General features: G+C 41.4%; 1 long non-coding RNA gene across 2 annotated transcripts; it reads left to right on the forward strand.

The window, feature by feature from the left end:
* Positions 1-13,340: 13,340 nt before the first annotated feature.
* LOC149471102 (uncharacterized) lies at positions 13,341-84,739 on the forward strand. Of its 2 annotated transcripts, none has more exons than XR_016307428.1 (6): positions 13,341-13,543; positions 16,363-16,377; positions 51,458-51,549; positions 73,499-73,576; positions 82,365-82,789; positions 84,612-84,739. It is a non-coding gene; the product is annotated as an uncharacterized LOC149471102 (long non-coding RNA). The 2 variants fall into 2 exon arrangements; XR_016307429.1 differs by having other exon boundaries at positions 82,671-82,789.
* The last annotated feature ends 59,440 nt before the right edge of the window (positions 84,740-144,179 follow it).

The following is a 144,179-nucleotide window of genomic DNA, read 5'->3' on the forward strand; positions in this document are numbered from 1 at the left end:
CTGTTTCCTGGGTCTAACAAAATGATACAGAAGGGTTTGTTACGCTTCTTAATTCTAGTGGGGCAGGTGTTTATCCCCTCACTTTGGAAATCCACCACTTTCACTACAATTAGGGAATAGGTTGCTGAACTAAATAACACTATGAGGATGGAGGAGGCATTGGCAGATGCCAATGAGAGTTTCACCAAGTTTTGGGACTTGTGGTTCGCATGGCATGAAACTTTCAGCCTCGCCACAACTCCTTCCATTTCTCAAGTGATTTAACTTGACTCCTATCTCCGGTAACACAGGGTTAGCTACTCCTCTGGAGTCTGCCTTTCCATCTCCACACCTCCACATTTTTTCCCTCCGCCATCAGCCATTATTTCAGTTTTTTCCCTTATTTCTTTCATGTCTTCTTCTGTCTCCCCCCCTTCTTATAACAATAAAAGGTGGCATTCTACCAACCACCTTTACCATCTTCCCCTTAGCACTCAAATGTAGACTTTTTTGTGGTGTACTGGACCTTTACCTGCTCTCATCCCCTGTCTTCATTTCTATTAGAGAGCTGGTTTGTGCCAGTCCTCCAAACTGTTAGCAACGTTATTATTATTATATAGGATTTATATAGCGCCAACAGTTTGTGCAGCGGTTTACAAAATTAAGGTCAACATTACAGTTACAATACAATTTGGTACAAGAGGAAACAGAGGGCCGTGCTCCTTAGAGCTTACAATCTAGGAAGAGGGGTTGAGTGATACAAAAGGTAATAGCTGATGGGGGGGGGGTGAACTGATGGAAGAAATAAATGGTGGTTTACTAGGTAGAAGCAGGACAGGCTTCTTTAAAGATAGGTTTTCAGGGATTGCCTAAAGGTGAATAGATTAGGAGACAGCCAGACAGATTAGGGTAGGGAGTTCCATAGGATGGGAGAAGCTCGGGAGAAGTCCTGGAGGCGAGCATGGGAGGAGGTGACACGGGAACTAGAGCAGAAAGTCTTAGGAGAATTGCAGAGAGCAGTTTGGTTGATATTTTTAGACCAGGTTGGTGATGTAGCTGGGGGCAGAGTTGTGGATGGCTTTGTGAGTTGTTAGTATTTTGAATTTTATTTGTTGGGCAAGTGGAAGCCAGTGGAGGGATTGGAAGAGAGGAGTGGCAGACACTGAATGGTTGGTAAGGTGGATGAGCCTGGCAGCTGTATTCATATTGGACTGGAGGGGGATAGCCTATGTAAAGGTAAGCCAATGAGGAGGGAGTTGCAGTAGTCGAGGCAAGAGATGACCAGGGAGTGAATTAGGAGCTTTGTGGTAACATTGGTTAAAAAGGGGAGTATTCTGCAGATGTTGCGGAGGTTGAGGTGGCATGATTTGGACAGGGAATGGATGTGGGCCTGAAAGGATAGTTCAAAATCCAGGGTTAAACCTAGCACCCTGGCATGCAGGGATGGGTTGATAGTGGTGCTATTGATCCTGACTGAGAAATCAGGGGAAGAGGTACATGGGGGAGGAAATATTATGAGCTCAGTTTTCAGTTTTAGGAAGTGGTGTGACATCCAGTCTGATATGTCTGTTAGTAAATCGGTGATACGTGAGTAAACTGATGAGGTGAGCTGAGGAGTAGAGAGATAGATCTGTGCATCATCAGCATAGAAATAGTATTGGAAACCATGAGAAGCTGACTCAAGAAAGAAGTGTAGATCAAGAATAGGAAAGATCCAAGAACAGAACCTTGGGGGACCCCGACAGTAAGAGGAGTAGGAGAAGAGGAAGTAAGAGTTGTAAATGACACTGAAAGTGTGGTGAGATAGGTAAGATTCGAACCAATGAAGAGTACAAAAGGGAGAGATTGAAGACATCAGTTAAAGAGTGAAGAATGGAGCCTAAGCTGTAGTGGTCGGAGCCTAATTCTGTGCGTAGTGAGGGGGGCCAATGTTTCCAGGGTGGATGACAGTGAACTACTGTAGACAGAAGTAGCCAGGTTGGGGCAGGACAGGGCTGGGATTTTGTCATAGACAATATGTTGCCGAAAAAAAAGAAGAGAAGGGTTAAGATAATGAAGGTTTCTACGGGTAACTGTTTGATAGTTGGAAGACAAAGAGAAGGAAGCCAAGCAGAAATTGAAGCTAATAAGGAAGTGATCAGAGAGAGGAAGAGGAAAGTTGGTGAGGTTGCAAGGAGTGTATAGGTAGGAGAATACAAGGTCAAGGCAGTTACCATTCAAGTGAGTAGAAGCATGTGTCCATTGTTTTAGGTCAAAATAAATGGTGAGTCTCAGAAGTATAGAGGTAGCAGGGATGTTGAGGTCACTAAGAATGATAGTGGGAATTTCAGAAGAGAGAAAGTAAGGCAGTCAGGCAGAGAAGTCTTCAAGGAAGCTTGATGCCGGTCCAGGAGGACGATAGATCACAGCAATTCTTAAAGAGACTGGAGAGAACAGACGAATAGAGTGAACTTCAAATGTGGAGAGGGACAGAGAAGGAGGTGAATGGAGGACCTGAAAAGTGCTTTGAGGAGATAGGATTATTCCTACTCCACCTCCTTTCCGTACACAAGGCCTGGGAGAGTAAGTCCAGAGGAGACCACCATGGGAGAGGGCAGCAGGAGAGGGAAAGTCAGATTCATGAAGCCAGGTTTCTGTAATTGCAAGCAAGTTAAAGGAGTTTGTGATAAAAAGGTCATGGACAGAGGTGAGTTTGTTACAGACAGAGCAGCATTCCAAAGGGCACAGGAAAAGGGGAGGCTGGTTCTAGGAAGAAGAGGAATGTTAACTAGATTGTGTGGATTGCGGTTACTGTTGGAGGATAGGGGTGCCAGGTGTGTTGATCAAAGGAAAAAGATGGCAGCCCAGGATTTGGGGAAATGTCTCTAGATGTTAGGAGAAGCAGAAGGGTGAGGGAGGTAATATGGGAGTATGACTTATATGGATGGACAGGTTCCAGTGTCCTGAAGGTTTAATAGTGTGTGGGTTCAGAATTAGCAGGAGTTAATGAGTACAGTAATAAGGTGAAGAAAGGAATGAGTGTCATATATATACAGTATACTGTGGGGTGGAGAAGAGGGGTGATGGAGAGAGAGTTTGAAGAGAAAGGACACAACTTTGAGAAGGAGGAGTAGGGAGTGCATGTTACAGAGTGGAGATGAAGCAGACTGGATAAGAGCTGAAAGAGCTGGATGGAGAAAAGGTCACCTATAGTCTGATTCGTATTTGAAGTTGTCTGCTGTGGTTTCTCACTTTGTGCATTCGCCGAAGTGCAATACCTAATCCAAGATCAATAGTTTATCCATGATGATAGTTGCCAATGCTACCCCTAGCTGTGCCTCCCCTAAGGAAGGCCTAAATTTATACTGAGTTGGCTAAGAGAATTGCCAATTAATCAGTTAGGAATGCTTAGCAGAGACACATGGTTAGCAGGGCAAACGTCTCACACCAAAGGAGGACTACAAGAGAGCAGCAGGGCAGAGTTGTAAAGTTTAGGATCAGCTCATAAATTTGAGTTAGACAATATGAGCAAAATTAACACCACAGTAATATGGACCAGAGTTAAAGATTTTTGAAGCAGTAAGAATGACCAATAAGAACATTGATAGTTATGAATCAACTTTAGTTAGAAGTGGATTTTAAAAGCAGTATAGATTACCATATAGCAGTGCAGGGTGAATTAGCATTCATATATGGCATAGGCGATATTACAGATGGATATTGCTTGCAGACATTTACCTGTGATGGGATAGAGAAGATTTATTCAGATGATTCAGAGCCAAAGTGCAATACTTAATCCAAGATCAATACTTTATCCATGATGATAGTTGCCAATGATACACCTGGCTGTGCTGCCCCTGGCTAAAACGTTAACTTGGTTTTTAGTTCACTGGATGTTATCTCTGCAATTTTAAAACTGCATCTGATAGTTCTGGTTTGTAATGTCTGATGGATGTGGCTGATTTATCCTTTCTAATGCTGCTGTGCCACGTAATTAATAAATAAATATTTTGAAAAAAAAATTAGCTGATAATTGCTACTTGGTTATTGTACGTATTTCTCCTGCAGGATGCGCTCATTGGCGTCAAAGTAGATGCTTAAATTTTGAACTGACGTGCAATAATTAGAAAATAAAATTGTTCATTGAGTTGAACAGCTGCACTTCCTATTTTCAAATGACCTCTGAGAAAGCCTAATGCTGGGAAGTTTCACCCTCCATATGGAGACCATGACGCCCATATATCAGTGTTTTCTGATTATCCATCTCAGACGAGGAGCTTCTAATGAAGTGAGCAGGAAGAATCGGTAAACAACTGAGACACATGGGAACAGCTGAACGTGTTATCTCTCTATATCGGCCTATTGACAGTTCTGCTTCTTACTAAACAACCTAAACTCATTACAGCACCTTCACAGGAAATGATCGCAGCTATTAAATGCACAGTCACCTTCTATGATCCTGACAACTTCATATCCATCAAATATACATTGATCTAGGTAACTGAGCTTATTCCAAGCCACTGTATCACGGGTCAGGAATGGGGCCATCTAGCAGCTTTAGCTATGAAAATGGTTAAAGAAAAAACTGTTTTTTCTGCCCATTGCTGCCAGCTTCTTTCTTTAACAATGCCAGTGCAGTAATGAGGAATGGAAGGAATAATGCCCATTCACACCATTTGTGATGCAGGAAACACACATTTTTGTGAGCCTTTCCTGCACTGCACAAGAATGCGCTGCCCTCATTAGACACACCTGGGTGCATTTAAATGTTTAGCACACCTACACATCTGGCAAACATGGGTTCATTGGTGGCCACGCAGCCACATGCTACTGCAGTGCCATGTGGTTTGGTGCAGCGCAGTTTTGAAAAATTGTGTCTGCCTTACTTTTTGCATGTTCCCATGCATTTGGCAGCCCATTGAAATGAATAGACTGTGAAAAATGTACTGTGTGCAAAAACATGTAAAACCGCACTCGCAAGCACAAGTGTTCTGGTGTGAACCTCCCACCACAGGTCTCTTTCAGAAAGTTTGGTAAATCATAAATGGTCTTAGTTAGTAAAACAGTGCAAAGAGCAACTAATAGCACCAATCACATTTCATAGTTATAGTAAACAGCAAATGCTGATGAGTTGCATTGGGTTATTTTATTTAAAGAAGAATTCCATGTATGGATATTTTATACATAGTTACACTGGTCCAGCTTGGACCAATGTAACTATATACAGTATATACAATACTTGCCTGATTCCCCTGGAAGATGGAAATCACTTTAGTTAGTAGACTCTGCTACTCCAGTGAAGTCCACTTGCTTCTGTGTCCAGTGCCAAACAGCTTCCCTGCTGCATTCTGAACACAGGAGCTCACACACTCCACACAGGTGCCATTCAGACAATACTTTGCATTTTCTCAAGGAATACAATGCATCCTCTGATTGGACGAAGTGACAAACATGACATAACTGCCCCGCCTCTCCATCGTTTCCAATCAGAGAATGCTTTGCATTCATTCAGAAAATGCAAAGCACTGGTGCTGAGTGGACAACCTTCAAAATGTTCAACAATGTATAACATATCCATATCTGGAATTCTTCTTCTATTCTTCATTTATCAATGTTTTGACCCAAGGTTCACATACCTTTCACCCAAGAATCATTCATTATCTGATGGAAATCTTATATAAAAAAAATTGTGAATAGATGGTGAAAACATTGAGTAATAGACCCTTTAATCCCCTGGTGCCCAACCTGCAGCTTTTGGGCTGCATTTGTTCTTCAGGGGCTTTTGTGCATCCCTCAGGCTCATGCATATAGTAGTCTGGCTTTTCTTTTGACTAGGTGCTTATTCAAGCCAATGAAGGAATTGATTCTTTAGACTGGCTTCTAGTAGGTAATTGTATTAAGAGAAATATGTGGCACCAGAGGCATAACTAGAACATTCAAGGCCCCGAAGCAAGAAACCATGAAGGACACCCCTGTCCCAGGGCCCTTCTCTCTGATCCCAGGGCCCTTCCCACTGACCTCAGGGTTCTTTTTTCCCGTCCCGGACCCTTTATTATGGTCCCACTGCAGGACCTCTTTCTGCCATCTTTGGCAGGGCTACAACCTTTTCATCAAGCCAAACCCGAAAATTTTAGAAGATTTTCTTTTTGTAGTATGTGATTAAATAACAATTCTAATTACATGGATTCATTAACAAAAGTCCCTCCTTACATCTAAATCCACAGAGTTCTGCTTTACATCTGAACTCGCAGAGTTCCCCTTTACATCTGAACTCGCAGAGTTCTCCTTTACATCTGAACTCGCAGAGTTCCCCTTTACATCTGAATCCACAGAGTTTCCCATTACATCTGAACTCAGAGAATTTCCCTTTACATCTGAACTCACAGAGTTCCCCTTTACATCTGAACTCACAGAGTTCCCCTCTACATCTGATCTGAACTTGCAGAGTTCCCCTTTACCTCTGAACTCGCAGAGTTCCCCTCTACATATGAACTCGCAGAGTTACCCTTTACATCTGAACTCGCAGAGTTCCCCTTTACATCTGAACTCGCAGAGTTCCCCTTTACATCTGAACTCGCAGAACCCCTTCCTTACATCTCTGCTTGCAGAGTTCCCCTTTAAATCTGAATCCACAGAGTTTATCTTTACATTAGTTCAGATATAAGAAGGGGAATCTGATGTAAGGGGGAACACTGTAGACTCTGGCGTAAAAGGAAACTCTGATATAAGGGGGTCTCTGGTAACAAGAGACCCTTATATCATAGTTTCCACAGAGCTCCCCCTTACTTCAGTGTACTTAGGGGCAGGAGAGAGGAGGTGGAGGAGGCACTTCAGTCACAATGGATGGTGAGCTCACTCATCCCAGGAAGAAGGTATGAGCAGTCTGCACTTTTTCTTCACGATATAGTTTCCGGCTGCTGGACTCATCCCCTTTGTGAGGCACAGCACTGCTAGAATTGGAATGTGAGTGGGGCCATGGGCAAACACAGGAGCGGAGGACAGGAGGAGGAGGAGCAGTTGCTGCTCTATCTCCTCCCCTGTTCATGCAAGGGGAGGGGGGGCTGTCAATGCTGGGTCTGTGGAGTGTGAGAGAGCATGTAATACACACTCTCTGCTTACAACTGCAGCCAGCAACCCTGCCGTGGAGCCACAGTCCGGAACTTGGGGGCCCCCCACAGTGCTGGAACTCCAGGGCCTGGTGCAACCTTTGCAACCATGGTAGTTTCTCCACTGTGTGGCATATACAGCCACCAACCACTTTACTAAGTACACCTGTTCATTTGCTCGATAACATAAATTGCTAATCAGCCAATCACATGGCGGCAACTAATGCATTTAGTCATTCCAGAGGAGGTCTTACTAATGATTTGTACAGGGGTAGAATGATATCCCTCTCTCTGGAGTCTATACCTCTTTTAATACAAGATTTGATTTTGCTCGCTTTAGAAACCGCAACTTGGCATTGCATGTCATTATTAAGCTCATGATCTACCAGAACTCCCAGATCCTTCTCCACCATTGATTCCCCCAGTTGTACCCCCCTAGTATGTATGATGCATGCATATTCTTAGCCCCCAAGTGCATAACCTTACATTTATCAACATTAAACCTCATTTTCCACATATCCACATAGTTGCCCAATTAAACAGTGCATTGAGGTCAGCTTGTAAATTGGAGACATCCTGTGAGGGTGTTTTTACAATACACAGCTTGGTGTCATCTGCAAAGATTGTAATGGCATTTTTAGTCCCAGACCCTATATCGTTTATAAATATATTCAAAAGTAGTGGTCCCAACACTGAACCTTGGGGTATACCACTAACAACCCTAGACCATGCAGAGTATGAATCATTAACTACTACTCTCTGAATACGATCTTTTCAACAGTTTTCTATCCATTTACATACTGATTTTTCCAAGCCTGTAGACTTTACCTTAGCCATGTGTGGGGAACTGTGTCAAACGCTTTTGCACAATCCAAGTATACCATGTCCACAGCCACCCCTCTGTCCAAGGTTTTGCTCACCTCTAGGTCTATAATTATTTGGTAAAAATTTTGATCCCTTTTTAAATAAAGGCACCACATTGGCCTTACGCCAATCCAGTGGTACTATGCCAGTCATCAGAGAGTCCCTAAAAATTAGGAACAATGGCTTTGAAATGAGTTCAATTCTTTAAGGACCCGTGGGGGTATGCCATCCAGTCCAGGTGCTTTATTCACCTTTATACTGTCTAAATATTTCTGGATCATATCAGTTGTGAACCAATGTGGATCATCTGGGGCTGTGTCAATACCATGCCCATTATGGACAAGAGCTCCCCCATGCTCCTTTGTATACACAGAACTCAAGAAGGTATTTAATAAATTTTCCTACATGCTCGGACTTGAGCTTTTTACTATTAATATATTTGAAGACTTTTTTGGGGCTTGTCCTGCTATCTTTTGCAATCTGTTGTTCATTTTCAAGTTTTGTGGCCTTGGTTTTCTTTTTACATATTCTGTTATATTTTGTTATATTCTTTGTAATGTTTAAACAATGATAGCGTCCCTTCATTTTTATATTTAATAAAAGCTCTTTTCTTGTTAATTAAAGCTTTTTTAACTTTGACCATAGGCACATAGGTTTGATTTTTAGCCTTTTAAACTTGTTACCCATGGGAATATATTTTGCAGTTGTGTGAATGAAAATGCCATGATGATGTCAGAGGTCAGAGGAGAATGGTTAGACTGGTTTGAGATGGCAACAGTAACTCAAATAACCACTCGTTACAACCAAGGTATGCAAAATACCATATCTGAACACCCAACACATCGAACCTTGAAGCAGATGGGCTACAGCAGCAGAAGACCACATCGGGTGCCACTCCTGTCAGCTAAGAACAGGAAACGGAGCCTACAATTTGCACACGCTCACCAAAATTGGACAAAAGAAGATTGGAGAAAACATTGCCTGGTCTGATGGGTTTTGTTTTTCCTAGAATGGTTATCTGTGACTAGCGTATAAGATGGGAAAACTATGTACATTTGTTAAGCTGAAAAGTCCACAAACATTTTATATTTTATCTAATACTTTGAAATATATTTAAAAGGAATACATGTATACACATTAATATTGATAAATTGTTAAATAAGAAAATAAAACAGTTAAATTTGCATATATATATAGATATTTTTTTATTATTATTATTATTATTTTTTTTAATTATAGTGCATATTTATGTAACCAGTATACAAAACCAATATTTATGTAACCAATATATTAATATATACATATACAGAATTGTGTGGTTAAACACTTATAAGATATTTAACACAGTGGGGTGAACTAGATTTCACTTTCCCAAAGTTGTAGATATGTTATTGTCCTTGGGATGGACAGGTCTTATCGTGACACGAAGAGTTTGATTTAATTTCAATAAAGAACACGTTGAGCGTCATATTGTCTCTAGAGATTTTAATTGGATGAAGTTAAACCTACATCACTGAAGGTCCAGCCTAGTCCAATACGTCATTATTCTACTTCAGTCGCCAGCCTCCAAGTCCTACAGCAAATTAGCAGTCTCTAACAACTTCATGCAGCATGTCTGTAGTCTCTATTTCCTGTTGTATGTCTGCAATTTCTAACAGTTTTTTGTAACATTACATTGTTATGTAACATTACATATTATGTGCAAGCCTCTAGTAACTTCAGGGGCTGCACTTGAGGTCCCCTATACCATGAGAGTTGACCACCACTGCTTTAGCCAAGATTCTCACTAATGCGATATGGGAAACGCTGAGATCTGTGTATGTTTCCTGCACTTCATTCCAGTCGCACTGCCCTTGCAATCTGCTATGGGTGTCAATACAAAGTTAACAACACGCCAAATGCAGGTCGCAAGTTCACTGCATTTGCCTGCACTGGATCGTATGGTACAAAAGGACCATGCAATCCGGTTGCAGAGTGACTCCAAAAAAGGTGCATGCATGTTTTTGGTGCGATTTGAGCCCATTCAAAATGAATGGGCTCAAATTACACCGCACTGAAATGCATGTGAATTGCACAGGAATGTGGTGCAGTTCCTGTGCCATTCACACGTGGTTCATAGTGTGAACCGATGCTTAGTCAATCTCCAAGGCTCTTTGCACTGTTTTATTCACTATTCTTCCTAATCCATCCATTAGCTTTCACTCGCTCATGGAATGCAATTCAAAATACAAACAAGAACACACAAAGCCATATAGAACTCTGACCCAATTTACATCACCGACCTCTCTCAAAATATCACTCAAACCATACTCTACGCTCGTCCCAAGACCTCCTGCTCTCAAGCTCTTTCATCACCTCTTCCCATACGTACCACCAGGATTTCTGCAGAGCAGCCTTTCTCAACCAGGGTTCCTCTAAGAGTTGCTAGATGTTCTTTGAACAATGAGCAATTTCTGCCTCTTAGATTACTAAGCACTGATGGCATTGATCTTTTTAGCTACTGGTAAGGAGGGAAATCTTCCCGATGACCACAAATGAAAAGAACATCCTTCACAGTGACCATACCACTAATGTACTTACAGTTGCAAGAAAAAGTATGTGAACCCCTTGGGATTACATGGAGTTTTGCATGAATTGGGCATAAAATGTGTTTTGAACGTCATCTAAGTCACAACAATAGAAGAACACAGTCTGCTGAACATAATACTACACAAACATTAGATGTTGCCATGGTTTAATTGCACATAACATGTAAACATTCACAGTGCAGGGAGGAAAAAGTATGTGAACCTTTGGACTTATTAACTGGTTGACCCTCCTTTGGCAGCAATAACCTCAACCAAACGTTTCCTGTAGTTGCAGATCAGACCTGCACAACGATCTGGAGTCATTTTGGACCACTCCTCTTCACAAAACTGTTTCAGTGTAGCAATATTCTTGGGATGTCTGGTGTGAATTGCTCTCTTAAGGTCATGCCACAGCATTTCAATCGGGTTGAGGTCAGGACTCTGACTGGGCCACTCCAGAAGGCGTATTCTGTGCTGTTGCAGCCATTGTTTTGTTGAATTACTTGTATGCTTTGGGTCATTGTCCTGTTGCATCACCCATCCTCTGCGGAGCTTCAGTTGGCAGACAGATGGTCGTACGTTTTCCTGCAAAATGTCTTGATAAACTCTGGAATTCATTTTCCCATCAATGACAACAATCCTTCCAGGCCCTGAGGCAGCAAAGCAGCCCCAAACCATGATGCTCCCTCCGCCATGTTTTTTGGACAGCAATGGCTTCCTCCGTGGTGTCCTCCCATGTACTCCATTCTTGTTTAATGTTTTCCTTATTGTAGATGTGTCAACAAAAATGTTAGCATGTGCCAGAGATTTCTGTCGGTCTTTAGCTGACACTCTGGGATTCTTCTTTACCTCATGCAGCATTCTGCGCTGTGCTCTTGCAGTCATTTTTACAGGACGACCACGCCTAGGGAGAGTAGCAACAGTGCTAAACTTTCTCCGTTTGTAGACAGTCTGTCTTACCGTGGACACATGAACATCAAGGCTTTTGGAGATACTTTTGTAACCCTTTCCAGCTTCATGCAAGTGAACAATTCTTGATCGTAGGTCTTCTGAGAGCTCTTTTCTGCGAGGCATGGTTCACAGCAGACAGTGCTTCTTGAAACCAGTAAATCCAAAACAGGTGTGTGTTTTTTAAGGGCAGGACAGCTGTCAGCAACACATCCAATATCATCACACTGATTGGAGTCAAGCTTGGCTCACTCCTGGCTCCAATTAGCTCTGGGAGAAGTCATTAATCTAGGGCCTCACATACTTTTTCCTCCCTGCACTGTTAATGTTTACATGTTATGTGCAATTAAACCATGGCAACATCTAATGTTTGTGTATTATTATGTTCAGCAGACTGTGTTCTTCTATTGTTGTGACTTAGATGACGTTCAGAGCACATTTTATGCCCAATTCATGCAAAACTCCATGTAATCTCAAGGGGTTCACATACTTTTTCTTGCAACTGTATACCATGAACTGTATTGAGTACTTATTCACAGAGGTGCCCTAAGACTTGAAGGTTCTTTCAAGGGTTACTCCATGTGAAAAAGGTTGAGCAAGGCTGCTCCAGAGGCTCTAAAATCCCATGGAACTCACTATTGCAATATGTATGGCAATAACCTATTCTGTCTGTGGTCCCTGACCTCTCTGTTTTTTTTAGGGAAGCTTAATCTGCCTCCAGCTAATACAACTTTGACTTTCTCCATCAGCTCATCCCTCATAGTTATTATCCTTTGTATCATTTGCCTTTTCCTTTTAGATTGTAAGCTCTCCTGAGCAGGACCCTCTGAACCCTCGTGTTGACTTGTGTTGGAACGGTACTGTCCTATTTTGCAAAGCACTGTGAAAACTGTTGGCGCTATATAAATCCTGTTTATTAATACTACCCCCCTCCTCCTCACATATTCATTCACGTAGAACCCTTACATTGTTTAATATTTAACCCTTAAACGCTGTCTGTATCCTTTTTTTATCCAGCTGGTATAGCTCTGGGAAAGGAAGTTAAATCACCAGCAGCTTCTGCTTTGGAAGACTCTCCACCCCCGTGAACTCTACAAAAAACATCCTCCCTCTTCAGCTTCCCTCCCAGAACACCAACACTTAGCTCAACTTGCTAACACCAGCATCCCAGGCTGCAATCTGCTGCAATGTGCAGGAGGTGGGTAACTGTTCTGTGCCTTCTCCCCATTGTTTGTCTGTCTCCCTTCACCAACTCTATGGGATGTTCTTCTACAGACTTCACCTTCACTTTTTCATTGTTTCTGGCATGGGCACCCCATCAGCCACATTATTTTTTGTGTTTGCCTTTCTCCTATCCATTCCAGCTAAGGCATTTAACCCTTCCTTCACTGCCTCATCCTAGTTCTTCTATGAAACATCATCATCCCCTGGACCAGCTTTCCTCTGTGGATAGACCAGACTAAGCATGGCTGTTTTATAGGTATGCTCCTTGGCTCTCCTATGTGTCCAACGTGTCAGTTGGGCTGAAGGAGACTTTTGATGGAGCTGGGACAGCCTCAGTGTGCTATTGGATAAGCCGCAGTATTTGCAGTACAATGGCATGCTAAGCCCTATTCATCCATATCTCCAGTACTGCCAATTAACCCCTGAGTGCCTGTCCCTGAGCTGGAGGAGGCTCCCCTTCCCTTACTTTTCTGCAGTCCTCTCCATGCCCTTCATCACCTTTTATTATTTGTTTTCTGTCCTCTCTTCCGCTCCCCACCTCTCTCCCTGTCCTCTACCCACCCTCTCCCCCTATCTCTTCCTCCCTGTTCCCCCTCTCTCCTGAGCTTGCTCCCTGCTGATATAAATAGTAACATCTTCCCATTTCCTACATGGTGTCCGGATGACGTCGGAGACACGTAAATGTGTAGGTGCTGCTTGTGAATGAATGAGGAGCCTCGTTTGCTAGTACTACAGGCTGTATATAAAAGCGGAGCAGGGCACTGGTTGCATGGAGCTCGGAGTAGGGGCAGGGAATGGATGGAGCGGCTGCTGGGAGCTGTCCAGTGCTGAAAGCTGCAGGCGGACGGAGCCCGGCCAGGACAGGACACCGAGCAGGTAAGTCCCGCATCCCCCATTCTTAAAAAAGCCTTCAATGGGGACTTCTGGCGTGCTAAGAATAGACCTTCCACCAGCCGGGGAGAGCCGGAGAGTGCGGCTGGCGGGTGTATTAGGAGAGTTACGGTATGTTCACAGTAACACGTGCGGAGTTGCTGGGCTTCTCTGGCTGGAGGCTTCCCGCAGCCCGCTGGATGGCCATCGGGGGTGCCGGCTCCTCGGGGGATGGCTATGGGGCTTCACCCGGGAGAGCTGGGAGCACATTCAACCGGGGGAAACACATTTCTGATCCCCCAAATATGCTGCCCTTCACATTTCTGAACTGCCACAGCTCGAAGGACAGTCACTGAAATATATATATAGATAATTATATAAAATAATTTAAGCTAATTATATATATATATATCTCAATAAAAAATATACTGTATATTACTGTATATGATCAATAATATATATAGATAGATAGATAGATAGATAGATATAGTTTTGATATAGTTATGCTAATACATATACACACAGAGACATATATCTATCTATCTATCTATCTATCTATCTATCTATCTATATAAATTAATTAAAAAATATATATATATATAAAATCAGTTATGCTATTTACTGATTATAGGTGTTCTCTTTCTCTCTCTATATATATACGTATATATTATAAAATCAGTTATTTTATGCAAATAAATGTGTGTATGTGTGCCAACTTGCAGCCTCATTTTTAGAATAGAGTATAGAGTGTATATACATATATATATATATATATATATATATATATAAATATTTTTTTTTTTAATAGATGCTGTATACATGTTATGTTGCCTATTACCCATGCCAACTGCATAAGCCTGGTACCCAGTAATCAGCCCACATGCTGGCTGAATGCACCGAATAACAATCAGAGCACCGAATCATACCCATCACCCCACAATCTGCACCAAAAGCTCTGTACCCATTGCCTCCCACTCACAGGATCATTCTGTTCTGTAGAATTCCACCCACCTGCGACCCAAGCACATTCCTCCTTGTATCCCTGAGTCTGCCAGCACCCACTCCTGCTCCACTCTGGATGAATATATATATATATATATATATATATATATATATATATATATCATACACACAAATAAAATCTCAATCTGCACTACAGCCCTGTCCCATTGATGAGCTGTCTGTGGTCCTCATGGTCCTGACATATCAGCCTCCTATGAAGTGTGTGTCAGTGTGCGTAAAGTGGATGGTGGGAGGGTCTGTGCTGTGACTCACAGATTAGAACAAATTCATTCCACGCTCTTTCCTTCCAATTCATCTTTCTGCTCCCCTCCCTCCAGCATCTCCTCTCCCTCTCATGTCAGACTTTTCTCTCCCCATTTGCTTGCACTTTCCCATTCGGATTGCAGCTCTTCTCCTCCCTGTAGATTTCTTCTCTGACGTGTTTGTGAGGATGAGAAATTCATCTCTGCGTCAATGCAGCCCTTCCATTCACCTGCTGCAACCTGTTCTTAAGGGGGCAGGCACAGCACAGCATACCTGACCAGCCTCTCTCTTTCGCTATGTCTTGCCCTCTGTCTCTTTCTCTCCCTCTATCTCTCCCTTTTTTTTCTATCTCTTTCTCTCTCTCTCTCTCTCTTTCACTCTCCTTCAACCCCCCCCCCCTTATCCATTTCTTCCCCCCCTCCCCTTCTCTCTCTCTTTCACTCTCTCTCCTTCTACCTCTCCCTCTCTTTCACTTTTTCTTTCCCTCTTTACCTTTTCTCTCTCTCACCATCTCTTTCTTGCCCTCTGTCTCTTTCTCTCTTTGCTCTCTCTCTCTCCCTTTCCATCTCTTTCACTTTTTCTTTCCTTTTATCTATTTTTTCTCTCTATCCTTCTCTTTCTTGCCCTCTATCTCTTTCTCTCTCTTTCACTCTTTTCCCCCTTTCTCCCACTCTCCATTTCTGTCACTCTTTTTTCCCTCTATCTCTTCATCTCTTTCTTGCCTCCCATCCCTTTCTCTCTTCCTCCATCCCCATCTTTTTTTGCCCTCTATCCCCTTCTCTCGCCACCCCCCCCCCTCCATTTCTTTCCCTCTTTCCATCTTATTCTCATTTACTCTCTCTTGCCCTCTATCTCTTTCTTTTTTTCTCTCTCTACCCTTCTATCTCTCTCTCACCATCTCTGTCTCTTTCACTTCTTCTTATACTCTATTTATCTCTTTTTCTTGCTCTCTCTCTCCTTCTCTCTCTTTCTTTCCCTCTCTATGCCCCCCATCCCATATTTCTCTCTTTCTTTCTATCTATCTCTATCTCTCCACCCCCTTTCTTTCTTTCTTTCTTTCTTTCTTTCTTTCTTTCTTTCTTTCTTTCTTTCTTTCTTTCTTTCTTTCTTTCTTTCTTTCTTTCTTTCTTTCTCTGGCTCTCCTCTATTTCTCTATCCTCTCTATCCCCCTCTCCCTCTCTCTCTCTCTTCCTCTCTCTCCTTGCTTGCCTTCACGCTCTGCTAGTAACAGTGACTGTAGTGAGGGTATATTTAGCTGCTGTAGCTATGGGGCTTTGGACAGTGCCCCAGGATATCTGCATGGGTGTAGGAAGCTGTAGCAACAACTATTTTTAACAGTAAAACATGTCCAGGGAACAAACATTTCTAATGCAAAGCTGTGGTCTATGTCACATCCCTTATTTATATGGAGTGTTATTTTTAATGACAATTGCTACCAATAATGATTTGAACTGCAGCATAAACCATTATCAGTGGATATATGATATACCTTATATAGGATGTTTTTCTTTTCTTCTCTATGCTGAATTCCACTGACTTGCTGTATTGGGGCAATGCAGAGAGGGCAAAGTGCGGTAAGACCCAAATATCTCCATTTCACCTTTCCTCAATGTTCAATACTCAGAATAATGAATGATGACCTGTCAATATTTGCTGTGATATCTTTCTTTACACCTTACCCTATATCATATCATATCATATTAATCCTGATTCATGACATCTACTAGTGTTTAATGAAAAGACTAATGGTGAAAAACTTCTGTGCAATGCTTGCTTCTGTAGTCATGTTGAAGATGATGATATGAGGGTAAATGTTAGTGTTCTGTGCATTGCAAAGCCTCATCCCAGCAAGGAGAGGGCTGTCATTAAATCGATTGTAGCATGCAATGCTTTTTTTTTTTTTGACAGGAAGTCATCCAGCCCCCAGCATGTCATTACATTTCACTGGAAGGCACCCACGCTCATATAAGTCATATGTACTGCAGACCTAGCTCTGCATCCACCCACATTCCCTCATCCAGACGCCTCCTAGCTGTTGTTCTGCGCCCATCCTCATCCCAGAGGCTGGAGATTCCCCTGCACCAGCGGTCGAGCTCTGCTATCGGTCATTGCATCGGCACCTTGGCTCTAGACTGCTTACTGTGAAACTGTGCTATAGGAACAGTAACAGTCTACAGTCATGGCTACTGACGTATGACTGTCACTTCTCTGCCATGGCCCCTAGGGGGCACAAGAAGCAGCATACTGATGCTGGAAGCTTTACCATATCAGTCTACAATACAATAAAAATAGTTCTCTGCCTGGTGTCTTCAATCTTTAGAGACAGACTGAACAGTAACACATTATTTTTAGGCTTGCAACGTCACATTTTTACTTTGCTTTTTCTAGGACTACATTTCAATGGTTTATACAGTTTTAAGAATGCGTACTGTCGTCAATGTAATACAAAGTCTTTTAAGTTGTATTAAACCCAAAAGTAAACATTTATAATTTTGCAGCTTACCAATTCTTACATGTGATGGCTGCATTCATTTTCTTTTTTTAGGCTCTTTATTTTTATCTGTTGATTGGACCAGAAAGTCCGCTGTTTTTCTGCAGAACAAGCTGTCCTGCAGATGTAGCAGTGAAAGACAGGGGTGCTTTCAATCATCAGCTTTTATTTATTCATGTAAAAATTTAAGAAATCTAGCAAAAGTAAAAATGTATTATACTGTAGCCTACCAATTCTTAGAGGTGATGGCTGCATTCATTTTCTTTTTTAGGCTCTTTATTTTCATCTGGTGATCCAGCCAGTAAGTCTGTTGTTTTTCAACAGAGCAATCTCTCCTGCAGATGTTAGAGGGATGAAACAAACCAACAAGGGTGCTTACAATGATCAGCTTTTATTCATGTAAAACTTTATCCCAAAAAGAAAACAACTACTTGCTGTAACTGCTTATAAAGTGTTAGCTGGGGTTTAGGCTTCAATTTGTTCAATTGTTTTGTGTATCTAAATTTGCTAGTACATCTAATGCTCCCCTCCCCCCATATTATGCTGTTGTCCAAAGGTGCCCCCTGTGCAATACAGGAGGTGTGTTACTGCCCAGATCATCAGGTGAAAACAGAGCGAAAAAAGCCTAAAAAACAAAAACTAATTTAGCCACCATATCTAATGATTGGTAAGCTGCAATATATTACATTTTTAGTTTTGGGATTACTACTGCTTTAAAGTGGACCTTTACCCATTACATACATGACACTGTTCTCTTGTGGTTCCAACCCCCTCCCTATATCAGAACTGGAAAGATTTCATTATTACTGATAAAATAAAATAGAGTTTATATGCTGCAAGGCGACACTTCCTACTTTCTCACCTAGGTGAGTATTACATCCCCACCCCTGCTGACTCCTGGGATTGTCACGTCACACATTCTCAGGGGGCAGTTTTACTAAGAGCGTATGTACACTGTGAGATTCTAAGCATGCACAGACACAGCACTGTGCACTGACAGGTATTCAAGACCTGGTAGAGACCCACAGTATGTATGTACACATGCTGGGGGGGGGGGGGTCTTGTGCATGCGAACAGACACTGGAGGTCGCTGCCATGTCTCAGATACCAGAAATTAGTGGCATCTGTGTGTATGCAGGAGAATCCCCCACATGTACACAGACATACCGCTGGTCCTGAATACCTGTCCGCAATCTGTGAACAAGCTGGATCTTAAATAATAGTGTCATAGAAGAGCGACAGGGGGAGGATATTAAAATGGGGGTAAAGTTCCACTTTAAAGCCCAACTCTAGACATAACAACTCCCCCACCTACACACACACACACTGCAAAGGTTAAATGCTCGTTAAGTCTAGGGGGTGGTGGTGCAGTGGCTTATTACTTGATTTCCTAACTGACCCCTGGCTCCTGCAGGCTCCCTCAGTCTGTGCTACTGGTCTGCCACAGCCTTCTCTGCAAGCTGCTCCTGTCCATGGTCGCACATTCATCCCCACCATATACAATACAGGGTTAATAGCTCTGCGTTGTGTGCCAAGGCTCTGCCTTGTAGACCAGTGGTGTATGTAGGCTTTGTGCTGCCCTAGGCAAAACAAAATTCTGACGCCCCCCAGCAGAGAGAGAGCCTGACACCAAACAACACCAGACCCCCCCCCCCCCCCCCCGCAGAGAGAGCCTGACAGTGACCAACAACACCACTGCCCCATCACCCCCACCTGAGAGAGCCTTATACTAACACTCCTTCCCCCCACCTGGTGACAGAGAAGAAGACACTCACCTTCACAGCTTTGGACATCCCCGGGAATGACAGTCGGGCTCTGCATACGCCATCAAGCAGCCCACGGCCTCTCTCAGATCATACCTGGTCCCCATGCTTTATATGTCCCTTCTTCCGGAGGGCAGTGCTGCCCCCCGAAAAACTGCCGCCCTAGGCATATGCCTTGTTTGCCTTGTGGTAAATATGCCCCTAACCCCAACACTATCCCTCCCTGTAATCCTAACACTAGCCCTCCCAGTAACCCCAGTTCTAATTATCCCTGTAACCGTAACACTAACCCTCCATGTAACCCCAATACTAATTCTCCCTGTAACCCCAATACTAGTCCTCCCTGTAACCCCAACACTAACCCTCCCAATAACCCCAACACTAACCCTCCCAGTAACCCCAACACCAATCCTTCCTGTAACCCCAACACTACCTTTCCCTGTAGCCCTAACATTAACGCTCCCTGTTACTCCAACACTAACTCTCCCTCTAACCCCAACACTAACCCTTCCTGTAGCACCAACACTAACCCTTCCTGTAACCCCAATATTAATTCTCTCTGTAACCCCAACACCAACCCTCCCTGTAGCCCCAACACTAATCCTTCCTGTAACCCCAACACTAACCCTCCATGTAACCCCAATACTAATTCTCCCTGTAACCCCAATACTAGTCCTCCCTGTAACCCCAACACTAACCCTCCCAATAACCCCAACACTAACCCTCCCAGTAATCCCAACACCAATCCTTCCTGTAACCCCAACACTACCTTTCCCTGTAGCCCTAACATTAACGCTCCCTGTTACTCCAACACTAACCCTCCCTGTAACCCCAACACTAACCCTTCCTGTAGCACAGAACACTAACCCTTCCTGTAACCCCAACACTAACCCACCCTGTAGCCCCAACACTAACCCTTCCTGCAACCCCAACACTAACCCACCCTGTAGCCCCAACACTAACCCTTCCTGCAACCCCAACACTAACCCACCCTGTAGCCCCAACACTAACCCTTCCTGCAACCCCAACACTAACCCACCCTGTAGCCCCAACACTAACCCACCCTGTAGCCCCAACACTAACCCTCCATGTAACCCCAACACTAAACCTCCCAGTAACCCCAACACCAATCCTTCCTGTAACCCCAACATTACCTCTCCCTGTAGCCCTAACATTAACCCTCCCTGTTACTCCAACACTAATCCTCCCTGTAAACCCAACACTAACCCTCCCTGTAACCCCAACACCAACCCTCCCTGTAGCCCCAACACTAACCCCCCTGTAACCCCAACACTAGCCCACCCTGTAGCCCCAACACTAACTCTTCCTGTAACCCCAACACTAATCCACCCTGTAGCCCCAACACTAACCCACCCTGTAGCCCCAACACTAACCCTTTCTGTAACCCTGTAACTCCAACACTAACCCTTCCTGTAACCCCAACATTAACCCTTCATGTATTCCCAACACTAACCCTCCCTGTAACCCCAGTTCTAATTATCCTGGTAACCCCAACACTGACTCTCCCTGTAACCCCAACACCAACCCTCCTTGTAACCCCGACCAGTGGTGTAGTATGGTTTTGTGCTGGCCTAGGCTACACAAAAATCAGACTCCCACCGGCAGAGAGAAAGCCTGACACTGACCAACACCAGACTCCCCCCGCGGAGAGAGCCTGACAGTGACCAACAACACCACTGCCCCATCACCCCCACCTGAGAGAGCCTTATACTAACACTCCTTCCCCCCACCTGGCAACAGAGAGAAAGACACTCGCCTTCACAGCTTTGGACATCCCCGGGAATGACAGTCGGGCTCTGCATACACCATCAAGCAGCCCACGGCCTCTCTCAGATTGTACCTGGTCCCCATGCTTTATATGTCCCTTCTTACGGAGGGCAGTGCTGCCCCCCTAAAAACTGCTGCCCTAGGCAAATGCCTTGTTTGTCTTGTGGTAAATATGCCCCTGCTGTAGATTGGAGCTTTGGTGGGAGGAGTAGAGCACTGGACTCAGCTGAAGCAGCTGTCAGGTAAGTAATGCAGCTTTTTCTGTATCCCCCTTGACCTAATAAGCATTTAACCTTTGCAATGCTGAGGAGTGGAGGGACCCACTGTAGGGTTTTTTGTGTTGTGTTCAGAGTTGGTTTTTAAATACCCATTCACACCTGAGTGTTACTGTACATGTTATTGTCCCTAAGTCTATGTGTGATAATGCTCAGCAATAGGAATCCTAGCTCAGTGTTCAAAAAGGTACAAGACATTTCTTTTGGAGCTGTGTTTTGTATTTTTGGCCTCATACACATAAATATAAGCATCTGTAAACATGCAACACAATTGGTTTTAGGTCTAACCAATTTGCTTGCAAAACACTTAAAAAACACATGTATAAAAAATGCAAAAACAGGCAAAAATGCCTGTATAAGGCCTCTTTCATATGGGAAGTGGATCTTAGTGACAGTCCTAGTAGATCAGATGACAGTTAGATGTAAATTGACAGGTGGATGGTTTACATCCGACCGCCCCAAAGAAAACAGCGGGCTGTGTCCATGTTTCCTCTGCACAAGCAGAACGGACACAGACCTGTCATCTGCCTACTCAGCGGGGATCAGCAGACAGATCCCCCGCTAAAGTCGCTTGGCGAAGTCCGTACATGTGAAAGGGGCCTAAGATTCTGTTCACACTTTGCGTATCTGAAATTGCTGCAATTCCAGATCTCACTAAAATCATGGCAAAAAAGACATAGCAAAAAGATTTGGGTGCCATTATTTCTTAAAATGATAAGTTCACCTTTTGGAACATGTTACATGTTCCACTCATATTAAGAGTAGAACATGTAACAAGTTCCAGCTCCTGCCTCGTCTCCTTCAATCCCTCCCCTCCTTGAGACAGTGAGCAGGAGATCCTGTCCCTGAACCCGCTGTCAGAATTTAAAAACAGCGCAAACAGAGTTCTGTGAATGAATGAACTACAAGTACTGCTGGCCACCACAGCCAATGGCTTGTAGTTGTCAATGCACTACGAGGAAGCTGGTGAGCATTCTCTTAGTTCATTGATTCTTCCTGCAATTCAGTGACTGGCTGTCCATACAAGATATGGGCAGACAGCTGCCTGAGAGTCTGCAGGAGCCTGGCATTGCACCCATGATCTGCTGATCATGGGTGCAAAGTTTTACAGGTTGCAAAGTTAAAAAACAAAAACAAATGCGCATTATTTTTCACCTGCAAAAAGATATCCAATTATTATTTTTTTTATAAAAAGTTAATGTAGCCTTTAATGGCACACGGTTATCAGACTTGCAGTTTGTTGTGGGACAAACATGCACAAAGTCGCGCTTTAAAATCGTGTGATGTTGCACACCCTAAAAGGTGCCAGAGCTTCCTTGGTGCATTTGTTGTGCATAGTGAAGCCCACTCAATTGAATGGACTTCCCTAGGTGCGATCCACAGAAACACACTACAAACACGCAAAAAATACAGCAGGAATTTGCGTTTCCACTATGCATGAATGGCGCCTAGGTGTTTACTAGGTGCAAATGGATGTTAATCAGTGAAAGCGTTACTTGGTGAAAAGTTGCAAGTAATAGGTTTGAAATGACAGAGTCCTGTCCATGGTGCTGAAGATGGGAGATAAGCAGAGCATTGCACAAGGAAAACTAAACATTTCTATATCTGTGGGAGGCAATGATTAACTGTTGTGTATACTGTATGTATGGACATATTTTTGTAAAATGCCTTCAAGTTTAGTATATTAAGAAATTCAATATATTTGTTTTTTTAGTGTCTGTATTGCATATGGTGTTATTGGTAATAATGACTGTTTTTATCATAATTTAAATTAATATGGGACTTATTTACCTCTGTAAACAAATCAAAATACTGTTTGTTTCCCTACTTCTAGCTATTATATGAGATCAGATTAGAATTTTAGTTTCTGTGTGTGCCACTGCTTCCTATCATATCATTACGTTTCATTACGTCATCCAGGAAATCCCAGAATTCAGGAAAATCCCTGCTGTAATCCTGGGAAGAGCTGTTAGCATAATGCAGCAGAGGGTGTTGGGCAGAGACACATTGTACTGCTGGATAACTGCTCATTTGCATTTTAGCTGCTTTTTTAGCTGCAGTTATCAGAGTTTCACATTTTCTTTTTTACTACAAAAACAGAAAAGTTCTCATCTGAAAAGGAAGGACAGTTAGAATATACTTAGGCAATGTGCCCTTTGTTTAATTTTTGTTTATCAACCCCATTTTATGACTTTTACCTAACATTTTAAACATGTTGGTACCAATGCAGATTGGTAAATGCAAGGTTAATGCCTTGTATCTAGAAAGTCTATGGCTTCTGCATGGCAATGCTTGCAGTCCCCTCCTGAGGCAATGTAGACTGTTATGCACATAGCGCACTGGTGTAACTAGAACCTTCAGGCCACCAATGCAATAAACTATGAAGGGCCCTTCCCTCTGAGCCTGGTGGTGGAATGCCAGGTCCTGGTCGCAAGTGCAACCTTTGTGACCTTGGTAGTTTCACCACTGGTGTCAGTAGTTTTTTTATTTTTGATATTTTATTTTTTTTACAATTTTTAATATATATTTTTTTTTAATTTAAATTTTTTTAGGAGCCCCGTTGGTTGGCTTTGGTAAGATATCAGGGGTCTAAACAGTTGCACTGAATGAATGGTTAAGAATAGCCCTGTATAGCGCTTCCCCTACATTCACAAACAGAAACTTAGTAAACACAGTTTGCTATATTACAGTTATGGACAGAGTCGATGATCGGTACGGATCACTGACTCTCCATTCAGAAAAGGAAGGGGCCAGTAAATGAGACATTTACTGGCCCCTTCCCCGATCTCCATCCTAACAGATCCCCCGCCGCAACCGGCAGAAGAGGTGAGGAGGGAGCCTGGCAGAGCTTCGAGGGATGAGGGGGGCCAGAAAAGAGCACAGGAAGGAGCTGTGGGGGCTAGACAGCAGACAGCACAGGTGGGGTAGCAGAAAAAGGCTGGATAGAAGGAGCGGCGGGGGTGGCTGCATATAGAGAAACCGATCTCTCCATGTTCCTCCTGCAGCCTGCATTCAGCGGCTGCATGAGGAACATGGAGAAATGGGTTCCTCTATAATAGAAGTCAGCAACACTTCAATCGCGATCTACCTGTCGAATGCTGGCAGGTGACAGATAGATCACGATGAAGTTCTTGTCGACCCTCAAGTGCTCCTCTTTTCCTCCTGAGTGGCATAGCAGAGCAGAGATGAGCTAAGGCTTCTTTCTTGCCTGAGCTCTAAAAGTTGAGATGGAGTCAAATGAAGTCCTAGGTAGCGGATTCATTCCCTGCTCCATAGCATATGCGGATGTGAGGCAGGGAATGCCTCTGCCGCCTAAGATCTACTTTCAGCTTTGAAAGCACTCATGCAAGCTCTGGCTCTTATCCCCTTACATGCAGTGTGCTTATCCCCACCGGTCCTCCTCTCCGCTTATAGGTGACATTGTGTGATGAGAGAGGAGGACCGGCAAGGATCAGCAGAGCAGAACAGGTTTATCAGCACCAGGAAACCATTTACATGCCCTTCTGAACACCAGCATTATACCCCCTCATCCCTCTATAGTGTGCCCTCCTGATCCCCAGTAACATGTGCTCCTGACACCTCTGTAGTCTGCCCTCATGACTATCCAAGACTTTGCCCTCCTGACCCCCCAATACCGTACCCCCCTGACTCTCCATTACTGTGCCTTCCAGACACCTAGCTCTCCCAAACCCCCAGTTCCATACCCTATAGACCCCCCTGTAGTTTGCCCTCCTGACCCCCCAGTATCATGCCCTCCTGATTCCTCAGGACTGTGCCTTCTTAGCTTCCTAGTACAGTGCCCTACTGACCAGCCAGTACTGTGCCCTCATGACCCTCCATTACCGTGCCTTCCTGACTCTCCAGTATCATGTCTTGCAGACCCCCAAGCCCCCTGACCTCCCCCAGTACCATGCCCTCCTGACCTCCCTGTGCTGTGCCCTCCTGATACCCCCCGCACAATGTCCTCCAGACCTGCCTGTACCGGGATCTTCTGAACACCCTGTACCAGTCCCTCCTGACCCCTCTGTACTGTGCCTTCCTGATCCATCCCGCTTCACATTGTTGTGCTGACCCCCTGTGCTTTGCCCTGCTGACCTCCTGTCTTTTACCCTGTTCACACTCTGTTCTCTGCCCTGCTAATCCCTGTGCTGCTCACCCCTGTCATCTGCCCTACTGATCCCTGTACACTGCTCTATTACTAACCTCTATACACTGCCCTATCCACTACTGACCTCTGGGGGCTTGCTGGTTAACGTTTAAAAAAAAAAAACAGGCGTGGCACCCTGGTCATCTTTCCTCTTTTCCGTGTTGTCATGGTAGACCTCCAACTCTCAAAGGTTGCCTACCCCTGCTCTAAATGCAGCCAGCCCCATAATATTCAGACGTACAGGAAGGGTCGCACAGGCCTTGTGCAGCATGGGGCTGGGTTGCAATTGCGACCCCTGTAGGTACACCCCTGACATAGGGTCGGTCAGCGCTACAATGCATTTCAATTTACACAAATTGCATTCAGCTGCATCCCTGAAATATACTGCAATGCTAACCCACACTGCGTTTGATGACAGTCTACAGTCATCACAGAGCCAGATGGGGACCAGCATGCATGAGTATCAGTGTTCAATCTGTCTCTGTAATGTGTTCAGCCATGTGCTTGGGACCTTAATCAACTAAGTCATAGGAAGAAAAAGATAAATTTTAACCTAGCCTCAGTTAAATTGTCTATAAATATTCTAGAAAGCGAATATTTCATAAAGCGATTACTGTGCAATTAGGCTCTGATGGAGGCTAGAATTTTCAATGCATGTGAAACATATTTTTTCTGGGGAATTATATCTACTGTACCTGTAAATCTATTCATTGAACAGAACATGCATTTGACATGGAGCTGAATTGCAGATTGTTTTGTAACAGATTCCCTTTACAGCCCAACCAAACTTTACATTTAAATCAGCTAAACATATTCCAGTTTCATCAAAGCAAAAGGTGCTCAAAGTCTGGTACCTGTCTGTTAATTCACTGGATTTCAGTTTGTTTCCTTTAGACAGTAGCCACAGCCTGGCTAGAAAAAGCCTCTCCCCTGCCATTATGCTGTAGCATGTAAATGCAGTGGTTTCCCCAACAAGCCCCCTGCTGAGTCAGAGCTGGAGCTCTCCACGTAGAAGAGAATGTGAGATTTTGCTGATGGCAGAGCTGTAGGTCTGACCCTGTTTCAAATTTCTACTTAGAGACCACTTCTTCTATACAGAGAGCAAGGGTCCCATTTTGCAGAATGCAGGCCAGAGACAGGGTTTTTCCTTTGCTGTGGCTGCTTTCTAAAGAAAACATATGATACTTTAAATACTTTTGGTTTTGATAATCTTGAAATATATTCAGCTTATTTAAACTTAAAGTAGAACTATAGGCATTTAGGGTAGAGTTTTTTTGCTATCTGTGTCCCATTGGGTAAGTTTACCTTTGCTTCCTTTCCCTTAGCCAAAACAAGAAGTGAGAGGAACTTCCTGAAAATTAAAGAAATCCCTTTGTGGCCTCCCAGGTAACCAGAACTAGTGTCCCCATTGGAAGATTTTCCCTCTATTACTTTTCTGGGGACAAGACAAATATTAGGATTTTGTTTTATTTTCACTTTGAACAATAATGTTAAACAGGGTAAATAGAGAAATAAAACTCCCTAATGAGGGCACATACAACAAGAGAAAGCTAATAGGCTAATTCTAATGACTCTTCACTCTATCTAAAACTAGAAAAAAAAGTTTTACCTTTACTTATACTTTAAAGGTCAATTGGGCTTTAAATAAATGTATCATTAGATGAAACTAAGGTAAAGCAGTGTAGCTTCAGGATTATTTTACTGGTCAACTAATGAAAAGTAAATTACTTTAATTACATAAATGATAGTTGTGTTATTTAAAGGAGAAGTATATCCAAAGCTCATTTGGCTGTACTTCTCCTGTGGATCACAGGGCTGTTTGTTGTTGGGTGACCAGCTCTGACCGTTTGCACACCCAGTAGTCTATTGGGTTAGACAAGCTTCAGTTATATGAGGCCATGGTTTAGCCAGTGATGGCAGATACAGTAGTACGATCATGTAATTAGAAGAAGATTCCATTTTCAGATGCAGGGCTCAGACATGTCTTTTTGATTATGGTTGTGGTAAGCTTGGTGTGGAGCCTAGGTTTCTTTTTCAGAAGTCTTAAAATATTCTTATTTTGCTTTTAATTCGAGTATCTAAAAATATGGCTTCCCAGTAGTCTGTCCTTTTTTGGATAATAGCATCATTGTCAAGTGGACACTTTCGACACATTTGCAAGACTGGGGGTAGCTCTCATCCCCATGGTCTACCATTGAGGTCTTCTCTACGAAACCCATGAAATGTGTACACCCCTCCAATTCCTCTTGTGCAACAACTCTTCCTCACAAAGATATGTTGCTGTACTATCTGCTGAAAAATCTGGTCACTTCTTTAAAGAATATTAGTAGGCAAAACATACTCCAGACCGCTGGGCTTAAACACAACTCTTGTTTTTTTGCTGTGGTGGATATTCTAATTGTTGACCACCCTGCATTGCTTGTAAAGATAGTTACTGCTATTAGGAAATATCACACATGAATCTGTTAAGGAATAGGTTGCCCTTCTCTTGCAAGGCAAGGCAGCATTTTACACAAAGTAAGATCTGTTATGATGGGTCAAACTCTTCTGGCCAGACCCAAGACCTTTTCCAACCATGGATATATGGAGCATAAAAGAAAACATGTTCACAGATTAAAGCTGATCTCCATCTTTTAGTGAAATTTAATTAGTTATTTTAGGCCAAGCTGGTCCAAAGGAACCATTACCTCTACGACTAGATGAGTCCACTGTGTGCACTGTGCAAACTGTAGGTAGCCTCAGCTACATACATTATATAGCACTGTGTTCTGGCAATTGAATGTGAACTTCCTGTCCAGCTTTTGAAACAAAATCGAGTTGGATATTTTGAAGTCATCAGCCTATCACTCTGCCTCAGCCAATCAGAGGAAGCTTTGTATTCATTCATAGAATACAAAGTTCCCTGTGAATGTCCCTCAGCCTGACTTGACTTTGCTTCGGGAGTGAGGTGGGAAGTTCCCATCCCATTGCCGAGCACAGAGCTGAATACCCAATGCCTCAGCTACATACAGTTCACACAGCACTCATAGCAGGCTGATCTAGTAGTGAATGTAGTAGTGAATAGTTCATTTGTACCAACTTGATCCAAACAAAATATATAACCATCACTAAAAGATGGAAAACAGCTTTAAGTTGCCATTGCCTTGCCATTGCAACTTATTACATTGCTCACTTGGATATGTTGGAGGATGTAAGCCTGTCACTTACCCACCATCTAACTTCTTTCTCCCAGACTGATGTGATACAGTACAGCATGGTAACTCTTAATCTTACACATTTGACATTGAGTATAAGAAACAGCGATCAGCAACATCACTGTTCGGGATGGGAAATATTCCTGCTAGGAAGAGAAAGACAGTTGTTTAATATAGGGCTCAGTCTGGTCATTTATTGCCAGTTCCACTTCCTGCTGTGAATGCAGTACATCATTATCACTGCAGGTTACCTGATCTACAAATAGCATTTTGATATTTTTGTATTGTCTCTAGCAGTAGCTGTTGCTCAAGTTATTGGTGGTAACATGCATCTGGCTCAACAGTGAGGAGTACGGGGAACATGCTACTCTTTCAGGAATCTAACCGCAAAATACAGGATCAGCTTTGTTGAAGTATTTGTGTATCCCATTACCTATTAAAGTTACATTTCTGAAAGAAAATTTAATCAATTAGCTGTTATGGCAGGGTCTCAACCACTAAAATCTTGATCAAATGAAGGTGATTAAATTTGTGATTAAGTTGCTTCCCGAGCACAGCAGATGAGTATGTGTTTAGTACTCATGAGCTCCCCATACAAAACAGACAACCCAATGTTATTTTTTTTAATTTATCACCCCAATTTTTTAACACCCCCTTACTCCTGGGCAGATGAGGAGGGTCCCCTGGTGACCCAATGGGTTGTCAGCTCTCAGGGAGGAATCTTAGCTTGTTGGTACATAAAAGGAAATTGGGTGCCAGTAACTATTAGAATGTTTTAAAGGATTGATCCATTAAAACTCCAGGAAAAAAAGAATTTAAAACAAGAAAATATACAGTTCCAAACTTCTCTTGTAGTAATGTGGCTAGTTGCCCTCTAGTTGCCCTCTAAGAGCAACCATACAGCAGAGGTACCTCTTTGGATGACCAGTGAGAACTACTGCAGTGTCCACCAGCTGCAGCGTATACTTCTGGACACCCTCAACACAGAAGCCTCCTCCTTAAAATGCTCCATACAGGCAGCCATCATCCTGATCTGCTCCGTTTGGATGTACCCTCCAGCAGGACAGCAAAAATCCTTCAGACACCAAAACACAGACCATCTTTTGCTTCCTTAGATCCAGGCACAGGTCCTTCAACCTGCAATATCTTGCTGAGGCAGCAGGTCTGGGAAGCAAAAGACCTCCAGCACAAATTACAACAAAGCCTGGAAGGCAGAACTCCCTAACCAATGTGACCCAAAATATTTATATCTTTCCTTAGCATGCATCACTGGCAATAAACCTCCTAGTGATTTACCAGAAAGAAGTAGGTATCCATCACTTGGTAATATTGTTTCCTCTTACTCTATGTAATAGAGGAAATTCCCCAACAACAGGCAGAAGTAAGTAATAGTCTGAACCTAGGGGAAATTCAACCAATTCAGAAGAAAATAATTTTCTGCATTCTCACCTCAGCAGAGCATATTCCTGGTGATTTTGAAACATTTTTTTTAGATGTTCAAGCTTTGTTTCCTGGGCTTGGCAACTGGAGGAGAGATGTTCTACAGGCATAAAAATGTGCGTGTATTGCATGTTTACAGGCATTTCCACTGAAAAAGTCTACAGGGCCAAAAACACCTGAATATGCTCAGAAAAGCCTCTGTACTTTTTTGAACATTGAGTGTGAACAGAGACATTAGAAAGAATTGGATGCTACATGTTGAACATAGTCAGGCATGTAGAGAAACAATCAACAAAACCGTGTGAATGGTGACTTAGAGCTCAGGCTGACTACAGCCTAGCTACATTTGGAACAGAGACATTCCAGCTTAATGTTGTACTAAATTCTCAAAGTTTTTTCTGAAAATAAAAAATATGTTAGACTTACCTGCTCCTTGTAAGGATATTGCACAGAGCGGTCTCTTACCTCCTTTTCTGGGGTCCCCAGTCAGCACTCTCCGCCTCTCCTCTTCTCCAAGTGCCTCCTCAGCAAGCCATGTATGGGTGCACTCCCAAGCCGGGCTGTGTGCATCCATAGACATGCACAACGCCACTTGGCCACATCCCTACACCCTCCTCATAGGATTGACTGATAGCAGCAGGAGGCAATAACTTCTGCTGCTGCCTGTGTTCCCTGTGAAAAGAAGAAGAGAAGAGAGCGGGGCTGCAGATGGGCGCAGTACTGGATCACTGACAGGCTCGGTAAGTGTTTAGGACTAGAGGAGAAGGAGCAGCTAGTGGAAGGTACAGAGAATACACTAAAGTTAAAACACCTTTAGACTTTAGAACTTTAAGGCAGGACCCCTACAAAGGATTTGGAAAGATGGGAAATGACAGCTGAGGAAGTTCTTAAGTCTTATCACTGAGAATACACCTGACATGATGTGTTTCAACGTTTCACATCCCTAGATTTACTGTGGGCAGGGCCGGTGCTAGACTATTTTGCACCCTAGGCAAGACCAGCTACAGCCCCCCCAAATAAATAAATAAACATTTTTAAAACCAGTAGAAAATATTAAATCAACAAAACATGAGACTGCAAAATTTCTGTTATATTTTAAAAATAAATGCCATAAGATGCCACCAGCACCAATATTAAAGACAAAATCAGTGTCACGGATGGACTGTATCTGTAGCTGGCAGTGGCGGGTTGACAGTTGCAATGAGTGGAGGATGATGGATCCACACTCTGACAGATCCCAGGCTGGAATTCCTCAGGCAATGGGGGGAGATAAAACGCTGTGACAGCAGGCTGCCCAGCCCACATACACACACAGAGAACACCTGAACTGAGCGATCACAGTGACAGATACGACACAACACACCAACACTGACACAGATCAGCAGACCCAGCAGGCTCTAGAAGAGCAGGCCGTGGGATTGTGATGATGTCATCACTCACTGACACATTGCACATGTGATGGATAGCCAGCCGGGTCACACTCACACAGACACAAGACATCAGAGTCAGGCATTACCTTCCTTCGCAGGCGCAGCTCCGCCTCTGATGATGAATGGGAAGAGAGGGGTTGGACCTCCACAGTGTTCAGTAGCTTCCAGCCGGATTGCAGTAAGGGTTTGAGCTGCAGAAGAACACCAGAAAGAGCGGCAGCTCAGCTGCTACATTGGCCCAGACACCTGGCATCTTCCTCTGTCCTTTCTTCCTCCCCTCTGCTGTCCCTCCCCTCAGCTGAATGATCATTCATGACGTGGCGGCGTCCCACACAGAGGGAGTGCTGGCCTGTGCTACCCCCAGGTGCCCCTAGGTAGCAGTGCGCCCTAGGCAGCTGCTTAATTTGCCTAGTAGATGCATCGGCCCTGACTGTAGGTATCACAATCAACCAACTCTCTGAATTTGCTATTTGCTATCTCATCCCTCTTATACGTCCTGACAATGTTACAGACCAGGGGCGGACTGACAACTCATGGGGCCCCCGGGCAATAGGGGATCATGGGGCCCCCGGGCAATAGGGGATCATGGGGCCCCTGTGTCCTTGCCCAAACTCAAAAAAACCTATGAAAAAGGTACCAGGGGCATCTCATGGGGCCCCCTACTGACCCCGGGCCTTCGGGCACTGCCCAAGTTTCCAAATGGTCAGTCCGCCCCTGTTACAGACTCTGAGTAGTTTTACTCAATTCCTATTCTTTTTGGACAACAAATTGCTTATAGATGAAGGAATGCCTCATGTTTTCACAAACAGTGCTACTTTAATTTACAGCAGTAGTAGCACAACAAGGATACAAATGAGGATATTTGTACTTCCAAGACTGCTTGGAAGGGATAAGGATGACTGAGTGGTACCCTGGCACAAGATTTATCATTTTGTTGCAGTTGCTAAGATCAGTCATCCAATTGACAGTGGGAGTCTCTTGGGTGGGATAAATCGGCCTGCTGCTTCTTTTTTTTTAGCAACAAGTTTGTGAATTACAGCACTTTCTTGTTGCTGCTGCTGATGGCTTTTCTTTTATTGCTCTCATTTTATTGGGATGAGGTGCTATGCTTTGTCACTTTCAGTTGCACTACCATGCGCCTTGAAATGATAATACGTTTTTTTTGAATGATCAACTGCTCCCCAAAACATGACAGCTATGATGTATATTAATATCCTTTTATGTTTTACATGACAGCCTGCGTGGGAGACTGTCTGTTTGACAGAGGCACTCTCTGAAACTCGTCACTGCAGGACTAAAAATTGCCAGTGAAATTTTAATTCCACTTTGGTCTAAGAAGCTAAATATGTACAGTACATGCAGATTAGAACACTCAAGTTTTCAATTAGAGAAAAATAATAGAGTTGGTGAAAAATATTACACAAAACAGGTGAAATTTTCTCCTAATAACAATTGTAAGGTAACTGTAAATTGATAATTAAAAAAAATAAATAGACAAAGTTTGCCTGCAAGATTCAGGCTAGATTCACATATGTGCTGCTCTTCAACTCTTCATTCATTTGAATGGGCTGCCGTGCATCCTGAAATACAGGTAAAAGGTTCCTGTACCATTTTTGGGATCACAGTCCGCACGGGAACTGCAAGTTCAGTGCGGTTCCCAGTGTGGGTGCAATTTCCAGTGCAGGCGGCGTGCCATTAGGATTAATGCCACCTGCCCGCATCTCCTGCATTTCATGTGTGGGTGGTTGTAGCTGCGGGGACAGGTGTGGGTCCCACAGCTGCAATCACCATCGCAGGTGTGATCCTAGCCTTAACACCACTCCCGCACATCTGCTAAGTAACATTATCCGCGCAAGCCATAGCTCGCAGAGCCGCACATATGTGAACCTAGGCTAATTCTTATTGGCCCCCCATGCATTGGAAAATGAGTCACTGACTTTTTCCCTGTGTTTCCTGTAGGTACAGCAACCAATTCAAAAGATTAGGTTGCTGTTCCAACACAAACATGCCTGCACAGAGCTGCTAAAACCTAGCCTAAAAAAGTTGCATAATTTTATAATAGGCAAAAAGTATGTTTGAACTGTCGAAACTGACTGACAGTGCAAGACTAGTATTTTGGTTACTGTGAAACATAATATTTTCACTACACAGTTAGCATTTGTCAGCCAGCAACATCAACAATACATTTTACAAAAAAATTGAGGCAAGTAAATTTTGTTTTTCAAAAAATCTGGACCATGGCCACTCCTTTAGCACAGTTAAACTACACAGAGAAGTTGACCCTTTCAATGCCAACTATGTTTTCTTCCTCACTCATAGTGGTGTATTTATTAAAAAAAACAAACAGAGCTATTCATCTTGTGATACTACATGAAAATATGTTTTCTGCGAATGAGGGTACATTCAAATGTTATTAGGCTTTTATCTCTCCAGGTCTAATGTTATAGTGAAACAGAAACATTTGAACTGGAGGGAAAAAGCCTAATAACATTTGATTGTTTCCTCGATTAGCAGAGAACTAATGTACCTGCAGTGTCACTGGATGAATAGCGCTTCAAATATTTTATAAATACACCCTTAAGTGTTTCATGGATCCTTAAACTAACTAAGCCTTAATCTTGCTACATACAGCCAGATTCTTATGTAGCAACCAGGGGCGGACTGACAACTCATGGGGCCCCCGGGCAATAGGGCATCATGGGGCCCCTGTGTCCTTGCCCAAACTCAAAAAAGCCTATGAAAAAGGTACCAGGGGCATCTCATGGGGCCCCCTACTGACTCCGGGCCCTTGGGCAGTGCCCGAGTTTCCAAATGGTCAGTCCGCCCCTGGTAGCAACTGTTTTGTACTGTGAAAGTCTATTTGAATGAATATAATTTCATTAAATTTTTAGCACTTCATACTCAAGAGTTGTTGCCATGTTTTTGGGTAACTACCAGGGGCAGACTGAAAACTCATGGGGCCCCCGGGCAATAGGGGATCATGGGGCCCCTGTGTCCTTTCCCAAACTCAAAAAAGCCTATGAAAAAAGTACAAGGGGCATCTCATGGGGCCCCCTACTGACCCCCGGCCCTCAGGCAGTGCCCGAGTTTCCAAATGGTCAGTCCGCCCCTGGTAACTACTGACTGGAGAAACTAAATGTGTAATTTGGTTAAGGTTAGGATTAGGCTAGAATAAGGCTCAAGTGCCAAGGGTTAAATATAAGGCTAGGTTAAAGTGAGTCTGTGATAAGAAAATGTTGGGAGCTGCAATTGCTTACTTCTCCTTTGAGAATTTGAGTTCCCTGGTTGACATGCTGGTGCTTTGGCTTCAGTCCCTTTTTTTGTTGACCCAGAACAAGTATAAAGTACATGCACGCAGGATTCATAATCATTTTCAAAATATTTTCTTTCTTTATTGTGATCTGGACTAAAAAAACAAAAAAAATATGATATTATTTAGTCATGTGCATATAATACTTTTCAATATTTTGTATTCTGCTCTTCAACCACTAGGTGGAAATGTAGGCTCCTTTTCACATTTTTTAAAGCAATCTTTTCTTGCCTTACCCATTGTTCACAGAGATCCATAGTTCTCTTTAGAAAACTATACCACTTTGTGAATCTAGTGTTAAAGGTTCAACCTGTAATATTTTTATTTTGTAAAAGATTTTTTATAAAGAAAAGATATATTAGGGCTTGTTCATAACTGACTAATTTCTAACGCAGCCAAACGCCCCTATAGCGTTTGACAGGCATTAGACAGGCTTTTGGGAAGCGTTTTTAATGCTCCTCAAATGCTCCCCAAACGCCCTATGCATGCTTTTGAGGCATTTAATAGGTGTTTGCCAAGCATTAAAACTGTACCACAAACGCCTATAATGACGTTTAATGGTATTAACGCTCCACAAATGCCTCTCAAACACCCCGCAAACGCCTGCAAGAAGCATCACCATAGACTTGAATGGGAGACTTCAGCTCCTCCTGACTCAACATGAGGCGTCAAATTTCCCACGATGCTAACGCTTCAGTGTGAATAGCACTGTGTGCTGCCATAGGTAGAATTTTCATAGGCCTTTTTGGAGCATTAAAAACGCTTCCCAAATGCCTGTCTAACGCCTGCTAACAAAGTGAACATAGCCTAACATTGGTTTAAAAAATTAAAAAATAAAAGTATTTAAGTTAATGCAATACCATTAATGATTCTATTTAAAAGGATATAAACCAAAACAATGAAAAATATAGGATCTATTGTGCACAGATAGAAAGGGGTGTTTATCAAACACAAATCTTTACTAATTGTTATATTTATGGCATAAATCAAAACCTATGATAGTTCCCATATTCTTTTGCTTCAGGGTTGTCAAAAAAATACACATAAAGCTTATCATAGATTTATTTACCAGAAAAAGTGGCAGTAAGGGATCTGCTCGTTGTACCCCTGGTCCTAATTCAATTACTTGTCCTCCCTTGGCAGTTATTTATATGGCCCACAGTGTAAAGCCTATACCAACTTCCTAAAAAAAGAAGAACAGTCTGTACCCAAGTGCACAGAGATCTGCAAACATGTTTCCAAATGTTTGTGTGCAGTAATGAATGCTTTCATTGGTTTTAGTTTTTCATTACTTATGTTTGATTATTATAACTGTTATTGTTAATTATGCAGACACTATGACCTGCTCATTTGGGGCAAATAACAGTGCTTCCTGGCAGACCTAACCCCAACCCCATCCTCAGCGAGGTATGCTCACTGATTCATGATTCAGTAGAATAGGCTACAGGGTCAGATGGTGTCAGAGCTTACCCAGGTAGATTAAAGTGGATTTTCACTGCATCTGAGCAAAACAAAAGCCCTGTTTCATTAATTTTTAATATTCAAAGCAAACTCCCCCATCCATCCATTTCTCTATACTTTATTTTGCATCACTTTGAAAAACACCCTCTAGCATTGGCTGTGGCCATCTTGAGTAAGGGAAGAAGAGTCATGTAGCATTTACTCCCCAGGATCCATCTGCCCTTAGCTCAGGCATGCAGGCAGGAGGGTGTGCTTAGCTAAGAAAACACCTCCTCCCCTCCTGAAGACTCCTGGAATATATGGCATCATTTGCCTAGGCATAGAAACCAGTAAGCAACTGAAAAAATGTAAAAGAAACATTTAGTCTCTCACTGCCTGTTGAGATACTGGACAGGAAGTGAAGTAAAATCTCCCTATTGTGACTTGGAGGCAAAAAAAAAACAAAAACAATTGATAGTTTTATCCTCTTCTCTAAAAAAATGAACATGAACACATTTTGGCTTTAGATATACTGGAGACACTATGGGGAACGTTTTAATACCTGCTAAAGTGGAATTAAACTCTCAATCAAATGAACTATTTTTAATCCTTATGCTACTAACCTTAGTGAATAGGTATAGGTAATAGGTATATTATATTTATTTGTTTTAAACTTTTTTTTTTTTTTAGTTGTTTCCTGGTTTCTTTCCTAGGCCAAAATGATGTCATACATCCCAGGAGTCTTTCATGGGGAGGAGGGGCTTTTCAAGCCAGTCACACCCTCCTGCCTGCATGCCTGAGCTAAGGGCAGATGGATTCCAGGAAGTAAATGCTACATTAATCATCTGCCCTTACTCAGGATAGCCACAGCTAGAAATAATAGGGGGGTGTAAAATGATTTCATTAACCTCCCTGGCGGTATTCCCGAGTGTAGCTCGGGGTAAAGTTTCAGTACCACAAGCAGTAACCCCGAGCTACACTCAGGCTTACCATGGGCACTGCTCCGCGATCCCTCGATCACTTACCTTGTCCTGCGCTCCCGCGATGTCCCTCCTGCAGTGTCCCCGGCAATGTAATCCGGTGGATGCCGGCATCTGTCATCTGGGTTCCGTCCCCTGCGAGCGTTGGGGCGTACAAGGGACGGAACGGCGGGAAATTTGAAAATGACAAAAAGTGACATTCACTAAATACACTAAAATCACATAGTAAAACATTACTGTATCAAACCATTTCACATACATTTTGTCCCGAGTGCTTTGTCCTGTGCCCTGCCTGAATTTTTACTGTTCTTTCTGCCTGGAAACTGAGAAACGTCCATGGCGTCCAAAAAGCGTCCCTTTAGGTCAAAAGTGGTTTTAGACCAACTAGAGAACAGCGATAGTAAATCAGAACCACTTGCAGAATTGAGTGATAATGATTCGTGGGGAAATTCATCATCAGACACTGAAAACGATTTTGCGACTTTGCTCAGTGATGTGCGAACTTGGCGCAATATTTCAAATTTCAGTGTTTTTGGTTTGATTATATTATTGAATTAAATTAGTAGTATATTATTATTTTTTATGATTATTTGTTAAATTATAATTTATGATTTCGTGTTTCAAGTTTTATCCTACCCGGGATGTTTACTAGACTCTTGTTCATACAGATTTCAGTGAGTTATTCCTAAAAATTACAGGCCTACAATAAAAAAATACATATTTCCATGCAAAAAAATGTACCACTTTGAGCACAAAAATATGGACATAATCAGACCGCTAGGGAGGTTAAAACGCATGGAGACATTAACGGATGGGTGAGTTTTCTTTGAAAAGTAAAAATGAATTAAATAGCGTTTTCAGTGTGCAGTGCACAGATACAATTTTGCTCCCCTTTAAGATCTTATTGCTGTCTGTGTTTCCATGAAGGAGAGACAGTACCTCCTATCCAGGTGACAGTTCTCAGAATAGCATGTAACTGGAAAGATCTTCAACAGAAACAAAATAGAATTTAACATTTGACATATTTTTCCCCTATTGGGAATACAGACAGCCATAAAATATGACAGAGGTTCTAATCCTAACCTGCTCTACCCCAAAAAAACCAAACAAAAAAACCCAAAAAAACTAGTGAGGTGGACAATAAATTTCAAACCCCCTCTTTAATCAAAAGAACCACCATCTACCATGTCTGTGAAAGGAAGAAAGCAAATCTAGGCATGTGTTGGTATTAATATTCAAATTCAAGTATTTATTCTTTCATACACATGGTCAAAAAGGCAGCAGTGGAAAAAATAGCAACATCACAATTATATCATATGCCAAAGAATTATACCAACCAATGGGTTTGTGTTCAGCAGTGAGGGTTAACCCTCAATTCTTTTCTTATACTAATGTTAAACCCTTTAAATAGCACATTTATTGAAGGCATTCATTCCAAGGTACATGTTCTCTGTGAGACAGACGTGGAAAGAAACAGATGGGGCATATGGATAGGAGTGGAATCTTCCCAAGCATGAATATAATGACAGAAGGCAACAAAAAAGTGAAAATCTAACAGATCTAATGTACAGTGTACCACTGATGTTACATAATAACTAGAGGAAAAGGAAAAGCACCCCAATTGTATCTAAACATAAACCTACAGATGCACAGACATTTTTAGCACAGAAAATGTTGACATTGACAGAGAGAAAGCATTCTAAAAGGATTTTTTTAAAATCTAAAATATTCTATCTTTGTCGGATCAGTCAATGTGTGATTCTTGTACATGAACCACAACTTTATTTTTGTAGGTACCGTGAGTCACATTTGTGCCAAATATATTAAAGGCAGAGGATGACTATTGTGTAATGAGGATTTGCATCTGCAAAGGAGATCATGGGTCTCTTTGAAACACTTAGGGGAAATATACTAAAGATATTAGTTTTTATATTAGCCCAAATAATTTTTATTATCAGAAATTTGCCAGGACATAGATACATAGGGGTTGATTTACTAAAGGCAAATAGACTGTGCGCTTTGCAAAGTGCAGTTGCTGCAGAGCTTAGTAAATGAGGTAAAGATTTACTTTGCAAAGTATACCCTCTCACGTGCAAGGAAAATACAAAATAAAAAAGCAGCATTTTTGCTTGCATATGATTGGATGATGGAAGTCAGCAAAGCTTTTGCACTTGCAGAGTGCAACTGCACTTTGCAAAGTGCACAGTCTATTTGCCTTTAGTAAATCAAGCCCATAGATGGCTATGTTAGCCTATGCGGCCATGCACATCAGGCATTTAGATCAGTATCCTAAGAGCAGCATTTAGAGGCATAAAATAAACATGCCAAGGCTATGTTCAGAGAGGATCGTATGAATGTAAATGTATTCCAACAAGCGGAATAAATATTCTAGCCAGTATAATGCATGTATGCTTATATGCGTATAAACACGCATACATATGTGACATTAGAGGCGTTTTGTTTTTGCCAGGTTTTGGCCAAAAAAAGTCCATAAATGTGTACACCCATGTGCATGATGCCTTACTTTCTCAGTAACACAAAGTATTACATTTATATATTAATTTATATTACAGTTACAATCAGTAATCAGAAGGTCAGTCTATGTAATTATCTAAGCCCTGAAAACCACTTGTGTAAGAAGAAAATGTCTATGCATTTTTCAAATTTACTTAGCTGGCCTCCAAAGCAAATATAAGTTCACTGATCCAAAAAAATCCAAATTCTACAGCTCCCTACAAGCAGTCCTTGGATCCACATAGTGTATGTATCTATCAAGGTGGGGTTTTTTTTTATCATCAAGGTATCACAAAGCTTGCGAGACCTGAATCGGTGTGTATTAAGACAGCTCTATTGCCGCAAAGAATAAAGGGCTCCCTTTAAAAAAAGAGTTTGTTTGTCCTGAGACTGCACTGAACTGACTGGATCAGTTGCTGGTCATGTTGGGTGGTTTTGTGGGCAAGGTAGGAAGGAATTCCTGCCACAGATTGTGCCCAGTATTAAATAATGGCAAATAAAGTTCTGCTGTTTTTTTGGTACCGCCTTATGGCCGTTTCCACATTTACACTTGGAAAAGTAGGAAGGAAGTGCCTAGTGTCCAAAAAAAGTGAATTAGAAGATAGGTTAAAAGGTGTTTATTGAAAGTAGTGACAAGTACATTGGACCAATGAGTTTTGGGGGAAATGACTCCCCCTTCTTCAAGGCTGTTCCTACATGCTATTAAATGGGAAAAAGTTCCCAAGCCGGGTATATATTTGCACCTAACTGGCTGCAACATTGTTACCGGGTGCCTGCATTGGGGTTGATTTACTAAAGCCAAATATACTGTGCACTTTGCAAAATGCAGTTGCACTCTGCAAGTGCAGTTGCTCCAGATTTTAGTAAATGAGGTAAACCTCCACTTTGAAAAGAATACACAATCAAGTGCAAGGAAATGAAAAAAAACAGCATTTTTGCTTGCACACAATTGGATGATGGAAGTCAGCAGAGCTTCTGCTCATTTACTAAGCTCTGGAGCAATTGCACTTGCAGAGTGCAACAGCACTTTACAATGTGCACAGACGATCTGCCTTAGTGAATCAACCCCATTGTGTCCTGCAGTAAAGTAGCAAGCATCCAACACTGACAAAATTTGTCAGACATTAAAGATTCTTCAGGATGTTCAAGAATAGTGCCTCATCATTTAGAGGCATCACATTTATTAAATGTTTTATATGGTGCAGGAGCGGACTGACCATTTGGAAAGTCAGGCACTGCCTGAGGGCCTGGGGTCAGTAGGGGGCCCCATGAGATGCCCCTGGTTCCTTTTTCATAGGCTTTTTTGAATTTGGGCAAGGACACAGGGGCCCCATGATCCCCTATTGCCTGGGGGCCCCATGAGTTGTCAGTCCGCCCCTGATGTGGTGACATAGTCACTTTAAGCAAAATTATAAGCAGAGCCATGACAAAGTAATGTAGGGGGTGACCTGACTGTAGAAATTCTAATGGGCATAATTATAAAGCAGAAATGATTGGCTCTCCTGCTGCTCTTTTTCTGCCTGACACCTATTAGAACTTTTGTCTCTTCTATAAAGCTAGTTCTGAAGTCAGATTCGCCCATGCACTCACCACATCAAACTCAACGAACATTCAGATTTCTCTTTCTTCAGTGGAAAATCCAGATCCCAGGAACATTTATCTTATGTCACATCTGTCAACTTCCCCCTCATACTTCAGTGTCAAATGGCAAATCATTAATATTATAAATAATTAGCCATTGGTTCCCACGGAAGAATGCCACACTTAATCCTGCTTGCCCATTTCTGAATCCATTAGCCACACAGTGTGAATCTTTTAGCTGCCAGCATTTTACCCATACATTAAAGAACCTAATTATTAACACTTAACCCTTCCTTACCTGGCCACATAATTATCCTCTAAAAAGCCTTAAAGCTCAATTGAAGCTTCAGAAATAGATATGGTGTCAGATATTAACAGTGCTCATTTTATGAGTCCTACCTCCGGTTTCCTGTTTCAGCAATCATGCATGAGTTTTTTTTGAATAGGCATTAGGCTAAGGCTACCACAGATGGCTAGAATATCAGATGATTTCTGCTGAATCATCTGAAATCCAAGCTGTGGGTGGCCCTGTTGACACAATCAACTTTGTTTAGTGGAAAATTGTCATCTGATCAGTTGCGCTAGTCTGACAGCTGTGGGTGTATGCTGCTAGAATACTTTAGCCATCCACTCTAAACAGTATCTATTCAAATTCTCTAATTCAGCCTTCTGACTGATCAAGAGAAATCTGTACACGGGTGGTAGCTTAAAGTGCTCCAGGCTCCACCCAAAAATTTAAAAGTCAGTAGCTACAAATACTACATGTATGTGTCACATAATGAGATCTCTTTGTGTATATCAAGGTTTGGTACAAACAGTTTGGCTGGACGGTGAGTGGCACTGGTACTGAGGACACAGTAATGGCCATATTTAAACACCAGCCTTGGCCTTGTCCACTCGAAGGGCTTTGTCACAGTCGGTGGTCAAGCTCAGAGAGCAGTAGCTATAGCAGTAGAGAGGCTTCCACCAACTGGCTGGATAAATGCATCAGCAGGTCACCCTGGAAGATGACACGGGTTCACCTGAGGTGCGGAGTCCAAGCACTAACCGGTGTTCACCAGAGCTCCTGATGATGAAGATGGGTTTTGCTACATGTTAATACCAGACTGCGGTCCTCAGGATCTCCCCTCTTGGAGGTGAGCAAGCCAGGGTCCAGTAGCAGATATAGCAGGTAGGGATCAAGCAGAAGTGTAGACAGTAAACAAGCCAAAGGTCAGTAAGAAGTTGGTGCAAGTTAGGATTGAGCAGAAGCATAGTTGAGGAACAAACCAAAAGTCGATAAAGAATGGTAGCAGAGATATGGATGGCAGCAGGAGTGACAAGAGTAAGATATTGGCTGAAGAGAGAACAATAAACTGGTACAAAGGCATGGCTAAAATAGAACGTTTATGGGAGGAGAAAAGGGTTCAAGGTTCATGGGAAACAAGGTTCAAGGAAAGATCATTCAAGGAATTGTCCAGGGAGCTGTTCAGCATCCCAGGTGGCACAGCAAGAAGAGCCATCACCAGACAGAGCAGAGGACTCAGGTTCAGACCTAAGTACTGATAGGCTTATTGACAGTCATTTCTGCTAAGTAAGTTGTGGGATGTTATAACTGATGGTGGTGATATCATCAGCATTATTGTAGCATCATCCATTGGGAAGCACTGCAGTTGTTTCAGGATCAACACCCAGCTATAATCATCTGCTACTCATGGAGCAATAAGTTAAAAAAATCTTAACTAATAGATATTTCCTGCTATCTATTTACTACTGTTCTCATTCATCATTCAGTTTTTCTGCAGCTTTTATGGTTTGCTTGGAGGCATGTTTATGAAACTGTACAGTTATTACAGCATGGCTCTTATTTTATGATTGACATATAATCTTCCTTTTTTTCCTTTGTAGAAAAATGTGTCAGTGATTTATCATAAATTTTAAAATGTTTAGAAAGTTATTGATAGCTACACAAAAGAGAATAAACACCAGTACTTCAAGTACTAGAAACAAATTCAATTCTGTATTTCATGGCTATAAATGAAGAGCCTAATATTGTAGCACCTTATTTGATATTATTATACAGGATTTATATACTTTCCCAATCTGCTGTTTCCAGGGCAACCGTGGCTTTAGATTGTTACTGTCACTCTGCATTTGGTAACAGTCTACAGCCATGGTCGCTCGGGCAAGACACTGGCAGCAAGTATGCCAAATAGGCAACAATGGGAAAGTGGAAGAGGAAGTGGCAGTTCAAGCCGAGCTGTATGTGGATGCAGATATAAGATTCTATAGGACGTACAGGTAAGATTAAAGGTAAGCAATGGAGTCCTTCAGATGAATGCATTGTGATATATGGATACCGTCAATGATTTTATGTCGATTGCTAACTCAGTCCACCACAGACAATTCATACATTACCTGATACGTGATTTAAAAATGTTGGTGATTTTTTTTTATTGTACGTTTAGGCTAAGTTCAAATAAGGGCAGTAAAGACAGGCAATTGATCCATGTTTTTACCACCTCCCAACCACCCACTTACAAGTGGACATAACAGTTGCCTGGGTCATGATGGTTTGCAGTGTGGCAGTTGTCAAACTTACCAATTGAAGTCAGTGAGTCTGTGCAGGAATCACATGCCAAACATGGCAAGTGTGGTATTCATGGTAAAATCCCCATTGGGACTGAAATACAAAACCGGCATTATCATTTTTTTAATGCCTGTAAACTAACTCTAAACCACCTCCAAAAAAGTGACCCACCACAGATCACATTTCAGAGAGCCGGTAGAGCCTGCTGCCTTTGTGAATGAGCCCTAAAAGATTCCTCAGTAAAGTAAAAGTAAAGTAAATCTTTAATAAGTTAATGTAATTTCAAAAGTCATTGTCAAAAATTTTCATTTGACATTTTCATTAAAATAAAACCTGGAGATCTTGCTATGAAAGCCCTTGTGCAGGAGCTTCCTGTTATGCATCCTGACAACGCTCTGTCTCCCAATTGTGTTCATGCATTATCAACATGTCACATTGGCTTCCAATGAAAACTACAAATGTCCTCTTCTATGCACCCATTATATAGGAATGGTCTACTGTTGTTACCATCAGGAAATCCACTCTGATGGCATGCAGCCATTGCTGGAGGACACGCGTGTAGACAGAATGTGGCTACAAAGAGGTTGCAGGAGATCGGCAGCATTGAGATGCACCTACTTTAAAGTGATTCTAAATCCAATTTTTTTTTCTCAAAATAAAAACGAAGCTATACTTACCTGCTCTGTACCTTCTTCTGAGCCAGGCTGTGTGTGTCCATAGACAAACATAGAGGTAGTAAACCATACCCCTTTGGATAGAGTAAAGGAGGGTTATAACCCCTGTCAGTATTTTTTCTTTTGCCTTCTGTGTTCCTTTGGGGAGATTTATCTTCACTTCCTGTCTCATAGCCAAAACAGGAAGTGAGAGGAAATCAGTAAAAAATAAGGTACTCCTTTTGGGCCCCCCAGGTCACCAGAACTAGTGTCCCCATGGGAAGATTTCCCCTCTATTACTTTTCTGGTGTTAACCCAAAATTTAAGTAAAGAGAACAAATAGAGAGGGTGACTCTCCCTAATAGAGGCAATAAAAACTGACAAATGTTCAAAATACATCTTCACTCTATCCAAAACTGAAAAAAACAGATTTTAAAGTGTATATTTATACAAAAAATAATAAATGCACATTTTTTTGCAGGTAAAAAATGTACATTTATTATTTTTTTGTTGCAGGAGCCATTTTAAACTATTGCACCAGAGGTCAGCAGATTTCTGGCACCATGCAGGTCTCCTGCAGATCAGTCAGTATATCTGTTTGCCCGCTAAGGCTGTCGGGACTTGTAATTTCTCATTCGCAGAATACTGTGAATGAGTGACACGGCCGGGTTAATGGAGCACCGCATGGCCACTTTTTAAAAAATTTGACAGCTGTCAAAACTGGGGAGCGGGGGCTGGTCTGATCATAACATGTTACATGTTGCACCCTGAATATGGGTGTAGCATGTTATGAAAGGTGAACATATCCTTTAAAGCGAGAGTAGCGAAAGCCATAGGCTCCTACTGCTGTCAGTCAAATCCTGTGAGGAGGGAGTGGCCATGTCAGGTTGTGGGAATGCTCCTGCACAGATGCCCCCTTGGCATTCTGCTTGTTGAGGGGGCACTTCGAAGAGTGGAGAGCAGGACAGCACCAGCAGGGGATTTCAGAAGAAGAGTTAGCATACCCCTCTGTGCAATATTGTTGCACAGAGCAGGTATGTTAAACTTCTTATTTAAAGTGAAAAAAAAAATTAGCTTTTAGAATCACTTTAAAGTAGGTGCATCTCAGTGCTGCCGATCTGCTGCAATCTCCTTGTGGCCACTTTCTGTCTACATGCATGTCTTCCAGTGATGGCATCTCTCAGAGTGGATTTCCTGATGGTAACAACAGTAGACCATTCCTGTATAATGTGTACTTAAAAGGGACTTTAAGCCTCCATTCACATTGCCTGCATTAGGCAACATTCATAAACACTTTTGTCATGCTTCAATCATGGAGCAGCCCATTCATTTCATTGGGCTGCCCTATATGCAACAAACGTATGAAAGAAGTATATGCTCCTTGTTGATCTTCCATTGTTTTTTAACCATGCATTTGCTACACTTGCCACAGTGTTTTGTATGTGCAAAAAACCACTCATCTTTCTTGCTGCGTTTAGGCAGCCACAATAGGGTTCCCACCTCATCCCTTTAAAACCGAACACATATTAATTCCGCAGGTTCTGTGGCTGATTAGGTGGTAATTAAATTCACTTGGTGCCTTATCTGCACTATATTAGCCTCAACACCTGTGTAATTAATATGTGGTCGGTTTTAAAGGGATGAGGTGGCAACCCTAACAAACAACCATGACACGCTTTTTTGCACATGCAGGCCATACATGGGTTGAATTCCGAACTAATTTTCGTTATAAAATCAGAAATTTCGTACATTTTGTAATCCGATGCTGCCACCATTGATTTTGAAATTGAACCAACCAAGCCTTCAATTTCTCCTCATGTTGCTACAGAAAATAATTTTTGTGGTCAAGAATTTTCTTTTCTTTCTAGGTCACAGCTTTATATTTCTTGCACGCTTCTCCCATCATTGATTCGAAATTCGTTCGCTTTTCAAAAAAATTTCCAACATGCCCGATCACTCAAATTCGATGGTCACACGAAAAACAGCCATTTCTGTGACCCACTAATGGTGCGAAATTTGAACAAAAATTTGACCCATGTATGGCCGGCTTAACCACTTCAAGTCCGGACACTTTTACCCCTTCCTCTCCAGGCCAATTTTCAACTTTCAGCGCTATCACACTTTGAATGACAATTGCACAGTCATGCAACACTGTATCCATATGAATTTCTTAGCATTTTTTTGGAGGTAGATAAAGCTTTATTTTGGTGGTATTTATTCACCACTGGGATTTTATTTTTTTTGCTATATAAAAGAAAAAGTCCAAAAATTTTGAAAAAAAGTGTTTTTCTTATAAAAGTTTGCAAATAAATACTGTTTCATCATAAATCTTGGCCAAAATTTATTCAGTTATCTTTTTAGTAAAAAAAAATAACCCAAATTAGTTTATAACCAAACATTATAATTTAAAACATTTTTTTAAATTTTAATTTAATTTTTTAATATTATTGTTTTTTTGGGTTTTTTTACATACTGTCAACCTAGCAGTACAGTGTCACCATGGTGACACTATACTACTTGTGGAAGGTGATGAAGATTTTTTTTTTTTCTTACACTAATTGCTTTTACACCCATAAAGGCTCTAAAAGCAATCACTTCTCCTTCTCTCTGGCTGCATTCTTGCAGCCATTGAGAAATACTGTGTGAGCTGTGATTAGTCACAGCTTGTCACATGGTACAAGGCTGTTGTGAATAGCCTTGTACCATGTGACCTCTGTGATCATTCACAGATTTCACACCTAGTAAGCAATGATGTCAGAAGTGACATCTTGCTTACTACTCTGCATGTGATCACTGATTGGCCAATCAGTGATCACATGATTGGGACCTCACACAGAGGTCCTGTATGACGAATGGTGTTCCACTGTGTCCGGAGGACACAGCGGGCACCGGATCGCACTGCTGCGTACTCCCAGGGAGCGTGCACAAGCAGGGGGCGGGGAGACCGTTTATAAACAGCCAACCACCCCTGCACTGCCACCATCCAGCCGTTTATATACAATGATGGGACAGGAGGTGGTTAAGGCCCCTTTCTTTCACACAGGGTTTCCAATTAGATCTGCCTGTCAGCTTTTCACGTGGATCTGATCAGAAGCTCCATGCAGCTCTACGGGCAGGTGAAAGTGAACAAATTTGTGTTTGTTTGGTCCTTTTACTTTTTTTTTTCCATACCTGGATGAACTCAGAGGTAGGGGGGTGGAAGGCCTGCTTCACACCTATGTGTGTTGCAATCTGCTGCGAGAAAAAAAGTACTTGACCCTTACCAAAAAAAGCATGGAAAACACATACAGTAAATGCAAACGTGTCCCATAGGAATGTAAATGGACTATGGTGAGTTTCTGCAAAATGCAAAAAGCACTAAAAAACGCATAGGTGTGAACCAGGTCTAAATGTGATAGATTGCAGATAGTCTGATGTAAACAGACACAAGTCAATTTAAATACAGTCCCCCATAGAGCGATCACAGGTCTAACACAATCTGCTGTCAAAATGCAGCCAATAATTGAACAGGCATGGATGTCATAAAACTGACATCCTCCCTATTCAGCTCCAATTCAGCAGGATCTGTGAACAGATCCCCTGCCAAACAGAGCGCCCTGTGTGATAGGACCCTTTAGCCTGGTACACATGGTAACAAAAAGCTGAGAAGCTTGTGAGGAGGTCTTTGTACTAACTATGCGATTTTAGTACAGCGATCTCCCCGCTGAGCAATTGTGTGCTGACAGGACAGCCCTCCTGGCAGAACACATCGTTCAGTGCTCGCAGCCATTGGCTGAAAACGCTGATTAGATGCCGATTGGCTGCTGGCTCTCCACCAAATTCGTTCAACAAAAGCCAGCCGCGAGATTTGCTTCTGTCAAAAAATACCCTGTACACATGGGTCTAATGTTAGCTAATTTCGGCTGATATTCGGCCCGTGTGTACAAGGCTTTAAGTGGATCTGCCTTGAAGAAAAATACCTGATTCAAAAGACACTGATGAAGCAGCTGTTCTCATTTTAAGAGCTACATGATAGTTCCAGAGGAATGCTAAAACAACTTGAACTAAGGCTGGTCATACGTTATACAATTTTCTTGAGATTTACCAAAAACCATATAATATGAGATCAAACCTAAACAGGCCCTTGTGCTACATAGTTGGACAGAAAAATGTATAGTGTATGGCCAGCCTTAGACTGTCCATACACTACCATTTTCTGTCCAATTTCTGCCCAATTTCCTTTAGATTTACCTTCAACTATGTAGTGCAAGGGCCTGCCTAATTGGATACAACTGAAATTATTGTTTAGGTTTGACCTCATATTAAATGGTTTTTGGTAAACCTAAAGCAAAATTCTCAAGAAAATTGTATAATGTATGGCCAGCCTAATGCAGGCCATAGATGAGGAGAAAACCGGCCGATTTTCCTTTAAAAAAATGAAAAATCGGTCGTTCAAGCGGCCGACGTTACCAGGAATGGTAAAAAAAATCAGCCGATTTTCATCCCGTCTACAGCCGGCAAAATGTGTCCCTGCAGAGAGCTTTGACAGTTTGACAGTGCTTTGACATTTATAGCGGCTGCAACATCTTCTTCTTCATCTTCTTCATCCTCTTCTTCTTCTTCATCCTCTTCTTCTTCTTCCTCTTCTTCTTCCTCTTCTTCATCCTCTTCTTCTTCTTCATCCTCTTCTTCCTCTTCTTCTTCCTCTTCTTCTTCATCCTCTTCTTCTTCATCATCCTCTTCTTCATCCTCTTCTTCTTCTTCTTCTTCATCCTCTTCTTCTTCCTCTTCTTATTCTTCTTCTTCATCTTCCTCTTCTTCTTCTTCATTCTCTTCTTCCTCTTCTTCATCCTCTTCTTCTTCTTCTTCTTCATCCTCTTCTTCTTCATCATCCTCTTCTTCTTCTTCTTCTTCATCTTCTTCCTCTTCTTCATGCTCTTCTTCTTCTTCTTCATCATCCTCTTCTTCTTCATCATCCTCTTCTTCTTCTTCTTCATCCTCTTCTTCTTCTTCTTCATCATCCTCTTCTTCTTCTTCTTCTTCATCCTCTTCTTCTTCTTCATCATCTTCTTCCTCTTCTTCTTCATCATCCTCTTCTTCTTCATTCTCTTCTTCTTCATCCTCTTCTTTCTCCTCTTCTTATTTTTCATCCTCTTCTTCATCCTCTTCTTCTTCTTCATCCTCTTCTTCTTCATCCTCTTCTTCCTCCTCTTCTTCTTCTTCATCCTCTTCTTCTTCATCATCCTCTTCTTCTTCTTCATCATCCTCTTCTTCATCCTCTTCTTCATCCTCTTCTTCTTCATCATCCTTTTCATCATCCTCTTCTTCTTCATTATCCTGTTCTTCTTCTTCATCCTCTTCTTCATCTTTTTCTTTTTCTTTTTGTCTTCCTCTTGCAGGTCACTGCTCATACGCAGATTTTTTATCGGTAAAAAGATCGGCCCATAATTGCCGCGAAAATCGGCTGATCGGCAAAATCGGCCGATTTTTTCCCAACTTTACCGATAAAAAAAAATCTGCCAAAATACCGAAAAAGGCCGAACAATTAACCCACTAATGATCCGAAAATCGGCCAATTTTATTTTCGGCCGAAAATCGGCCGATTTTTGACCCATCTATGGCCTGCATTAGTGTTTCAGGAGCTGAAGCAACCCATTAAACAGCTTTGGATAACTACAAGTATACTTGTACACTTTATGACTGCACCAATATTGGTGACAAAGGTTTGCCTTAACCTCAGCCTAACTTCTAAACAGATCCCCAATCCCTGTACTATTCCCTGGATAAATTATGGATAACACAGATTAATTCTATGAGTCAAATAATGGAAGCTTCCACGGAAGGCTCCTGTTATGGATGCTGCCATTTGTAAGGGGGCAACTGGAAGAGGATTGCTATATAAAGGAATTACCCACTGAGCAATGAAGAGCACTTCTGACCATCTTGCTGTAAAATATCGGTGAACGTAGGCTCCATTTATTCTATTGGAATAGAATTATCATTTACCAAATTGTGGCTTAATGTATCTTGTACACCTCTCAGAGGAATCAGGAAGGGTACCTGCTGAGATCTGCCTGAATCCTCAGTATGTAAATTAACTCTCTTGGTAAACACAACAAGCAGTAAAATTAATTGACTGTAGCAAAATTAAGGAATGGAAATATGTGTATCCAATAAATTGGATTTTTTTTCTTTTAATTGTGCTGTAGTCCCATTTGATTTTGTATGACTTACAAAAGTCAAGTTCTATTTCTTTTTGCATGAGGTGCACAGGAGGGGGAGAACAACATAGACATGCTGCAGATTTTAATTGTTTTACATCTCAAGGACATTTAAGCTCCTTTCCCACAAATAGCCAGGGAAGGAGGTAAAAACAGGTGATTGATTTTTATTTTCACCATGCTTCAACCATCCTTGTTAGGGCCGCTCTGCAACTGCCAGCCAATGAAAACTTAACATTGACATACAACAATAAAAAATCCCAAAAAGGCATCAGGATGTGGCAGCATCCTGAATGCCTGCAAGCCTCCTTTCACCATCCTCTAATAAGCAGTCTATAGTAGATCGCTTTTCGGGGAAGTGGTAAACACTGCTGCTGATGTGAAAGGAGCCTTTGAGTGGGGTTGCCACCTCATCCCTTTATAACTGAGCACATATTAGTTACACAGGTTCAGAAGCTAGTTTATTGGCGATAAGGCACTAGGTGAATTTAATTAGCGCCTTAATCAGCCACGGAACCTGTGTAATTAATATGTGTTCGGTTTTAAAGGGATGAGGTGGCAACCCTACCTTAGAGCCATGTGGCCCCAGAAATAGTGAATGTTTGGACACAGGGTGGACTTTTATTTCTTTAAAACTAAATTGAGATTTTGTATAGTTTATGTTTGAATCTTGCCTCTGGAGTTCTTCCTTAACATCTGTTTATGTGAACTACTATAGCCTTGCAACTTACTGGTAGCAAAGATATGAAAATCTTGTTTGTCACTGATAATAGAAATTTTTTTGTTTCAATAAATATGAAACATATTAACTTAAGAACTGTGACTGTATTTACATATGTATTGTATACCTTGAATGTAATGCCTCTTGTTCTCTCCCAGGCAGAAAATCATCCTCTCTGTTACGGGATGAAGCCATTATTAAGAAGCTGTCAGGCCTGAAATCACAGTGTACTTATTTATTATTGTTAGAGGTGAGATTGTGTTCTAGAAAGTTAAACGCAGGGAACAGTTTTTTGCAGCCTCTGAATGTAAAGAATTCTGGATCTACATCAAAAAAGGAAACAAGTTAAGAAAGCAGGTAAGTAGTGAGTATCTTACCATTGAAGTGCACCCATCTGAAAAATGTGATATAGCAGCAAACTGTGCCTCAATAAAACTACGTTGGGTTTTAAAGGACAAGATTAGGTATGCACCTCCCCAAGCCCACCAAAACTAAACTGGACTAGCATACTAAACCCCAACTCACCCCAAATTACCTCTGTTGCACAGCTGCTTACTTAAACTAATGCTAACCAACTTTCCCACCCCTCCAAAACTTAACTGTGCCACCCCACATCACTTTAGTCCCTAACTTGCCTCTCTTGATCAGCCACGGCCTGGTCACTTTCATCATGCCTGCAGTTCAAAGGTTGGCAGTCTGTAGAGAGCAACTTCTATGAGGTTGATGCCACTGTCAAACTAACTGATTCCCTGCAAACACTGGGTTTGATCAGCATAAAGGGTAGAAATGTGGACTGCCTATTCCATAGCTGTCTCAGAGGAGTCCCACAGTGCACGTCACCATTGTGTTCTACTTCAGGCTTGCTTTGAGTTGTACAACCAGCAACCTTTTAGGTGTAGCATTACCCTCTTGAGGGTCGCTGAGTATTTGGGTCCCCCTAAGTTCTGCACAGCCAGGTAACATGCATTTTCCACACTTTTTTCCAAAGTCAGTAAACAGTCCATGAGCTTGTTTTTTTATTGTTGTTTTATTAGGTGTTAACAACTTGGATGAGGTCTAGGGGATGGCCAATGGAACCGAACAACTTGAAGGACATCTTCTTAGACAAAAATGGCAAGAATCCAGCAAAAATCTAAAAAGTATTAATTGATCTTAGCTCTCTACTCCTTCTGGAGTGGCACTTCCCTTCTGACAAATTAGTACACAGTCTTTGCAAGGAGCCCTTGGTACACTTAAATGAACCTCCTCAGACACCAAATGACAATCTCGTCATCCACCTGGCTGTCTTGAAAGTATCCCAGGGCAAGGGATTCTGAGACACACAAAATATGTAGTCCCAGGGAGAACTAGTTGGGTATTGTATTGCCCTCTCCCATCTTTGGCCAAGGGGGTGTAGAAGTACTCACGCTGTTCTGTTCCTGTAGTTGTAGAGGTTGAAGTTGCTTTCAGGCCTTAGGCTGGGCTAGATCCTTCCCTGATGACAGGCTGTCTTTCCCTGGTAGACTGTGGGACAGTGGAGGTCTTTCTGTACAACTTCAGCCTGTAGGCAGACCCCCCCCCCTCCTCTGGAGCCCCCTCCTAGGCTCCACACCAGCAGCACTTCCTCACTCCATCTTCCACCAGACTTCCCTGATGTCCAGGCTCTCTCATATTTAAGGGCTGACCTAGCCGCCAAGCTTCCTGCCTGGGGATTGGCCAGATTCCTTTAAGTTTGCAGATCAGCCCCTCCTCACCCCCACTCACTGCTTCTAGAAACTTCTCCAAGTTTCTAGAGCAGGGGAAGGTATCAGATAACTGACCTGCAGAGCCCTTCAGACTTCTAGCAAGTCTCTAACTGTAAAAAAAATCTATAGGGCGTTACATAGGGTTATCAATATTCTCTTCCTATGTCATGTCACCCACTGTGAACCACAAAAGCTGGTTACACAGTCCTAGAAAAGCTTTGAGTAGACCACTGTGGTGATAAGCACTGTGGAACTCCTCTGAGACAGCTGTGCGGTAGACAGTCCATGTTTCCACTCCATATGATGACTAATGTCTAGTCGTTGCAGGGGATGCAGAGAAATGTAGGTTTGTCAGTGATTTTTACATTACAGTGACTACTGGTTTCATTGTCTCAAAAGTTCCCTTCTACAGCCCACCAACTTTTGAATTGCAGACTAGACTAAAGTGACTGCTGCTGAACAACAGAGATAAGTCACAAGCTGGGTTCAGTTGGACTTGTCCTTGAAAACCCAACCTAGTTTTACTGAGGCATACCTCAGGCATAACTAGTAAGAGCTGGCAATCTATTTACAAATTCATTGTTCTAAAAGCTGCACTATTCAAAGACAACGTTTTTAAAGAAGCTCCTTGGTTTTGTCCCAAAAGCTGGCTGTCTATATTCACAGTCAGTGTACTAGAGTATGCTTTTTTGTTTTTTTAGGAAAAAAGTGCTTTTTGGCTTAAATCACTTCATTGATTACTGAGCATGAAACAGAATATGTTTCTGGCTCAAAAAATATTGCTATGTGACTATTCCTATGACATTTCTGTTCCAGAGGGAAGCCAAATATGCTACATTTCCTACAACATTGTACACATTATCTACAGTGCCTTGAAAAAGCCTTGAAAAACTCCTTGAAGTTTTCCACATTTTGTCATGTTACAACCAAAAACATAAATGTATTTTATTGGGATTTTATGTGGTAGACCAACACAAAGTGGCACATAATTGTGAAGTAGAAGGAAAATGATAAATGGTTTTCAAAGTGTTTTACAAATAAATATCTGAAAACTGTGGTGTGCATTTGTATTCAGCCCCCCGAGTCAATACTTTGTAGAACCACCTTTCGCTGCAATTACAGCTCAGGTCTTTTTGGGTATGTCTCTACCAGCTTTGCACATCTAGAGAGTGAAATTTTTGCCCATTCTTCTTTGCAAAATAACTCAAGCTCTGTCATATTGGATGGAAAGTGTCTATGAATAGCAATTTTCAAGTCTTGCCACAGATTCTCAATTGGATTTATGTCTGGACTTTAACTGGGTCATTCTAAGACATGAATATGCTTTGATCTAAACCATTCCATTGTAGCTCTGGCTGTATGTTTAGGATCGTTGACCTGCTGAAAGGTGAACAGGTTTTCTTCTAAGATTGCCATGTATTTGGCTCCATCCATCTTCTCATGAACTCTGACCAGCTTCCCTGTCCCTGCTGAAGAATAGCATGCCCACAACATGATGCTGCCACCACCATGTTTTGTGGTGGAGTTGATGTGTTCAGGGTGATGTGCAGTGTTAGATTTCTGCCACACATAGCATTTTGCTTTTAGGCCAAAAAGTTCAATTTGGTCTCGTCTGACCAGAGCACCTTCTTCCACATGTTTGCTCTGTCCTCCACATGGCTTCTTGCATACTGCATATGGGACTTCTTATGACTTTCTTTCAACAATGGCTTTCTTCTTGCCACTATTCCATAAAGGCCAGATTTGTGGAGAGTACAACTAATAGTTGTCATGTGGACAGATTCTCCCACCTGAGCTGTGGATCTCTGCAGCTCTTCAAGAGTTACTATGGGCCTCTTGCTTCTCTAATTAATGCTCTGCTTGCCTGGCCTGTCGATTTAAGTGGATGGCTGTGTAATGGTTGGTTTGTAGTTGTGCCATACTCTTTCCATTTTCGGATGATGGATTGAACAGTGCTCTGTAAAATGTCCAAAGCTTTGGATATTGTTTTATAACTTAACCCTGCTTTAAACATCTCCACAACTTTATCCTTGACCTATCTGGTGTGTTCCTTGGCCTGCATGATGCTGTCTGTTCACCAGGGGTGTACTGACAACTCATGGGGCCCCGGGGCAATAGGAGATCATGGGGCCCCTGTGTCCTTGCCCAAACTCAAAAAAGCCTATGAAAAAGGTATCAGGGGCATCTCATGGGGCCCCCCTACTGACCCCGGGCTCTCGGGCAGTGCCCGAGTTTCCAAATGGTCAGTCCGCCCCTGCTGTTCACTAATGTTCTCTAACAAACCTCTGAGGGCTTCACAGAACAGCTGTATTTATACTGAAATTAAATTGCACACAGGTGGACTATATTTACTAATTAGGTGACTTCTGAAGGTAATTGGTTCTACTAGATTTTAGTTAGGGGTATCAGAGTAAAGGAGGCTATATACAGATGCATGCCACACTTTTCAGATATTTATTTGTAAAACATTTTGAAAAAAATGTATCATTTTGCATCCACTTCACAATTATGTGCCACTTTGTGTTGGTCTATCATCTAAAAATCCCAATAAAATACATTTAAGTTTTTGGTTGTAACATGACAAAATGTGGAAAACTTCAAGGAGTATGAAAACTTTTTCAAGGTAACTGAATGTCTAGGGTGCTCACTCTCCACCCTCCCATCAAATTTATCACCACTGGCAAACTAGTTCACCTAACCAAGCGCAGCTGGATTTAGGCTCAGATGATGGAGGAAGGGTTGGTCATTTGAAATGCCTTAGGATGTTGAAAGTGATAAAGAATCTAATGGAGTGGTCAGAAAGTAGTGGCTCACATCAGGGTGTAAGTGTGATGTTAGAACAGTGAAGGAAGCTGATAAATGGTTCTTAACCATCTTTTTCTGTTTAGACTCTATTAGTGTGTCAAGGGCCAACACAAATGTACATTTTAAGCCTGTTCAGTGTTTAAAACTATCGTCCATAGCCCACATTAATGTGGCCAGCAACACCACCTGAAGTTGCCGTGTTAGATCGCCACCACCACCATGCTAATAGGCTATATCTATATATTTGTGTATAGAAATAATTTATCTTTATCATACAGTACAGCACATGGGTTGAATATTCATAGACCCTGGTTATAGGCTGGTATCTTTAAGTGATTGGACACTGCGTCTTTGCTGGTGTCTAAATATGAGAGAACTAATTTCTCCCTTATGGAGAATTCACTCTTAGCTCCAAACAGAATGAAACTTCTGCATAATAAAATGTAAAAATGACTTTTCAGCTACCTGATAGGCCAGGCTACCATGACTTAATTCCAGTACATGCGCAGGGGGTTACATCATTATGGCACAGAGCGGTGCCATACAGAGCTGCACATAATGGCTCGGTGTCCATAACAGCTGACAAGCAGGGAAAAAGGATTATGACAGAAGAGATCAATCTTTTTTATCTTCTGTCATAAAAATCCTACCTGTCAGTGTTTTTTACTTTTTAAGTTTAATTTGACTGCTTTGACTAGTTTATTTTTTTCTTCGGATTCTTACCCTGATCAACTCCTCACTGTCTTCTGATACAACAATAGAAGCAGTGCATTTGGATTGGTGCAACCTCAGTAAAACCATCTAGAAGAGGCAGACATACTGTAGAGAGGAATGAAAAGGATCCAGCAGCCTTGTTAGAGGGGACCGCAGAAGATTTCTAACAACCAGGCTCCTATGTACTGGAAGTTATGGCTTCAAACAGTATGCTGGCCAGTGTTGATATGCTTACTTCTACTGTGCACAAAAGCCTCAGCATTGTTGCAATTGAAACTCCCTGTCTATAAAAGACACCCCACATGTATGCCTTTTGAAGGAGGACATCTCTTTGGTGAGTCACTTGACCAATTCATCAAAGATGTCACAGGAGGAAAGGTTCTTCTTTCCCAGGAAAAAGTTCTCAAACCCACCTCCTCAGGAGTCTCCCTTTTCAAATGCAGAGCACCTCAACACTCTAACCAGGCTCCAACTTCAGATTTCATGCCCAAGTTCAGCCCTTCCTTTCAGCGCAAGACTTGGCCCACAAAGCCCACCAAATTTTCCCCAAAGCCCTCTTTTCAATGAAGTGGCTCCCTCACTTTCCTAAGAGTGGGGGTACACCTGTTATAGTTTGTTTTTCTCAGATTCTTTCTGGTACTTTCTTTTATCAAATCAACCAAACTCTGTCCAATGACATCCAGATTTGCAGCATGCCCTAAACCATCTTTTGTCTCTAGGATCAAACCCGTTCATGGTACCAAAACCCAATGGGGGTAGTCATCCTGTCCTGGACCTAAACAAATATGAAATTCCAAAATTTTGCATGGAATCCACAAGGTTTGTTATTGCCTCTCTGGTACAAGGATAATCCTTGGCATCTGTAGACATCCAAGGTGCCTATCTGCATATTCCCATAATTCATCCACCTCTTCTATGCTCTACAGTAGGAGACAATCACTTTCAGTTCGTTGAACTGCCACTTGGACTATCCTCTGCTCCCTGAGTATTTACAGAGGTCTTTGCACCTCTTCTTGTCCTTTTACAAACTCAGGGCATCCAGGTCACAGGTTATCCAGATGTCCAGATTCTTCAGGCTTTTGGTTGGGTGATCAGCTTCCAAATATCTACACTCCAACCTTCTCTTTGCCTAGAATACTTGAGCCTTATTCTATACACAGAATAAACAAAAGTCTTCCTTTCAGAGAAAAAACTGCTCTCTCTTAGAACTCATGCTTGGGACAGGAGATCAACAAAGCACACTATGTGAGATTCTCCGTGAGAGTTATTGGTCACATAATGGTCTTTTTCAAGACTGTCCCATTTACCTAATTTAATTAATTACCTCTCCAACACAACAGCTTGTTGGCATGGAACAAGCATGCTCCTTTCTTCTAGCCACCTATACTGCTATCCAGCATAGCAAGGAATTCCCTAGCTTGGTGTATTTCCAACATGGTCTTGACAATGGGGAAGTAAAATCTGCCATAAAACTTCTGGTCACCAGAGGAAGCCAAGCTCCCCATCAACATCCTGGAGCTCAGAGTGATAAAGTTGGATCTACACCACTGGACCACCCCTTCAACAAGGGCAGCTAGTCAGGGTGCAATCAAGTAATACTATGGCTGTGACCTACATTATTCACCAAGGGGGTACCTAGACTCATGCAGCCTTGAAAGAAGCAAGCCTGATCATGTCATGGATAGACAAACACTGTCCAGCAATCTCTGCTGTCCAAATCCCAGGAGTGGACAATTGGAAGATGGTTTACCTCAGCCATCACTGTCTGGAGAAGGGAAATGGGCCCTTCACCCTGACACCTTGAACCTGATATGTCAGAGATGAGCGACCTCAGATGTGGATATCCTGACCTCCAGATTCAACAACAAGTTACCTTTTTTGGCTAAGATCCAGGAACTTCATTGGATGGCATTGGATGCTTTGATAATTCCCTGGTCTCAGTTCTGTCTTTGTGCCCTGCTCTTAAGCATCCAAAATAAATTGCTCATTACTGCTTGGACATAGTCTGAACCATCAGAGTCTACCTCAAAGCAGCAGCTTCTATCAGGACTTCCTAAGCATCCTACTCTCAGGACCTCAGAAGGGACATGCTGCTTCAAGGTCCACCATCATTAGCTGGTTATGACAACTCATAGTCAGAACTTACACTCTAAAGGACACAACGTCTGCACTTTTAAACACTTGCTCCACCAAGTTGGTGGGCATTTTCTGGGCATTCAGACATCAAGCCTGTGTTGCACAGTTTTGTAAGGCTGCCACCTGGTCTTCCGTAGATACCTTGTCAAAGTTCTACCAAGTTGACAGACAGTCTTCTGGGCATTCTGAACTTGGGTCTGTTTACCTTTATTGTTTTTGGATCTGTTTGCATAGTTCTGTTTGCCTAGTTATTGCCCACCTTCTTATTCATGGCTTTGGGATATCTCAGGGTCTATGAATACTTAGCCTTTTTGCTGTACTGTACTATTAAGATAATAGGAATTATGACTTACCTGTAAATGCCAGGACACGACACCCTCCCCTTTATTCCTGTTATTCTGCATTGCTTGCTACAAAACTGAGAACTCAATAAGTGGGGTAAGGTTCATAGTGGGGAGGCCAGGGAATGTGCCCCCTAAATTTGTCAGTGTTCTAATCACCTGAAGGTACGAGTCTATAACCCAGGATTAAATACTCACTCTGTGTCCTGTACAGTACTTAAAGTTATGGAATTTAGTAAAAAATGCCATATCCATTCACCATCATCACTCACTGCTACTGCTGCGCTCTTCCCACCAAAATAATAAATGAGACACATTCCCAGAGCATTAGGGTGTTCCTTCAATGCACTTTTTAACAGACTACTGTGACAGAAAAGTAAACTCACAAAAAAAACATGAAACCATTAACCCACTTTGCATATTTTGTATGTATTTTTAGTAAACAAAATGAAACTGCTCCACCTTCCTATCACACTCAGGCTACTTAAAACACAGGTACTGAGCGTAGGCTCATGTCTGCCCATAAGGTTAAATGAAGCAAGCTGGCACACAGCAAAAGTCCTTGCAAATATTTATTAGAAAATTAACAAACCACTCCGGACAATCAGGCTTACGTGCCTCTGCCTACAAACAAGCCTTAGTCATAGCTTAGCTATGACTAAGGCCTCTTTGTATGCAGAAATGCGTCAACATGATTGTGCAGAGCTATTTGCTTTGTAATAAATATTTGCAAGGACTTGTTACTGTGTGCCATCTTTCTTCATTTTACCTAAGGGTAAATGTTTAACCCACTGAAATAGGTTTTGATTGTTTTTATTATTTGCTCATGCCTTCTTCCTTGGTGTAGTCATAAAATATATACAGTAGTCATTACGATATTGCCATATACAAATCCTTCTATTAATAGGTCTGTAAATAACGTGCATTTCTGGCAGAGAACATATCATTAGAGGGTAGCTGATACATCATATTTTCCAGAACAGCTTGGACAGGCAAATAAAGGTTGTTCCACAAATCATCTGGCAAAGTAATGATATGCTCTATATATTTTGCTACTATTTAAAGAGATATACTATGAAAGTATAGTGGCACACTAAAAACATGTTTTTTTCTTTGATTGTGATGGCAAACTGCTCAGCTGTGCTTTGCTTATGCAGACATACTGTACATCATAGCTAACAAGTAGAAGAAAATTGGAAAATGAGTATATCCATGACATATACAGGTTAGCTGAATTAACGTATAACTAAAGGCAACATTTTTTTTCTGTTTTGAACAGAGTGGAGATGGATTAGAACACCCTTCTGTTTTATGGCTCTCTGTGTCCCCATTACGGAGATTCACTATCTCTATTTGTCCTGTTTACCATTATTATTGAAAGTGAAAGTTAAAAAAAAAAACAAATTTTGGGCTGTCCCAAAGTCATAGAGGGGAAATCTTCCAATGGGGACACTAGTCCAATGGGGGTTTCCAAAACATACAGGGATTTCCTCTCACTTCCTGTTTGGCTATTAGACAGAAAGTGAAGCAAAATCTCCGCAATGGGACATAGATGGCAATAAAAAATCTGACAGGGGTTATAACCCTCCCCTGCTCTATGCAAAATGAAAAAAAATGCCTATACTACTACTAATTTACTATTATTATGTACTGTGGTAAAGTATTGTACTTTGAAAACATATTTTTTGCCCTAATGCAGACAGGTCTTAAAAACATCTGGTATTTGGCCTTTTTGTTAGCCTGTAAAGCACCTCTTTGAAAGCCTACTGTATGCGTCCATGCACATGTAGGTATAGGCACAAAGAGAAGTGTTTACAGGCTGAAAAAAACATAAAGGGTGCGTCAAGAAGATTAGCTGAAGGAAAAACACTGAATGCTGATGGTTAGGAAAGAAGTTTTGACTGGACACATACATTACGACCCTATGCTCATTGTACCGCATTGTCTTTTATTTTTAATGGCATTCCAGTGAGTATAATAAATGCACCTCTTTCACTTATGTGTTGCATTATGTGTGGTAAATTGTGTGCTTTACTGAACCTTAACCACAGCACATGGTAACACATGGCCAACTGTGTCGTGCTTCGCAATGTTATTCATTTAGAATGGCACCAAGACACCCAAGTGCCAAAGAACAAGCACTGCAGCTTATCACAACACACCAACCATCACTGGGTTTACTTTCTTCTACGCTTATCGTTGGAAACTGTGGGGTTTATTTACTGGAGAGTGCCAAATCAGGCTCACTTCTGCATAGAAACCAATCAGCTTCCAGATTTTATTGCCAAAGCTTAATTGAACAAGCTGAGGTTAGAAACTGATTGGTTTCTACGCAGGAGTGAGCCTAGTTTTGCACCGTCCAGCTTTAGTAAATAAACCCTTGCAATGCTTACATGGATGCCCATTGCCTATTGCAATAGTTGGATTTCGGAGTCAGGTGACATTGAATTCCTATATTCATTCCCATCTGGGTGAACTCTACCCACTTGTTCCTTCCATGCCCCATAATAGACTTTATTTAAGACCCCCAATACTTCCTGTCTGTGTGTGTATAATAACTGGGGGCATTCCTAACCCCTCCTAAAACACCACCTGTTGCCAGAGTCCTGAACATGAATGTGAAATGCTCAGGTCTGAGCACTTCTGGGGTCAGCCAGGGGTTCACTCTGGATCCTGTACCTTTGCGGTGGTCAGGCACCAGTTAGTACTGTGAGAATGCTGAGATTTTCAGAAGGGGACAGTGAGACTGAGTGAAGGCTTTCAGTTTTGCTGCCTGTCATATTCACACTTAGATTTTTGGGTCTTAAGTACTTCTTATGCACAATTTTACGGTTGCTTCAGAAACAAAATGGAGCTGTCTATAGTCTAAGCAAGTGTATGAAGTTTACAGTGGATCTTGCTTACAGAATATGGGTAATGATCCTGCATAAATATGGTATGTACTTCATCTCAGCTGTACAAAGTCATTAATTCAGAATGACTGAATGCAGAGGTCATTCTGCGTCTGCCCCATCCCCACTGTCTACACATAATTGATGTTTACAGCTCCCCCTGCCTTGAATGAATTTATCACTAGGCAGCCTAGTCAGCTGCAGATTCACCTCGGCCATCAGGGATTCTGATTGAACAAAGGCCATGGTCATCCTGCACCTGCACCTCTGCCCATACAATGTTTATGCCCTCCACTGCCATTAATGACTAGGCAGCAGCGGTGGAGCATATAGCCATATCCATGTCATAGTTACATAGTTAGTCTGGCTGAAAAAAGACAAAAGTCCATCCAGTTCAACCATAGAAAAAAAAAAAAGTTATAATCCTATACCCACAGTTGATCCAAAGGAAAACAACAAAACCACCAGCAAAGCACGATCCAATTTGCTCCTGCTGGGAAAAAAATTCCTTTCTGATCCTCCGAGAGGCAATTGGATATTCCCTGGATCAACTTTACCTATAAATGTTAGTATCCAGTTATATTATTTGTATCTAAGAAACAATCCAGGCCTTTTTTGAAGCAATCCACTGAGCTGGCCAGAACCAACTCTTGAGGGAGTCTATCCCACATTTTCACAGCTCTCACTGTGAAGAAAAAACCTTTCCGTGTTTGGAGATTACATTTCTTTTCCTCCAGACGTAAAGAATGCCCCCTTGTCCTCTGTGATGACCTCAGGGTAAATAGCTCTACACTGAATTCACTATATGAACCACTGATGTATTTATACATGTTGATCATATCCCCCCTTACTCTCCTCTTCTCAAGAGAGAATAAATTCAGTTCCTCTAATCTTTCCTCATAGCTGAGCTCCTCCATGCCTCTTATCAGTTTGGTTGCCCTTCTCTGCACTTTCTCCAGTTCCCCAATGTCCATTTACTCATTACAGTTGTAAACATTTGATGAGTAAGAAGTGATGGTGGCACAGGTGCAGAAAAACGTTGACCTTTAGTCAGTCAGAATGACTGAAGGCCAAGGTCATTCTGTGCCCATGCTTCCCCCACTGCCTACAAGTTTACATCTCTGGCCAGCCCTGAATGACTAGGCAGCAGTGATGGCACAAATGGTCATGTCCACTTAGTTGTCATGCATGTAAATGTTCACACAAACATTTACATGCACACCTTGCAAAATATAGATCGGGCCACAGCTGCAAAATGTTCTAGTTTAGTTTTCTGCAGTGTTATGCTACAAGGGAATAGGGACCGAAACACAACTGTGTGAATGGGCCAATGGCGTACTATACTGCACCATTCAGATCCGTATAAAACGGTATACAGTATGGATCTGAGCGCAGCACGATGTGCATGACACGATGCCCGTGTGTATGAACCCAAAAGGTTCCAAACCTTGTGTTTAGTTAAAAATTCTATTGTGACATTTTAGTTATGAAATGGCAGAGAAAGGATAACAAACTGTTAAAACACTTTATTCTTTATCTTGGCTCTTTCCACGGGTTCAAGCTTTACACATAGGTATTCTCTTGTCTCCCTGTGCAGTAAAAGGTCATATGCTGGTTCTGATCCAACAGCACATAATCTCTTACTGTTCAGAGACACAGGAGTCACAGGGTAGTCTTGAAATGAAGTGCTCCTTAAAATGAAGTTCTCAGAAGGTGTCCATAATTCTGGAAAGAAAGTAATAAATGATTGCCTATGAGAAAGGGATGCCAGTCAAAACGTTGTATAATTCTGTACACTTTCTGCTGAAGAGCAAAAATCTGCATCAAATAAGCTGTGACCATGTATTTCATATGTACTGTTTGTTGTCAGCAGGTGGCGCACTCGAGGCCACTCTCCTCCAGTTCTGCTGGGTCACTTACTATTATGATGTGAATATGTTGAACATCCTGTATAATTTAATCGCCTGTCATTTGAGTCTGTTCACAGCACACACACAACTACATAAGTCATGGGAGGGGAGCCACACACATCTGCAAGGGGGTAGCCACACATTCAGTCATTCGATGCAACTAAAATTACAACATTGAAAAAGAAACTGCAATCCTTCATTTTTATCAATTTAATGAACTTTCAGTTGATTTCATTACTGGCATGCAAATTGGCCATGGTGCAATTCTATTGATTGTTTCTGATCGATCAAACAAGTATTTGCATCCATCCTGTCCTTGTACAATCAATATTTGCCTTGACATATTCTATGGTGACAGTATTAAGGTGTCAGTGCTATCTGTGTAGATATAAATGGTGGGATATCTTCCTGCAACTCATTAGAACTAAAGAAGTGGCTTAGATACTGTCAGCTATGAAAAATCTTCAATTTTACAGAAGTCCAGTTGAACTTTACAAACTACTAACTGCAATACTGTATGGGTTGCATTGTTCAGTATTTTAATTACTGATGAATTGCTTCTTTGTGACCATACCTTGGCCTTGGCCACTATAGTGTATGGCCACCCTTACAGATATGGCCTTGGATTGATTTTCAGTTAGTCAGAATCATTCAAGCAATGAGCAGTGAGTGCTGGGTTTTCTTACTTCACTAAGCTCCATATGAAGCTCCATACCTTGGCATGGACGTGGGGCTGGAGGAATAGTCTGGAGAAGCCCATGTATTACTTTTGTGAACCACTAATTGCAGTTGTGCTGCTTTGCAGACTTAATTGCAAAAAAAGTAAGAAATGCACATTTTGTCAGTATGGGGGATATGCCTATAATGGTTTTGAGGTTGGCACTGGGGTTAAATTTAGAAAATATTTAAATAATTTAACTATAGAAATCTTTAAAAAAAAACATAAATAGCTTTTTAATTGAATATGATTGAAATATCCACATAAATACCTATACAAACATCCTCATTTACTCTGTAAATAGAATGGCTGAATGTTATGTAACATCATTTATTTAACACTTATTGCCTGTGTCCACCATCTTCATGGTGGCAGTCTGGCAGATAAAAGAGGTATAGCCTCACATAAAACAGGGGACAAGGAAGAACAGGGAAGATGTGTGTGTGGCCTGCATGACTCAAAGAGCATAGCACCACAAGGGGAAATATACAGTACAGTCAGACACAGACTACTGCTTCTTATAAAAAAACATTTCATACTATAACAGCACTGATGTCACAAGAGCTTTATATTATAACCATGGCCTGATCTCGCAAGCTAGAATATGTGATATTTTAAGCTTAAAAGAAGCCTGCCATGACAGATACATGCTGCTATTGCTTCCTCTTCTTCTGAAATGCTAATTTCATGGCTGTCATGTCGATGCTTTGGATCAAATACTTTCTGAATCACAGACCTGGAGCCAGTGTATAAATAAGGAGTTCTGACTTTAAATTAGTTCTAATGCTGAGACATTTTTTTACTTTATTGCATTCACTACATTAAATGTAAAAAAAATATCCCAGTAATTTTATCACCCCCCCCCCCCACACCTCCTTATATATGAGTCCTATCTCAATCTAGCACTGTGCCTGTCTACAGCGGCACTGACTTGTGTTCCAAAGCCATTGCTGCTGTCAATAGAATCCTGTGGGGAGGAAGCTGGGGGTGGGGCTGAGCAACGTGGGCATGGCTATGGACGCACACAGCCCATATCAGGAGCGAGCCCTCACAAGTGCCCCCATAGCACACAGCTTGCTATGGGGGCACTGTTAGAAGAGGAGGAGCAGATACACTGGTTGGGGACCTCAGAAGAGGAGGTTAAAGACTGCCCTGTGCACTAGCATTGCACAGAACAGGTAAGTATAGCATGTTTATTATTCAGATACAAAAAAAATATCCTTTGCAACCGATTTAACTTTCTGGGTGCTCATTTCAGGTCTGCGACCTGAAAATTTATGTCACACACAGCCAGGCAACTAGCATTTATAAAAGGAAACCAGTGGTAGCTGCTTCTGTATTCCTCTCCTGACAGGTATACTTCTGAAGTGGCTTAAATAAATACATAAATAAATGTATGTACTATATAAATACATTAAAATTTATATATATATATATATATATATATATATATATATATATATATCTTGGTTCTTCAAAAGAGAAAAAAAAAGTTTAAATGGTATTGGAATGCATGAAATATGTAACTGCTGATCTGCTTCTGAAAATGCTAGCTGCTTGGTTGTCTATATCTTTAGTTGAGAGTCACTGTCTTGCCAATTTGGAAACTCAAAAGTCTCAATCTGCCACTTGTTCTAGGTCAGTGACTTAAAAAGTAGATAAGACACTGGATCATCATGACAGCCAGAGAAATAGCACTTTCAGATGTCAGCACTGGCAGCTTTCAAGCTTCCTGGGTTCAGGTTTGACATTTTTCCTTACATCTGATTGTTGAAACTTTTTCAACAAAAAAAAGAATGTCAAACTTTACGTTCACTTTAACACTTTACTTCCTGTCTTACTGCAGGAGCAATCCTTGATTTAAAAATAATAAAGAAGTAATGTTTAAGACAAATGTAAAAGTCATTTTTACTAATAATAATTATAATTAACCTTAATCTCATGTCGAACTTCCAGAACCCAGCCAGGCTATATGAGCAGAGCGCCAGCTCTATTTCCTCACTTATCAGAAATGAGGGGTATCCCAGCTGGGGAATGACTTCTAGAGCAAAGAGGTGTCCTCCTAGGTTCCCTGCTTACATCACCACTTATTAGGTATAATAGCAAATATATGATGATAATGATGTAAGCACTCATCATTCACCGTATTAAGTATAATATTAAATATCGTGTTTTGCTCTGTGTTATAAGCAATATTTTCCTCCCTTTTGTTCGCTGCACCCATAAACTGATCCCAGACTGGGAAAACCCTTACTTCCTAGGAAAACCAGTGAGTAAGGGAAGGAGAACCTGGGATTCCTGATTGTATACCCTGGCCAGGTTTCAGTTTAGAGGGAGATTAAAGTTTACATAAAAATACTTTTTATATGTTAAAGTATAACTCAAGGCAAAACTTTTTTTTTTGTTTTGGATTGGAACAGCTGTCAGTCTTTACTACTGTCTGTGTCCCTGTTAGGGAGATTCACCCTCTTTATTTGTCCTGTTTACCATTATCATTGAAAGTGAAAGTAAAAGAAAATCCCAAATTTTGGGCTGTCCCCAGAAAAGTAATAGAAGGGAAATCTTCCATTGGGGAAACTAGTTTTGGTGACACTTGGATTCCCTCACTTTAAATGGATCTCCTCTCACTTCCTGTTTCGGCTATGGGATGTGAAGTGAAGGTAAATCTCCCCATTGGGACAAAGACAGCAAAAATAAACGGTACAGGGGGTATAATCCTCCCTTACTCTGTTCAAAATGAAAAAAAAAAAGTTTTTCCTATAGTCTGCTTTAAATAGTAACCCGTCCTGTACCATCAGTTTTATAGATAATACATGTAATGCTGCTAGATATAAAAAAAATAATTTCTGAAACAACCTGGTCTGAATGTCCCTTGGAGTGAAGTTTTGATATATTCTCACATGATGTGCACTTTAGTGACTGGAGGCTTTCAAGGCTTGATCTACACCATATGGTCAAAAATATGTGGACATACTTCCTTCCAAATTATTAATTTCAGACCTACGTAGAGCCCTGAACTCAACCCTACTGAACACCTTAGACCTGAATTGCAGCCAAGTCTTCTTGTACAACATCATTACTTGACTTCACAAAGTCTGTTTTGGCTGAATATGCATGTTTCTAGAAGCACGCTCCAAATTGTAATAGACAGCCTTTCCAGAAAAGTAGAAGCTGTTAGCAGCAAAGAAAAGGATGATGCTATTAATGCACATGAATTTAGAATGGAATTTCAAACAAGATTGTTTAGGTGTGATAGTCAGGTAGCCACAAACGTTTGGCCATATAGTGTATACAAACAAAACTTTGGAAAAGGACATAGAAAGAATAGACCTTATACAAAAGGCATTAATAGACAGGGAGCAAACCATATCCAAAACCCTAGAGTACTTGTTTTAGGCTTTAGGCCATTGAACCAGGTAGATACAGCTCATAATTCCAAGCATGTCAAAGGTTTGAACTTCTTGTTCTACCTTGGCTGGAAAAAAAAGGATACTGCTTGTTCTCCTAACCATGCCAAGGATTTAATGCACCTGAGTCTTTGTGAGTTGTCATAGAGCCACTGCCCATTTTACCAGCTGCATGAAAGGCATAGAGTGTCTGCTGCACATAGGAAAGGGGGACACAGGGCTACTGCTTCATACCCCCATCATGCTAAAGCTTGCAGCACCTTCTCTATGGGTTTCAAAGTCACTTCTAATGCCAAGGCCATGTCTGTGCAATAGAGATAATAAAGCAGCCATTGGAACATATGAATCCAACCAGTGCGATGGTAAGTTAGAAATTAACTATGTTCTTATGCAAGATAAGTATATCAGGGTGGGTTTAAATACCGTCAAAGTTTTTTCAGTTTGGATAGAGAAAGGGAGGCTATAACTTCAGTCACAATTTTTTTTTGTCATCTGTGTCCTATTGGAGAGATTTCCCTTCACGTCCTGTCCTATAGCCAAAGTAATGAAAGGAAATCCCTCCAAAGTGAGGGAATCCTGATGTGTCACCAGGGTCACCAGAATTAATGTCTCCATTGGTAGATTTCCCCTCTATTCATGTTCAGATGTCAGCCCAAAATTTTGGATTTTCTTTTATTTCTTTTATTTTCTCTTTTGATGATAATGGTAAACAGGACAAATAGAGAGGGTGAATCTCCCTAATGGGGGCACAGAAAGCAGTAAAGACTGACAGGTGTTCTAATCTCTCTCCACTCTATCCAAAACTATAAAAAAAGCTTTGCCTTTAGTTACACTTTAGTTTTCTGACTTATGAAAGTGAAACCTGACACAAGAATGCTTCTCTGTTCCCCTCATTAAATCAGACACAATGGGGCCATTTCATTAATGGTTATCGCATGCAAAATTTGTGGTTTTAATTTTTTTGGAAATATGGCATATGATAATAAAAGTCAATTCATCAAAGTAAAATATTTGAATTTGCTGTAAATACAGAATAAAAACTGAGAAAAACGATTCAAGTTATTTCACTAAAAGAAAAACATATTTGTTATTTAAAAATGTAGAAAATAACGAGGAGAACTCTGCTCTGGCTGGTATGTTGCCCTCCGCCCTATAGTAGAAGTACTGCTACAGGGAGGCAGGGCTGTGCAAAATCACGTATATATACGCGATTTGCATTCCTGGGTAGACAGCGCATGTGCTGCACTACAGGTGCCTCTATTGGCAGCTAGGGATGTCAATCACTGAGTCGCGGCTGGCAGTTCAAGCTGCCAATTAGAGATCATTGTGTAAAGCTGACAGGGAAGAGATCTGTGTATAAACAACACAGGTTTTCTCCCCTGTCAGCATGGACATGCTGTTTTGTATCTCTTTGAACAGCAGAGAGATACAAAACAGTATGCCTCCCTAGTAAAACAGAACACAGTACACATAGTAAAACACACACAGCACACAGTTAACCCTTTGATTGCCCAAAAGTTAACCCCTTGCTGCCCAGTGTCATTAGTACAGTGTCAGTGCTTTTTATTAGCACTAATCACTGTATTAGTGTCACTGAAGATGTCAGTGTCAGTTAGTCAGTTCCCACCCAATGTCAGAATGCCCGTTGCAGTCCCGCAGTCCCATTATAAGTCGCTGATCGCCGCCATTACTAGTATAAAAAAAGTAATAAAATAAAAATTCCAGTGTCTATACCGCCACTTGTAAGTGCTATAGCTTTCATGTAAACCAATTAATTTACATGTATTGGGATTTTTTTTTAGCAAAGACATGTAGCAGAATACATTCTGACTTAAATTTATGATGAAATTAGATTTTTTAAATTTTTTCACTGGATATGGTTTATAGCAAAAAGTCAAAAATATTGTTTTTCTTTTCAAAATTGTTGGTCTTTTTTGGTTTATAGTGAAAAAATAAAACACACAGGTGCTCAAATACCACTGACTGAAAACTCTATTTCTATGAAAAAAAGGACATAAATTTAATTTTGGTGCAGCATTGCATGACCGCACAATTGTCAGTTAAAGTAATGCAGCGCCGTATCTCAAAAAATGGCCTGGTCAGGAAGGGGGGGGGGGGGAATCCTCTGGAGGGCAAGTGGTTAAAAGAAAACAATGTATCAGAGTAGTAATGTTATGCCCTTAGCTCAGTAGAGTGAATAAATGTATCATTGCACCAGAGGGAGATCGTTCTGTGAATGAAGGCACATATAGGCCCCGTTCACATTTGAGCAATGTGATTTTTTTTCTGCATTTTTGGAGCAACACCATTCACTTAAATGGGTTGCCCTCGGCTCCAAAAGCTTTTTGGGCATTTTTTAGAACAACAAAATGCCTGTTTCTTTAGCACATTTTGGGTGCCATTATCATTTAATGGCAGCCAAATGAACATTGTGGCTAGTTCACACTATTGCATTGGTGAAAGAAGTACAGCAGGCCATTTTTTTTTCAGCACAGTGCCTCACACCTCACAATGGCCGATTGAATTTATCGAAATGTCAGTAATGGCCTTTTAAATAAAAAAGTGAACAGTGCAATGTGACAAGATCGGTGTATCTGTACTGCAGCGATCCCACTGGACTGCACCACACACCAGCTGCTGCATTGCAATGCAGTGGCTGGTGTGAATTAGCCCTATGGATGTTTTTTTAGTTTCACAATATTTCAGTGTGCATTAATTTTCTTCCTCTGGTGAAGTGTTAGTCTGTGAAAAAACTCCAAAATAATGCTAAATTTAAGTGCTAAATATCGCAAAACATACATATTTATTAAAGTGGTTCTAAAGGCCCAAGGATTTTTAACTTCATGCATTCTATGCATCAAGGTAAAAAAAACCTTCTCTATGCAGCATCCCTTCCAGCCCGCCTAATACTCACTTATGCCCCTCTCGATTTGCACTAGAGTCTTGGCTATCCCAGGACTCCCCCTCCTCATTGGCTGAAACATTGGCTCCCGCTGCTGTTAATCACAGCCAGTGAGCCAATGAGAAAAGAGAGGGGGCGGGGCCGAGACACTAGTTGGCTGCTGCATAGTGTAGAAAGTCCTCTGCATGGCACTGATCTTTCGGCATCAGTCACTGTGAGTGTTGGGGTTCATGTACATGGGGCATTTGGAAAACTCTTCTGAACGATGGAAACTGACTGCTGGAAAACGTAGGTTAAAAAACGTCAGTTTAGCTGCGTTTGCATAACACGTTTAGCCGCGTTTATGCATGTTTTAGAAGCGTTTTTAAAGAATAACCTCAGGAGACCCTGCCAAATGCCCAGAATGCACTGACAAATAGTAAATTCACTAAAAAGGCTACTAAAATACCTCATTACCGAGTTATTTTATCAAGTCATGTGGTATTTTAGTAGTGAAAAGCATGCATTAATGTTTCAACTGTCAGCTGAATGTAAAAAAGAATTGCTGGCAATTTAAAAATCATAACAAAACGATGTGGAGGCCCCCCTCCCATCCATACCAAGCCCTTTGGGTCTGGTATGGATTTTGAGGGGAAGCCCCACACCAAAATTTAAAAAAAAATGGCGTGTGGTTCTCCCCAAAATCCATACCAGACCCTTATCCGAGCATGCAGCCTGGCAGGTCAGGAAAAGGGGGGGGGGGCCTCTTCCCCACAACCCTGGGCTGTGGTTGTGGGGATCTGCGGGCAAGGGGGCTTATCGGAATCTGGAAGCCCCCTTTAGCAAGGGGGCCCCCAGATCCCGGCCTCCATCCAAGGGAATGAGTATGAGGTACATGGTACCACTACCCATTCACAAAAAAAAGCTGTAGTGTGGAAAAAAGCAGGAGTCATTCTTTGACAAGTCCTTTAATAAAAGAATGTCCCCCAAAGAAGTAAATCCAAGAGATGTCCGGGGGCCAGCATTGGTAGCGGAGCCTTTTTTTCTTCTTCGGAGTGGCGGACATCGTGATTGACGTTGGATCTACTTCGGGGGACATTCTTTTATTAAAGGACTTGTCAAAGAATGACTCCTGTCTTTTCCACACTACAGCTTTTTTTTGTGTGAATGGGTAGCGGTACCGTTTACCCCATACTCATTCTCGTGGGGGGGTGGGATTTCAGATTCTGATAAGCCCCCCACCTGCAGACCCCCACAACCACCAGCCAGTGTTGTGGGAAGAGGCCTTTGTCCCCATCAACATGGGGACAAGGTGCTTTGGGGGGGAGCTCCGCCTACCCCAAAGCACCCCCCCATGTTGAGGGTATGTGGCCTGGTATAGTTTAGGGGGGGCACTCGCGTACGCCCCCCCCTTCCTGACTTGCTGGTGTGCATGCTCGGATAAGAGTCTGGTATGGATTTTGGGGGGGGAACCCCACGCCATTCTTTTTTCTGGCGTGGGGCTTCCCCTCAAGATTCATACCAGCATCGAAGGGCTTGGTATGGATGGGAGGGGGGGGACCCCACACCGTTTTTCAAAATTATTTTTTAATTGCCGGCAATTCTTTCTTTCAGCTGAAACATGATGCATGCTTTTCACTACTAAAATTCTGCATGACTTGATAAAAAAACTCATGGGGTATTTTAGTAGCCTTTTTTAGTGGATTCAAATGGGTTTTTAAAACAAAATGCTATGTGGTATCCTACTGCTTAGTGAATTGTGCCCTGGATATGGACCAGTCAAAAAAAACGCTTATAAACGCAAACGCTTATAAACGCTTAGCAGCATTTACAAGCATTTGGTGTTTGAAACGCTGATAAAATCTACTCCTGAACACTCAACTGCCTGTAAACGACATAGTGTACATGGACACATAGAAAACATTAGGGAGAGTTCAAGGGCTGCTGAAAAAAACGCTGAAAAGCTCCTGAACGTCAGTTTATCAGCTGTAGTGTACATGAACCCAAAGAGTTGTGGCACTCGCTTGCCACTTATTCAAAGTGTTCTGTCATTGGAGGAGGTGGAGCATATCATTCATCTGCCCCTGCTTCATTAAAAGAACGCTTTGTGTTCTGAAAACTACTAGTAACTATTCTGTGAATGGAGGGGGGTGGACAAGAGGTGTAACTTTCACGCTCACGCAGCTGATGTTAAAGAACATGTAAACCCAACATTTCATATTCCTGATATGTGCCTGCTGCACCGTGTACTTGTATGAAAAAGTATCCTGTTCTCTTGCTTCCTTCATGTGTAATCCCTGGTGTTCCTGCCAATCCCTCTACTTTCCTATTAAAAACTGACCACACTAGGCATGAGAGCACAGCGTAGTAAGTTTTCTGGATGTGTAGGAGCTCAGCCTGCTCTCCTCAAATGATCAGACTTCTGTTGACATGCCTCTTCTGCACAATCATTCACTGGGAAACTAGTGTCCTGCTGTTTCTCCTTCCCCAGATCTCTAAACTCCTTATGCAGCTGAGAACAGAGGGTATGTGAGCACTTATAAAAAGAGGAAAAAGGGTATTTCTATATATTTTTTATATATCTATACATAAATGTTTTAGCTTTCATTTCTATTTTAAACTGAATGGGTTGCATTTTAAGGTGAGGATTTACATATACTTTAACCCCACAGTGCTAGACAATCTCGGTGGCAGTGAGCAGAAGATTTCTACACCATGCAGCATCGGGTCATACATAACATACACTGAAGGTAAGGTTTGTCACTGGTGCTGTATAGCAGTTAAAGAAAATAACTAAAATTCAGCTTTCATTACACTCATAAAATGTAGTGCATAGATGAAATCAGGTGCCCTACTACAATGTTATGGGGAAAAAAAATGATCATCAGTAGCAGAATCCACAGCATTTGGCAGCCACCTGTGTCCATTACAGGAAAACAGAGGAAGTGCTAAATTCCCCATTTCCTGGCCCGTTACATATATGGGATCATCTCCCACGTTAAGGGTGTTGCCAGACAAGATGAAGTCAGAATCTGCTTTCAGCAGTTTACATAAACAGAGTAATGAAGGATTAGCTCTGGTTTCCCTGGGTAGAACTGAAGTTCTTTGCGCTCTGCTACTAATCAGCCAAATGTAGGTATTGTGATATCAAAACACAAGGATACATAACCTGCTGTACTGCTGTAGTCTCTACGTAAAAGAATGACAAACTCTTACCATTGCCAAGTTATTCTCATAGCACGGTCCTGGAATGTAACATAAAGAGTGAGTGTCCTTGGTCTGTATATTACAAGAAATTTAGGTAAAAATGGACGTGTCAGTTATAAAATCAAGATTTAGGAACAAACAGATACTTTGAAGAAACAGTTTAGTTCTTTAAACCAGCATGTATCATCTTTGTGAGCACCCAGTTATCTGACAAATGTGCAACACAATTGATGGATTGAAAAGACGTGTCTTGTCTACTACTCAAAGTCACATGACAAGTCGCAGCCGATTCTTTTTAGTGGCACCCGTTAAAATTGGTGCAACTTAAAAGTCGCAGCATTTTTGAAGGATGCCTGCACTACTTTGGTGCGACTTTAGATGTGACTTTGGCACAGAGAAGGTAAAGTTGGATCAAAGTCGCTCTTCTAAGTCGCACTGGAAATTGTGAATGTGCAATGTGAAAAGAGCGACAATACAAGCTTTTCTACCTACACATCTTAGTGCTGGTCTTAACTGTAAAGTTACACATATTTGATCATTCTTGTATGTGAATGTAGGAAAGAAACAGAAAAATGGCTGTCTTTGAGACCAAATTCATGTTATCTATCATTAGCAGTCAGCGATTATTAGCAATAGATTGCCAATCCATGTCTTCACGAAGTGCTAGATAACTTGACCACTTTAAGAAGATACAACAACAAGTCACAGCATACCCAGTGAGCCACGTGCTGTCAGGTTTTGCTGAGATTTGTAGTTTCTCAGCAAGTAAAGGTCTACTCAGACTTGACCTGTAGGATTGCACATTACCTGGAGTACAAGGTGATTGACAGATGGACATCAGCTTGGCCGCCGTTCTTCCTACATCCTTTTGTAAAAACTGTAGAAGAAAATAAAACAGATTAAAAACTTCTTTTATGGCTTTAAATATATACATGTGAGCAGGATCAAAGTAGAAAACAAGGCCAGACTAGGCTCCATTGCCTTCTTACTGAACGCATGACATTCTAGATTTCTGGATAATAAATTAGGATAAAATGCATCTTCCCTAAAGGCTAGCAAGAATCTGCAGAAAGAATGTCCCGTCATTTTCCCAGGGCTCAGCTATTTTATGGCATCCACTTGTTGTCAGGCCGTTTGGCGTCCAGTCGTCGTCGTCCGTTGCGGGTACTTCTCAGGTAGAAGCACAGAGCCCCCTCCTATTCGTTTCAACTCTCAGCTGAGAGCTCCTGCGTCTCCCTCATTGCACGAAGAGGCTGCACTGGCCCAGACTGCGGACAGAAAATAAACGCCCCAACATCCCTTTGTCAACAAGATTGCACAATTCACCCTGTTGTGAAATAATGATATAAAAAATAAATTCCACAGAAGAGGAGTCAGGAGCATTGATTTCAAGCAGAAAAGCTGTCCAGGAAGTTTCTGGGATCTATTTGCACTTATGAAAACCATGTGTAGAAGAGCCGTGCCAAGGGACAGAGTGATTTTTCTGCCATCTGGCGGAGGTCCTCTTCACCCCACCTCTCCCCTCGGCTTCACTACCTCTGAGAGTCCCATTGACGAGGAGAGGGAGTGAGATGGTTAACCCAGTATATTCCCCGGGGACTTGTTATGGTTCATACCAGGGTTAGGATTTGGGTTTTTCCTTTGTCATATATCACTGGGCTTTGGAACACTGCCATGGGTCCGTTGTTAACACCTTTCTAGCCAGAACATTCTTTCAGGCTGGGGTAATACATAACAGATCTTTGTCATTTATATCATGCAAGACGTTTTAAATCGTACGCTGACTGCATTTTTTCCAGGGCCAGAACAACTCATCTAATGCTAGCAAAAGGACAAGTAGCAGAAGAAACAATATAGAAATAAAAAAGATCCAATGTATCTTTTCTTTACATTCACACAAGTTACAAGTCATATGCAGCTAACAAGGATGGAACAAGTATGGAACAAATCCAGGCAGATATAAAAGACACATTAAAGCAGAACTTCACTGCATCTGAGCACCACAAACCAAAAATACTGTTTAATTCATTTTTAATATTCAAAGCAAACTATCCCATCCATCCATGTTTTCATGCTTTATTTTGCTGAGAAATCACTTTGGAAAACACACCTAGCATTTCTGGCCATGGCCATCTTGAGTAAGGGCAGAAGATTCATGTAGCATTTACTTCCTGGAATCCATCTGCCCTTAGCTCAGGCATGCAGGCAGGAAGGTGTGCTTAGCTACAAAAACCCCTCCTCCCCTCCTGAAGACTCCTGGGATGTATGACATCATTTGCCTAGGCGTGGAAACCAGGAAGTAACTGAGGAAATGTAAAAGAAAATGTTTAACGCAAGTAAATATGATATACTTTCCTATCTATCTACCAATTCTAGCAGCATAAAGATTAAAAATAGCCAGTGTTGACTGAGAGAGGGAAGTTCAGCTTTAATGTAGCTCTGTTTTCATTAACCATTAGCCGCCCGGCCAATGGCCGTTTGGCGGCTTCAAATGTGCTCCTGTATTCCGGGTGCACGCCATTTGGCGTGCTCCCGCACATGCGCGGTTTGCGTGGTTGCAGAGCGACGCAGCAGTGCGATCTGTCACCGCCCGTGCACCTCGGACACGGCCGATGACAGATCCGAGTACCGGCTCCCGTTGCCGGTACCATGTGACCTGCTGTGACCAATCACAGCAGGTCACATGACAGTTGTATACAATGGATGGCTTCATTCATGATGCCATCCATTATATACTAGTGCCTAGCTGTGAATGGTCACAGCTAATCACATGCACATGTCATGTGATTAGCTGTGACCAAATCACAGCTAAGCACAAAAAAAAAAAAAAAAAGCTGAATGAATCGATTTCATTCAGGTAAATGCTTGCTTATAGCAAAGTAATTCTTTGCTATAAGCAAATTGTGTAAAAAAAAAAAAAAAAAAAAAATACTGATCACTTCCCCAAAGTAGTACAGTGTTACTATGGTAACATTGTACTATTTTGGTCATAGTAAAATCTGAAAAAAAAATCTTAAAAAAAATAAAAAAAAATGTAATAAAAAATTAAATATAATAAAAAAAAATAAAAAAAAAAAATATATTTTTTTTTTTCATACTGTCACCAGTCAGTGTCCCTGATCACCGCCATGCCAGTTATATGATGATGCTGTACTGCACTGGTGACAGTATGTAAAAAAAAATTGTGAAAAATTTTTAATTTTTTCATTTTCCAAAAAATTATGACAAAAAAATACAACTTCAAAAAACTCGCCATGCCTCTTATGAAGTACGTCGGACTGTCTACTCTGCAAAAAGGGGTCATTTGGGGGATATCTGTACTGTTCTGACATTCTTGGACCTCAAGATATTAGATTGGCTGTCAGTACTTCAGGATTGATCAATATTCAGATCTATACCATAGTTTGTGAACTCTATAACTTTCCTACAAACTAAAAAATACATCCTAATTTGGGTTATTTTCACCAAAGACATGTAGCAGAATACATCTCGGCCTAAATTTATGACGAACAATTATTTATTTGTAAACTTTTATAACAGAAACAAAGAAAAATGTGTTTTTTTTAAAATTTTTGGTCTTTTTTTTGTTAATTTAGCAAAAAATAAAAACCCCAGCGGTGATTAAATACCACCAAAAGAAAGCTCTAGTTGTGTGAAGAAAATGATAAAATTTTAGTTTGGGTACAATGTTGTATGACCGCGCAATTTACATTCAATGTGTGAGAGCGCTGAAACCTGAAAAATGGCCTGGGCCTGGCCTTTTTTTTAGTTTTGGATAGAGTGGAGATGGATTAGAACACCTGTCAATTTTTTACTGTTGTCTGCATCCTCGTTAGGAAGATTTCCCCCTCTCTATTTATGCCTGTGACCATTATCAGTGAAAGCGAAAAAAACTCCTAAATTTTGAGTTGTCACCAGAACAGAAACTAAGGGGAAATCTTTGAATGGGGACACTAATTTTGCTGCAAGCCAGGAATTTTCTCTCACTTCCTCTGTCGGCAATGGGACAGGAAGTGAAGAGAAATGTCTCTAATGGGACACATATGGCAAAAAAAATGTCAGGGGTTATAACGCTTACTATCAAAAATCAGTTTTTCCTTTAGTTCAGCTTTAATAAATCATTAAAACCAAACTCCGGGCATGATCCTAATTGCACAGTTACACTGATCCAGTTTGGACCAATGTAAGTATGTATATTTAATGCCTGATGGATCGCTGTGGAAGCGGACAATCTCTGTAGTAGTCAGCTACTCCAGTGATTGCAGCAATCTTCCAGGTCCAGTGGCGAGCAGCTATCTCACTGCATGCTGACCACAGGTGGTCGCTCGCTCAACACATTTGCGTCACCATATTCAGAACACCTTGTGTTTTTTCAAATAATACAAAGTGTTCCCTGATTGGACGAGGAGGAGAGGCAGGTTATGCAGCTAGCATTAGTAAATAGATAGGAAAGTAAATTATATTTACATACATTGTTTTCATTTCTTCAGTTACTTCCTGGTTTCCAGGTCTAGGTAATTGATGTCATACATCCCAGAATTCTAAAGGCGGGGAGGACGGGTTTTCTCAGCTAAACACACCCTCCTGCCTGCATGCCTGAGTTAGAGGCAGATGGATGCCAGGAAGTAAATGCTACATTAATCATCTGCCCTTACTCAAAATGGCCACTGCTAGAAATGCCAGGGGGTGCTTTTCAAAGTGATTTCTCAGCAAAATAAAGCATGGAGTCATGGATGGATGGGTGCGTTTGCTTTGAGTATTAAAAATGAATTAAAGTATAACTAAAGGCAAACCTTTTTTTTCTAGATAGAGTGGAGATGGATTAGAACCCCTGTCAGTTTTTATTGCGGTTGGTGCCCCTGTTAAGAAGATTCACCCACTTTATTTGTCCTGTTTACCATTACCATTGAAAGTGAAAGTAGAGGAAAATCCCAAATTTTGGGTTGTCCTCAGAAAAGTAATAGAGAGGAAATCTTCCAATGGGGACACTAGTTCTGGTGATCAGGGGATCCCCAAAGAATTCCCTTAATTTGCAGGGGTTTTCTCTCACTTCCTGTTTTGGCAAAGGGACATGAAGTGAAGGGAAATGTCCCCAATGGGACACAGATGGCAAAGAAGAAATCTGATGGGTTATACCCTCCCTTGCTCTATTAAAATTTTTTTCAAAAGTTTTGCCTATAGTTCTACTTTAACTGCTTGCCCGCCGCTCTATAGCAGAAATACTGCTACAGGGTAGCACAGCTGCGCAAAATCACATATATATACGTGATTTTGCATTTCCGGGTAGGGGGCCATTGGTGGCCTTAACTGTCAATCACCGGGTCCTGGCCGGTGATTCCCTGCTGGAACCCGGCAATCGCTGAATATCACTGTACGGGGGAGAGGTATGTATGTAAACAACACAGATCTCTCCCGTCAGCTCCAGCACACTGCTTTGTATTGCTCTGCATAGCATCCGCCTGGTTGTACTGGGTGGCAGATCTGGGTGAATCGCAGGACCGGATGAACATATTTAAATCCTTTGGCAGGTAAAACAGCTCCCTTATATGCATTTCATCTGTGTATTTAGCCGCTTGTCTGGAGTTCAGCTGTAAATTACCCCAAAAAAGCATGCCTATCTGTTGTAAAACATGGAGACTCACTTAACATAGAATTGTTTTTCTATTCATTGGTGACTGCTACACCCACAATATAGCAATACAGGTGTACCTCGGTTTACGAATTTCATGCGTTCTCCAGGACGTTTCATATTGCGAAAAATTCGTAAACCGAAACATGGTTTCCCATAGGAATGCATTGAAAACCAATTAATCCGTTCCGGAGGTCAGAAAAAAGTTTTAAAAAAAGTCGCTGTCACTATAGGTCAGTGCCGGTTTTCAAATGCAATTACTGCTTTTTTTTGTTTGTTCACTATAGCTCAGAGATTCAGCTGTCACTTTGCCCCAAGCTAAAAGAAAGAAAGTTTCCTTTTAGTTTATTTCCCTGGGTTAAAAGCAATGTTTCCTTTTAGTTTGTTTCCCGAGATAACAGAAACAAAGTAACCTTTAGCTCCAGGGAAAGTGACAGCTAATTCTGTGAGCTATAGTGAAAGAAAAAAAATCCGGCAATTGCATTTAAAAATCGGCTCTGACATACAGTCATGGCCGAAATTGTTGGCACCCTTGATATTTCTCCAGGAAATCATGTATTTCTCACGAAACGTATTGCATTAACACATGTTTTGCTATACACATGTTTATTCCCTTTGTGTGTATTGGGACAAAACAAAAAAAGGGAGGAAAGAAAGCAAATTCGACATAATGTCACACAAACCTCCAAAAATGGGCTGGACAAAAGTATTGGCACCCTTTCACAACTGCGGATAAATAAGAATGTTACAAGCATGTGATGCTCCTGTAAACTCACCTGGGGCAAGTAACAGGTGTGGGCAATATAGAAATCACACCTGAAAGCAGATAAAAAGGAGAGACGTTCACTTAACCTTTGCATTGTGTGTCTGTCTGTGCCACACTAAGCATGGACAACAGAAAGAGGAGACGAGAACTGTCTGAGGACCTGAGAACCAAAATTGTGGCAAAATATCAACAATCTCAAGGTTACAAGTCCATCTCCAGAGAACTAGATTTGCCTTTGTCCACAGTGCGCAACATTATCAAGAAGTTTGCAACCCATGGCACTGTAGCTAATCTCCCTGGTCGTGGACGGATGAGGAAAATTGATGAAAGATTGCAACGCAGAATAGTCCGGATGGTGGATAAGCAGCCCCAAACATGTTCCAAAGACATTCAAGCTGTCCTGCAGGCTCAGGGAGCATCAGTGTCAGCGCGAACTATCCGTCGACATTTAAATGAAATGAAACGCTATGGCAGGAGACCCAGGAGGACCCCACTGCTGACACAGAGACATAAAAAAGCAAGACTACAGTTTGCCAAAATGTACTTGAGTAAGCCAAAAGCCTTCTGGGAAAACGTCTTGTGGACAGATGAGACCAAGATAGAGCTTTTCGGTAAAGCACATCATTCTACTGTTTACCGAAAACGGAATGAGGCCTACAAAGAACAAAACACAGTACCTACGGTAAAATATGGTGGAGGTTCAATGATGTTTTGGGGTTGTTTTGCTGCCTCTGGCACTGGGTGCCTTGACTGTGTGCAAGGCATCATGAAATCTGAGGATTACCAAAGGATTTTGGGTCGCACTGTAGGGCCCAGTGTCAGAAAGCTGGGTTTGCGTCCAAGATCCTGGGTCTTCCAGCAGGACAATGACCCCAAACATACGTCAAAAAGCACTCAGAAATGGATGGCAAAGAAGCGCTGGAGAGTTCTGAAGTGGCCAGCAATGAGCCCAGATCTAAATCCCATTGAACACCTGTGGAGAGATCTTAAAATTGCTGTTGGGAAAAGGTGTCCTTCCAATAAGAGAGACCTGGAGCTGTTTGCAAAGGAAGAGTGGTCCAAAATTCCGGGTGAGAGGTGTCAGAAGCTTATTGATGGTTATAGGAAGCGACTGATTTCAGTTATGTTTTCCAAAGGGTGTGCAACCAAATATTAAGTTAAGGGTGCCAATACTTTTGTCCAGCCCATTTTTGGGGTTTTGTGTGACATTATGTCATATTTGCTTTTCTGCCTCTGTTTTATATTTGTTCCAATACATACAAAGGGAATAAACATGTGTATAGCAAAACATGTGTTAATGCAATACCTTTTTTGTGTGAAATACTTGATTTTCAGGAAAAATATCAAGGGTGCCAACAATTTCGGCCATGACTGTACACTTCATATTGCAAAATTTTTTTTTCAAAAATTTGTAAACCGAGGCATTATTTTCAATGGATTTTCATTCGTAAACCGAAAATTACGTTAACCGAGGCATTCGTAAACCGAGGTACACCTGTAGTTGTATTGTTTATCATTATACTTCCAGCATTTTACCAATTAAAATACACAAACACTGAAGAAGGGGTCAGGGACAATGATTGGAATATCACAGTACTATATTCAGGTAGTCAGGAGAAAGATTTGCCTGCAAATGTAGTGTTGTTCTACCTTTTGGCTGTCAGAGGATGAACTGCAGAAGAATGGGCACATCTGCCAATATTCAGCATGGCCACATTAATGTGTACAGAAATGCACACAGCCGTTGCGTGCAGGTGCTCGGACGTACACCCGTGTAAATGCGTGTACGTGTGCAATTGCGCACACAGGTGCGCTGTGGCGCACGCAAAGCGCAACAGTTCTTGGCGCTCAGTGGCCTATTTAAAGTCAACACTCTGGTTCACAAGTTGCTGGATGATCATCAGCCCCGTTTCCCTTTGCTTCTGTGTTGCTATAGTCTTGGATTTCCTGTTGCTGACTCGGCTTGCCCCTGGACCTGTCTTGGCTTCTCTCCTGGCTCTGTCCCCAACTTATTCTATGGACTTCGCTTACTACCTGCTTCCTGTGTATGACCTCAGCTAGATCTTGACCACTCTTCAGCTTTTCTTCCTGACTGACCTACTATGCATGATTCTGGTACCCTGTCCTGCTCGTACCCTGGCACGGTCAAGACTCCACCTGCTCATCTACAGTGTCTTCTGCCCTGCTGACACCGCTGCAAAGTCAAGTCCCTTTAAAGTGCCTCATCCATTCTGCTCTTCAGGTTACTCCGCAGCTGGCAACCTGTACTTCTTTGGGTGCAGCACTTCCTGTCTCCATCTTCAGGGGTGCTCTGCACTCAGCCGCCAGGGAGGCCCTCACGTCATTTCGGCCTCCGACCAGGTACGTGACATTGGCTTTTTATAAAATAAACCCCTCGTTTAACTTGCTTTTTGGTATTACATTTGTCACAAAAGGCACAAATGCCATAAAGATAATTAAGAAAGGATTACTTCGAAATTATGTGACAGCACCCCCCCCTCCCACCCTACAACAGGGACAGCAAATAAAACATAATTCAATACAAAAATGTATGGCTTTGGGTGGTCTTTATTCATTTAAAATCAGTGTTCACATGGCTAACTGATAGTGGACGTCTTTGAGAATCTGTAAAGTGTAATACATTTTTATTATCTGAGGCTTTTGGTTAGAATGGGACATCCATGTAGAGGGTAATGTTTGGTAAAAGATTCCCTGAATTCCAAGCAGGGGTTTTCAAATCACCAAACTACTGATAAAAATGATTGGGCTGAACTTGTGGTCTACCAATACTTGGCTGAGGAGCTGAAACACTAAGCAGGTAGATTTTTCTCCGCATATAAACTTAAATGTTCAACTTCCAATTTTATCTTTTAGTATAAATTTAAGGGTCCATTCACATCAGCCACCACTTCAGTGGTCCAGCGGGAATCACCGCTCGTTACCACACCCGTCCCTTTTTTTTTTTCTTTAAACAAGCAGACATTTCATTAAGTTCAATCTCCCACTGTGTGGTGAGAGGCGGTGCCTTTCGCTGCGGTGTGCTAAAAAAAAAAAAAATAGTGCATGCACTACTCTTTTTCAGCACACCGTGCCCACACCCCACTGCAATGCACTGGTGTGAATCAGGCATACAGGAGACCAGGCATTTTGCCTTTTCATGTGGTGGGACTTCACTGGAATAACCTAGCAGTGTGGTCCTACTGTATCTAATGTGAATGGACTCTAAAACTGAACTACAGGAATTATCTATATTGGATTGGTCCAGTTTCATTTCGTTTCATACCCTATGAGCCACCGGGAAAGCTGAAAACCACTGTAGTAGTCAGCACTAAATGATCTTCTGGGTCCTGCTTGAGCGACTTTCCCTCTGCATGCTGATCACAGAGAGAAGCTCACTTGGTGCTGTCTCCATTCATATTTCCTTCAGTGATTTCAAGGTGTTCTCCGATTAGCCAAGGTGGAGAGGAGGGGCAGTGATGCCACAATCTCATCCTAGTCCAACCAGAGAACACATTGTATTCACTAAGAAAGACAAGACCAGGGGCGGACTAACCATTTGGAAACTCGGGCACTGCACGAGGACCCGGGGTCAGTAGGGGGCCCCATGAGATGCCCCTGGTACCTTTTTCATTGGCTTTTTTGAGTTTGGACAAGGACACAGGGGCCCCATGATCCCCTATTGCCCGGGGGCCCCATGAGTTGTCAGTCCGCCCCTGGACAAGACCATCCATAAATGGTGGCAGTTCTGAGTGAACTACTCATTGTGGTCAGTATGTGGAAGGAAAGCCTCTAATACAGGACCTGCAAGATTGTGGTTATCGCTCTAGTATCGCCAACTACTACTGTTATTTTCAAATTCTATCTATATACACAAGTATATGTATACTTGTGTGTATATATATATATATATATATACACACACACACACATACATACACACATACACACACACTTGTGATGTGCCAAGCTTGATCAATGTATCTATGCAATAGGGAATTCCTGGTGTTCAGTTTTAAATAAAAATTCAGAATTCAAGGAGTCATTCATGTAGTGGGATCATCCCATACTGTATATTCACTTATTAACAACCTAGCCATGGGTTATCAGTACCCAGTTAGAGCAAACATTTATTATATTGCAGTTTACCAATAGATGTGATGACTGTATATGTTTTCTTTTTTAGGCTTTCTTTGCTTCCAGTAAGTCTATTGTTGTTCTACAGAACATGCTTTCCTGAGGATGTAGCAGTTACAGGAGAGAGAGAGAATTATGACATGTACACATTAAGAAAATAAATGTTTTCAATGAATAGTTTGATAACAGTGTGAGTTATCTCTGTGTGAGGGAAGAGAAAAACATATTGCCTTATACAAAAACAAAACAAAAAAAACACCAGACAAGATTTTCTAAAACACTGAAGAGTATGATTTAGAAGCCGAGTGCTTTATGCTCCTGTATATTTTAAATTAATTTGGAGACGCCTTTACAGCTCAGCCACTACCATGCTGTACTTTCAAATGGTTGTAAACCCTTAAATATATACAGTGAATTGACTGGCCTCAGGTGATACACAGCAATGAAACAAATCCTCCTACATAAATTGTACCCAGTGGCGGACTGACCATTTGGAAACTCGGGCACTGCCCGAGGGCCCGGGGTCAGTAGGGGGCCCCATGAGATGCCCCTGGTACCTTTTTCATAGGCTTTTTTGAGTTTGGGCAAGGACACAGGGGCCCCATGATTCCCTATCGCCTGGGGGCCCCATGAGTTGTCAGTCCACCCCTGATTGTACCTGTGTAGTCTTCTCTACCAAATTCAAAGTCCAGAAATTACATAGCTTGTCTGAGAGTTCAGAAGAAAGGGGGTGGAGATCTGCAATTACTTACTCACTGTAGAATTCAGTGAGGAGAGTGCTGAGAATTGCTTGTAGGGAAAGGGACCCCCCTCCCCTAAGGGCTCACAGGAACAGAGCTGAGACTGTCAATCTGCTGGAGGTTCCTCCTCTGTCACCATTTTTCTCTTGGTGTCAGGAAAACTTGTCAGAAGAGAATCAATCTAACAGCAGAGGAACGAGGCAGCAGACAAAAATTACACTTAGTACTCTTAATTGAGAGAAGTGCAAACTATAGAGGGATATGCTTTGTTCATATTTCATGTCTGAGGTTTACAACCATTTAAAGGGAAAGTATTATCAAAAAAAATTATTTTAGGATCTACAGGTAAAATAGATCAGCTTAGTGTAAATAATTGTATCAATATGTGTTAGGGCCCTTTCAAACCTATAACCCCATTATAGTGTGTGTTATTGCATATGCAACGCGACATAGTTATTCTGAATGGCATCATTTAGCATACAGCATATAGGGTACCAAGCAACACACCTGCCCTTCAGCACATCAATGTCCAGATGTTAATGCACTGTGTGCAGGGGCGGACTGACCATTTGGAAACTCAGGCACTGCCCGAGGGCCCGGGGTCAGTAGGGGACCCCATGAAATGCCCCTGGTACCTTTTATAGGCTTTATTGGGTGTGCTTTGAGTGTGGGCAAGGACACAGGGGCCATATGATCCCCTATTGCCCGGGGGCCCCATGAGTTGTCAGTCCACCCCTGACTGTGTGTTGTGGGATCCTGCATTGCAGAAATAGTGCAAGTAAGTTTTTACATGTGTTGTGTTACACAGTAACAGTACCAAGCCAATGAGAGCTTCCTGCAGTGGCTGATCTGCAAACCTGTCTACTAGATTCAATAATGTGGAAAATGTGAAAGTCATATAAATACTGATTTTAAAGTAAATCCTCTAAATACAGCAACTCAAAATATGTGCATGCTGAAAGAACACTATCTTTATAACATTCCCTTTGTGCTGGAGGAACTGCGGGAACCCTGGGAGCTTTATTCACATCTTTTGTCCGCTCCTAAAAAACTTCTGGTCTACAATTTTTTAAATTTTATCTGCTATTTCACGGTCCTCTGTTCCCCTAAATCCTGATTTAGTGTTACTGAATTTAAATATTGACAGTATTAACCCCCATGCTAAATACTTGACAGTATTAACCCACATTCTTTTGGCAGCTAGATTGAGTATCACTAGACCTTGGAAAACCTCTCATCCACCCACTGCGTTTGATGCGATCGCATTAGTTCACAGGCACTGTTCTTATGAACTTGAGATGGCCTCTAGCAAAAGTAAATATAGATGAGTACTTGCCCTATGGCAACCTTGGCTCAGATGGTACCAAACAAACCCACCTGTGTGAACACCTCACTTTGGTAGAAAGTTTTTTTAGCTGATCTCTAAAGAACTTCTTCAGCTCACTGGTATTTTTATGATTTTTTTTTTTTTATGATTTTTTTCTTTTCTCTCTGTTCTGTTTACCTGTTTTTTTTCTCTAATTTTATCCATGACTGTAGAATGTTTATCTACTGCATACGGGTATATCTTGTATTTTTATGTGAACATTTCCAATAACAATTATTGAAACATCTTTATAACATTCACATAAAGATGTGCCACAAATTTTTATCTTCACCATGCATGTTGTGACTAGGGCCTTATGCACGCAGGATATTTTGGAAACTCTCCTAGAAGCTTTGCCTCCTTGTTTTTGCAGAAAAAAAACACTTGACATCTGTAAAAGTGTCCAAGATCCCAGTCACACCGGTGTGATTTCAGGTACGATTTGGGAATTAAAATCGCACCTGACGCCTCATCTAATGAATGTGAATGTCAGGATCTTAACATTTGTAATCTGCTGCAGCATGATTTCTATAGTTCTTGCATTACTTTTTCTGTAGTTTTGTTGCGATTTGATATACATAGAATATAGTGGAAATTGCACTGAAAATTGCAAGAAATTGTTGAAAATCTTCACAAGTAGCAATAAAGCGTTCAGAAATCGCACCTGAAATCATGCTGAAATTGCATACAAATGCACGATTTTAAATCACAGCGGTGTGACCGGTGACTAATGCTTTTACAAGTGTTTAAGCTGATTTCCAGGTGTCAAGTGCTTGGACATTAATTCATTTAATTGGCCAGAATAATAATTTATTTTGGCCATTGAAATGAACATTCAAGTATTTAACATGCGTTTAGTTGCGTTTACTCATGTTTACAAGCGTCAAGCATTTTTTCTGCTTACACACTGCTGCTCCTGGACACAATGACAGTGGGGTTTTTTCCTGCCTCTAAACTCTCCTGCCACTATACGCTGCTTAAAAACTATGTGTGCATGGACACATAGGCTAACATGGAGGGGCATTTGGAAGCAGAAAAAAACCTGACGCCCCTATAAGCGGCAGTAAAAATGTCCTGTGTACATGAGGCCTTATGGCCTTATAGTATAAATACAGGCTCATTTTTTACCTGCTCAACACTCATGGATACTCCCCTCACTGTTGAACAATCTTGAAAATCAATTGAAAAAAACAGTCAGGACAATTGTAGTGATTTACTTAAGAAGTAGTGACTGTTTACTTGGCAAAAGTGAATGTAAGTAAATAAAGTGACGCTGTGTTTTCACTATGCATAGTCTATCACGTGCAGTAAAAAGCACATTTTTGCATTTCATATGCGCATGAACAGGAATTTAAAACTCACCATATTCACTAACATTCAAGCTGAAGTTTAATACGTATATATTTTGCCTCCCTCGCCCCCCTTCCCCCATCAGCATGCAAATAAAATGTTGAAATAAGTTCTTTCCAGCTTCAGTACATACCTTATTTTAGATCCAGTGCTACCATCAATAGTTCTATGTACTTCTCTATGCAATGCAGGGAGATACTCCTAGTCTTCCCCCCAGCCCGCACACCACCCCCCATTGACTTCTCCATCACGTCCAACAACGCCACTATCACACCTGCCCCGCAGGCCAGAGTACTTGGTGTCATACTTGACTCCAATCTATCCTTCCAGCCCCAAGTCCAATCATTAACAAACTCGTGCAGACTCCACCTCTGCAACATCGCCAAAATCCGCATGTTCCTAACCCCAGAAACCACTAAACAGCTCATCCACTCCCACATCATATCACAACTCGATTACTGCAACTCCCTCCTCACTGGCCTACCTCGCCACAGGCTATCCCCGCTTCAGTCGATCCTGAATATGGCAGCCAGACTCATTCACCTTACCAACCGCTCCATTTCCACCACCCCCCTCTGCCAATCCCTCCACTGGTATCCGATTGCGCAACGGATCAAATTCAAAATCCTAACACTGACGTACAAAGTTGTCCACCATACTGCCCCAAACTACACCACCGACCTAATATCCAAGTACCACCCAGCACGCACACTCCGCTCCTCACAAGACCTCCTTCTCTCTAGTTCCCTGGTCTCCTCCTCCCATGCCTGCCTCCAGGATTTCTCCAGGGCGTCACCCATCCTCTGGAACTCCCTACCCCAATCCATCAGACTATCACCTACTATCCTCTCATTTAGGCGCACCCTGAAAACCCATCTCTTCAGGGAAGCCTACCCCACCCCCTGCTAATTTGCCGACCTTCTCCACTCTTCCAACTACTCCATCCCCCACAGCTATCTCCTCCTGTACCACTATCCCCTCCCTCCTAGATTGTAAGCTCTAAGGAGCAGGGCCCTCGAACCCCTCGTGTTTTGCATTGTATTGTTACTGTACTGTCGCATGTTCTGTCCCCCATTGTAATGTACAGCGCTGAGCGAACCATTGGCGCTTTATAAATACTGTATAATAATAATAATAATCATGATGGGAGGGGCTGGTAGTGTGCTGTACATAGCTTCCTGATAACAGTACTCAATAACCCCTAGCCCTAGATCTAGGGCTAATATCAGAATGTCTTGACTGGTAACTGTCAATCTGGACAAAGGGGAATTTGTCCTGCAGTAATATACCATTATTTCGAAAGAGCTCTACTGTATTTTGAGGCCCACACTTCCACTACATCATGTGCAGGCTTTTTAAAAAAGACAATACAAAGAATATTGAGATTGCAAAGTGCTGAATCTTTTAGCGAACCGCCATAAATTGGCTGCTCTGCCTGAGTTCCAACCCTCCTTTTCAGCAAAGACCATGAGTAGAGCAGCAGTTTCTGCAGTTTATGACATACATATATGAGAGCTGTTTTACCTGCCAAAGAATTTGTCTTGGTTTCTGTTCAGTCCTGAGGTTTATAGACCTCCATCGCACAGCAGAGACTAAAGGATGATGCCATTTTTTCTGTTAAAATTAAGGAATTCACCATCTCGAGCAATATACACCAAACTGAGCATGTGCATGTGACCACGGGTTCAGTCTGTATCAGGTGGTCATTTTAACAAGAGGCGAGGCAGAGAAGAAAGAATCAGTCTTTTTACACAATGCAGATGATCAAACCCTTAGGTTCCATAGTGAGCAAAACAAGCATGCTTTACTGCATATACAGACTGATTTTACTGTTTTGGGGTTAGTAACACTTTTAAGCAAAATGGTGAGCAAGGTAGTGGGGCTCCCATTTTAACTACCCCTCACCCCCCCCAAAAAAAAAACCTGTCTATACTAGTATAATGATACATTAAACCAAAGATAAAACTATTTTTTTGCTACACAAATTTTAACAAAAGCATAGTTGCTGTACTTAACATATTTCCAAATTTGACATGCATACATAGCTCATTTCATTTCAGTTTATTGATGGGATGAAAGGAGGTACCTTTATTGTCCATGCTTTGGTAGCAGCTAGCTGATGGACAGGAAAACACATACCTCTTCCTATTGAGAGTACACTGAGTGCTACAGTTCCTAATATAAATGTTTTACTTCCTCAAAGCTGGGAATATGTCCAAACTCCAACGCATGGACTGACTCCAGGACTATTGGGCTGAACGCTAAACTTGAAAAAGAAAAAAAAAAGAAGGGGACCTTCAGCTTGTGTTTCTGTACTAGAACTTCCCAGGATTTTAACCCATAAGATGCACAGGGGTAATAACAGACAGAGGAAATACATGGCAGCCAAGAAGTTAAGAGTCCTGAGTTCCCATTGTTGGAAGTTTTTGAGATGTGACTACATTTAATCAGTTATTTTTGCCATCTGCCAGCATTTGGCTGAATGTCTAAATGATTCAGAACATATAAAGCAGTTCCCGGTGCTGCACTGTGTGGGTTTCCATGGAAAAAATCCATTAAAAACAAGGCAGAGAATGAGTCAGAGAGGACTGGCAGCAGAAAAGCTGCACTTTAAAGCAATCATTTTTGTGTATAGGCAGAACATTTTTTTTCTCCTCCTTCTTGCAGACGGTCATGTTGCATGGGGACATTGATTACAGCAGACAATGAACTAAGGACTTCCTAGGACAACACCCAAGGACATAAATTCAACACATGAATTTAAAAAAATATTTCCAGATTTATGAATCACATCACGTAAATGTTTAAAAGAATCACATGCAATGCACAATACAATATTCTTTTTTTACATGCTACAAAGACTACTTACAACATATATTTGCCATTTACTGAGTGTCCCATTTCACAGGCAACAAATTTCGGTCAACACGTTTCTTAGATAGCTCCACTTCTTCAGGGCCGGCAGTGAAAGGGCTAAAAGACATCTATGTAATTCCATTGATCTCAATATAGTGTTCATAATTAGTCTATAATAAAATACATGCAAGAATTACCATACTGAAAAACACACATATCACTGCCCCCTCCACAAATAAGATAACAGGTTGGTAAAATTCCTCCAACTCAAACACTTTAAAAGTACTCATGCATGGCATCATATGGTCACAGCAATCCAAGGTCACACTTATTTCCACAAGGGAAAAGCTACTGGATTACTTTTATATGGGAATAAAGGATGGAGAGGCCCCATTAGAAAAAAAAATAAAAACAGAAAAACAAAGATAGATCAAGGAGAAAACAACTTGAAACATTGTCTGTTAGTAACATTAAAAAGATGGTAGTGTTGGAGAAGACCTCCTCACTTCCTCAATGCTTGAGAATAGAAATGAGCCCAAAGAGACAGACTGCCTTTCCTATACCTCTCTAAATACCCCTTACTTCCTCCACACCGACCACCCCCCCACCTGAGACCAATGGTGGATGGACAGGAGGTGAGCAGATACCCTTCCTATCAGCGATGCGCATGCTCCTCAGGAGAGCGCATGCTCAAAGCAATAACGTAATGATACCATGGGTACCCTCATGTGTGTAGCATGTGCATACATGGAAAACAGCCCGTTGCTTGTGTATGCAAGAAAAGAAGTGTATGGTGTGCATCAATCGAGTAAGTCATTTTGGGAAAGGTAACAGGCCACCACAACATTTTTTTATTTATTTCAGGTACTTATATAGCGCCTTCAATTTACGCAGTGCTTTACATATATATTATACATTCACATCAGTCCCTAACCCTCAAGGGGCCTACAATCTAAGGTCCCTAACTCAAATTCATACATACACATCCTAGGGCCAATTTAGACAGGAGACAATTCACCTACCAACACGTCTTTGGAGTGTTGGAGGAAACCGGAGTACCCAGAGGAAATCCACGCAGGCACAGGGAGAACATGCAAACTCCAGGCAGGTGGTGCCATGGTTGGGATTTGAACCAACGACCCCTAGTACTGCCAGGTGGAAGTGCTAACCATTTAGCCACTGTGCTGGCTACCAATGATAATACCACAACATACATATAGGCATACTACCTTTTAAATAACCCTAATGAATAGATGACAAAGTAAACTTAGAAGCAACGTTCCTACATATATATGGAAGTAGTCTCTCACCCGTCATCCCCAAGAGAAAGGGGGATAGGGATAATATCACCTATTAAAACAAAAATACACTTCAAACACTAAAACAGCATATACGAAACTGTCAATAATTAAAAAGTAAAGTGTAATATATAGTATAAGATACTTTTGTATAACATCATAACCTTTACATGCTGCTAATCATAAACATATATTATGCTGACAATGGGTGAACTACAAGATGATCTATACTTTTGTCCCATATAGAAGTAACTCAGTAGCTTTTTTTCTTCGTGTAAATAAGTGTAACCTTGGATTGCTGTAACCATATGATTCCATAAGCGAGTACTTGTAGAGAAGTTAGTTTTTTTTTAGTATTTTAGCTTTTTTATTTGTTACATTATAGACTAATTGTGACCACTACACTGAGATCAATGGAAATACATGGATACCGTGTAGTCCTTTCACTACTGGTCCTGAAAAAATGGACCTATCTAGGAAACAAGGTGTCCCAAATAAGTTAGCTGTAAAACAGGACACTCATTATAATGCAAATATATACTGTAAGTGGTCTTTGTAGTGTGTCAAAAAAGGTTATTGTTAGTCATATGTGTTTCTTTTAAACCTTTTTACAATGTGATGAACAAGTCTGGAATTTTTTTTTATATTCATGTGTTGAATTTATGTCTCTGGGTGCTATCCCAGAAACTCCCTAGTTCTTTGTTTGTTGTAATCAATTATTTCTTTGGGATGATGGCACTCCAAGGCTTTAGCCCAGTGTCATCCTCTTTTTTGAAACCTTTGTATGGGGACATTGTATTGCATAAGTACGTACACTCAGATGTCAAGGGAAAAGATAACTGAAATTGACCAGCCTTTATGTCATTGCACTTTATTTAGTACTCTGCCCTTGCTCTATCCGAAATCAGCAATATTGACAAAAAAACAAATTATATTTTAGACAGTGAAAGCTCCATCTTGAACAATAACAAGGTCATTCACTAGATTCTTCCAATTTTTAGGGTGGAGCTGCACAATATGCCTGCAAAGTTAATGCTGGCTAGTGCTTGTGTAGTATCAGGGTTGTCCAAACAAAATGTGCTGCCTAGGGCCATTATGGAAAATGGGCTAAATGCTCAGTTTATGGGATCTTGTTATTGGTAAAAATAGTACTGAATAACTAATGCCTGAATCCAAAAGTAATATAAACTAGTAGACTGTGGAGTTTCAAATGAATGATGCCAAACTTCGATGTTTTGAACAATATGTTAGATACAGGTGTAGGCCTCTGATCCTGCCAAATGTATCATTAATCTCTTAGATTGTTCAGAAAATAGAAAGCCAGAGTTAATGCTCAAGGATGACCAATGAATCTGTGATTACAGACATTTGATCAGACAAGAACTAGCTGTGTTTCTTCAAATATGACTTTAATGCCGCTACCCATAATTATGATGACCAGTGTAATTGCTAAAGCCTCCACTCCCTCTTCAAGCTCCTATGTTAAAGTGACAAAAATAGATGCTTGTTAAGGCTGATTTGGGGGTTAAGGGCTTGTTTTTAAAGAGATTCTGTCGCTTTGCTTATTTAAGGGCAAGGGTATGGGGTAGCATGTGATTCCCCATCCAGGATACAGTGCCATTCACCAGGCCATGAAAACTGTAATGCGATGAAGGTGTTGACATTGCTCAACCCTATGAAAACTGTACCATCTTCTGATACAGGGTTTGACTCCTGGCTCTGATGCAAAAGCTCAGAGACTCTTTCAGAAAACTGTTAGGTGCCAACATTCTAAATAAATGACACTTTACTGTAGAATGGCACTTTACTGTTGAAGTCAGGTGCCTTGCACTAAAAATGAAATACTCTGTTAACATAAAAAGAGAGGAAGGTTTTGATCCCTCGCCATGCTGTCTATGAACCTTCTGGGTAGATTTCCCTATTATCAATCTTTCTGTGGCAGTCAAGCCCTCTGTTGTGTGTATTTTTGCATATTCCTCTGGAGAATGTACAAGGGAGGCAATGACAATAGGATTATGGTTTTGTCAGCCACCTACTGGATAGATGCTTGTCAGAGAGTGGAATCAAGATGTTTACTTCAATCAAACTCTGGTGGTCACATTGGGACTGGGAATGGAGTAATCTCCTTCCTAAGGTGAAAGACAATATAACCCAGTGAGAGCTCATATCCTACCTCACACTATTGAAAAATCTGATTTGATATTATGCTCCCTGTAGGAGCCAGCTGCTGGATTGGTTCCTTGGGTCTTTTCCCGTATTCTGCCCGCAGCTAGGCACACAAACACAGTCACTCTTAGGCTCAGAAGACAGTCCAGGGACATTCTTTTCATTTTTTTAGTTTTTGGAGTAACTTGGATAGGGATTAGGGAAGTGTAGGCTGCTTCAAAAAGAACTATGTACAATCGAGGACACCAATTTCTTCTACTGCAGCACTTTAAGCACAGGCCTTGTAGGGGCTAGTACAGGACTTGGCTTAGTTGAAGTAGATAAAAGACACAATTTGTTTTAGCAATTTGAGAAAAGTCCTTGTAGCACAGAATAAACTGGTCTAGGCTCTTCAGGATACCAGCCGGTACTCCCTTTCTTTCCTTCACGTCCAACTTACTCTATAACACCAGAGGGGTGGGTGACAGCAGCCCACAGACTCAGTCTCTATGATCTCTCAGCACTCAAGAGAAAGAGGTCTCCTCTTCTGTGGTAGACATTAGTGGGTTGCTGTCCTTTGTCAAAACAACAACCCGCCCAACGTGGCAACTTCAGCATGTTGACTGAATTTCAGATAAAGTTTTCCATCTAATACACTGGCATGGAGGGAAAGGCCTGAAGGAAGGTGATAGCCACTTCATCCTTGACTTTACAGTCTAGTTTTCTGAATGATATAGCCCACCTTGGAGCAAGCACTGGAGGTATAACAGTTAAACTCGGGGTTTGGGATCTGCACTATCCTCCCGTCTGTGCCCCAGATGTTGATGGACCACTCCTGGTCCCTGTGACCTGCTTTCCTTACCAGAACCTTGTCCTTGTGTATGGACCTCCCTAGGCTCCAGTTCTTCTTATTAGTCTGGAACTGCTACCATAAATTAGGGCAGGTCTGGTTCTGGTATGGCCTGGGTACATGCATAATGTCCCTTACTTCCTCCTCACACCAGGTTACCTGTTTGGTTTCCACTTCTTCCATGACTTCTCATAGGGCATAAAGATAGTCATAGCCGTATTTCAAAGCTACCTACCTTTACACAATTTTCTGAAAGCGTTGAACACCTTGGCAGCTCATCTGGGTCTTCCTTCCCCCATAGGATGAATAGACTTTTAGCTCTCCAGATGAGGTGGCTGTAAGCCTCATCTTGTGCTCAGGCTCAGGCCATAGTACGAGGTGGGGATAAGCCAAGTCTCCTTTCTGCATGCTCCTTTCTGAGACCAAGTCCTTCAGCACATTGCCTTAGCTGGGCAATATGCTCTCTGTTTGCACTGTCTGGATCAGAGACCTGAGAGCCCTCTTCTGAATCAGCTCAGCAGTCCCACTCAGTCTCTTCCACTGATCCCTAGTCCCCAATCTCCTCTTCTATGGACACATAAACATTTTCATATCTCGGTGACCCTGGGTCATATACTTCTTGACCTTCCTAATGAGAATCTTGAGCCCCCAAGATTCTCATTACAGCCATCTGGTCTTTCATTTTGGTAGCTGCATTGGTGGTGGGTTGCTCGTCGTCCCCCACTGGCTGTATCCCTCAGATGGTGGAAATAGTTTCACTGGTCTGACAGACTGTGATCTGGGTGGACATCACTAGTCCCAACCCCAGTGGTAACTCCATCACACTGCTGCCACTCCTGAGAGCTTTAAGAGTGAGGTTTGGCATCTCAGTGCTGTAGCCCATCTCCCAGTTAACAAGCAGACAATTGCTGGGCAATAATCTCAGTAACATCTCCCCAAAATGGCCACACCAACCCCAGGCAGGCAGCTTGACTGTGAAACGCTGGCATACCAGTGTGTTGTACTCCTCGTCTTCTTCGCTGCATAACTCCAGACATCCTTTGGGTGCCAACCACGCTCCTGCAGCTCCACCAACCTATCTGGACACTTGCCACTGTCTGCAGCAACTCCAGTGTTCCGGTGTTCATACTTGGTTCAGTGTCCCTTGAGTGCACCAACTTGCTACTCTCTCCCTGAGGAACTTCTCCCCTACACCCGGAAGTGGCACATCAGCTCTGCCCTCCCTTCCAGATTGGTCAAACCCAAGTGGTGGCCCTGATTGCTTCTTTCAATAGGCTGGCACACTGATGGTTGCTCCACTTGTTGGGCAGACTCACATTAACTCCCTGTCCCCCATTACTCAGTCATACTACGGCATTAACAATCTCTACTGTAAAGCAGGTAGAATCTGCAGTAACACATATACTGGCAGCAACTTCACAGGCTTCTCCGGCACTCTCACTCCAGTGCCCTGCGTTAACTACTTCACCACTGCTAGCAGAAAATGCTTCTGCACTGGCAACAATCTCTATTGTGAAGCAGACATTTTATCCCGTAGCACACACACTGGCAGTTACTCTACCTGTCCCTAGAAAGACCTCACTGGTGCTCTCACTCCTGTGCTTTTTGTGAACTCTTTTACTGTTACATCTTGGAAATGCTCCTGCACTGGCAGCAGATCGCATATAGAGCAGACATTCCCCCAATTGGCTTCCCACAATCTTCATTAAACAACACTGACAGTCTCTTCTCCGTTGCTGATAGCAACCAATGCAGTTTTACAGAGAAATCCCGGATGAGGCCCCAAATGTAGCAGGACCCCCATAGGAGCAAGATATTAGATAGGTTCCTTGGATATTTTTCCCATAATCTGTCAGGCACATGAACACCAGAAAACAGTCCAGGGACCTTTTTTTTTGGGGGGGGGGGGTTATTTTTGGAGTAACTTGGATAGGGATTAGGGTAGGGTAGGATACTTCAAAAAGAAATATGTACAACCGAGGACACTTTCTTCTTCTGCAGCACTTTAAGCACAGTCCTTGCAAGGGCCAGTAAGGACCGTGGCTTCATTGGAGCAAATGAAAGGCACAACTTGTCTTAGCAATTTGAGAAAAGTCTTTTTTGAGCATAGAACAAGAAGGGCTTGGCTCTTCAAGATACAAATCGGTACCCACATTTTTTTTCCTGTACTCTCAGCTGACTCTCTAACATCAGAGGGGTGCATGGCAGTAGCCCACAGACTCAGTCTCTAGGATCTCTCACCCAGTCTATACTCACAAGCCCAGAATGGATGCCTCCTTCCAATGTATGCTAGTAGTCCCAGAGCAGATTCACCATGAGACAGTCCCTTAGTCAGCTTCCAGGCTTCTAAGCCAGCCCAGCTGAAGCCTCATGAACAGCAAGCACAAGGCAGGATTGCCTGGGAGAGCAGTATGTTATCCAGGCTGGACTTCCCCTCTCCAGGACAAGACCAGATTGCTCAGACTGCTTATACCCTTACCAACAGCCATCTATGCAAATGTCCAAAAGATTGGCTAAGGCAGTATAGATATTCATGCTGCCCATTTACATTACTCTACACCTTTGTTCCAGAAATATCTAGGTAGCCCTGGAAATACAGAGTGATAGTAATTAAATCAGCATCCTATGAGTCAGAGAGCAGAAACTAAACAATGACATACAGCTGCACTGGTTACCGTGAGCTAGAGCTCCATTTGCCTAACCCAGAATTGCAGTCATGCTGATTGCAGTGAGACAAAGTTAAATTTACCTAGCACAAAAATACAACCTCACTGACTACAGTTAAAAAACTAAATCTATGTAGTCCTAGCACCAATCTAGGAGGGTGCAACACTTTTGATGATGCTCAGAGTGAATTTCGTATTACATTGTAATATTATTATGGATATTCACTAACTAAGCAATTAGGCCTAATTTATCAGTTCACAGATTACCTTTAATGGCTGAAATATTGTACAATAATTTCAGATAGTAAGAATGGAATGTAACTAATAGACTTGGGGCAACCCAGAAAGTCATTAAATATATACTGAATTGCACCATGGTACAATGGCCAGAGCTCCACCCACAATTGAAATATATAATTTTTTTACCAACTAAATTTACCCTACAGAAAGCAATAAATAGAACATCTTCTCAGGAAACCCTCAGAATTTAACATAACCCCCCCCCCTCTTTCCCCAAGCAGAAGTTACTTATAAAAGTCCCCTTCCCCAGCAACAGTTTATTTTAACAGTCCCTTGTCCCCAGCATCAATTAATTATAATATTAACCCCTTTCTGGTAGCACTTAATTACATAATACTCCCCAGAAAGCAATTCATTATAACACATTCCCCCCCTCAAGTAGCAATTAACTACATTACCCACTCAGGCAGTAATTAATTGCTTTCCCCCTCAAGCAGCAATACCTTATAATAGTAACCCTTGTCAAAAATAATCAATTATAATATCAAGTAGCAATAAATTCTAATATTGCAGTGATTCATTGTAATAATGACCCATTCATTTTCAAATTACAGTAAATTACCATCTGACAAAAAGATACATCTGCCAGCCATATATTATAATCATTAGAGTTGTATTTCTGTTTACTATGGATTACTGAGTAGAAATGCAGCTTCTTCTTAGCCAGTACCCCAAATGAGAAGGTGCCATAATTATGAAAAAAATGGTTTTATTCCTGGCTCTATTACTGTTCCTACTACACAGAGAGTTACAGGGGGATTGGCACAGGGGCAGTATCAAAATGAAAGGTGGAATGCTGTGGCAAATAACAATAAACACTATATGCATTTAAATAATGTGTGATCATTTAAAAGAACATTTTCAGGCCCAGACACTTGACAGAAGACCCAGAACACCTGCTCTTAGTCCAGGAACCTAGTGACACAGGACTTACTAGGCCCCCTAGTGTGTACCACTCCTCTGACATCTAGGAGGCATGGCGATACCTCAATAGACAGACATTTCATCTCGGGGTGTAGATTACTTAGGCAATAGTGGGATGTGAACAGATGGGTGTCAGTCACTTTAAGGTGAAAACAAAAAGGAATTGAACTCCAAGGTGTGATGGGTAGGGAGTTCAGAACACCAATTACTGGCCTGCGGACCTCCAGCACAACATAAGACACCAGTACAGAAAAAGGACCTTTGAACTGAGTCCAGCAATCTGTACTTTCCTAATAGCCGCTGTGTTCATTAGCTACCAGATCCTTTTTAGTGGCATCACCAGCCTCAATAATCCCTCCTTCATGCTTTCCCAGGCTTACCATGGGTTCCTCACCCAAGACCTCTCGTGGCAGAGTAAGATCTTGTACTTAATCTCAGACATCATTTTTTCCTGTCCTGTCTGTGAGGCTTTTTGACCACAGGTCTTCAAGTAGAGGGACACACTGGATAGGCAGGCTCCTTCTGCTTCAAGTATATGCACAGGCCTCTAAGGCCTCAGCTGCTCCTCACAACCTCCCCAGGCTGCAACTCAGGAGAAGAGTGAGATCTCCTGGCCCTCCCAAAATAATTCATATTTTCTCTCAGCAGAGGAACAGTGGCAAGGAACCTTCTACTGGTTGGCTAGGGGAAGCATATTCATAAGTCAGCTTTACTGTAGCGTCTCATACTATTGCCAGAGGTACCAGTGACATAAACTGGCAGCAGAGAGAAAGAGAAACCACTGCTCCATTTAATTAGGGGAAAATCAAATGAACAAATATATTATTAATCAGCTAGGTTAACTACCACCCAGCATGGCCAAACTTGAATAGTAGCTCTTGTTTAGGACAGGGTGGCTACAAAACCGTGTTCTAATGGTCAGTTACTGATACAAAGTCATGGTTTTCAGTATATTCCTGAAGAACAGCATAATTCTACCTTGGTACAATGAAAAGGTATGCTATGGCAGCATATTACTACAGTTCATGACTTACATCCTACTTTTGGTATCCTTGCTACTAGGCAGCTCAAAAGAGAGTTGCAATATGTTGAATTATTAAAGCTACAGTTTCACCGTTCTGTGCCCATTTTAATGTAAGGTTACAATTCATCCATGTTTCAAGAGGTTTCTATTGGAAACAAACATCCCTGATGGTGTGGGTCAGTTACAGTTTTTTCTCTGAAGCTCCACCTGCAACATCACAGGAAACCTTAGGGTAAAAAATTGAATGTATTTTTAAGTATTCTATCAACTGCATTTTCATTGGCTGCCTTTTTAATAAATAAACCCTATGATATGCCTCACTGCATAAAAAAAAACACAATGCACTTGATTGTGCTGAACAGATGTGAAACAGTACCATTTACAACAATGGTTAACCTGTGCAAATTGGTGTACATAGGCCCTAAGAAAGCTCGTAATGAAAGACACAAAGACTACCATTGACGAGCTTTCCTTCTGAGAATGCTATTTCCCTGGCTTTCATGCTGATCATCTGACTTAAGTACTTTGAATCAATGACCCATATCAGGCATACCAGCTTTCTCTATATACCTGTACTTGGTCAGAGACTCTGGTAAATGGAGGGTTGGCATAGCAGCCAGTCAACTGACATTTTCAGAAAAAAGTAAAAAGTGGCAGCCCCTGCATTTCTTTCATGACACTTCAAGTTATTTGAAAAAATTTGGACCAGTAACATTGCATTAGTATTTGCCTGTTTTGGGAAAGTGCATCTTGAAGTATTTGATCAAGGCATACCATCCAATCTAACATACCACCAAAGCTCAGACTTGCATAGTTTTAAGACCTGCACAGACCACACCCTGTCTGAGAACAATCACACTTTGCAGTAAAAACAGACCAGTTGTTTTTGTCCACATGTTCTTTTATTTCTTTTCTACTACATTGGCTAGTGATAAAGCCTTTTCTGAAATAGTCTTCTATGAATTGTTAAGGTTGTAGTCCCAGATCACTGTTAAATTGGATGACTTCCTAGTAACCTGAACTTTAGCTCTGTGGTTCTCAGCGGTGAATGTGAAAGGGCGCTGTTTCTTCCAAAGTTGATATGACAGACTCAGTGAGCCAGTGATTATCTCACCATCGCCTTAGTATAAATAAAACATAAGTCTTGGCTCGTGTTCAGTAAGGAGTAGAGTTGGGAAAGTCTGGTCTAGGACACAATGCTGCTCCAGGTGCACTGGCATAGTCAGTTTTATGGATGATCTCAAGTGCTGTGAGATTAACATTTAGAACTGTGCATTCCATAGTTCAAAGTGGTTATAACCATCCCCATAAATTCAGTTAAAGACGCAAAAACTACAAACTGAAAGACCAAATATAGAAAGTTCAAGGTGAACTCCTGGCAAACTGCTGAATAAAGAGCTAAATGGAATCCACCAAAGTATTTGTAATTTTGTGCAGTTTGTCTTGTGATGCACAAACTGCTTGATTCTGGGTGCTCTAATCATAAAATGTCACCTGGAGCCTCATTAGTATACAGCTTAACATCTGCCAGCTGGTAAGTATGTTTTTTTTTTTTTTTTTTTTTTCATTTTTTCAAACATTTTAGCAATTTTTTAAAAAAATGTTCTTTACAAAAACAAACATTAATGAACAAATACGTTAGACATTATGTTAGAAAAGAGGGAGTACAGTATGATATGGTATAATATCATCACGGGATATTATATTTTTCACAAAAAGAAACAAAAAGAAAACACATACTTATGATAATTTCCATTTTCCCGATCTTTTCCTTACTTCATCTCTTTATAACCCATCCCCAAACAAGTATTTTAAGTCACTCAGGGATGTGTCAGCTAGGAGGATGAGCAAGCAGTAGGTGGCCAGTTACAGGGAACAATAGAAAAACTCCTACTGTCTAAGCTTTTAACTCCTTTCATAAAGTTAGGGGGCAGGACATGGTAGATCAACTTCTACAATCTCTATACCAGGGACATTTTCCCTTCCTTCCTATCTAGGGGACAACATCATCAATGGGACAAGAAATTAGGGAAAATTTCCCCTGAGAAAGCTTCAAAAAGCTATATAATGCTGACAGGGGCCTCCCAACTTTAAACTAAATGTTTTTTTTTTCAAATATTTATTTATTTCAGGTACTTTTATAGCGCCGTCATTTATTTGCGCAGCGCTATACATATATATATATATATATTGTACATTCACATCAGTCCCTAACCCTCAAGGGGTGTATAATCTAAGGTCCCTAACTCACATTCATACATACACATACTAGGACCAATTTAGACAGGATCCAATTCACCTACCAGCATGTCTTTGGAGTGTGGCAGGAAACCAGAGTACCTGGAGGAAACCCACGCAGGCACAGGGAGAACATGCAAACTCCAGGCAGGTGGTGCCGTGGCTGGGATTCAAACCAACGACCTGAGTACTGCCAGGCGGAAGTGCTAACCATATAGCCACTGTGCTGTCCTTCAGATTTCCCTATAATACACTTTTGTAGCGTTTACCCCCATAAGGACCCCTAGAAATGACCCAGGTCCCCTCTGCCTGTTCAGAGGCTGCCAGTTCCAGATAACAGTACTAGAGCACACCAACAAACACAGGCTGAGTCTAGGGGATGTCTTTTTGTGGATTTATTGCAGTAATTAAACAGGATACTCCAAAACATGCCTACAGGTACAGGAGGACATATTCTCAAGCAAAGATCCTTTTGCAGCAGCCTCAAATATTGCTGGAGTAGAGGGGATAGCCAGTTCATCTGAGACTCTGTAAAAGCAGTCACAGACCTTATATTTGCAAATACATGTGGAAGCCACAGTGCCTACGTCAAGGCTCCTCTGTATGCTGACGCCATGGCCATAACGCCATGGTTTGAGAGTCTCCAAGTTGGACCACATATAGTAATGGATAAATTAAGGACAGGTTTGCCTGGAGCCCACTCCTCCTTAAAGTTACAGGGATACATGGGACACCCAGCAAGAGCACCATGGCAGCTGAAGGTGTCATATGTGTCCCTACACCAAATCATCGAAAAAGCTATACAAAAAGATGGCAGCTATGCCAATTTACAACTAGCCTTTGCAATGAGGTGCACATGGAAGGGCAATACATATCATAAACAAACAAATTTACCAGCACACTTACCAGCTAGCCACTGCTATACATACTCCAACTTGGAGACTCTCAAAATGATGGAGTTAGGGTCTCAGTATACAGAGAAGTCTTGACATAGACACTGCGACTTCCACATACATTTGCAAATGTGTACAATGAAACCCTCTGTTTTAACAGTTCTTAGAGCTACCTCTGGCACTGAATACCCAAAGTACAGGCACACGTGGAGTACTAAGCAACAGTCCTACTCACAATGTCCAAGTCTATCTGTCCCCAACCAGCTCCATATGACACTCTTCAGTGAAAGGGTGTCCTTCTCAAGCCAAGCTCCTTAACCACTTCAAGTCGGGACACTTTTTTCCCCTTCCTGTCCAGGCCAATTTTCAGCTTTCAGCACTATCACACTTTAAATGACAATTGCGCGGTCATGCAACACTGTACCCATATGAATTCTTTAGCTTTTTTGGGACATATAAAACTTTATTTTGGTGGTATTTATTCACCACTGGGATTTTTATTTTGTTTGCTATATAAATGAAAAAGTCCAAAAATTTTGAAAAAAAATTTTTTTCTTATAAAATTTTGCAAATAAATAATCTTTCTTCATAAATCTTGGCCAAAATTTATTCAGTTATCTTTTTATAAATTTTTATAAATTTTATAAATTAGTTTATAACCAAAAATTATAATTTTTCTACTTGTTCTACTAGTGGGGGGTGATGAAGATTTTTTTTTCTTTACACTGATTGCTTTTACACCCATAAAGGCTGTGAAATTAATTATTTCTCCTTCTCTCTGGCTGCATTCTTGCAGCCATTGAGAAATACTGTGTGAGCTGTGATTGGTCACAGCTTGTCACATGGTACAAGGCTGTTGTGAATAGCCTTTTACAATGTGATCTCTGTGATCATTCACAGATTTCACACGTAGTAAGCAATGATGTTAGAAGTGACATCTTGCTTACCACTCTTCATGTGATCACTGATTGGCTAATCAGTGATCACATGATTGGGACCTCACACAAAGGTCCCGTACAACGATCGGTATTCCACTGTGTTCGGAGGACACAGCGGGCACCGGGTCACGGTGCTGGGCAGTCCCAGGGAGCCGCACAAGTAGGGAGCAGGGAGCCCATTTATAAATAGCCACCCATGCCTGCACTGCTCCCGTCCAGCCGTTTATATACATAGGAAGGATGGAAAGTGGTTAAGGTAGTGTCTTCCAGCAAATGTCTTTAAATCGAGATTCCTCCAGGCCCTCTCCCAAGCCTAGCAGCAACAGCTTCTCATAAACAAAGCTGCTTGAGGTCCAAGACAGAGATTGAGAGACTGAACAAGCCTCCCAAACATTTAGCTTCTCTCCAGCCACCTTATGGACATCCCCTCCCTGGGATTGGCTGAGGCCAGATAACTACTCATACCCGAGTGGCTGACCCTCCTACTTTTTCTGGAAGCTTTTTACAGTGGTAGACAGGGGTAATTAACTACCAAGCTTAGGGATAAACCTGACCAGACCAGAAAAAATAAATTGCTGCTCAACTGAGTACAGCAGAGCCAAAAACTAAATTTATCAAGCAAAGCATAGGAGCAAGATGGGTCATGGGCACAGCAACTGATTACAAGATATTGCATAACACATTAAACCTATGTAGCAGTATAACTTTTACAGTAAACTAAAGCAATACAGTATTGGGTTGACTGGTAAATGGTGACATACTGTAATTGCAGTTGCCCATATAACAGCAAATCTAGGTGCTTGACCTAAGAGTCAGCTAGTTCTTATACAAATTTGGTAATGCATCCTTGTAAATCCAGATTATCTAAACATTTGCCTTGAGTGTGCTCTGGGATCACGGATGTGTGGTGTGGAAGTAGAAATTGTTGGACAGGACCAGGGGCGGACTGACCATTTGGAACCTCGGGCACTGCCTGAGGGCCCGGGGTCAGTAGGGGGCCCCATGAGATGCCCCTGGTACCTTTTTCATAGGCTTTTTTGGGTGTGCTTTGAGTGTGGGCAAGGACACAGGGGCCCCATGATCCCCTATTGCCCGGGGGCCCCATGAGTTGTCAGTCCGCCCCTGGACAGGACACATTATCACATATTGTATATACAATTCCATTTATCTGTTGCACAATCTGCTGAAGCTATAATCAATCAAAAATATGGACTGGTTACCAGCAGAGTAGGCATCGCACATCCTAATCTGTCACAAATATCAGTTTATGAATTAGCCCTTTGACAGCTATAGCTTCATGAATTGCCTCAATACACTTGATACTGAAGTGTGATCTTTCATAGAAAATAACATGCCTAGCACCCACCAAGTAGCAAAAGGTTAATACAACCACAGCTGTATAGCAATTGCTCCAAGACAGGATGGAGAGCTCACTCCAATCTTTTCTGTAGTTAGTGTGGAAATTTCCAGGTTGAATTAAATTCCTTCATCCAAGCTGCTCACACATTGTAGAGGCTGCCTAGGGCGTAGAAGGATAATTTGACTAGCTGCAGGGTATGGACAATAGTGGCAATTGGACACCAGCCAGATACACCCACTCCAGAGCAGATTCTAAAACTGCTCAGGGTTCTGCCAATGAAGTAGAGGTCAGTCCAACTACTAGGGAAGTCAATACTTTTTGTACTGATGACCTCTCTGGTAGTGAATGGGTTACACACTCTTTAGGCATGGTGTTTATACATAGCACCAGTACCTAAATTTAAATTATTTTTTGATTTCAACATTTCAAATGAATACACATTTTGTCACTCTGGCACCATTCACTGGCTCCGAGTAGATGTGAAGTGGTTAGAGATGCTGCCATGTGCTGTGCAGCCTGTACCCAGTACGAGGGAGCGTGTGCCACTAGCTACATTCTTATTCAGTTACATCCTTTCCTGTTTACACAGTAAGGCCGAGGACTTTCCCAAGAACAGAATTAGCGAAGGCAGCACCTCCCCTTGGAGGCTTTTCAAAGCCCTCTGCTTTTTTCTCTGCTTGTTTCTTTCACGGTTTTGTCTTCTCTTGTAAATATATGAAGTAAATAGATGTCATTATAAAACGGAGTTGATTTACTAAAGCTGGACGTAAACAGTTAAACTGGCCGTACACCAGAAGAATTTTGTTTGAAAATGTTAGTTTTCTTTACGTTTGTTTGTTTTTCTAATGAGGAGTAAAATTGACATCTGAGGCCAGTCAACTGAGGCCAATCACTTCACTGGGAATATGTAAGGGTTTACTACCGCTTTAAAGCCGTCCCAAACCCACAACCAAAAATTTCATATGCTTCAGCTTACCAAATCCTAACTGTGTTGGCTGCATTACTTTTCTTTTTTATGCTTTCTTATACTTTGTGATCTGGACAGTAAGTCTGTTGTTTTCAACAGGACAAGCTGTCTTGTAGATGTAGCAGCTACAGGGTTGAGACAAACCATATACTACTGCCAGGGTGCTTACAGTGATCTGCTTTTATTTATTTATGGAAAACTTTTATCCCAGAAGAAACCAAAAAACTGTTTTCTGTAACTGGTTATAAAGTGTGGGCTGGAGTTCAGCTTCAATTTGGAAGAAGGAGGTCCTATATTCCCCTGTATACATCTTTAGTTAGACCTCATTTAGAATACTGTGTCCAGTTATGGAGACCTCACAAGATATTGATACGATAGAACGTGTCCAGAGACAGGTAACAAAAATGGTGAAAGGTCTGGGGGATAAAACCTATGAAGAGCGACTTCAGGAACTTAACATGTACAGTCTGGAGGAAAGAAGGGAAAGGAAAGACATGACTGAAATCCTTAAATACAGCAAGGGGGTGAATAAGGTTCAGAAGGGCAGGATTTTCAACACGACACCAAAATCAAGAACATGGGACATGACCTTAAACTAACCAGAGAAAAGTTCAAAACTAATCTCAGAAAGTAATATTTTACTAGTAGATGCTTGGAACAAACTTCCAGCAGAGGTAGTGAGTCAGTCAGTAGCTTCAAACATGCTTGGTGAAAACATTAATTTATACTCAGACAAAAAAGCTAATGAAAAAACAAACAAACAAATGAAAAAATTGGGCAGAATCGATGGACCACTCAGCCTTTTCTACTGTCACTTTTCTGTTTCTATGTGTATTTAAATCTGCAAGTACATCCAGCACTCCCCTCCCCCCCAGATTAACAATGCTGCTTTCTAAAGGTGCTCCTATGCTCTTTCATCCAGAGTGGAGGCACTCTGGAGGTGTGTACAGATGGTGTGCTACTGGCCAGATCACCAGGTGAAAGAATAGGGGGGGAAAGTCTAAAAAATAAAAGTAATGCAGCCACCACATTTTTTGATTTTGAGTTTAAGACCACTTTAAATGATTGTAAACTATTACATATTCCCAGTGAAGTGACTGCCCTAAGGTGATAACAGAGATTAAATAAATCCTCCTACATAAGTTGTACCTGTTTGTCTGCAGTTTTCTCTTCTCTACATCCCTTCAAAGTCCAGAATTTATATAGCTTGTCTGGATTTTCAAAATACAGGGGGCAGGGCATTCTGCAGAGCTCAGTGAAGAGAGCTGAGAGCTGATTAAAGGGAAGGGACACACCCTCCTTCACACAGTACACAGAAAGAGAGCTGAGGCTGTCAATCATAGGCTGTGGGCTGGAACTGCCTCCCATTTCACCTTTTTACCTTTTGGTGTCAGGAAAACCTTTCAGTAGAGACAGGTTTAGATAGCAGAGGAATGAGGGAACACACAGAAATAACTCTTAGGGGTTGATTTACTAAAACTAAAACGTGCAAAATCTGGTGCAGCTCTGCATAGAAACCAATCAGCTTCCAGGTCAAAGCTTAATTGAAGAAGCTGAAGTTACAAGCTGATTGGCTACCATGCACAGCTGCACCAAATTTTGCATTTTAGTAATTCAACCCCTTAGTACTATGGATTGAGACAAGCACATACAATAGAAGGATATGCTTTGTACATATTTCATGAGGTTTACAACCACTTCATCCACTTCAATACCGGATACTTTTACCCCCTTCCTGCCCAAGCCAATTTCAAATCTCAGTGCTTTTGTGCTTTAAATGACAATTACTCAGACATGCAACACTATACTCAAATTACATTTTTACCATTTTTTGAGACAAATAAAGCTTTCCTTTTGTGGTATTTAATCACCGTTGATTTTTTTTGTTATATAAATGAAAAAAAAAATACTAAAAATATTGAAAAAAAAAACATGTTTTTCTTAGTTTCTGTTAAAATGTTTTTGCAAATGCATAATCTTTCTTCATAAATTTAGGCCAAAATTTATTTTGCTATATTTCTTTGGCAAAAATAACTTAGATTAGAGTACAGATCTCACTTAACACCCCAAATCCCCCTCCCAGCCCACCCCATCCCAGTAGAGACACCCACAGAACAAACCCCTCACTACAGACTCCCCCCCCCCTTATTAGACACCAACCCCCCAGCACAGACCCCTTATTACACACTCCTGCCCCAACACAGACCCCTTAGATCAAACAACCCTCTCTCCAGGAAAGACACATCAATCAAAGCCCCTCAGTACCAACCCCTTGGCATAGATTGACTCCCTATACTGCAACCCTCAGTGCAGACACTATTACCCTACCAGTAGAGACCCCTCAGTTCAGACACCCCTACCTCCTAGCATAGACCCCCCCCCCAATTATGATACCTCATCCCCTAGTACAGACACCTCAATACAGTCACCTCCCTCCCAATACAGACCTCTAAGTACCCCTGCCCCCCCCCCCCCCCCCACACACACACACTTCTCAGTATGGTCTGCCATCTGCATCCCAGATGCAGCAACAGTTCAGAGTGAGGGGAAGTCCTCCCCTTGGCTCTGTCAAATGACTGAAACCAAGAAGAAGCCTCCCCTTGACTCTGAACTGTTGCTTTCAGGGGAGCTGTGAGTGCCGATTCTTTGGGGGTGTTGTAGCTGCCCAACATTTTTGTTTTCATTTTATGTTGCATGGTGCCATGGTTGGGGTGCCACAGAACCCCTTGAGAGTCAGCATCCAATGCACACCTCCCTGCACCCCCTTAGTACAACTGCATACATAGTACTGCGTGGTACATTGTGGGACATTTATTATAAGTTGTATCACATTTAAGTTACTATATGTGTTTAGTTTGAGAATGCGTGGGTGATTGGGAATACTGGGAGTGTTACATTGTTATTTTGGGAAAGCGTGGGTGATTGGGAATACTGGGAGTGCTACATTGTTATTTTGGGAATGCGTGGGTGATTGGGAATACTGGGAGTGCTACATTGTTATTTTGGGAATGCGTGGGAGATTGGGAATACTGGGAGTGCTACATTGTTATTTTGGGAATGCGTGGGTGATTGGGAAGACTGGGAGTGCTACATTGTTATTTTGAGAATGCGTGGGTGATTGGGAAGACTGGGAGTGCTACATTGTTATTTTGAGAATGCGTGGGTGATTGGGAATACTGCGAGTGCTACATTGTTATTTTGGGAATGCGTGGGTGATTGGGAATACTGGGAGTGCTACATTGTTATTTTGGGAATGCGTGGGTGATTGGGAATACTGGGAGTGCTACATTGTTATTTTGGGAATGCGTGGGTGATTGGGAATACTGGGAGTGCTACATTGTTATTTTGAGAATGCGTGGGTGATTGGGAATACTGGGAGTGCTACATTGTTATTTTGAGAATGCGTGGGTGATTGGGAATACTGGGAGTGCTACATTGTTATTTTGGGAATGCGTGGGTGATTGGGAATACTGGGGGTGCTACATTGTTATTTTGGGAATGCGTGGGTGATTGGGAAGACTGGGAGTGCTACATTGTTATTTTGGGAATGCGTGGGTGATTGGGAAGACTGGGAGTGCTACATTGTTATTTTGAGAATGCGTGGGTGATTGGGAATACTGGGAGTGCTACATTGTTATTTTGAGAATGCGTGGGTGATTGGGAATACTGCGAGTGCTACATTGTTATTTTGAGAATGCGTGGGTGATTGGGAATACTGCGAGTGCTACATTGTTATTTTGAGAATGCGTGGGTGATTGGGAATACTGCGAGTGCTACATTGTTATTTTGGGAATGCGTGGGTGATTGGGAATACTGCGAGTGCTACATTGTTATTTTGGGACTGCGTGGGTGATTGGGAATACTGCGAGTGCTACATTGTTATTTTGGGAATGCGTGGGTGATTGGGAATACTGGGAGTGCTACATTGTTATTTTGAGAATGCGTGGGTGATTGGGAATACTGCGAGTGCTACATTGTTATTTTGAGAATGCGTGGGTGATTGGGAATACTGGGAGTGCTACATTGTTTAAGTGTATTTTTTTCCCTTTATGCTGCCTTTTCATATTAGCAAATACAATAATATAGAAGGTGGACAAAAGTTTTAATGCAGCTTTTCTGTTCCAGTGATGTTTTAATGAACTTTCAATAAAAACACATAGACAAAACATGTGGTACGTAAGTGTGTTAAAAGTTATTAGATATTTAATGAAACAAAAAAAGAAGATGAGAGTGGGAGGGTAAGGGATTGTGGGATATCTTTCATTAGTCAAAAAATTCTATTATATAAATGTTGAGTGGATGTATAATTAAGCCAAGTACCCCAAACCCTCCGGAATCTTCTATAGTGTCATTTAAAATTGATGAAACATCATTGATCATCGTCCAGTTAAGAGTTGAAAAATTCTGCTCAGTTTTTAATAGTTTAATGCCCAGTGTTCAACCGCATATTCAATTGTGTGTGAGAAAAATAAAAGAAAAATGTACTTTTGCCACTGCATGACTGAGTTAACAAAGTGAACATATGTTCACCTTATTTACTAAAATTCATTTTGCAAAATGAACAAACTAAGCTTCCATAGCAAATAAAACCAGGTGATTTAGTTCTGCATTTGTAGCGAGACTGTTGATACAAAAGTCTAACAGGAGAAGCTTTTTGAAAAGTCCAGAGTATGTATGAGGTGTGACAATTTGATTTCCGGGGTTGCACTATGGTGGTGATTTGCACAGCCCGTTGCACTCGAGCATGTTCTGACATGTTCTAACTTGCGCTCGCCTGGGTTGCAGATCAGTTGAAAATCACCAAAAGTGCGAGTGAAACTTTAGCTCTTATGGTGAACATTTCTATGAAGTAATCAAGTTATTTTGAAAGTCATAAAGAGAGGTGGAAAGATGTCCACAATGACACAAGAAGTGGGCTGCCAAAAACAAAAAAAGATGCAAAACCCTCATATGCTCAGATCGAAGATTGAGTATGTGAATGCTGGCAGAGGAACTGAGACAGTGCGGCAGAACGTCATCTTCAAATTTCATCTGATCATTTTGCCATGTAAAAAAAGAAGTGACAAACACAGCAAAAGGCACAGTTAAACATGTGCAAAACGCAACACGGCAAAATGTCCCATGAGCTACTTTGCTTTGTGTAGGGAAACACATTGAAATCAATGGGCTGCTCTATGGGTGACTCAGTCAAAATGACCCAAAAAGCATGTACTCCCACTATGCTAGGTGTGAATGGGGCCTGAAAGTGAAATTGGTTAGTTAACACAAGATCAATGAGGCTCCATTCACATTTGTGCATTTCCAAATGCATAGTAAACTGCACAGAAAACGCATGCTTTGCCATGCATTTCAGAAACACGGTGCAAATATGCATCGTGCTTGTGTTGTCAATACATGTTAGAGGCACCCCAAGTGCAGCAAACACACCAAAAAACTGCGGTAATGTACTATGCTCACCTCCTCAAAAAGTTCTTGCATTTTGCTGGGGCGATTCTTGTGTGTAGGGCAGATCCAAATGTTCCAAAACATCCCCCAAAAAAACTACATACGGGAATGTGAGTTTTTGCTATTTGGAGATGTAAACAGGGCCTGACAACTGACTGACTGTCTCTGTCCACTCTCTCCTATGTACTTTTATAAAGGTGGCCATACATTATGCAATCTGATTGTACAATCTCTGTACAATTTCTTTTAAATTTACCAGAACTATGGGATAGGAGGATCCACCTGAACAATCCATTAAATTTGTATCAAATCAACAGACTCTTGCACTACATAGTTGATGGGAGATCTAAAGGAGATTGTACAATCAGATTGTATAGAAAATGGGTGGAAGGTAGGTGTGGTCCAGAGTGTTGACCAGACCCTATCAGACCCTCTTCTGTGATGCAACAAGGAAGTGAAGGCTTCTGGGAGATGACCTACAGGAATGAATACTGAGAGACAATCTACAGGAAGTGATGGAATCTGAAAATCATTTAAAAAATTCAAATAATCTTACAAGATTTTTAACCTCCTGTGGATAAGATAAGTGAGAGGAAAGCACAATGGGATGGCTGGGCCAGAAATGGAATTGGAAAACACTTCTATTCATTATGTAGCACCCTCTTAGTTTTGCGAGGGGTAGCTAAACCCTGATAGCTAGTGAGGGGGGGCAACAATGCCTAGTATTGCACCACACGACGACACAGGGAGATGGGCAGGGGAGGGGAGAATGACCAGAACCTATCCTTCCCAGCAGCAACACCCTGTTACATGCTGGCAAGACTGGCAAGATAAAGGAATACTTTTGGCACTGGGACTGCAGGACTGAACTGTGCTGCAGTGAGCTGTGTGCAGAGCTGCAGAGAGAGAGCTGCTTTAACCCTTGCTGAGCTGCAGAGAGCCGGATTGTTGATCCCTGTAAGGAGACCACTCAGAAAGAGCGCTCCAACAGTAGTTCAAGGGCCCCAGTGCCAGCAGATTGTGCTTAGATCCTCCACTGGTCATGGGCATAGTCAGGGCCTTGGGATCTCAGATGGGCCATATAGTTATTATTTATACTATCTAGCTATCAAAATGTCCATTTTATGTGAGATTGTTATTAAGCTGTTTGTACTGTCATAATGCCTTAACCTACCTTTTTCTACAGGGCTTTCATTCTGCCTAGTTGAGTTCAGTTAGGATGGGGCACCACTGGGAATGGCAGAACTTATCTATCCATTGGCTCCTTAATGAGTAGAACTAAAATGTCAACATAAAACATAAGGGAAATAGAATCTAGCTTTTAAAATAAAAAAAGAATACCAGGTCTAGTCATTTTCCAAAAGTCTGCTATAAAATCTACTGAAATTCAAGGTCCCTCCTATATGAATAGCTCTCCAGATCGAAAATATTACCAAAATTACTGGATAAGCCTGATCATTGGAAATAAGGAATTTATTCATGGTACCAACTAAAATACAAAAACTTTAAACACTTCATAAATAACAAGTTACTATTCACCTTAACTGAAGTCAGGCACACATCGTCCTAATGTCCTAAAACTTTACATTCACTACAGGGGCGGACTGAGAACTCATGGGGCCCCCGGGCAGTAGGTGATCATGGGCCCCTGTGTCCTTGCCCAAACTCAAAAAAGCCTATGAAAAAGGTACCAGGGGCATCTCATGGGGCCCCCTACTGACCCCGGGCCCTCGGGCAGTGCCCGAGTTTCCAAATGGTCAGTCCGCCCCTGATTCACTAGAGAGCATTGTACAGAACATATGCTCTAACTTTTCTGACCTTGATGTGAATCACAATGTTGTGACATTTTCAAAATAATCTAATATAAGATCAGTTTTTAGTTCTGAAAGTAGAAAAAGGTGTCTTGTCATCTGATGTCCCTAGGCATGTGTCTAGAGTGTTAAATGTGCAAAATCATGCCCCAGACCTTCTAAACTGCTTTGCCTCAAAAACATACTACATTTGAAAAAGAAAAAAAAATGTTTTTTCAAAATTTGATAATTGCAAAATCTTTCATTTTGCTATGTAGCCAGTTTGTAAATATGGCAGTGTTCACTGTGCATTGTGGGCACATCTCCAGTTCAAAAAAAGTACTCATCCCACCTGCACTCACCCGAGTTTTTATTGTGTATAAGTTTTTATATACAAAAAAAGTACCTGGGTTGACCCATTGTGTGTCTGTACCTGTTGAGTCTCTGAGTACCCTGTGGGGACTCAGTTAATATCACCAGGAAGCAACGTGGATGCTGTAGACTGTACAGTACCCTACCACAGAGCAGAGCAAAAGAAAGAAGACCTGAGTTTCAGTTAATTAATTGGGGCTATTGGATAAATTCTTCAAATTAAATAAATATATATATATATATATATATATATATATATATATATCAGGTACAGTGCGTGTGTGTGTGTGGGGAGGGGGGGCAGTTGGGAAGGGTTGTGAGCAGGGGCGGACTGACAACTCATGGGGCCCCCAGGCAATAGGGAATCATGGGGCCCCTGTGTCCTTGCCCAAACTCAAAAAAACCTATGAAAAGGTACCAGGGGCATCTCATGGGGCCCCCTACTGACCCTGGGCCCTCAGGCAGTGCCCGAGTTTCCAAATGGTCAGTCTGCCCCTGGTTGTGAGTTTTTTTTATCCATGAAGATCATCTTGAACTACCCATGTCAATGGATAGAGATAAGTGGTACATTCAAAAAGTGTCTTGCCAACATCCCTAAATAGCCATATAATGCTAAAGAAGAAACCCCAAAGGTACTTTATAGGCAATCTCATGAGATAAGTTTGAAAGTTTAAAAGTTTGGCGAATGCCAATCTTTATTACAAACATAGTAAAAATCAATACAATTCTACCAACAGATAGAAAATTATGACATAAATGTAAAACATCTTACAGTGTATAATCAGGGATATCCTTCTTGTCTGAGATGTATCAAAGAGAACTGCCAGAGGGCGATATTGCAGCTCTCCATCCATTCACACACAGCAATTAGAACACTCTGCTCTGCACCCAGGTCACTCTGGCTGGTGGCACTCCCAAACTCAGCCCTTCGGAGCTCACTCAGGCTGCTAACATGCAGCAGTAATGGTGCACACTGGGCAACAATGTGCACTCTCCAGGCTCTCTCAGAGCAATAAGGAAGCTGTTGAATATGCAGCCTGAGAAATACACCTCTTACTCCACCTATCACTGTCCAAAGGTCCAAAAAAATCCATAGCATGGCTCCCTTCCTGAACCTCAACTCCTATATTCCATTGTAGGCTGCATGGAGGTCTCTTGAAATTATTTAGGCTTGTCTGTTCCCACTACTGGCTGGAGGCAGGCAATGTTGCTTGGTCCAGCATGAACAGTTCATTGACAGCATAGAAAGCAGCTGCAGCACCTGGCTACACATAATAGTAAATCAATCCAAATTTGCTCTTCTTCATGTTCTTGTGAATCAAAATGGCAGATCATCTAAATTAAGTTGCATGTCCTTTTAGGTTTTTTGGTGGATGCTGGCAATTTTTTTTTCCTTTCACTTGATTTGGTAGGCTTTCTGTACCTGAAAATGTGCCTAGAAAGGTGTGAAGAATGAGAATATTGAAAATGTGTCAGGAGCAGTAAAATTGCAAATGTGGAATTGCTGAGATTTTGCTTGTCCAATTAAAGGTTTTGGGGGACTTTGGACAGAAACATAGGGAGGCTTGTAAGGGGTTGCAGGGAGTGACAACACCATTTTTTGTATGCTAGTAGAGGAACGAGATGGCAGACAGAAATGACACTTAGTGCTCTTAATTAAGACAAGCACACACTATAGAGGCATATGCTATGTTCCTATTTCTGGTCTGAGATTTACAACCACTTTAATATTTTTATTATTTGAGCAGCCAATAATTATACATGGAAAAGCTGCCCCTTTGCCTTTGTCACCTATAGGCACAAATCTACTTTGCCCAGTGGTAAATCTAGCCCTGGATAGTTAATGTTTATTGTAATTACCACAACTGTAACTTGACATGGTGGTAATGGCTAGGTAACATAGATGCTACCAGTGGGGGAGGAGGTTCTGATGGCACGACAGTGTAGAGTGTATGGTAGTATGATGGAGTCTTTTTAACTGTCTGAGGTGTTAGTGAGAGCTGACTGAGAAAGACAATTATATTGTATTTTTTTTTTTTTTTTGGATCATGGACAAGTAGAAGACACAGCCTTGTTCATTTTGGTACACATCAACCACGCAATACGTGTAGATACAGAAATATTCTGTGGCAATACCATTACCACACTAATTAATGTATTAGCAAGAACTTGGGGAGGACATTACAGCACCTTCATGTTCAGCTATTAGAAAAAAAATTATATTCCAGAGAAACTCACAAAGTTAGCTATATCAAGATAGATCTACAAATCAGGACTCCAGTACACCAAGAATTGATACCTACTAAGAGACTCTTTGGAATCTGTAATAAATGTCAGATACTCATACCATACTTCGTGACATCCCATACTGTACTGTACCACAGGACTGTTAATAGTACCTCATTACAGGATTGTACAGATATGTGCATTCTGGCTAGTTAGGAAAATAGTAGACGTAACTCCTTGCTGACAACTTAACAACAGAACAGTGATTAAACTGCATGCACATGACTAGTGTGGAGCAAATCAATTCTACAATTTGCTCAGCTAGATTAACTGATCCGTTAAGTGAACTGGCAAAAGAATTCTATTATGCAAAGCAAAGTGTGCAAAGCTCTCCAAAATGTGTTTTGCTTGACCAACCTCACTGACTAGAAGTGAATAAGTCATAAGCCACATATTATAATGATGGCACAGCGTATGCAGTAGCCACAAAATAGGAAATATATATACACTCTCCGGCCATTTTTACACCTGTTCAATTCCTTGGTAACACAAATTGCTAATCAGCCAATCAAATGCAGCAGCTCAATTCATTTAGACATCTAGACGTGGTGAAGATGACTTGCTGAAGTTCCAACTAAGCATTAGAATGGGGCAGAAAGGGGATTTAAGTGACTTTGAATGTGGCATGGTTGTTGTTTCCAGACAGGCTGGTCTGAGTATTTCATACACTGCGGATCTACTTGGATTTTCACGTACAACCATCTCTACGGTTTACAGAGAATGGTTCGAAAAAGGGAAAATATCCAGCAAGCGGCAGTTGTGTAGATGAAAATGCCTTGTTGATGTCAGAGGGCAGAGGTGAATGGGCAAAATGGTTCATGATAGAAAGGCAACAGTAACTCAAATAACCACTCGTTCCAACCAAGATATGCAGAATTCCATCTCTGAATGCACGACACCTATAACCTTGAAGCAGATGGGCTACCGCAGCAGAAGACCACACCGAGTAGCAAGGTGTACCTAATAAACCGGCCAGTGAGTGTGGTTTAGTACTGCCTTCACACCATTTATTGCAGAGCATCCTGGAAGCCCATAATACTAGGAAGCTGTCATATTCAAACAGTACCCAGCTCCTGCAGTTGCCAATTTTGGCCCACCCTCTCTTGCTTCAATAACCAATAGAGAGTCATCAGTAGTACAATAATTTGTATTCTAAGAGATTGCACACTGGATTTATTTAACTAATTGAAGTATATATATAGCACCAGCAATTTCACAGCGCTTTACATATATATTGGACATTCTCATCATTCCCTGCCCTCAAGGAACTTACAAGCTAAGGTTCCTAACTCTCATACATACACATACTAGGGCCAATTTAGACAGGAGACAATTAACCTACTAGCATGTCTTTATAGTGTGGGAGGAAACCCACATAGGCACGAGATAACATGCAAACTCTAGACAGGAGGTGCCATGGTTAGGGTTTGAACCAAATCTTTCTGATGTTTGACAAGTGGTCCCTCATATGGTCACACAATTGTCTTGTTCTACTAATATATTGTACTTTACATGATGGACAGGAGATGGTATATATACAACACCTCATTTGACAATTCACTAGTTGTCTAATGTTATAGGATTCACCTTGTACATATGAAACAACTGTGTGAGGATCTCTTAGTAAAGCACAGCTGGAACGTGTCTCCACACTTGAACTTACCAGTAGTTTTTTTTTTTTATAGAAACAAACTGGGGTAGAGGATATTGCCAAGTGTAGGCACTTTTCTTGTCACAAACTTGACTTGAAACAAGACTTCTTTATAATTTGTATCCCCTTGTAATATGGGGTGATATCTGCATATGATACGTGTTCAAACTCCAGACTGTACTGCGCACTAACAACAACAGGTTGAGTACCGTTTTGGACATTGTGCTTCTCTTGCTATAGGTTTACATTTCTTCAACAGGCTTTCTGTGGGAGTTTCCCTTGCTTTAAAGTGGGACCATATCAACTCAGTTATACCCCCGATCAAGGAATCTACTGTTCAGCTTTTCTTTCAAAACCATTGAAGGTAGAACAATTATACCTGGCTCTGACAAACTGGCCTCTAAGTATATCCCTTTTTACATGTGTGTGGTGACAACTATCAGCTTAAAGGACAGAATTCCTCGCTGTCGGTTTCTGATAGGTCTGTACATATTTATTTTTTATGATTCATATCAGATCTACTCAAAGTCAGGTTTAAATAATTTATGTCGGCCTGCTGTTTCTCTCCTGTAAAGCTGAGATTATACTCATTGTTATTCAAATATCCCAGGAATTCTGCAAAGATAAATGTTGGTGAACTATATAAACCAAATCCTTGATATATTGTGAATAAAACCTTATATGATCTCAAAAAGGTTGGTATCTCCAAAAATGTGGCATTTTTCCCACCAACCCATATTTGAGTTGGCATAGATGGGCGCAAACTTCGCACCCATCAAAGTGCTGTGCCTATGGAGATACCAACCACTGTCACACAGAAAATAGTTGTGGGTCAACAAAAAGTGACCACTTCTAAAATGAAATGTTTCAAATGTAGCGGATACTTGGTATAGCAATCCAAATGATGTTTTAGTGCTCTCAATCCTTGATCATGGTGTACACAGGAATACAAAATTGACACATCGCATATGAACCACTTATCATCATCCCTCCACTCCTTATGCTCCAATTTCTGAATTATGTGTTTTGTATCTGAAAGGCACATAGGTTAATTAGATACTAAAGGTTGGAGAAGAATATCCATTAAATCTAACAAAGGTTCAGAAAGGGATTCTATTCTGGCGATAATGGATCTGAACCTTCAGGAGATGTGGAAAATGGGAACAACATGGCCATGTCATCATTCAGGATTCCCACCCCTAAAGCGTCTCTAATAATCCATAGCCCTTTTCTGTAGCTATCAGTAGAATACCCTCTTAATTTAAGATAGGTGTCAACATCCAATAACTGTCTTAAAGACTTACTCTTTGTCTAAATTTTTAATGACAATGTTGAAATTCTTCTTAAGGGAGTGTAAAGTTTCTCTCTGTTCTCTATTGGGGTAATGTTTATGGCATGAGGTGCCTGTGTTCATAGCTCCAGCTAATTCAACCAAATCTTGCTCAACAAATTTCTGAAACAATTTCTGAACAAACGTATAATTGGCTTTAATTACATGCTGCTCTATGTATATGCCTCCCATCACCGCCACCCCCATCTCTGCGATAAAGCCCTATGTGGGTAAAACGCTTTAGAGAGGTGTGGTATGGTGGGGACTGTCAGCGTTATAGACCATGACTATTTTACGGAATTATGACACTAGTGTATGGCTTCTCCTGTCAAAGCTGTGAAAAAAAATGGATACCACTCAAGATGGACCTGTAGCCTCACCGCTGGCTGTGGGTACTTTAGCTGGGGGTTTGCCTCACCCCAAAGATCTAAATCAGCAGTAGAGGAAGCTGCATCATTGCCAAATCTTTTTTTTTATTTTTAATAAAACTTATTCCATAGTGTACAGTAAGTTTTATGCAACACTGCCTGCCAGACCCTGCTCCCCCTCCCCTAATGCACTTCTCCCATGTAGGGTTTTTTCATAGAGGCTGGAGCTCCAGGGGCCCTTTTATGATCTTGCCTTGGGGCCTGTTATATACAGTATATATAGTTACATTACAGTAGCTTTTGTTTTACAATTTCTGGTCCTTTAAGACAAAGACGGAAAACGAAGAAGCAGAATAAATATAACACTGAAAAGGAAGTCTACTTGGCAGGCGCACTGAATTCTAAACAAAGAATAATCTTTTAACAAATGGCATATATATAAGCTTCTTTTTGTGAAGCTATGAGCAGCTCCGTAAAATGGCTCTTTAGAAATGTTTCTGCATATAGTATTTTTTATCAAAATGGTCTGAAGTCTGTAATTTGTCATTTCTCAGGCATACTACGCAGATCGTCTTTTAGTTCACTTATGCTTAGTGGGTCCCAAAGCCCTCCCCCAACATCAATGACAAGGCACATATTTACCCATCCCTGCTGTGACCTTCATGTTGTTGTTTTTTTTGGCGGTAATCTTCATTCTTTCCAATGGCGAGCCTGTACTCCACTTCTCATAGTGTCACCTCTGTTAACGCAAATAGACTATTCACTTTTTCAAGTACAGTTGTACTTATCTTCCTTAGTAAATATCAATGTGGTAAAACTTTACTTTGTGAAGGTGCTAGGAAATGAAAAAAACATTTTTGTCTGCACAATTGGATGATGGAAATTGGCAGAGCATAGTCTAACTGCTTTTAGTAAATCAACCCCAACAGTGTATTTCCACTTTCCAAATTTGGAAAACACTCTTTTTATTTTTGTTACATGTTCTCATTCACCTAGCTTAACTTAAAAAAATGCTGTTTACAATTGTATTTACTCGTTTCTTTTTTTCTGTTTGTTTACAATGGGACTGGGATGCTGTGTTTCCCATATGAAATTTGCGTTCTTTTTTTCCCATGAATTGAGCTTTCTTTCAGTGGTATGTGTTTTTATTTTTTGCGCTATAAGCAAAAAAAGACCAACAGTTGTGAGAAAAAAAACAATATTTTGGACTTTTTGCTATTAAACATGTCCAGTAAAAAAATGTTAAAAATCTAATTTTGTCATAAATTTAGGCCAAAATGTATTCTGTGACATGTCTTTGCTATAAAAAAAATCCCAATACATGTAAATTAATTGGTTTATGTGAAAGTTATAGCTTTTACAAATGTTGGTATAGATAATGAGATTTTTTTTTTTTTAACTTATAATGGTGGCAATCAGCGACTTTTAGCGGGACTGCAGGACATTCTGACACTGGGGGGTGGGAGAACTAACTTGGTGTCACTGACACCCCAGTGACACCAATACAGTGATCAGTGCTAAAAAAAGCACTGACACTGTGCTAATGGCACTGGGCAGGAAGGGGTAAATGTGAGGGGCAATCAAAGGGTTAACTGTGTGCTGGGAGTGTTTTACTAGGGGGCAGGGAGTGTGTTCTTCACTGTAAGCATACTGATCGGGATGGCTGTACTGTGCACAACAATCTACCAGCCGGGACCCGATGATTGACATCTGCGGCCGTGAATGGCGGCGCGGGTAGGGTGCACACCCCCCCTACCCGGAAATTCAAAATCATATATATATATATATATACACATATACATGTGTGTGATTCTGCACACAGGTGCCGCCCTGTAGCAGTATATCTGCTATAGGGCGATCCTTAAGCCGTTAAAAGCTGCAGAACCCTAAGAAAAAAAGCAGTCGCTCACAGACATTGCAGTGTTAATGCATATAGTACTATAGTATCTGCTTGAGCCCAGCAAAACATTTCATGGATAACGAAACAATAGTAGCATTAAGTGTAAATTAGTAAGATAGTAAAATAGTTGTCCATTTACAGAATGTACCCACTCATACACTAAGATGCCCCTCTCCAGCACCCTAAGAGGCTCCAGATTTCTTGGCAGTCTTCCATACACATTTTATAAGTGGAGTTTAAGGTTGGTCCACATCCTCCCATTTCCTTTGGTTTCTTATTTGTCAATAAGGGTGACGATCTTGAACAACCAGCAAGAAAAAGAATCAGACTGGCCATTGACAATACCATAATTTGCATAGTAGGTTTTGCAAGGCTCTGAGTTTCTGGAACAGACATTTAAAAATATTTTCAGGTCCTTCAATATGACTGTATCATACTATTTTATTGTATGTTTTGTTGATTTTTACAAGCAGCAAACTTATGTTGTCCAGCTTCTTATGTGTGATCCTGTAGGGGAAGCTACATTAGAGGTCACCAAATTTGTTTGACTGTTCTTCATTGCTGTACAATGTAAGCCTTCTCTGACCATACAGGCTATGAAAAATCTGTGAAATATCTGCCTTGGCCTGCTTTGCTGAAAGCCTATAACAGTTTTGTTACAAGATCTACTACTCAGAACACTGGTCATATGATTTTTGTGAATAAATGACCCTTCTATAACTGAAGGACAAAACTAGAGATGAGCGAATTATTCAAAAATTCGATTCGGCTGATTCGCCGAATTTGAGGAAGAAATTCGATTCGATGCGAATTTATTCGCTACGAATTTAACTTATAAAAAGGGTTTCTAGGCTTCAGAGAGCCTTTAAATTAGTGCAGAACACTGTACCTTTAATTTAAATGCCCTTGGAGATGAGGAAGGAGAAGGAGAAGGATGAGAAGAAGGAGAAGGAGAAGGATGAGAAGAAGGAGAAGGAGAAGGATGAGAAGAAGGAGAAGGATGAGAAGAAGGAGAAGGATGAGAAGAAGGAGAAGGAGAAGGAGAACGATGAGAAGAAGGAGAAGGATGAGAAGAAGGAGAAGGAGAAGGATGAGAAGAAGGAGAAGGATGAGAAGAAGGAGAAGGAGAAGGATGAGAAGAAGGAGAAGGATGAGAAGAAGGAGAAGGATGAGAAGAAGGATGAGAAGAAGGAGAAGGATGAGAAGAAGGATGAGAAGAAGGAGAAGGATGAGAAGAAGAAGGATGAGAAGAAGAAGAAGGATGAGAAGAAGGAGAAGGATGAGAAGAAGAAGAAGGATGAGAAGAAGAAGAAGGATGAGAAGAAGGAGAAGGATGAGAAGAAGGAGAAGGATGAGAAGAAGGAGAAGGATGAGAAGAAGGAGAAGGATGAGAAGAAGGAGAAGGATGAGAAGAAGAAGAAGGATGAGAAGAAGGATGAGAAGAAGAAGAAGGATGAGAAGAAGAAGAAGGATGAGAAGAAGGATGAGAAGAAGAAGAAGGATGAGAAGAAGAAGAAGGATGAGAAGAAGGAGAATTCCAAGCCGGCGAAAAGTGTATCTGCAGAGCTCCGCTATTTCTTAGCGGAGCTCTGCAGATACACTTAGCGGAGCTCTGCAGATACACTTAGCGGAGCTCTGCAGATACACTTTTTGCCGGCTTGGAATTCTTCTTATTTTCATCCTACTTCTTCTTCTTCTTCATCCTCATCCTCAGAAGAAGAAGAAGAGGATGAGGATGAGGATGAAGAGGAAGAAGAAGAAGAAGTAGGATGAAAATAAGAAGAATTCCAAGCCGGCAAAAAGTGTATCTGCAGAGCTCCTCTATTCTGCAGATACACTTAGAGGAGCTCTGCAGATACACTTTTTGCCGGCTTGGAATTCTTCTTATTTTCATCCTACTTCTTCTTCTTCTTCTTCATCCTCATCCTCAGAAGAAGAAGAAGAAGAGGATGAGGATGAAGAAGAAGAAGAAGAAGTAGGATGAAAATAAGAAGAATTCCAAGCCGGCAAAAAGTGTATCTGCAGAGCTCCGCTAAGTGTATCTGCAGAGCTCCGCTATTTCTGACAGTTCTCTGACATTCACTCCATACAGCGGTTGAAACATTGTATCTATTTGTTTCCATAAATGGAAACAAATAGATACAATGTTTCAACCGCTGTATGGAGTGAATGTCAGAGAACTGTCAGAAATAGCGGAGCTCTGCAGATACACTTAGCGGAGCTCTGTAGATACACTTTTTGCCGGCTTGGAATTCTTATTTTCATCCTACTTCTTCTTCTTCTTCTTCATCCTCATCCTCTTCTTCTTCTTCTGAGGATGAGGATGAAGAAGAAGAAGAAGAAGAAGAAGAAGTAGGATGAAAATAAGAAGAATTCCAAGCCGGCAAAAAGTGTATCTGCAGAGCTCCTCTATTCTGCAGATACACTTAGAGGAGCTCTGCAGATACACTTTTTGCCGGCTTGGAATTCTTCTTATTTTCATCCTACTTCTTCTTCTTCTTCTTCATCCTCATCCTCATCCTCAGAAGAAGAAGAAGAGGATGAGGATGAAGAAGAAGAAGAAGAAGTAGGATGAAAATAAGAAGAATTCCAAGCCGGCAAAAAGTGTATCTGCAGAGCTCCTCTATTTCTGACAGTTCTATGTCAGAGAACTGTCAGAAATAGAGGAGCTCTGCAGATACACTTTTTGCCGGCTTGGAATTCTTCTTATTTTCATCCTACTTCTTCTTCTTCTTCATCCTCATCCTCATCCTCTTCTTCTTCTTCCGAGGATGAGGATGAGGATGAAGAAGAAGAAGAAGAAGTAGGATGAAAATAAGAAGAATTCCAAACCGGCAAAAAGTGTATCTGCAGAGCTCCTCTAAGTGTATCTGCAGAATAGAGGAGCTTTGCAGATACACTTTTTGCCGGCTTGGAATTCTTCTTATTTTCATCCTACTTCTTCTTCTTCTTCTTCATCCTCATCCTCAGAAGAAGAAGAAGAGGATGAGGATGAGGATGAAGAAGAAGAAGTAGGATGAAAAGAAGAATGAAAAGAAGAAGAAGAATGAAAAGAAGAAGAAGAAGAATGAAAAGAAGAATGAGAAGAATGCAAAGATTCTTCTTCTTCTTCTTCTTTTCATTCTTCTTTTCATTCTTCTTCTTCTTTTCATTCTTCTTCTTCTTCTTTTCATTCTTCTTTTCATTCTTCTCATTCTTCTTTTCATTCTTCTCATTCTTCTTCTCATTCTTCTTTTCATTCTTCTTCTCATTCTTCTTTTCATTCTTCTTCTTCTTTTCATTCTTTTTCTTTTCATTCTTCTTTTCATTCTTCTTTTCATTCTTCTTTTCATTCTTCTTCTCATTCTTCTTTTCATTCTACTTCTTTTCATTCTTCTTTTCATTCATTCTTCTTCTTCTTTTCATTCTTCTTCTTCTTCTTTTCATTCTTCTTTTCATTCTTCTCATTCTTCTTTTCATTCTTCTTCTCATTCTTCTTTTCATTCTTCTTCTTCTTTTCATTCTTCTTTTCATTCTTCTCATTCTTCTTTTCATTCTTTTTTTCATTCTTCTTCTCATTCTTCTTCTTCTTTTCATTCTTCTTTTCATTCTTCTTCTCATTCTTCTTTTCATGAAGAAGAAAAGAAGAATGAGAAGAATGAAAAGAAGAATGAAAATAATAATAAGAAGAATGAAAAGAAGAATGAAAAGAAGAATGAGAAGAAGAATGAGAAGAATGAAAAGAAGAATGAGAAGAATGAAAAGAAGAAGAAGAAGAATGAAAAGAAGAAGAAGAATGAAAAGAAGAATGAAAAGAAGAATGAGAAGAATGAAAAGATTCTTCTTCTTCTTCTTCTTTTCATTCTTCTTTTCATTCTTCTTCTTCTTTTCATTCTTCTTCTTCTTCTTCTTCTTTTCATTCTTCTTTTCATTCTTCTCATTCTTCTTCTCATTCTTCTTCTTCTTTTCATTCTTCTTCTTCTTTTCATTCTTCTTTTCATTCTTCTTCTCATTCTTCTTCTTCTTTTCATTCTTCTTTTCATTCTTCTTCTCATTCTTCTTTTCATGAAGAAGAAAAGAAGAATGAGAAGAATGAAAAGAAGAATGAAAAGAAGAAGAATGAAAAGAAGAATGAGAAGAAGAATGAAAAGAAGAATGAGAAGAATGAAAAGAAGAATGAAAAGAAGAAGAAGAAGAATGAAAAGAAGAAGAAGAATGAAAAGAAGAATGAAAAGAAGAAGAAGAAGAATGAAAAGAAGAAGAATGAAAAGAAGAATGAAAAGAAGAAAAAGAATGAAAAGAAGAAGAAGAAGAATGAAAAGAAGAATGAGAAGAATGAAAAGAAGAAGAATGAAAAGAAGAATGAAAAGAAGAAGAAGAATGAAAAGAAGAAGAAGAAGAATGAAAAGAAGAATGAAAAGAAGAAGAAGAATGAAAAGAAGAAGAAGAAGAATGAAAAGAAGAATGAAAAGAAGAATGAGAAGAATGAAAAGATTCTTCTTCTTCTTTTCATTCTTCTTTTCATTCTTCTTCTTCTTTTCATTCTTCTTTTCATTCTTCTCATTCTTCTTTTCATTCTTCTCATTCTTCTTCTTATTCTTCTTTTCATTCTTCTTCTCATTCTTCTTTTCATTTCTCTTCTTCTTTTCATTCTTCTTTTCATTCTTCTCATTCTTCTTTTCATTCTTCTTTTCATTCTTCTTCTCATTCTTCTTTTCATGAAGAAGAAAAGAAGAATGAGAAGAATGAAAAGAAGAATGAAAAGAAGAAGAAGAATGAAAAGAAGAATGAGAAGAAGAATGAAAAGAAGAATGAAAAGAAGAATGAGAAGAATGAAAAGAAGAATGAAAAGAAGAAGTATTCCAGTACAGCAAAAAGTGTATCTGCAGAGAGCTCCACTATTTCTGACAGTTCTCTGACAGTTCCTTCACATGTACAGCGGTTGAAACATTGTATCTATTTATTTCCGAATAAAAACATCTGTATCCTAAATGGAAACAAATAGATACAATGTTTCAACCGCTGTACATGTGAAGGAACTGTCAGAGAACTGTCAGAAATAGCGGAGCTCTCTGCAGGGACACTTTTGCCGGCTGATCGGGAAAAATCCGATTCGCGCACCCGAATTATGCAAATATTCGGATTCGACGCAAATCGAATTTTTCCTGAAATTCGAAACGAATTCCACTTCGCCTGGTTCGATTCGCTCATCTCTAGACAAAACCATAAAAAATTATTTTGATATTTACTTAGAGACAATGTTTTCTTTTTAGGCTTTTAGGGGAAGGTTTAGAAACTTTATCAAGTTTGTATTGCTATTTGTTGGAGAGACTTACCCTCAATAGTAAAGGAAGTGCTATCTCTCTGTTGGGGGCAAAGAAAGCCAAAAAAACACTTTTATTTAGTAAAGTACAAACGTCAAAGAAATTATGACCATACACACTATTTTGATGACTAAAAAAGGTTTTGGCTAGAGTTTGACTTTAATGCCAATTCTCTTACTGCTCTCAATAAAATAGTTAACTGTACCCCAGGCTGCAACTTTTGGAGAATATGTTTTAATACACCGATATCTGTCACTGAATGCATTTTTTTCTAAGAGTTTGGTCTGGCAACATTGGCAAACCAACAGAGGTCTGGGTGCGGCCTAAATGTATGAGTTGTGCTGTCCTCTGCCAGCTGTATGTGGTAGGTTAATATCACCGAGCAGAAACTTCTGAAATGAACCAGAAGGGGATGGAGAGAAACAGTTACATTTTAATTTGAACCAAATATCTGGTCTCAAGATGTCTTATGTGATGCCTCATTATGTAAGCCAGTATTCTATTCACTAAAGTCACAGCTGTTTATGCTCAGTGCTGGTACAATCACAATGAAGAAATTATCTCTTTATTTTCTTTCTTTTCTGTCTGCTTGATCCAAAATTTGTCATACTGCTGTGAGCTTCTTTTCTAATGAGTTCCCAAATGCCCACTAAGTTGTTATTCAAAGAAAGATACTTATGTACATTTGAAGTGTACTTAACGTAAAGAGAACCAGTCACCAATGGTTATTTGTAGCAATCTGTACTCTTCAATTCTTATAATAGTACAACCTCATATATAACTTGAATTGTATTATTTGCTAGTATTCTCTCCATTTTGGACTGCCATTCCATAAAGCTGCCCTATCTCTTGCCTTAGATTAGTGCTAATAACAACCACTCCAAAATCTGTTAAGAAAACAGATGAAGAAAAAACTGGGCTAATTTATAATGGGGGGCAAGTATTGCTCTCCACTCTCTGCTATACTCCAGAGTTCCACTGCATACCGTGACTCACCCAAAAAATAATTAAGAAATTTTGACTTAATTCATAATGTACTATGTGACAATAAATAATAAGTGAACAAACAATAAATATAAATAAAAAGTCTCAGCAACCATAAAAGTTAATAAAAAAAGTGAATAATCACAATAAAGTGCATAAAACGGGTGCTCCACTTGTGCATCTAGCAGCAATCCTGTGCATCTACTCTTCAGCACTGTGCACTCTACCAAGAGGAAAATGCACTTAAGGGAAAGAACTCTCATTGGATGGATGGATTCACAAAGGGCTATCAGCCCACCACAGAATGGCTACAGGTAATCCCCTCTAGAAATACTCAAAACGCCATTTTGCACCAAAGGATGCGTCATCAAGTTCCCAGCAAAGTTGATTCAAATTGACCATGCAAAAGGAAGGGGATCATCGTATAGCAGTAAAAAACTGTTTAATAAAATAAGACATCTTCTTACAATTGAGAAAAATAATCAGGCATATCATACAAACAGCATCAAGTGCCCCGGCAGACATGATGATGTCATTGCTAAAACTGTGCCCGATGTGTTTTGTCACCGGGGCAACGGAGGTCTTCTACTTGTATGTATAACATATTATTTTAACCAGCTTGATTCTGCCTTTTTCTCTCCAATGCCCTATCCTTGATTAGAGAAAGTTGCTGCTGTGAAGGGATTTTTGCAACATGCATTTCATGTACTGCTGCAGCTTATATGGATAAACTGCGATTATCAAAATGCTGACTCAAAGGCTGCCATCCTTGTCCTTGGATTATTATTTTATGTGGCATTGACCATGAGTAAGCATGCAGCTATAGAAGAGTTGAAACACCTGCAATACACATGCTTGTTTGCAGGCAGTGAAGGTAGTAGTGAAGGTATTACAGGCGTTACAGCCCTGATACTTTCCATTAAAAATATCAGATTTGATAGCTCCAAAATTGCCAGGTTCCTTTAAAACCAAAAGAAACAACCACAAACAATATGATACAATTTTAATGTAACTGCAGGTAAATTATTTTTTATTTTATGGGAGAAGGGCTAGAACCTCTAAAAAGTTTTTTTTTATTACTGCATGCATCTCCTGTGGGAAGGTTTCCCCTTAGTTCTTGTCATGGAACCCTTAGGTTGCTGGTAGAGTCTGGGTTGATAAAGGGGCTTCCTTTATACTTCCTGTCCAACAGAGCACAGAAGGACAAGGGGTGGCATGGGTACCTGCAGTAAGTCCTTACACAGTGGGTGGGCAAACACAGTCTGAATACTGCTGGGATGCTGTGGATGCTCAGACTGGAAGTTGTGCAGAATAATGGCACAAATATGGAGCACAGGAGTTCACAAGTGCAGGAGGAAAAGCAAGAGTTAAGACAAGCCAGGGTCAGCAACAGCTGGATAGCAGAGATACCAAATTACAAAGCGAGGTTTGTGCGCTTCTCGTTTTTGTTTCGCTTTGTAGTGATGGTCGGGCTTCCCCAGCCTTGTTTGGAGCTGCACAACCTTTGATGCACTGGTGGTCATTTTTTTCCAGTTCTGGTTCCATCTATTTGCCACCCGCCTGGGTCCTAGAGCGCAGAAGAAATCGTGTTTGGTATACCAAATTACAAGGCAGGACCAGGGTCAGGAGTCAGGCTAGAGTCAATATCAGATGAACAGCAGAAGTACCAATAGATCAGGCAGAGGAGGAAGTCAGGGCACAAGCCAAGGCCAGAAGGCAAGTCAGATCAAAAACAGTATAGCAGGATGTATATCTGGTCACGAATCACTGGAACTGACAAGCACTCAGCAATTCTTCCTAGTTGTACAGTGCCTCTTGGTGGTAAAAGTCAGTGCCATATGTGTGGGAAGGGAGGGGAATCTGGAAGTGGCTGCAGGAGTGGGAGCATGTTACATGTTCCACCCTAAAAATGGGTGGAACATGTAACATGTTCTCAAAAGTGAACTTATCCTTTAAATATATACTGTATATCATAGTTTGTAGACTCTATTCACACAGACTGAATAATATCTACTGAAATTTTTTTTGACAAAGAAATGTAGCAAAATACATTTATGATGAAAGCAGAAATTAAAGGAAACATTGTTTATCTTTTTGCCTTTTTTTTTTTTATAAAATACAAATCCCAGTGGTGTCTAAATACAGACAAAAGAAAGCACAATTTATCTAAAAAAATTATTTAAAATTGTTTGGGTACAGTGCTGCAAGCCCAGTCAAATTATCACAGTACTGAAAACTGAAAAATGGACTGGAAGGGTGCTTAACGTGCTACTCTTCATGTGGTGAAAGATCACCGAATTATCTGGTAGTGTATTTTAAAGACTGCTAGAGTTTTCAGGTCTTTGCTCCCCCAATGCACTACTACCATTCCAGAAAATTCAACCAATAGATGACAGTTTGGTGCCAAAAGAAGTCTCTATTGACCCCAAGATTTTTTTGCAACAGTTGGCATCATAGTGCATGCTTTTACATTCACAAAGAGATTGCACCAAATTAACTTGCATGGCAGGTGTGAAAAGGAAAAGCCTTTGCTGTCTAAAAAGAACATTAGAGCAAAACAGCAGTTTGCTTTTAAATGTATCGGCAAAAACCAGGCCTACTAGAATGATGTGGCATGGACTGATATATCAAAGGTAGCACTGCGTGCTCACAGTAATAGTAGACATGTTTGGCCAAAATCAATACCAGTATTTCAGAACAATTACTTCATGCCATTTGTGAACTATGGTTTGTGATACTGTGTATGGTTTGTGAAAATGATTTGCTTTGGTGTTACTTTACTGCTGGGGAGCTTGCAAACTTCAAATCAACTATAAATTCTGCATTTTAACAAACCTGCTAGATGAGAATGTCAGGCCATCTACCTGAAAATTGGAAATGGATTTTTAAATAAGATTATGATGTTCAAAGTGCACTAGCTAAACTACCAATAAATGGCTCAAAAGCAGTTAATGATTATAATCCAGCATAGTCAAAACCTGATTCAAATCCATTAAAATGTTGTGGAGGGATTTCAATACAATGCAATGCAATTAATGCAAGGAAACCCACAGATATCTTGCATCTAGAAGAAATTTTAGCATGAAGGAATACTAAACAAATTTCAATCTGTCAATGTCATTTCTGCCAAAGGAGTCAACACCAGTCCCTGAGGCCAAGGGTTACTTTTTTACGCATCTTTGTGTTTGTATTAAATGATATGACCTTAATCTATAGACACTCTTTTAATGAAGATCTAATGTTTGCCTGTTCCAATATGAAAAAAGGATGAACTTATTTATATATATATATATATATATATACTGTATATATACTGTGTATATATATATATATATATATATATATATATGATGTATACTCATCAAGTTCGGAAAAAAAAAAAAAAAAGTACATGTATATACTTACATTTTTATATATACTTATGTTGTGTGGTCAACATATTGTCTGTTTTGTTATGCTGTGAGATTCCATAATATGTTATGCTGCAGCTCAGATTATGAAGGTGGTATCTTCTGGAATTAGTTGGTATTTTCTATGTCAAGAAAAGTTCTTTGATTCTACCATCCATCCATTTCCTGTTTCACTGACCACTTCTGGAATTCTAAATAAATAATATTTTCCTTATCAATACAAACATTCTCAATGTCACTGTATTCTGATAACACTTCAGATTTCTGGATTACCTGGGTAGACGAGAACCCATTATAGTTGATGGCACATAAACTATATTGAAAAGGTTAATGTGTTTCTGTTGATATGGGTATTTGATTGTTAATTAACCATGGTTGTAAAAAACTGCTTCTGCATCTGAGGTCTGCTTAGAGCCCATATATGCAGAAATAATGACGACAGATCTATAAACTCATCAACCTCACCCATTTTCCACTGCAGTGAAAAGGAAGCATCTAAGAGAGTGCCTCCTCCCAGTGCGGGACTTTGATATGAGTTTTTACAAAGTAGAGAGAGGGCAGTGAAGTGAAGAGCCCACTGATTCAGGTTAGGCTGCTCACAACAACAAGGTTACCCTCCAGTGGGTGCCCCAATAGGTTACCAGAAAAAAACATGCATACATGGAAGGAGGCATGGTACCGAGGTGGTACAGCAGCTTGAATAAGGAAACATGGAATACATTGGAAATACACATGTTGGAAGGAAGATCTGCTGGTATGCCACTGGGTTAACCCTACAGAGTATGCGGAAAGGTCCAAAATACTGAGGCGCCAGTTTTAGTGAGGGAACATGGAGTCGAAGGTTACGTGAAAACAGCAAACCCCCCCTTAACTTGGTAGGAGGGTGCAGGTAGGTGTCAGTGTTCAGCATGAAGTTTGTACCTCTCTCTGAAGCATTGCAAAGATTCTTGGATCTGCATCCAAGTGGAATGGAGTTCTGGAAGATGTTCCTCCAATGCTTGAATTCCCTGCGGAACAAATGTATCAGGCAACATGGATGGCTGGAACCCATAGTTCACCATAAACTGAGATAATTGGGAGGCGGCTTTGATGGTATTATTGTGAGCAAACTCCACCCAAGGTAGCAGGTCCAACCAGTTGTTATGGAAGTCTGAAATATAGCAACGTAGGAACTATTCCAAGGCTTGACTGGCCCATTCTGCTGCCCTATTGGACTGTGGGTGATATGCTAAGGAGAAGGAAAGCTGAATTCCCAGCTGTGCACAAAAGGCTTGCCAAAAACTGGACACTAACTGGCTGCCCCTGTCCGAGATGATAACTTAATGTAACCCATGTAACCGAAAGACCTCCAAAGCGAAGATTCTAGTTCTTTGGAGGTAGCCAATTTTTTTAGCGGAATGCAATGTGACATTTTCAAAAACCAGTCAACCACCATAAGAATAACTATATTGCCCTAGGTAAATCCACAATAAAATCAATAGGCAAATGGGTCCAAGGCCTCTCTCCACTGGGTATGGGTTGTAGAAGGCCTATTGGAAGGTGTAGGGGTGTTTTATTCTGAACACACATGTTACAAGCTGCTACAAATGCGGTTACATCATCACTGAGGCCACATTAGACTAGGCCACCAGAATTCTTGAGACTTTTACCATTTGAGTTTATTTTTCCTTGAGTGCCCAGCTGATTTGGAAGAATGGTAGGTCTGGGGCAAAGCAGTGTGGAGATTCTCTGGGACAAAGCAGTGGTCATGAGGTTTTCCAGGAGGAGAATGGATTTGAGAAGCCAGAATTCTCTCACCCAAAGGTGAAGTGAGACTAGTGCGAATAGTGGCCAAAATGCGGTCTGGAGGTATCACAGAAATAGGAACAGACTCAATTTTGGAAGAGGAGGAAAACTGCCGCAATAATGCATCTGCCCTTATGTTCTTCGTACCGGGTAAGAATGAGACTATGTAATTGAAGCTTGACAGAAAAGGCCCATTGAGCTCTCCTAGGGGACTCTTATGGTCAGTAAAAATGAGGCCCTGCACAGTAGTACCCTCGAGGACATGCCTCCATTGTTTTAGAGCTAAAATGATGGCTAATAATTTTCTGTCCCCAATTTCGTAATTGCATTCTGCTGGAGACAATTTTTTAGAAAAGTAGGCACAAGGATGCAGAGGACCCACATGGGTAGGACATTGAGACAGGAGAGTGCCTAATCCAGTCTCAGACGCATCAATCTCAAGAATGAAGGATAACATAGGACCAGGATGTGCCAACACTGGGGCTGCAGCAAAACCGACCTTGAGGGATTCAAAAGCTTTAATAGAATCCGGAGACCAATTCTGTGGGTTGTCCTACTTTCTGGTCATATCAGTCAGGGGTTTGACCAGAGAAGAGAAATTACGAATACATTTCCGATAATAATTGGCAAAGCCAAGAAAACATTGTAGAGGACCTATAACTATGGGTCGAGGAAACTGTAAGACTGCAGACAGTTTCTCTGGGTCCAGTGAAAACCCAGCAGCAGATATGACATAACTCAAAAATGTTACCTGTTCACGATGAAATCGCACTTTTCCAACTTGCAATACAGGTTGTTCTCTCTCAACCTCTGTAACACATGGGAGACGTCTGTGTGGTGTTCTCTAGGGATTTTGAATATATGAGAATATATGAGAATATCATCGAAGTAAACCACTACACATTGGTGGAAAACTGCAGGAGCGTTGCAGAAACCAAAGGGTATTACAAGGTATTTGTACTCCTAGTAATAAATGCAGTTTTCCATTTGTCACCCTCTGTAATCCTCACGAGATTCTATGCCCCTCTCAAATCGAGCTTAGAGAAGACTGTTGCTCCCTTGATGGGGTCAAATAATTCAGTTATCAATGGGATCGGATAAGCATTTTAAATAGTAATGCGATTGAGACCCCTATAATCGATACAGGGTCTCAACTCACCATTCTTTTTTTACAAAAACCCCCCCAGCACCGACAGGAGAGAAGATTTGCAGATGAACCCCTCGAGATAGTGAATCCACAACATAGCTTTATCCTCCAAGACAGACAGGGGGTAAACCAGGCCATGAGGAGGAATGGCACCAGGTTGAAGATCAATTGTGCAGTCATAAGGCTGATGTGGCGGCAAAATACCGTCCTGACCTTTGTCAGAGACATCAGAGAATTCACAGTACTCCCCAGGCAAAGAAGAGACTGAAGATGTGCGCAAGACCCTACTCACTTTCTGAAAACAAGTATTAGTGCATTGTGGCGACCATGACGAAACCTTGGCTCTATGCCAATCAAATGAAGGATTGTGCTTCTGTAACAAAGAATAACCAATTACAACTGGATAATGAGGTGAGGCAATGACATGGAATTAGATTATCTCATGGTGAAGAGCCTACAGCCATGGTCAAAGGAGTGGTTTCGTGGGTCACATGGGCAGGCTGTAGAGGTCTCCCATCAATAGCCTCAATGGTAAGGAGGCACAAGACTGCAGTGGTATTGAATGCTTCAACACGAAGGCACTATCTATGAACAAGTATAGATGAATCAGAGTGACTTGCGAGCCACAGGTGTGATAATTACTAGAGGATCGCAAACATGAAACACATAACTACAACTGTGTTGGAAATATCTACAAATATATGTTGCGCTCCTAAATACTTCTCAATAAATAATAATTAAATTATTACCATTAAATTAATTCAAATTATGATACAAATAACTAATAAAAGTGTATAAATACCAAAAAATATTTAAATAGATAATTTCAACCAATCAATCTCTTCCAAATAAATATCAAAGTAATTCCACATGAAATACTCCTCTAAAAAATATTTTACCAAGTGCTCATAAATCATCTATTAGTGACATGATGTACTTACTAATACCCTCAATTTAATTTATATTCATAATACCCTCATTTAATATAATAAAAATAATAAACCAACTAATAACCCTCAACTAAAACGCATTTAAATGATCCCCCATAAATAAAAATAACCAAATGCTCATAAATAATTAGTAGTGATTAGTATGAATCCAAATATCATCAAAATAATAGTCCCATTGAATAAACAATTGTTTATATATAGTGACTTGGTGCTTGTTGTTCTTCAATTTGTGACTTTTGTGAATCCTTCAAATAGTGAAGAAGTGAAGAGGTCCACAGGTATGAGATTGTACAACTAGACTGGGTATGAATATGTATATTTCTTCCAGACAGCCCAGTAGGAGACTCTATGGCCACTGGTGCATTCTGAGAGAGGTTATACTGTAAATATTTGGGGCGGGCCATGTGTTAGTTCTCTTGCCTCAGGCTGAGGCCTGAGGAGATGCTGCTGAAAAAAGCTCCATGCTAGATCCAGAGGCCTGTCTGGGGCCTACTTGCTTTGAAGTGGTCCTGAGGCTGTCCTGCCCGGTGTGGAGGAAGCCAAGCCAAGGTGATTAGACTCAGGGGAGGACCCTTGCTAGAGAGAGCCAGGATGAAGGCTACTCTCTCAGAAGGGTCTGGTGACTCGCTTGGAGGATGCACTAGATTCTGAAAATGTGCTTGCAGTGTTTCTGGGTCCGCTGAAAAATTCTGACACTGTGAAGCTGGACTGTATTCTGGAATCAAGGAGTCTAAGTGATCTGCGTGGCATCTGAAATCCCTAACCCTGTACTCCTATTCCTTTTCAAGTTCAACATTAAAGCTTTGAAAAAGACCTAAAGTGAGTGGCGCTAAATTTCAGTTCTAATCTCACCTTTCTAGCCATGGATTCAGCCTTGGGGTAAATGCTAGCTTGCTCTCTGTCCTTTGGAGGTACTATCCTGCATCCAGGGAGGTGCTCCGTGAGGATTAAGGCCATTTAGAATGGTAACATGGTTATGACTTGTCAGGGCAGGGCTGTAGAATGGACAGGTAGGCCTAGTGGCAGGGTAACGCATTGACTGACGACAACCACCACCAACAGACCGAAGTCCCTCAGAGCGCGGAGTCTAAGTCCCAGGCTGCCCTTCACCAGGGCCCCTGATGGTGGGGATGGACTTGACGCAGCCAGGAACCAGGTCGCGGCCCCCGAGACACCCCGGCTGTGGTAATGGCCACCGCCAATGGCGTGTAACTGGTAAGAATGACAATAGCGTAGTCAGGCAGGCCGGGTCGACAACAACGGGACAAAACGGTACAGAACAGTAGACAGAGAATCACAGGTCACGGGCCGGGTTCAGCAACGGAAGGTCAGATCGAAGGAAAACACAGAGAATGGTCTAGTCACAAGCCGAGTCAGATACCAGAAGAGTCACGAGAGTATACACAGAGCTGTAGCAAGACAAAGACACAAGACACAAGTGAAAAGAGCATGTGCGGATCACAGGCTTATATGTACTCAGCCACACCCCTCTGGGGGATGGACCTCAGAGACCTGAAAGCATAAAAGATTCCCACCATGCTCAGCAGAAATCCAAGATGGATGCCAGCACATGGAGTAACATAACCTCTGGGAAAAGGTAGGACCTTGACATGACTACTGCCTGTTGTCAGGTTCTTGATAGTCAGCTGCTTGTGTTATTACTCTTCTCTTTGTGCCTATATCTGCTGCCTTTTACATGACTGCCTGAATGATGCCTGCCTATTCTTTACCTTATTTCTAATGCTTCTTAGCTGCCACAAGCGGGGAAGCCTGAGGGCTCCTTGAGAAGGTCCCTGATGAAAATTAGGCACATCTAGTCTTTGCAAGCAATACTTTCCACAGATGACACAGACCTCCACACAAATCTGTTATATAAAAACCTGGCAGGCAGATAACTTGGATATTTACCAATCTGTCAGACAGAATAACATAATAGTCATCTGCTGGGGAAAATCCCTCAAGATGGATATCTACCTGCCTGGATAGCACCCGAATTTAGAACTTGGCAAACAAAAGCTGTGTGATAAGTACCGGTAACTGTCTAGCAAGAGAGCACTGCAATCACATTTTTTCAAAGCCAAACAACTAGAAATCATGCAGACCATCCTGGCGAGTGCTATATTACAATACACATTAACTGGCAAGGAATGCACAACTTTCTGGCAAGTACTTTATAAAGACACACATGTGCCTTGCAGAAAATTAATTGGAATATAAATTTGTATAGCAGGTTGGGTCTTAATTTGTAAAGCCCTGAGATGTTACGGACTTAAGCAGTTGTTACTGCCAGTCTGACTGAACCATGGAAAGAATTAGCTAGTTATCTCACCATTGGCACAATGTCATGAATGTTAGGTCTTCCTGTTTGTGGGCTCTCAAAGCATGAAGCATTATTGAGACCCTAAAGCACCTTGGAAGGAGGACCATGTTTGTAAAAAGACCCAATATCCTGCTGGGGAGCCCGCTGGATCGACTGTTTCAGACTCCAGTGGGTTCATTGGCTCCTCTACTTGGCTGGGTTGGATGGGCTGTGAGAAGACTCACCTGATCTTGGCAGGGCAGAGTTGAATAGCCATATGGAAGAAAAAATATATATTTGAAATATATTTTAAAAATATTCTTCCCAAATATATTGACATATATTTGAAATGCTACAATTTTGGCCATATTCAATATATTTCAAAATATATATATATATATATATATATATATATATATATATATATATATATATATATATATATATATATATATATATATATATATACACACACACTGTATGTTTAAATGCATTTTTATTACACAATATATGTAAAATATTTTTAAAAATACATTTCAGATATACTGTATGTGTGTAAAAATACAAATCTACATTTTTGGAATGTATTTACAAATATATGTAAAAGTATATGTTAAAATTACTTTTTTATATGTTAACCTCTTGCCGTCCACCTGCTGTTGATAAACGGCAGGGTGGTGGCACTCCAGGAGCGGGTTGCCGTTCATAAACGGCACCCGCCTTTTCTAGCTGTGCGCGCTCCCTGGGAGCGCGCAGCACCGCGCTCCGGTGCCCGCTGTGTCCTCCGGACACAGTGACACACCGATTGTCGGACGGGACCTCTGTACGAGGTCCCGATCATGTGATCACTGATTGGCGAATCAGTGATCACATGCAAAGTAGTAAGCAAGATGTCACTTGTGACATCATTGCTTACTACGTGTGAAATCTGTGAATGATCACAGAGGTCACATGGTACAAGGCTATTCACAACAGCCTTGTACCATGTGACAAGCTGTGACCAATCACAGCTCACTCAGTACTTCTCAATGACTGCAAGAATGCAGACAGAGAGAAAGAGAAATGATTGCTTTTACATCCTATATGGGTGTAAAAGCAATCAGTGTAAAAAAAAAAAAAAAATCTTCATCACCCCCCACAAGTAGTACAGTGTCACCATGGTGACACTGTACTGCTAGGGTGACAGTATGTAAAAAAAATTAAATAAATAAAAAATAATAATATAAAAAAAATAAAATAAAAATGTAAAAAAAAATGTTTAAAAAATATAATTTTTGGTTATAAACTAATTTGGATTTTTTTTTTTACTAAAAAAAATAATGGAATAAATTTTGGCCAAGATTTATGATGAAATATTATTTATTTGCAAAATTTTATTTAAAAAAACTTTTTTTCAAAATTTTTGGACTTTTTCATTTACATAGTAAAAAAAATAAAAATCCCAGTGGTGAATAAATACCACCAAAATAAAGCTTTATCTGTCTCAAAAAAAATGGTAAAAAATTCATATGGGTACAGTATTGCATGACCGCGCAATTGTCATTCAAAGTGTGATAGCGATGAAAGCTGAAAATTGCCCTGGACGGGAAGGGGGTAAAAGTGTCCAGGCAGGAAGTGGTTAAAAAAAATCTGAAGAATATATTTTAAAAATATATATTGTTAAAAAAACATATTTTTAAAATATATTCTTCATATTTTTTTTTAACATATAAAAAAGTCATTTTAACATATATTTTTACATATATTTTCAAATGCATTCCAAAAATGTAGATTTGTATTTTTAAAGACATACAGTATATATGAAATATATTTTTAAAAATATTTTTCATATATTTTGTAATAAAAACGCAGTTCAACATACAGTATATATATATATTGAAATATATTTTGAAATATATTGAATATGGACAAAATTGTATAATTTCTTGTTCAAACATTTTATTAACAATAAACCATAATGTTACAAACGTTACAAACAGGGAGACTTTGTTAGTGTACATTGGACATTGAGGTGGCAGTAGGACATTGAAAAAATGAATGAGGATCACATTACAAATGTCTATATAGTTCTAGCGGAAACAGGTATATAAAAGTCGACTACAGATAACATCATTGTCCCAGCCAATCAGAGTATTGTCTCCCAGGTGCAAAAAAGAAATAGGTTGAAGTTTGGAGGGGGGTCAGACGGGGGTGGAAGATAGGGGAGGGAAAGAGGAACAGCAACGGTGACTCCATGAGCATTCAGCAAGTTTGCAGCAGACCTCAGGTGCTGCCTACGAAGGGCTACTGACAGCGTCCTTGGCGCGCAGTATACAAATCAAGGAAGAAGGAGTGATTCATCGAAGTTAGGCGGGAGGAAGTGCTCTACCCAGGGGCTCCATATGCGTAAAAATTTAGGAATCTTGTCTAGAATTGTGGCTTCCACCTTTGCATGTATCATGGCTTGTGTTATTCAGGTTTTGACGGCCGCAACACTTAGGGTGGGGGATTTCCAGGATTTCGCTATAACTTGTTTAGCTGCCGTCGTAACTTGCATAAGGAGCTTGAATTGTGAATTGGAAACTCCAGGGGGGCACCGATTGAGTAGGGCTGTTGTTGGGTCGGGTCGTAGAGTGATAGTGCTAAGTGTAGATATCATGGTGAAAATTTCATCCCAAAAGACTTGGGCCACTAGGCAGTTCCACCACATATGGTAGTGTGTTCCTAGGTCTGCGCAGCCTCTAAAACAGCTGGGAGAGTAATTAGGGGTAAATTTTGCGATTCTCGCTGGGACCAAGTACCAGCGGATTAAAACTTTATAATTTGTTTCCAGTGCTACAAAGTTCTGTGATGAAGATTTGTGTCGGCCCAAATGTGATCCCAATCAGATAGGTCAAGTTTCTTGCCTAGATCCACTTCCCACTTATGGGTATACAAAGGGGGGGACGTGGTGATCGAAGTTGTGAAGAGTGAATATAAGCAAGAGATAAGCCCACGTCTGTGAGGGTCTTTGTAGCATGCTCGTTCGAAGAGAGACATGGCATCTGGCCGATTAGTTGTTGTAGCGTAGGGGGCGTAAAAGTGTTGTAGCTGCAAGTATCTGAATATCTCGGAAGCTGGGAGGCTCTGCGTTTCCTGCAGCGAGGCAAAGGATTTAAACTTATTCCTCTGTAGGAAATGATGCGTGCGGAGCAAATTAGCAGAGGACCAGGCTTTGAATAAAAGGGGTGTCTGCCAGGCCGGGGGAAAAGCTGGGTTTCGCAGGAACGAAAGCAGGGAATTATGTAGTGATTGAAGGGGATATCGGGTTTTCAGCTTGTCCCACATGGATAAAAAATGAGAAGTGATGGGGTTGGTTATAGAGCGGCGGTCTATTGGCCTCAACCAGAGTAAGTTAGCCGTAGATAAGGGGTCACATTCTATCGACTCTAGCGCCACCCATTGTGGGATTTCAAAGGTTGAATGATATTTAGGTAATTGGGCTAAATGCGCTGCTTGATAGTATTTGCTGATGTCGGGTAAGCCTAGACCACCATTGAGCTTAGAACGGTATAGGGCGGAGCGTGGTATACGAGGACGTGGTATACATAGGAAAAAATGCGACACTGCAGTGTGCGGATGTAGTGAGGGGGGACTGGGACTGGGAGGACTCTAAATAGATATAGGATTTTTGGGAGGATTGACATTTTGATAACTGCTATTCTGCCTAGCCATGCGAGGGGTAGGGAAGACCATTTGGTCAAAAGGGCCGAAAGATGGTTTAGCATCGGAAGATAGTTAGGGGTCAGTTTGATTCCCAAAAAAGGGATATGACACTGTGACCAAGGAAATGGTAAAATCTGCTTCAGATGCGTCAACTCTACCGGGGGGAGAGAGATGTTGAGTGCTGTTGATTTATGGGGGTTTATTACTAGTCCAGACAGCGAACCAAACGCCTCGAGAAGCCGGAGTAGGGATGGAGAGGAGGTCAATGGAGATGTAAGAAAGAGCAAGACGTCATCCGCGAAGAGACATAGCTTACGATGCATGCCTCCTATCTCCAGTCCTCTATAGCCAGAGCAAAGAGCAAAGGGGACAGAGGGCAGCCCTGTCTCGTGCCCCTGGAGATTGGGAACTGAGCTGACCTATGCCCCAGATATCTAATTCTGGCCGAAGGCTCTCGATACAGCGAGAAGACCCAGGTTAAAAAATGTGGGCCGAAACCCCAACGATGCAATATATATCTGAGGTAAGGCCATGAGACTGTATCAAACGCTTTCCGGATATCCAGGGACAGGAAGCAGGCTGGGATATTACGAGACCTGGCTAAATTAGCCAATAGAGATGCACGCCTAATATTATCCCCCGCTTGCCTAGTTGGGATAAAGCCCACTTGGTCGTTATGTATTAGAGAGCCAATACACAGGTTAAGACGGGAAGAGAGGATTTTGGCTAACAGTTTGATGTCAATGTTGAGGAGAGAGATTGGCCTATAATTGGACCACTGCGTGTCATCAGAATTCGGCTTTGGGATCATTGATATGTTCGCTTGTACTGTTTCATGGTTGAAGGTTTGGCCAGACAGTAAGGCATTAAAAGCATTAGTGAGGATAGGTGTAAGGAGATGAGCACATTTTTTATAATAAGTGGCTGAGAAGCCATCTGGTCCTGGGCGTTTACGTAGTTTTAGATTTTTAATAGCGTCTAAGGTTTCGGCTGGGGAGATGGGTCGCTCAAGTGCCACTAACTGGCACTCCGAAAGTTTCGGGAAGGAAATGGAAGTTAAAAGGGCCTCTGCTTGTGCGGGGTCAAAAGGTGTGGAAGAGGAGTAAAGCTGTGACAGGTGTTTATGGAAAGTCTGTAGAATGAGTTCTGGGTTGCTAGTGAGGTTGCCAGAAGAGGTGCGTATCCGGATAGGTTTAGTAAGTTGGTCAAGCCTGCGGAGTGAGAGGGCCAGGAATGTATTGGGTTTATTTGCCCTAGTGTAATATTTGTGCCTAGATCTGCGGAGTGAGAGTTCCGCTTGATCTGTGAGAATGAGATCTAGAGCCAATCTAGATCGCTCCAGGGCCTCACGGTTGGCAGGCGTGGGAGCCGCCTGGAAAGCTTGATGGGAGCAATCGTAGGCCTGTTCTAGGGAGAGACGTTGTTGTCTTTTGGTTTTATTTAAGAAGGATGCTTTGCTAATGCAAAACCCTCGCAATACCGGTTTATGTGCTTCCCATAACAGGAGAGGAGAAATATCAGGCGATTGGTTAAGAGAAAAATAGTCTTTAAGGGCTGCTTCAATTTCTAGACAGTGAGCTGGGTTTGCAAGCAAGTTATCATTAATAATCCAAGAGGGTTCAGCAGGGGATGGGGCTAGCGAGGTCATGGCCATGAGTACGGCGCAATGGTCAGACCAGGGGATTGGAATTATTTCAGAAGTCAGGAGCCGGGAGGTAGAGGCGGTGGTAATGAAAATATGATCTATCCTGGAGAATGACGGGTGGGGATGAGAATAAAAGGTGTATTGGCGTTTAGCCGGGTTGAGTTCTCGCCATGTATCTATCAAAGAATAACGGTGTAGTATGGCTTGGAAGGTTTGTTTAGAGGCAGGGACAGGAGATGGTTGAGGGGATTTGTCGAGAAAGGGATATATTACACTGTTAGAATCTCCGCTAACAATTAAAGTTCCGCGTTTATGGTGGTCTATAACCGAGAGTATGTGGGAAAGGAATGGTAAAGGGTCTTGGTTTGGGGCATAGTATGCAACAATGGTGACATCTACGTCCAGGAGTTGCCCTACTAACAGGAGGTAACAACCCTCCGGATCTTTGATTTCGGTACATAGAGTGAAAGGTGTTGTGCGATGAAAGGCAATCAGTACCCCCCTACGTTTGGTGGAGGCAGAGGCTGTATAGACCTCAGGAAATCGGAGGCCAAAAAACTTAGGAGTAGAGTTGGGAGTGAAGTGTGTTTCCTGTAGACAGACCATGTGTGCTTTGAGTGTAGCAAAGGTTCGGAAGGCCTTATTACGCTTCTGTGGAATACTGAGGCCCTGTACATTCAGGGTAAGGATATTTAACGAGCCCATGGGAAAAGTGCATAGTGGTTAGAGTAGCATGTCACTACCTCCGGGGGTGGAGCGTGATGGTTACTGTGGGGGATGAGAACGCTGCGGAGCGTGTTGTGCAGAGTCATGGAGTCACGTTGGAGAAGGGGAGGAGGGGTACGGTATGTGAGAGGCAACAGGAAAGAAAGGGTGTAAGAGGCCATTTAAGGCCTAGAGGGTGGGTTCCCAAGGACACCCCGAGTCAGGGCGGGCTAGGGAACAATAGTAGCCCAAGTGCTATTAAATAACCAATAACACAGGGGCTAGGTTGGAGTGTGCAGGTACACGGACCGTAAGGATGACAGCAACGAGATTGATAAATGATGGCGAGGTCCCGGTAGAACAGGTGCATAAAAAAAAACACATTAAAGAAAATCATGGTATCCTAGGTTCAGACGGCAGTAGCTGTACTAGTGAGATATCGTGGGGGAAGGGCTGTGGCATCACATGCCGTCGAAGCCTAGGCTCCCAAATATAAACGAAACTAGAATGAGAAGCTCGGGGAGGGGGATGTGGAACAATCCCCAGGTTGCGGAGCAACCAAAATATACCAGGTAGAGGGAGAAAGAATATCAACAGTGGTAACCACAATGACAGTCAAGAGGGTACACCGTTTGGTGTATGTGGCCA

This window comes from Staurois parvus, unplaced genomic scaffold (genome assembly GCF_062004578.1).
Source record: "Staurois parvus isolate SC_StPar_1 unplaced genomic scaffold, SC_StPar_1.0 ptg000029l, whole genome shotgun sequence".
Taxonomy (NCBI): Eukaryota; Metazoa; Chordata; class Amphibia; order Anura; family Ranidae; genus Staurois; species Staurois parvus.